The sequence below is a fragment of the Rhinoderma darwinii genome, chromosome 1 (assembly GCF_050947455.1).
Source record: "Rhinoderma darwinii isolate aRhiDar2 chromosome 1, aRhiDar2.hap1, whole genome shotgun sequence".
NCBI classification, from domain to species: domain Eukaryota; kingdom Metazoa; phylum Chordata; class Amphibia; order Anura; family Rhinodermatidae; genus Rhinoderma; species Rhinoderma darwinii.
This window is the reverse complement of record NC_134687.1, coordinates 272,884,904-273,029,082: the sequence shown is the minus strand read 5'-3', so window position 1 is coordinate 273,029,082 and position 144,179 is coordinate 272,884,904. Positions and strand designations below refer to the sequence as shown.

At 44.0% G+C, this 144,179-nt stretch overlaps 1 protein-coding gene across 5 annotated transcripts; it reads left to right on the top strand.

Annotated features, from left to right (window-relative positions):
• The first annotated feature begins 29,847 nt into the window (after nt 1–29,847).
• On the top strand, nt 29,848–142,414 carry TPM4 (tropomyosin 4). 5 transcript variants are annotated; one of them, XM_075864057.1, is made up of 9 exons: nt 29,848–30,032; nt 50,024–50,149; nt 126,471–126,604; nt 129,241–129,358; nt 131,398–131,468; nt 139,361–139,436; nt 140,027–140,089; nt 140,269–140,338; nt 141,459–141,654. In XM_075864057.1, the coding sequence occupies exons 1-9, from the start codon at nt 29,919–29,921 to the stop codon at nt 141,539–141,541; spliced, it is 855 nt and encodes a 284-aa protein (XP_075720172.1). In that variant the 5' UTR covers nt 29,848–29,918; the 3' UTR covers nt 141,542–141,654. The 5 variants fall into 5 exon arrangements, with proteins under 5 accessions (XP_075720172.1, XP_075720204.1, XP_075720186.1 ...); XM_075864089.1 differs by lacking the exon at nt 141,459–141,654 and adding an exon at nt 141,959–142,414 and having other exon boundaries at nt 29,856–30,032; XM_075864071.1 differs by lacking the exons at nt 29,848–30,032; nt 50,024–50,149 and adding an exon at nt 108,097–108,752.
• Nucleotides 142,415–144,179: the final 1,765 nt, after the last annotated feature.

Sequence of the window (144,179 nt, the reverse complement as noted above, 5' to 3'; positions counted from 1 at the left end):
GCACGTTATCTTCTGTCCACTTCAGCAGTTGAGGGGAAGAAGGGACCAGTGGGTGACCAATGAGGGTTTCAATTGTCCAGCTATATCTAGAAATCATTCACTTTTCCAGCAGCGTGTGTAATAAATGAACTCACTTTTCTCAGTGATGAGGGTTGTAGTTGAGTGACTTGATAGACACTTCTTATATTAATTGTGGCGTGCGGCAGAACCAGTAACAGCGCCAGCAGGAGTTCTGAGGCCCAATATTATATAGACTTCTCCTCAGAAACAGACAGACAGCTTTTCAGCTAAATAATACTTGCTGTGGTGATGATAGAGATGATATGCTGGTTACAATCTCCTTACTGTTCCTCCTCTTGCATTGGGCTGCAGGTGCTGAGACCTGTTGCCAGTTGAAAGGATTGTATTAATCTGCTGTGTCAGAGCAGCTAGCAGACATGTCTGTCTCCTCACAGACACGACCCGACTCCTCTGTGTAGACTGTGAGACAGAGTCAGAGTGAGGCTCTAGGGCTCTAGCCAGGCTCCACCCCCTTTTCAAACAATGCTAGATGTACAATGCACCCTCTAGTGGCTCCCCACTGATACCTTCATCCTTCTCTTCAGCTGGTGAACAGCACACTGTGTGAAAAATAATAAAGACATGTAAAACACATACAATGCATGACATACAAATAACAGGGAACCAGAAGGGTATCTTCTGGGATGCTGCATACTCCCGGACTTAAGACAAGACGTCCTCGTCGTTTTCTTGGATATGAACAGCCTAAAAGATGTAAAAAGGGTTAACATGAAATGCAAACATCTTAATAACATTGTATTCCTGTATTCTTGACTCTCGAAGGGGGAATAGGGGCGAAGATTTCTTCTGTAACAGTTGGAAGATGAGGGGCAGAAGTCTCAAGTCAAGATGAGCGGCAGTGTCCAACAGTTTATGGCACTTAGGATATGAGGGGCTCTGGTACGTCAGAGTCTATGGGGATATTCCCTCTTGAACGTAACAAGGGTTGGTAGGCTTCGGCCTAACTTGGATAGGAATAAATGAAGAAGGGGCTCTAGAACATAAGAGTCTTTCTTGTTCCCTACTTGCAATTATATTCAATCCCTAAAGCGAACTGGTTTCACTCCTTTAGTGGTTCTCTCTGATCTCCTGACAGGTTCAGGTACAACAACAGCAGGTACATGATGTGATCTGTCCTCTGTGTGAGTTGTAGACACTGTAGGTGTAGGATCAGGTGCAAGGAATGACAAAATTGGGGTAAACCACCAACTCAGTGGGTTCTTTATGTCCAAGTGTTGCTCTTGAGTTGAGGACTCAGTAGTTGTTGCTTCAATAGCTTCAGTTACTTCTGGTAGATCAATTGCAACTGGTTCTTCAATTGATATTTCCTGTTCAATGGTAGGCAACTGTTGATCTTGTAGGCACAGTTTAAGCCTGTTACGGTGGACAATTTGCGGTTGTTTACCATCTCTTTGGATCTCATAGATATCTGTTCCTTGGTATGGGACAGCCTTGATGGTATAAGGGATTCTTTCCCACTTAGTGTCCAATTTGCTGGTTCTTTGAAAGTTTTTCAACCAGACAAGGTCTCCAACTTGAAAGGGTTTAGCATTAGCATGTTGGTCATAATCATGTTGTTGCTTCTTTCTCGCTTCTTCCATCCTAGCTTCAACAATTTCATTTGCATCAGCCATGCGTCTTTGGTGTTCACTCACCCACTCTGTGGTTGGTAGAGGGTTCAAGTCATCTGGAACGGACACATTCAATGAAATGTCTGAAGGCAGCTTTCCTTGTCTTCCGAACAATAGGAAGTATGGGGTGTAACCTGTGGAGGCTTGCATAGTGTTGTTATAGATGTACACCAACTCAGGCAAATAATTTGGCCAGACAGCTCTCTGATGAGGCGGTAAAGTTCTGAGCATCTCAATCAGAATCTGGTTCATCTTCTCACACAACCCATTTCCTTGGGGATGGTAAGCGGTTGTTCTTAGTTTCTTACAGTTGTACAGCTGACAAAGTTCCTGAAATAGTTGGGATTCAAATGCAGAACCTCTATCTGTCAAGATCTTCTCAGGACAGCCATAGGGTAGAAGGAAAGTTTTTAGGAAGACTGCAGCGGTGGTCTTTGCTGTCAAGTCCTTTACTGGTACTGCGACTGTGAATTTGGTGTAATGGTCGATGATGGTCATGGCATAGGTGTATCCTGTTCTACTTGGCTCCATTTTCACATGGTCGATGGCCACGATCTCCAGCGGTCGATGACTCACGATAGGATGCAGAGGGGCCTTTTGGTTTGGCTTCTCTCCTCTTGCTAAGGCACAAGCAGTACATTCTTGACACCATTTCTCGACATCACCTCTAATTCCGATCCAATAGAATCTTCTGCGAATTGTAGCTTCTGTCTTTTGAACTCCAAAGTGTCCAGACTTGTTGTGGTATGCCTCAAGGACAACTTTGGCATCTCTCCTTGGGATGACAATTTGGTGCAGCCGATTACTGGTGATGGGATCCAGCACTCTCCTCAGCAGCAGACCATTCTCTTCAAAGAGACGTTTCCTTTGTCTCCAAAGGCGAAGTAGTTCTGGGTCTGTGTTGCCTCGGCGGATTCTAATGGGTATTTTTTTGGTATCCAGGTAGTCTAGGATATCTCCAATCACTCTGCTCTCAGCTTGCAACAGGGCCCATTGTTCTTGTTCTGGTGACTGCTTCTTGGCCTGTTGGGAAGAACAATGTACCTGGGTTTTGTTGTTGATAGCATCAGGATCTGCAAAGCGGTTGTAGAATGCAGGCATCTCTACTTCCTCTTTGTGGTTGTCATCATCAGGATTCTCCGGGTCTTCTCCTGTAGGCAGGCGGGACAAGGCATCCGCATTGATGTTGGACTTGCCTGTTCTGTATTTGACCACGAAGTTGTAATTTGCTAATCGTGAAGCCCATCTCTGTTCTAAGGCTCCCAGCCTTGCGGTGTTCAGGTGTGCTAGCGGGTTGTTATCTGTGAAGACAGTGAAGGAAGAAGCGGCAAGGTAGTCCTTAAACTTCTCTGTGACGGCCCAGACCAATGCAAGGAACTCCAGCTTGAAGGAACTATAGTTCTGATCGTTTCTTTCAGCTCCTTTGAGTGCTCTACTTGCATAGGCGATCACTCTTTCTTTGTCTCCTTGTTGTTGGGCCAGCACTGCACCAAGTCCTTGGTTGCTTGCATCTGTGTAAAGATGGAAGGGCAGGCTGTAATCTGGGTAGCCCAGAATGGGTGGTTCAGTCAATAATCTTTTTAGTAACTGGAAGGCAATTTCTTGTTCTTCTTTCCAGTTAATGGGAATTCTCCTCTTCAAGTGTTCTTTAGGGTGCCCCCTCAAGAGTTCTTGTAGCGGTTCAGCGATGCGGGCAAAATGAGGAATGAATCTCCGGTAGTACCCGGCAAATCCGAGAAAGCTTCTTACTTCCTTCACAGTGGTAGGTGTATGCCAACTGTGGACAGCAGCTATCTTCTCAGGATCTGGCTTTATGCCTTCTGCGCTCACTATATGTCCCAAGTACTGGACTTGAGGTTGGAGGAGGTGACACTTGGAGGGTTTGATTTTTAAGCCATTTTTGGTTAGGACCTGGAACACTTCAGCTAGATGCTTGAGATGATCTTCATAGGACTTGGAGTAGACTATGACGTCATCCAGGTATAGGAGCACAGTCTCAAAGTTCCTGTGACCTAGGCATCTTTCCATCAGCCTTTGGAATGTTCCAGGAGCATTGCACAGTCCGAAGGGCATGCAATTGAACTCGAATAAGCCCATTGGGGTGGTGAAGGCTGTCTTCTCCCTATCAGCTGGAGACATTGGTACTTGCCAGTAACCACTTGTGAGATCCAGTGTAGAGAAGTAGGCAGCTGATCCCAGGGCTGTCAGAGATTCTTCAATCCTTGGAAGAGGATAGGCATCCTTGTGGGTAATGTTATGAATTTTTCTGTAATCCACACAGAAGCGAAGGTTGCCATCTTTCTTCCTGACAAGAACTAGTGGTGCAGCCCAGGGGCTGTGACTTTCTTGGATGACTTTAGCCTCTTTCATGTCGTGGACCATCTGCTTCACGTCTTGGTATAGGGCAGGTGGTATAGGCCTGTGTCTTTCCTTAATGGGAGGATGAGTACCAGTGGGAATAGTGTGCTCAATGTCTTTTGCTCTCCCATGGTCCAGAGGATGCTTACTGAAGGCTTCATGGTTATCCTGAGCCACTTCAAGTACTCCTTGGATCTGGTAGGCAGGTGTTGTTGCAGTTCCCACATGGATTTCTCCCCACCAGGGTGTTACTGGTGCTTCTTCTGACGTCTTTAGTTGCTGTGCAGCCTGTTTAGCAGTGACAGTTGGAATGTCCACCAGGTCTTGCACACTGAGTTGGGACAGCTGTGCTACAGGGTAGTACTTCCTCAGGGTTACTGAATGGTCTCCTAAGTTGAGAAGACGGATGGGTACTTTCCCTTCGACCACAGTCACTAAACTTCGGGCAGCCATAACCATTGGATGTTCATCTAGTGGTATTGGTTCCACTAGGGCTTGGTAGTCAAGTCCTTGTAGGCCTGAACGGGCCCGACACCATAGCAGTGTTTCTGTGCCAGGTTTTAGGGTTACTGGATGGTGGTCCTTGATGCGAGCTCTGCAGATCTCTCCTCTGGCGTTGGTGAATCGCTGTTGGGCAGCCAGTACACGGATCGTCTTGTGTATTACCTTCTGGGCAGCCTGGGAAGCCGTGGGGACGGATTGTCGTAGGGCCTCTAGCATTTCTCCATAGCAGTGCTTTAGGATGTTCATTCCCAGAATTACTGTGGGTTGTCCTTGATCTTTAACTTTGATCACTAGGACTCCTTGCTGAGGTAAGTGCACTCCTCCCACTTGGACAGTAGGCTCCCAGTACCCGTGCAGAGGTAGGGACTGGCCGTTGGTAGCGATGACGTCTAACCAGGCTTCTGGAGGTTGCATCAGGATCTCGCTACTCCAGTGTTGTTCAAAGGCGGCCTGCTGGATGGTTGTCACTTGGGATCCCGTATCCAGCAGGGCAGCAAATGGTACTCCATTGATGCGGATGGTAACTTCTGGACGAGGTCCGACAAACCGTGGCAGCCATTTTGGATCTTTGGGACCTATTATTTCTCCTCCCGAGGAATGGTCCTCTGCCTCGGGAGACGTCCGTTTAACGCCCAGCATTGACGTTCTTGGTGACCTATCTTATGGCAGTGTCTGCAGGCAGGTCTCCCATGTTCATCAAAGCGATCTGTCGACGTTTTGTTGGGACTATTGCGGTAGCCCTTGCTAGGACTATTTGGATAACTGTCTCTAGATGTTGGCAGCTCACATTTTACTGGAGAGCTGGCTTCTAGATTCTCCAGTCGTTGGCAGACTTGCTCCAGGCTTTTGGCAATGAGTTTCAGTTGATCTTGGTACTGATCTCCTCCAGCTGTGATTTGAGCCTGTGTAGCCTGGTAGGTGATGGGCTTGCAAGGTGTTGGATGTGGTGCTACTGGGGCAGGTTCCTCTTCTGCCTCTTTAAGAGGGGTGGTAGCCCTGACTGTTCTTCTTCTGGGCCTTCTTTCTAGTACCTCTATGGCCAGTTCTTTAAACTCATGGAAGGTGCTGTCAGGGTTCTGGACGGACATCATTTGTAGTTGATGACTCATGGAATCTGAGGCGACTCCTTCAATGAACTGCTCCCTCAGGATTCTGTCTGCTTTTTCAGCCTCATGGGGGTCGGCTTGTATCATGGCCCTCATGGTCTCCTGTAAGGAAAGAGCAAAATTTCGGAGTGTCTCACCTGGTTGCTGAACTCTGTCCATGAACCTCATCCTGAGCTCAGAGATGGATTTGGGCTCAAAGGTGGTACATAGCTGGACCAGGATCTGATCCACAGCCTTCTTTTGGATACGTGGCCAGGACTCCACTTCTTTTAGGGCCACATCTTGTAGTTGTCCCATTAAGATCTCTACCTTCTGTTCTTCTGGAATGGGGTAGAGGCGGAACATGGCAAGCATCTTTTTTCTAAAGTCTTTTAAGGTGTGTGGTTCACCTTTGTAGTGGGGCAGCCATGGGGCCCCTGCATAGTAGGGCATGGACAGCGGCATGATGCAGGGTGCTGCAGCAGGTGTTGTTCTTTCTGTCATGGCCGGTGTAGTGACCGTGCTGAGACCGGGCTCTTCCGTGTCACTTGAGTCCGACATTGTTACTGTCCCTTTAAATTTTTCCAATGTCTATTATTGGCGCTCCCGGACTTTTAACTGAGTCGGGGGTCTTGTTAAAGGTGCTCCCGGACTTTTTATTGGGTCCGGAGTGATGTCCAGGATGCTCCCGGGCTTTTTATTGGGCACCGGTGGTGGTACAGCAGGGGTTAACTTGATGGCCAATTGAATCGGGACTCACCGATGGTATGCTGTTGCTTCCCTCTGGGCTGTACTTTGTTACCGGGCTGTTCCGTTGCTCTCCTGTGATGTTTTTGGGAGAGTTGCTGGTTGCAGGGGATCCGCGGTGGAGGTGCCGTGCAGAGGCTTCACTCATCCAAGATGGCGGCGCCTAGCAGTTTTCGGCCGTTCCCTCTTGCCTGTGCTGGATATTGTGAGTTCCTATAATCATCCAGATGGTGGCGCTAGACTGGCGCCGCAGGTTAACCTGTCTGGAGCGGGTAAATGGAACTGTGACGCAGCAGTTTGTGAGGTAAAATGGCGGATTAACCCCTTTTGGGCTGGAACTGCCGGGAAACAGTGATTTTAACCCCTTTTGGGGCTGAAATAGTCTCTTGCAGCTGCGGTTGCAGCTTTGTACGGTGGGGACCAGGGCTTTGGGACAAAGTCTCTCTGGTTTGGGGCCCACATGAGATTTAAACGTATCCTGTTCGTGACGCCAAAGTTTATATGCAGCAACCACGAGGAAGAGCTTCCCAGGAGGATGGGAGCAGTAGTGAAGTGCACGGTGTATGGCCTGAGGTATCTGTAGGAATCTCTACCTCTCCTCCCTCGCTCCTTCTCGGGCTGGCACAGTGACAGGGGGGCTGCACTATGGATGATGGTGGTGATAGTCTTTTCCCCCGTAGCAACTCCCGTGATGGTGGTAGTAGTATGTGTGCGCCTGGCAAGGTGGTATGTGGGGTGCCCTTGATGTTATGCAGTGCAGGGACCAGACGACACAGGGGATTTGAATAACTCACGTTTACTGAAGAACTTTATACAGTCTTCCAAAATGGAGGCACGTTATCTTCTGTCCACTTCAGCAGTTGAGGGGAAGAAGGGACCAGTGGGTGACCAATGAGGGTTTCAATTGTCCAGCTATATCTAGAAATCATTCACTTTTCCAGCAGCGTGTGTAATAAATGAACTCACTTTTCTCAGTGATGAGGGTTGTAGTTGAGTGACTTGATAGACACTTCTTATATTAATTGTGGCGTGCGGCAGAACCAGTAACAGCGCCAGCAGGAGTTCTGAGGCCCAATATTATATAGACTTCTCCTCAGAAACAGACAGACAGCTTTTCAGCTAAATAATACTTGCTGTGGTGATGATAGAGATGATATGCTGGTTACAATCTCCTTACTGTTCCTCCTCTTGCATTGGGCTGCAGGTGCTGAGACCTGTTGCCAGTTGAAAGGATTGTATTAATCTGCTGTGTCAGAGCAGCTAGCAGACATGTCTGTCTCCTCACAGACACGACCCGACTCCTCTGTGTAGACTGTGAGACAGAGTCAGAGTGAGGCTCTAGGGCTCTAGCCAGGCTCCACCCCCTTTTCAAACAATGCTAGATGTACAATGCACCCTCTAGTGGCTCCCCACTGATACCTTCATCCTTCTCTTCAGCTGGTGAACAGCACACTGTGTGAAAAATAATAAAGACATGTAAAACACATACAATGCATGACATACAAATAACAGGGAACCAGAAGGGTATCTTCTGGGATGCTGCACTAGCAGAGTGCCCCGAGGGGGGCTCCATCTGGAGATGGAGTCCCGGGCCTCCACCCTCCGGAGCAGACCGGTGGGGGGTGGAGGGACATCCCAGTCGGCTGGGAAAGCTGAGCCAGCCCCAGGGGAGAGGAGGACATCGCGGGGCTGCAGCAATGTGGCCTCACCCCCCCCCCCAGGCGGCTGGGGCATCGCAGCATGCCGCCAGGAGAGCAGAGGCAACGGAGCAAGGAGAAGCAGGACTGGAACACCATGGCTGCAGGGACCTCGTGGAGTGGGGGTCACTGAGGCCGGGAGAGGAGGCCACTACTTTTGGCTCCCGCCTGGTGGCCCACCTCGAGGAATATAAAGACCTGGGGAAGTCCCTGCAGCGGCTCCGAGGTGAAGTGACGGCGGCCCGGCAGAGAGCGGCAAAATCCTCCGGCAGCAGGCGAGCCAAATACTTGGCACAGGTCCGCTCCCTGCTGCGGGAGGTAAAGGAGGTGGAAGACAGGAGAGCCGTAATTCTGGAAGGGGGAGGAGCCTTCGCAGAGAAATTACGTAACGATGACAGGTTCCAGCAAATGGAAGGATTAAACCAAAAAGAAAACAAAGAAAAAAAAACTGGCAGCAAGCAAGGTGACAGCAAGCAGAGGAACTGCGGACGAGGAAAACCCTGGCAAGTCAGTACCGGTTCCTGTGCAGGAGGATTCGGGTCAGTCAGTTCCGGCGAGTGCTATCTTGCCAGGTGCAGCACAGCTGCCAGATTCGGGGAGCAGCTCCGTGTCCGAGGGGGAGCACCCCCCCGATATGATGACCCAGATACGTGACCAGGTATCTCCAGTATCGCTGGAGGGGTTCAGCTTCGGCACGGAGCTGCCCCCGGAGGAAGGTGAGAGAAGTACAGCAGCAGATCGGAGGAGACGGAAAAAGCTGAGGAGACAAATGGAAGAAAGAAGAGAGGTGAGACTTGTATATGTGCACGGGTCTCCCCTGCACTCCAGGCCAGAAGAGATTCTGGTCCGACGTGCAGGACCCGCAAACCCCCCAGCCCCAGCTTCTGCAGTGGAGTCGGGGCGGGAAAGCAGGGAGATAGCATCGAGGGCGGGCAAGATGGCGCCGGAAGCCGCTCACTGTGAAGTGGGCGACGCTGGCTGTCAGAGCGCTGCAGGGGGCGTGGCCCCAGTCCCGGCTGACGGCGAGCCCCGGAGACCGGTGTGCGGTGTGAGCCGCATACCGGAGGAGGGGGCGGACCGGAAGTCGGGGGCAACGCCAGCGGGCTCCCGACGCCTCGGACAAGAGCGTAGCCAAAGCCTCTACTGGAGGCGGAGCCGGCCACTCCAGAGTGGAGGAGGGGAGAGGCCTGGCTGGTAAACACGCGGAGCGGCCGCTGCTGTGCAGCTTGGCAGGTGAAAGGGGCGGAGCCGGACACTCCAGAGCGGAGGAGGGGAGTGGCCCGGCTGGCATATGCACAGAGCGGCCACTGCAAAGCAGCTCATCATACGAAATGCTTATAGAAGCAGAAAGCAACATGATAAAGAATAGAGAAGCCAATAATACAGTGAATATAGTAAATACAGTGAAAAAAAAAAATCTGAATAAAAATATGAATAAAAATGCAAATGTGAATAAAAATGTTAATGTAAATGCTAATGTAAATATAAATGAAGAAGTGCCTCTCCCTGCCCTGGCAAGTGACATGGACACCAATGATGCGGAGGGTTGCGTGGAGGTGCTGCTTATGTCATCTGGCGGCCCCTCCATAGTTGCGCCTGATGATGCAGAGGTGGGGGTGGGGGTCAGGGCAGGGAAGGCTAAGGAAAAACGTAACAATGTGGAACCTGGCTTGGCCAAAAGGGTGTTAGGATCACGGGAGGATGTTTCAGCCGGAAGTGTGGGGGGACCTGATGCTCCCCTTCCCAGCGCCCCAAGCAGGACTTATGCCGGGGTAGTGGGGGGGGGGGACCGCCGGCCCGCCCACCCTCGTCCTCGGGCCCTGGTGAGGGTCACTTGCAACAGCGCCTCCTGCAGGCCTTAAGGGAGGGGAAGCAGTCCCTAACCATAGAGGGTGTGCAGAGGGATCTATCCTTGTGGATAGATAGGTACGGGTTAGAGGCCTTCCGAGAGAAAAGAGGAGATCAGTGGTCGCTCCCGACAACCGGGCAGGCTGTGGTCAGGAGGAATGTGGTCCGTCTCCGGTGGCGTGGCAATGAAATCTGTCCCCCCAGACAAAAGGTGGTGGAGCTGCTGCTGGGGATGGGCTTCAGGGCGCGTGACATCTTCGCCCTGATACATCCTCATGGCTCAGCTGAGTTCGACATCAGCTTTGTTCAACCGGGAGGCCTAGAGGTCTTCTGGGGGAATTATGAGCTGGTGAAGGACGAGCCCGGCTGGCGGGATTTTGCTGCACAAGCAATATCCCGTCAGAATGGTCTAAAGAAGGTGACCACCCGTAACGAGTCACTTTCTTGCGTTGACATCATGACCTGGCTAAGTCGGTATGGGGAAGTAGCCAGGAGGGAATGGACTCCACCACCTCAAAAAAACGTGTCAAGAAAGGAAGAGAGTCTGGGGGGTCCTCCTCAGACCATGACAGGGGTGGGAAGAAGAAAGCCATCTAATTTTATCATCCAGGATGGCGGTACCCACACCGTTGACGCTGGCTTCCATTAATGTCGCCAGCATTAAGTCAGATATGGCTAAATTTGCGGCCTTTGATTTTCTCAGCCGAGTTGAAGCTGACATTTTGTTTTGTTTTTGCAGGAGACCAGGCTGTTACTTTTGGCAGACGTCGTAAAAGCCAGGAGGGATTGGCGACGCGGGCCCTCCTACTGATCTCTTGCGGCCGAGCCATATAGCGGCCGAGCCATATAGCGGTGTGGCGGTTCTTTTCACCGCACCGGTAAAATGCCGACGGATGATAGAATTAGAAATGGGGAGGTGCCTGATTTTATATGTTCTCATAAAGGGACAAGAATTGCGATTAATCAACATCTATGGTCCCCAAACTAAGTGGGACCGAAAAAATCTCTTCATGAGGATTAAGCCTTTCCTTTTTTCTAGTCGACAGGTCATCTTTGGAGGGGATTTTAACACTGTCGTTAGACCCCGCGATAGAGGAGGTTCCATAGACAGACTGGCCTACGATAGTCCATACATATCAACATATGAAAGAATTAAACATCTTTATTGATAACATAAAATGCACTAAATGACATAGACAGAGAATCTAAAATAAATCCTTGTACTCAAAAAGGCCTGTAATAACTCAAAAGTGATTGGTGCCTTGGAAAAACGGCATAAAGCCAAGTTTAAGTCCGATAGATGCACTTACCCATATATGGGAGATTGAGTGTGACCCAGCGGTATAGAAGAGCGCCCTTCTATCACTTTTGAGTTATTACAGGCCTTTTTGAGTGAGGCATATTGTCCCTCTTTGCACAGCTTACATTTCAAATTACTCCTATTTGATGCACCCTATGTTGGAGCTACATTGAGCCACAGTAATTGTGCATACCATCAGTGTATTAGATATATATATATATATATATATATATATATATATATATATATATATATATATATATATATATATACTGCTATCAATGTATACATATGTGATCCGTACAAGGATTTATTTTAGATTCTCTGTCTATGTCATTTAGTGCATTTTATGTTATCAATAAAGATGTTTAATTCTTTCATATGTTGATATGTATGGACTCTTTTTTTCTCTTGTTTATCATATATTGTTAGAGTCCTTATCTCTAATTATTTATATGGGTGGTTGAGTGTTGTCTCCCACCTTGACACGTATTTGTCCTGTGAGACTTCTTGTCTAATTAATATGGCCTACGATAGTGTAGCCTTAAATAGCATAGCTAGCGAAGCTCGCCTGGTGGATATCCACATCAGGCATACCCCAGGTCACCCTGGGTTCACCTATCAAAGAGGAAGCTGTAGGTCTAGGATAGATAGGTTTTTTTTGAAGGAGGAAGCCATCTCTTCACCAGTGTCCGTTGTTGAGGTGGAATTCTCCGACCACTGTATGATTTTGTTTTCTCTGAACATTGCAGAATCCCTTCGGATGGGTCGAGGTATATGGAGGCTGAATTCCACTCTCCTGGAAGAAGCGGAAATAAGACACGCCTTTGAAGATTTTCTCCGGGACCAGGTACCTTTGTTGGATCTAGGTGGCACTAAGTCTGAGTGGTGGGAGTTGTTTAAATATCGGGTAGCAGGATTTTTCCACCAGCTTTCAGGCCTCAGGTCCATGAGCAGGTACCGCCTGTATCAGGAACTGAGGAGGAAACTCGAACGTCTGTTCTCGGACGGAGGTAGTCAGGAGGAGATCTCCGGGGTGAAAGCGCTGCTCAAAAGGTGTCAGTATGATAGGCACGCATCTTTGGTTCTTGAGAGGGATTTCGGGTGGTACCGCTCGCCCGACCCCTACAGGAACTGTAAGATGTCAGTGAGTCATAAAATAGTGACAGGACTAATAGACAGTACAGGGTCCCTGAGGAGATCCAAGTCAGGGATCCTGGAGGTCGTTAGATCCTTCTACTCTCACCTTTTGGGTAGGCAGGATCCAGACCGAGAGGAGATGTCGACTTTCCTGGCTGAAACTATCCCTGAGCCAGGAGAGGATTCCTCCCTTAATGTCTTGATAGATCCAATCAAAGAAGAGGAAGTAATGCTAGCGATTGACGGACTAGGTCTGAAAAAATCGCCAGGGCCGGATGGCTTAACATCTGAGTTCTACAAGACCTTTAAAGGAACCCTAGTTCCCCTCTTGACATCTGTATTTAATGAGTGTCTATCCTCGGGCACTCTGCCGAGGTCAATGAGGAGGTCAGCTTTGATTGTTCTATCAAAAGGTAAGGATTCGACTCGTATTGAGAATTGGCGTCCCATAGCGCTCCTCAATATGGACAGAAAGGTTCTCACAAAGGTGCTGTTTAATCGGTTGGTGAAATTTGCACCCCGGCTTCTTTCGCCGGTCCAGCATTGTTCCGTTCCAGGCCGCAGCACTTTTAGTGCTGTCCTCAGTGTCAGAGAGGCAGTGGAGCGGGGAAATTCTGGCCAGTGGAAGGGGTACGTTCTGTCCTTTTACGAATCACGAGTATCTGTGGTCGGTCCTTCTGAGGTATGGTCTGCCGGGAGGGTTTGTCAATTGGCTCCAGACCTTATACGCTGGGGCAGAGACTTTCGCGCTGGTTAACGGTTGGGTTGGAACCCCCTTTGAGGTTGGGTCTGGTGTCTGCCAGGGCTGTCCTTTGAGTCCCCTGCTATATGTGTTTGCGATTGACCCTTTTTTAAGAAGGGTTGACCGTGGACCGTTGGCGGGGATCGGGGTCGGCTTGGAAGGGCCGGAAGCCACTCAGAGGGTGGTTGCATACGCGGATGACATCTCCATTTTCGGCTCCTCGGAAGGGGAGGCGGAGTGGGTGATGTCAGAAGTGGAATGTTACTCACGGGCATCTGGGTCCAGGGTTAACCGTGACAAGTGCGTAAGTCTCTGGCTGGGAGGAGGAGATCCTAGTTTTGGCCTCCTGGGCACCCTTCCAGAACCTCAGGGGTCTGCAAAGATCTTAGGAGTGGAATTTGGCCCAGGTGATTATCCCAAGAAAAACTGGGATGACAGGCTAAAGTTAGTTGCACAGAAGGTCGGCCAATGGAAGGGTTGGTCCTTAACCCTTAGAGAAAGGGTTCACTTGGCCAAAGCTTACCTAGTGCCCATGTTGCTATACCTCGGCAGTGTGTGCATCTTGCCAGAACCTCTCTGGGCTCGGGTCTATAGCCTGTTCTTCCAACTGTTATGGGGGAACAGGCTCAACCTAATTAAGAGAGAAGTTACGTATCTACCAAAGAAACTAGGAGGGTTAGGTATGGTTAACCCAGTGGTGTTCCTAGTGATCACCTTTGTTAAGATCAATATGGCAAACCTCTGGCAAGAGAGGGCTCCTTGGTGGATTCTCTCCTACAGGGAGTGGTTTCAGCCCTTCTTCCAGGAATGGGAGAGAGGAGGCCAAGTGAAAGACCTGCGTACACCCCATGGACATCTCCCAGCTTATGCCGCCCTGGTCTTGAAGATGGTACGCCGGTGGGGTCTGGAGGTGTGGGAGATCAGGACCATGCCGAGGAAATTCCTCGACAGAAGGGTTCTGATGACCCACTTCCGGAAGCCCCTGGCTCTCAAAGACTGCCCAAGTAGTGACCTCGGGGAGGGATTAAAACTTTTAAATTCAGTGAGGATTCCCCAGAAGTTTTGGGATCTGGCTTGGCGCTGCTTCCACGGGAGACTGTACGTAAGGGGCAATTTGAAGTACAGAAACACTGACGACAGAGGATGTCCTCGGGAGGATTGTAGCGATACACTAGAGAGTATGGAGCATTTCCTGCTTCATTGCTCCTTTAATGCAGAGGTGTACAAAAGGGTGGGTGCCTCCATCGGCTGGCTCGGCTTAGCCAACCTCTCCTACGCCGGGTGGGCTTATGGGATGTTCGGAGACCTAGGTGGTAGGGACCGTAACACTTCTTTTTTAGTTAGCATAGTGGTTAGGCACTTTACCTGGAACGCACGGTGTTTAGTATCTATGCAGAGCAAAATCCTTCTGGTGGAAGAAGTTGTAGGGAACATCATCGGTGGCCTGGTGAAGGTACGTTCTTTGGAGGTTGATAGACTGGGAGCATCCAAAGCCTCTCGCCTATGGAGGGGCTTTTCTTTTGGGGTGCCTTAGGGTATTGACCTTCAGGGGGGGGGCTCATCTGGCTCATCTGGGGGGGGTCCGCCCTCGCTTAGGCACTAAAAAATTAAGCGATAGGGAAAACAATAGGGAAAGGAGGGCGAGTTTAGGGCTAGATCAAGCAAAGGGTAAGAGAAGGGACAGCTTTAGGGGAAAGCGATAGGGGAAGCGATAGGGAAGGTGTCGGCGTGGGTGGATCCTATCCCCGGGGTGGTCGTGTGGGTCTCTTTCTCCTCTTTCCGGTGGTAGGCTGGCATTGTGCACGGCAGAGTTTTTTGTTTTCAGTACATAAAGGCAGTATAAAGGCTTACAGGAACCGAACTTGGTGCTTTCGGGTTGTGTTTTTTTTTTGTTGTTATGTATATGCGAGGGAGAGTGACAGGGGTTTAGATAGGTTGGGTGGGGGAATGGGGGAGGTGTGGGGAGGATTATATTGTTTTCAATTTTTTCTCCCGCTCGGGCCCGGACTATGCAGAACATGAGAGGACATGGGGCGAGGGTCTGAGTGGGAGGTCTACGGTGTGGTGGCGGAGGCCAGCATCAGGACTAAGCGGACGTGAGGGGACATGAGGCGGGGTATTGGCCTGGTGTGGTGAAGGGTTAGGTTAATTAGAGTTAGGGTTAGTATATATATTGAGGAAAAAATAAAAAATAAAAAAAATAAAAAAATAAATAAATATATATAAGTATATAGGTGGAGGTGTATATAGGTATATATATATATATTCTTATGTATATGTGGGTGTAAAGATTAAAGTATGTTTTATATAAATATGGGTATGAACGTTGGGGGGTTTGACACATTCTGGCTGATTGTTTCAAATGAGTACGGAAGGGAGTGAGTGGGGGCAAATGGATACTGAGAGGTGGCGGGGGATACGAAAAAAGTTGAATGTGGATGAGTGTAGCTGGTTGAGGAATTGGCCAAGTCCGGGAACATGGAGGAATACAGTGATGTATTTAAAAATATGTATATAATGTCTTATGTTTATGTTTGTATATGTAGTATTTTGGTTATGGTTTACATCGGCTGATGTTGTTGTTATGTTTTTTTACTTATAATAAAAGAGTTCCATACATGGATGTAAAAGCAACAAGCAATGGCTTTTCACAAGCCCTACAAAAATTTACCCTTTTTATTGGCAGATGCCTGCCGGGGTTCATCCATACATGGATGTAAAAGCAACAATCAATGGCTTTTCACAAGCCCTCAAAAAATGTACCCTTTTTTTTGGCAGATGCCTGCCGGGGTTCATCCATACATGGATGTAAAAGCAACAACAAGCAATGGCTTTTCACAAGCCCTCCAAAAATTTACCCTTTTTATTGGCAGATGCCTGCCGGGGTTCATCCATACATGGATGTAAAAGCAACAAGCAATGGCTTTTCACAAGCCCTCAAAAAATTTACCCTTTTTATTGGCAGATGCCTGCCGGGGTTCATCCATACATGAATGTAAAAGCAACAACAAGCAATGGCTTTTGACAAGCCCTCCAATAATGTACCCTTTATGGTGGCAGATGCCTGCCGGGGTTCATACATATATGGTGGTAAAAGAAGAAGTCATTACTTAGCCATTGCTTTTTCAAAGCCCTCAAAAAATTAACTCTTTTTGTGAGTAGCAACAGGTTTTGCATCTGGAAAGTGAAGAAGCTATAAAAGAATAAAAATTATTCCTTTTTTAGGATCATCTGGCAGTATCAGACGGCAGCATGGATGGTGGATTGGTGGTAGAAGTTGTAGTGGCAGATCCAACAGCAGCAAATGAAAATAGACTGGACAGGACAGAATCCCGGTGGTTGTGTAGGCCAGCTTGTAGCAGAGAGCAGTGGAGGTGGATTGGTGGTGGTTGACTGGTAGTAGTGGTGGTGGTGGACTACTGACAGCACGGGTGGTGGTGGTAGTAGTAGCTGCATCAACAGCACAGCAGCACAGTAAAAAAGAGTGGACAGAACAAAGCCCTGTGGTTGTTTTTCTGAGACTTGTCAGAGGTACTGCGGACGGTGCTGTGTATGAAGACCGGCGTCGGTTACTAGGCAGATACAGACAACATGGAAGATCAAGCCAAGGCTTCCTTTGGAACAAAACATGTGGAAAATAAACTTTGGCAGAATTTTACAATTCCCAAGATAAAAAGAGGACATTAAAAAAAGACTGTGGTGTGGCAGGCCTGCTTGTAGCAGACGGCAGTGGAGGTGTATTGGTGGTAGTAGAGGTAGCCAACGGACAGCACGGTTGGTGGTAGTAGTAGTAGCAGCACATTAAAACAGATTGGACAGTCACAGACAAAGCCCTGTGGTGGGGCTGGCCTGCTTGTAGCAGACGGCACTGGGGGTGGATTGGTGGTAGAAGTAGTAGCAGCACCAACAGCGGCACATTAAAAAAAGAGTGGAGAGGACAGAATCTCGTAGTAGCAGGCGGCAGTAGCAGGTGGCAGCGGCAGCAGCAATGTCATATCTAATCAGTGGCATCAGGCACAGGGGTTTTAAAATCCTCACCGATACACGCTTGATTCATTTTCAGAAACGTGAGATTTTCCAAGCTCTTGGCGGACAATCTTGTTCGCTTAGGGGTGACGAAGCCCCCTGCCGCGCTGAATACCCTCTCTGACGCTACACTGGAGGGTGGACAAGACAGTACACCCATGGCAAACTGGGCCAGTTCTTGCCAATGATCCAATCTGCTGACCCAGAAGTCCATGGGGTCTGGGATCATGATTTCTGACGGAGAAAGGGCACAGTCCAGGTACGAGTGAACCTGGTTGTTTAGGTGCTGGTGATGGTGAACATCCCTTTGGTGACTACGATGTGTGTCAGGTCGGGATATTGGATGTAAAAATGTTGTCATCATATTTTCCAAACTGAATTGGCTGCTGCTGCTGCCTATTGCAGAGGTAGCTCTGCCAGAGGCGGTGGAACGAGACAGTGGGGAGCGGAGAGTGGCCCCCCGGTCAGACATGCTTGCGGCAGGTACTATACCTAAATGGAGGACACCAAACAGTTCCCTAGAAGATCACTGGTAAATAACCCTTCATAGTGATGTACGGGCTCTATCGGGAACCGGGCCACAGGCCCATAGTAAGCATGGTGGTAACGGTGAACCCGCTGAATATGCAACACAACCTATAACTTGGAGTCTGACACACGAAAAGGTAAATTTAAAACAATGAAAGTTTATTGATCAAATTAAAATAAAAACATATGTTAAAACATAGAGATGATAACCACAAAGGAAAAATGGACAACCAGAACATGTGTCACAGAGCAGCACTTTGTGAACAGGTTGAGCACACCTATGTCAAGTAACAATACATAATACAGAGGTGATATGCAAACAGCCACTGTGTATGAATACAAAGTGCTGGGAGATTAATGCATCAAAGATGTGTACACTTTGTCGTTTCTCTTCTTAATATATCTAGGACAGCAGTCCATGCACAGTTACAGAGAATAACAAGACATATATACACATCACAGTGTGTAAGAAAAAACTCTTACCCATCTCCCGGTTAATGTGACTGGCGTCCACCCCTGCTTGCGCCAGGTGTTTGCCGTTTGAAAGCCGTGACAAGCTGGCTGCATAGCTTTTCTCGATAATAAGCCAATTTTGCCTCCCTCTCGGAAGGCGCAAACTCCCCCATTCTGGCTTTATACCGAGGGTCTAAAAGTGTGGCTATCCAGTACTCATCTCTTTGCTTCATGCTAACAATACGACAGTCAGCGCGCAAGTAACGGAGCATACAGCTCACCATCCTGGCCAGCGTTTCAGAGGGCCCGGTTGGTTCCATCTCCGCCCCATACTGCCATGGTTGTCTATCATCAAGGTCGTCGTCAGACTCGTCATCATCATCACTGTCATGTTGTGCGGCTGCCTCATCCCCTATCCCTTCCTGTGATTCCATCTCCAAATCCAGCTGGTCCTGTTTCCTCATCCTCATCCTCCTCCTTCTCCTCCTCCTCAACATCCATAGCCAGATGTGATCCTTCCTCCATCCCTTGCTGAATCATCGCTGTGAGCGTTTGCTCCAGAATGAATATCAGCGGCATAACACCGTTCATTCCGCTAGCGTCACGGCTCACAAATCGTGTGGCCTCTTCAAAGGGCCTCAAAACGCGACATGCGTCTCTAACCAGCTGCCAGTGCATGAGCTCGAAATTACACTGGCTCCAAACGCTGCCCGTCTGCTGCATCAGGAAATCATTCACGGCTTTCCGCTGTTCGTACAGATGGTCCAACATGTGCAGGGTGGAATTCCAGCGTGTTGGAACGTCGCAAATCAGGCTGTGTTCTGGGAGATTGTTTTGACGCTGCAAGTCCAGGAGGGCGTGCTTAAATGCATACGAACGTCTAAAGCGAACGCAAACCCTCCTGGACATGGCCAGCACACCCTTCAAACCAACATATGATTTTAAGAAGCGTGTTATGAACAGATTGATCACATGTGCCATGCAAGAAGCGTGTGTCAGGTGACCTAGACGCAGTGCAGCCACAACGTTCTTCCCGTTATCAGAGACAACATTGCCCAGTGTGAGTTTCAGAGGAGACAGCCAGCGTGCGATTTCCTCCCTGATGCACAGCAGCAGCTCCTGCCCTGTGTGGCTTTTCTCGCCCAGGCTCAGCAGGTGTAAGACAGCGTTGTGGCGCTTCACCTTGCACCTATGAAAAGAGGAGGGAGGAGGAGTGGAAGATACGCTGTGTCCTGTCGGGGACGGGAAGACCTCCATTGAGGAGGGCAAGGAGGAGGAGGAGGAGTAGGAGGAGGAGGATGGTAGGCGCCTGGTGTCCGGAGTTGAACCAGAAAGATACAAGCGTGGAGGTGGTAATGCCTGGCATTGCTGAGGTGGTGCATCGGACTGCAAAATATTGACCCAGTGGGCCGTGAAAGACATGTACTGTCTCTGCCCATAGTTGCTGCTCCACGTGTCAACGGTGGCATGTACCCTGCTGCACACGGATAATTGCAAGGACTGGCCCACCTTTTCCTCCACGTGCTTGTGCAAGGCAGGGACAGCTCTCTTGGAGAAGTAATGTCGGCTAGGTATTCGCCACCTAGGCTGAGCGCACGCCATCAATTGCTTGAAGCCGGCGGAGTTGACCAGGTGGTACGGCAGTGACTGCACCACCAACAACTTAGCCAGGTGTGAATTAAGCCGCATGACAAGTGGATGACTGGGTATATATTGTTGCTTATTGGACAACGATTCCGTAATGGATAACTGACGGGACGTAGGAGGAGCACTAGATGACAGTGATGATGATGACAACGAGATGGTGGATAAGGCCTGGCTACTACTTAGATGACAGGGACTCGGAGCAGCAGCAGCAGCAGCGGCAGAGGGGTCTTCGTTAGATGTACATGATGGTGGGGCAGGTCGATTGTCCCACATGGCCTTGTGATGCCGCTCCATGTGTTTACGTAGAGCGGTAGTTCCTACATTGCTGCCCTGCCCACGCCTTACTTTCTGCTTGCAGATATGGCACTGTGCCATGTTTTCGTCCTCCAGGAAGGTACAGAAAATTGCCACACGGCAGAGTACCGTAAAGAGGTAGTACCACGTCCACCACCACCACCCAAGCTTGCCCCTTGTCTTGGCAGGCTTTTTTCGGGAGCCTACACCAGTAGCAGCAGTGTCGCCGTCACCGGCTCCTGAGCTGACCCTACCGCTGCAACGTTTTGCAGATTTACTTCTGCCCCTACCTCGGCTTGGCTGTTTATCACTGCCAGTGCCGCCACTACTACCCTCCTCCTCTGACGCCATCATCACCTCATCACCTGGTTCCCACGTCCTATCTAAAACAACATCATCATAGCCCTCCTCATCATCCCCGCCACATCTGTCACTGTGTTGTGATGTGACATCATGGGCTCCATGCCCCCCCTTATTACTGCGTCTGCCACCACGGCTACCACCAACACCCCCACTACCACAGCTATGCGTCTCGGACACCGCTTCCACCTCCACCACCGCCGCAACACACTCCGTTGGCTGACTCGTGGAAAACAAATCATCATCACTATGTTGTTCAGTATCTTCCTTCTCACCCGAGGAGATGTCTCTTAGGACTCTCTGGAAAGATGGCTTCCCGCTAGGAAGGGGGAGTGAAGACATAGATGATGGAATGGAAACGCTAGAAATACTCATATTACTACTGTGCCAAGGAACTGTAGAGGATCTGGAATCCAACTAAACCTGGCTTGAAGCCAGATCGTCAGAGTCTTCCTGCTGAGATGACCGCGAGCCAGCCAACCAGTCCACAATGGCCGTATTGTCTGAAATAACCCGCCCACCAGAGGACAACTCTGGCTTGCTGATACTGCTACTACTACCAGCAGGCACATGGCTGCTGCTACTAGTAGAACTGGGCACGTGTCTTGTGCCAAAAATGCTGGTACTGGCACCAATAGATCCAACATTTGGACTGGAAGAGGACATGGCATGGGTGTTTTTTCCTCTACCTCGTCCTTTCACAACCTTTTTTTTACCAGACATTTCACTGCTGGAGTGCAGCAAGTTAAATCAAAACCCCTTCCCCTACTAGAGGAATGAGGCCCTTATAAAATATTATTGGGACTGGCTGAAAATGAATGACTGTGAATAGGTGGCAGTCAGTGTTATGTATGCTGTGACTTGTATAATAGCACCAAAGGCACCGGGTGTACTTAATTAGCACGATGAATTAAACCCTTAGACAGAAATGAGGCCCTTTTAAATTGTTATTCGGACTGGCGGAAAATCAGTGACTCATAAGGTGCCAGTCAGTGTATGCTGTCACTTGTATAGCACCAAAGGCACCGGCTGTACTTAATTTGCACGTTCAATTAAACCATTAGACAGAAATGAGGCCCTTTTAAATAGTTATTCGGACTGGCGGAAAATCAGTGACTCATAAGGTGCCAGTCAGTCAGGAAATGCTGGGCGTTGTAGTGCTACAAAGGCTGCCTGTATTGCAAGTTGGATGTTAACCCATGCAACGGGGATGAGGCCCTTATAAAAGATTATTCACACTGCCTTGGCAAATGTCAACGAATGAAAATTGTCTATCAGCCACTGTGCACTCAGGGAATGCTGGGCGTTGTAGTACTACAAAGGCTGCCTGTATTGCAAGTTGGATGTTAACCCATGCAACGGGGATGAGCCCCTTATAAAAGCTTATTCACACACTGGCTTGGCAAATGGCAATGAATGAGAATTTCTATTAGCCACTGTGAACTCAGGGAATGCTGGGCGTTGTAGTACTATAGCTGCCTGCCTGTATTGCAAGTTGGATGTGAACCCATGCAACGGGGATGAGCCCCTTATAAAAGCTTATTCACACACTGGCTTGGCAAATGGCAATGAATGAGAATTTCTATCAGCCACTATGCACTCAGGGAATGCTGGCCGTTGTAGTACTACAGCAGCTGCCGGCCTGTATTGCAATTTGGATGTTTGGATGAGCCCCTTCGATTGCTGGATTCCTGGCTTTTAGATTCCTAACGCTTTCCCTTACTGCACAGAGATGCTATCCCTACAGCTCCTGTCTCTAAAATGGCCACTGAGCTCCGTGCATAGACTATTATTGCAGGCTTGAGCCCGCCCCTATGCTGCCTCCCGATTGGCTGGGAGAGCCGTTTGCAAGGCATTATGGGGTAGCCTGATGTCAGGTGATATTTTGAAATCCTCCATTTTAGATCTAACATGTGGCAGGCGCCAAAATGTAGCCGGTGAAGTACGGATTCGCTGCGATCCGAACTTTTCACGATGCTCAGACCGAAACCGGGTTCGGTTGTCCCGGTTCGCTCATCTCTACCCAGGACTAATAGACTAATGTATGTTACCATTCCCATTGTCAGGAGGATGTGTCCTTACAAAGTGTTATACTGTCAGTGATGGTTGGAGACTGTCAGTATGTAGGGACACAGCCCTTTGACAAGAGGAATCGTAACACCCATTTGTCAATGCTCGCTCAAAAAGCTTGTGGAACAGCCCAGGGCCTACGGTCTACTTAATCCGCCACTGTAAATGATGCCTATAAATCTCGGTGCATTCGCTTCCTATTTCAATACACATCTAAATAATTTTAATTTGGAAGCTTTACAGGAGAAGCTTTTTGTGTTGTAAAGTTGCTTAAGCAGCCGGACCACCCTCTCTTCCAGCTTTGTCTACTGTCATTACTTTTTAAATGACAAAGCTAGCATCATTATTGGAGGTACCCAAAACAATGGTGAGAATTTAAATGAAATGTAAACTTAAAATGTACATTTTACTTTTTAACTGGATGCAATATAGTCTTACCTGTAAGTAGCTATTTGAAGCTGGAGACAGGATTATTGTAGTGTTGGGAATGAGAAGTCCATAAAATATTTGATGTTATATTCACTATCAGGGGCGTAACTAGGAAAGACTGGACCCCATAGCAAACTTTTGACTGGGGCCCCCCTCCCCTGGGTGCCACACAAACCCCCCTTGTAGATAGTGCCTTTTTTACAGCCCCCCCTGTAGATAACGCCATACAGCCCCCCCTGTAGATAACACCATACAGCCCCCCTGTAGATAATGCCATACAGCCCTCCCCCTGTAGATAACGCCATACAGCCCCCTCTGTAGATAACGCCATACAGCCCTCCCCCTGGAGATAACGCCATACAGCCCTCCCCCTGTAGATAACGCCATACAGCCCTCCCCCTGTAGATAACGCCATACAGCCCCATCTGTAGATAACACTATACTGCCCCCACTGTAAAGAACACCATACAGACCCCCTGTAGAGAACGCCATACAGCCCCCCTGTAGATAACGCCATACAGCCCCCCCTGTAGATAACGCCATACAGACCTCCTGTAGAGAACGCCATACAGACCCCCTGTAGAGAACGCCATACAGCCCTCCGCGTGTAGAGAACTCCATACAGCCCTCTCTGTAGATAACGCGATACAGCCCCCACTGTAGAGAACGCCATACAGACCCCCTTGTAGAGAACGCCATACAGACCCCCTGTAGATAACGCCATTACAGAGTCCCCCCTGTAGATAACGCCATACAGCCCTCTTTGTAGATATCTACAGAGGGGGCTGTATGGCGTTATCTACAGGGGGGACTCTGTATGGCGTTCTCTACAGTAGGGGCTGTATGGCGTTATCTACAGGGGGGTCTGTATGACGTTATCTACAGGGGGGCTGTATGACGTTATCTACAGGGGGGCTGTATGGCGTTATCTACAGGGGGGTCTGTATGGCGTTATCTACAGGTGGGGCTGTATGGCATTATCTACAGGGGGCTGTATGGCGTTATCTACAAGGGGGGTCTGTATGGCGTTCTCTACAGGGGAGGTCTGTATGGCTTACTCTACAGGTGGGGTCTGTATGGCGTTCTCTACAGGGGAGGTCTGTATGGCTTACTCTACAGGTGGGGTCTGTATGGCGTTCTCTCCAGGGGGGTCTGTATGGCGTTCTCTACAGGGGGGTCTGTATGCCGTTTTCCACAGGGGGGGTCTGTATGGCGTTTTCTACAGGGGGGGTCTGTATGGCGTTCTCTACAGGGGGGTCTGTATGGCGTTATCTACGGGGGGTCTGTATGGCGTTATCTACAGAGGGGGCTGTATGGCGTTATCTACAGAGGGAGCTATATGGTGCTAACGCCATACAGCCCCCCCTGTAGGTAACGTTATACAGCCCCCCCTGTAGGTAACGCTATACAGCCCCCCCTGTAGGTAACGCTATACAGCCCCAACCCCCCAAAAAAAATCTGACCTACAGTGTGTCCTACAAAAGACATGTATCCCCTATCCACAGGATAGGGGATACATGTGTGATCGCTGGCAGCGATAAGGAGAACGGGGGACCGAAAGTCCCCCGAAGTTCTCCATGACTAACCTCTGACTTCCGCGTCTGCGCAGCTCAATAAAAATTAAAGGAGCGCTGGTCACGCATGCGCACAAGCGCGACCGGCGCTCCATTCATTTCTACGGAGCTGCCGTCACAGACCCCGGAAGTCCGAGGTTTGTGATGGAGAACTTCAGGAGACTTTCAGTCCCCCGTTCTCCTTATCGCTGCCAGCGATCACACATGTATCCCCTATCCTGTGGATAGGGGATACATGTCTTTTGTTTAATGGCAGAGCGGGGAGATACCTCCCTGCTCTGCCGTAGTGTTCAGTGGTGTCGCGCTGTAGTAGCCATAGCGGCTGCTAGCGGAGCCTCCGGCCATGGTGGGGACACGTGCCGTCTGGCGACATGGGCCCCCTCATGCCGCGGGCCCCGTAGCAGCCGCTACGGCGGTAGTTACGCCACTGTTCACTATATATCTTGTACACCTCCAGATAACTCGTCACCTTCTCACTTTCTATGTCTAAGCTCCTTCTCTTGTCATGCTGTTTTTGCGTTAAAGTCTCTTAATATGTCACTAGGTAGAAGGTGACTGACATAGTTGTCTGAAACTGGATTAGCTTTGCTTTACCTGCCTTGCTGCTCCATTGCACTTTAGACAGGGAGAGTGACTCAGGGAGAGGGAGTGACTCAGCTCAAAAACTATAAATGTTTTTTTATTTTTTTATTAAATAGGTTGTCCTACGATTAAATATTACATTTCTCTGTTAGATCAGGCAACAAATAAGAATTTTACAGTTGGACTAATATAAAAAAAATTCTTCTGTGTCTTGATATTGCTGTTACATACTTTTTATAGCGCCTTTGTACTTTTGATTTCCTCTGAGAACGTCCATGTAATAGGTTTAATACTGGTAAAAGAAACATCTTGTGAAGCGCCGATTCTTATTGGCTGGCCTGCACACTAGCAGAAATCATTGCACCGCCCTTGTAAGAGGGGATTCAGGCTGTGTATGTCCACAATCACTAGACACATTAGGTGGATGTTCTGAGAGGGAATCAAAAGAAAACACCAGGGGGCGCTAAAACAAGTTGGTAATGTATGTAGACTCTTTCACTTTTACTAATCCGTGTGGCTCAGTACTACCATTTATATCTGAAAGTGGCTTAGCCCCTATTCACATCTGCGTCAGGCTATTCCGATGTTCTGCTCGGTCAGGGGAGCAGAACAAGGGAATACTGGAAGCAATGGTTTTGTTGCACCGCGGACACTACCGGCGGCCGACGGAACCCATTGAGTTTAATGGGTTCCGTTGGTTTTTTTGTTGGGATATCCGTGGTTTTACCAGAAAGAATAGGCTGCCCTATTGTTTCCAGTAATCTTTGCCGCATCTTCGACGGAGGCCCCTGGCAGAGCCTCCAATGCAGATGTGAACAGGCCCCTAGAATTTACAAGCTGGAGAACTCCTGTATACAGTCGTCAGTTTATTTTAGTCCCATTCTGCATTTGAAGTATGTACCATAAATTGGGCAGGCAACTGTTCTAAAACAGATAAATACATAAGCAGATAAATACATTAAAAAGCATTCATACATTAAAAGTTTTTAACAGTGGCTTCACATGCAGCAGCGTTGTTCCTGGCAATTTTCTACACATTTTTTGCAGCAAAAATCGTTGCGGCCAGATGTTATCTGAAAGTCAATGTGAAAATATAGGAAATATAAATCGGACTACAAACATAGCGTTTTTTTCTCTTTTGTCTTGCATTTCTTTGGTCAGTGGCCTTTTTCTTAAAACCCAGCAAGGCTATGGTCTTTTTTCAAGAATTTACTAACGGTTTTCTCTTATAGACCAAAAGGTTTTCTTTTTTGGCCTTTTCAAAAAAACGCAGGAGGAATCTTTGCATCACACGATCTTTGAATTTGATTAGCAACGTGAAAAACACCACCTAAAAAAATGCAGGTATTAAAACACACTATTAACAATAAACGTGACCAAAAACGACATAAAAAACACATGAACTATTTTCCAAAACAACATGAGTTTTTTTCTATGCATTTTTTGGTCCAAAAATTTGTGTAAAGTAAGCCCTAAATAAAGTAACCGTTTACTTAAATAAAGTAAAAAAAATATATGTTTTACGCGTAGTGCATTAGTGTTAAAGGTATTAACCATAAAAGTAAAACCACTGACAGATGACGTTAATAAAATAGCTTTTGGTTATAATGGTGTCTGACAAGGGGTGGGACATATTAGGCAGTAAGTAAACAGTTAGTTCTTAAAGGGGTTGTCCAGTCATAAGAAATTGATGGCCTATCCTCAAGATAGGCCATGAATATCTGATTGGTGGGGGTCCGACTCCCAGCACCCCTGCTGATCAGCCGTTTTAAAGGGGCCGTGGTGCTCGTACGAGTGTTGATTCCCCTTCATTCCTTATCTGCTCTTTCTGTGAATCGAAGACTTACTTGTAGCGGCGGTTCACAGTATTGCAGTCTTCTCCCGTTGAAGTGAATGGGAGAAAGCTGTAATACTGTGTGTCAGCTATTCACAGTACAGAAGTAAAGTGAAAGCAGCACTCGCACGAGCGCCGTGGCCCCTTCAAAACAGCTGATCGGCAGGGGTGCCAGGAGTTGGACCACCAACGATAGGATACTGAGGATAGGCCATCAATTTGTTATGACTGGGCAACCTCTTTAAAGTTGATGTGTTGGAAGCAGGAAAAATTTGCAAGTGTAAAGCTGGCCATACACTTGATAGAGTTGTCGGTTGAACAATTGTTCAGCCGACAGCTATTCCTCCTGACTCCCCCATACATGTGTTTTCCATAGCGAGAATTGAGAGAGCATCTACCAGACTCCTGGAAGCAGTTTATCTGCTATGAACAATTGATCAGGCATGTTAAAATTCAATAGTCCGATCCTTCTCTCCCCAAAATCTGCTGGGCGGGTTTGGCCGACATACAACTAATGTATATAGCCACATTTAGGATCCGAGGGACTTTGACAAGGGACAAATTGTGATGTCTTGACGGGTCAGAGCATATTCAAAATGACAGATTTTGTGGGGTGTTCCTGGTATGCACTGGTTAGTTCCTACCAAAAATGGTCCAAGGAAGGACAATCGGTGAAATGGCTGCATGGATATGGGCGCCCAAGGTGCACGGATGCACATGGGAACTGGGCGGAATAAGTGTGATGCTCTGGGCAATTTTCTTCTGGGAAACCTTGGGACCTGGCAATAATGTGGATGTTACTTTGACAGGTACCACCTATCTAAAGACTGTTGCAACCCAAGGAAAATTTTCAAATCATGGAAAAACAAGTCCGATCCTTAGAGGCCCAACCTCGCAACTTACAGGACTTACACGTTTTGATGCCAGATACCACAGGTCATTTTCATAGGTCTGCAGAGTCCAAGTCTTGATGGGTCAAAACTGTTTTGGCGGCATGAGGGGTACCTACACAAGGCAGGAAATTGTTCTGCAGAAATATTGGACCATGCAGACAGGATAGCTTCTCACACTTAGCTTCCACTAAAGTGTCTTTCTACCATAGGGTAAACAGAGCTGCCATGAAGAGATGACCTTGGTCGGCCATAATACTAATGCTAGGTAAGCCCTACTGTTCAAACCTCGATCCACAGGTATCAGAGGACCCTGGGTGTGCCAATAAAACATTCTCCACACTATTAATCCAACTCCACTAGCCTGAACTGTTGACACCTGACAGAAAGGGTTTATCAATTCATGCTGCTTGCGACCAAATTCTGACACTCCCATAAGCACGGTGCAACAAATATCAAGATTCATCTGACCAGGTCTTGTTTTTCCACTGCTCAGTGATCCAATTTTTGTGCTCTTTTGCTTACTGGAGTATAGCTTTTCTGTTTCCCTTAGACAGTAATGGCACTTGAACTGGTCATCTGCTGTTATAGCCGGTCTGTGCTAAGGAACGACAAGTTGTGCATTCAAGCACGTTTGTTGGAGCACCAGCGTTGTATTCGGCTGCAATTTGCTTGACTGTGCATCACCAGTTAATCAGAACGATTCTTGAAATTCTGCTCTGACTACTTTCATCGACAAGATGTTTACGTCCACAGGATTCCTTGATCACACCATTTTCGTGTACGCTTGATTTTCTCATTCTAATGTGGATCTACACTGAAACTAATCCAAAGAAAACTTGCTCACTTGATTTTATAATTTACTCATGTGTCTAATTTCCATACAGGAAAGTTTAAATCATGGAAGAGCAAGTGTCTCTAATAAAGTGGCCATTCAGTGTATATATACAGGGGAGTAACAATGAACCATGGGCCCACGCGCAGGACTTGTAACGGGGCTTCGCACACTTCGCACCAGTGAGTTCAGGACATCTGCTCCTGCCTCATGAGAGTTGCTCTGCCCTCCTCTGGATCGACACTGAAGTAAATTAGGTTGAAGTGTATGGTCAGTTTATTCTCTGCACAGTCCATTGCATCTTTTCTGTCTTCCCTTAGTTTCCAAGTGGTCTGTTTTTAATTTTTCTCTGCTCTTTTTTTCGGGCTCTCCTTCTATTCTCCACACCTATTAGTGGAAGTGGGCATCCTTGGCTGCTGTGCCTCAAAGCAGCTGCTATGCCTGCTACCCTGGCAGTTCTGCCCATGTACATACAGTATACATTTATATATATGATAAGGTAAATCAATTTATAGTACCTAAGTGTTAAAAATCATAGGATAATGTCATATAGGGCATATGTGGTTATCTGCTTGTTAGTAGCTTTATATTTCCACTTTACATTTATGTAGTGAATCTGCTGAAAGTAGGTTTAGGCCAGCAGTAATGCCAAAACAAACCAAAACGTATTATTATGCCCATCCCAAATAAGGTGGTGGTGGCACATTTATTAGGACATAGTGGAATAAGTTGTAAAAGGCCAGGCACAATTCAAAGGGTATGCCCCAAGTCCAGCTATTAAAGGGTTAAAAAAGACACTATTGCAGAGCCGTTTTATGAGAAAGTAATTCGATGGGCAGTAGGCACTACAAAGGCTGTGTTATTACTGTTTGCTTTTATTCCTATGACTTGACGACATGCACCACAGGGCAGCTGATCACACTGGACAAATATACCCAGATATGCTAATAAGCCTTATCTGTGGCATGTGTTCATTTGTCAGTGCGCTCGCTGTTGTCAGAAGGTTAAAAATGGAAACCAAATCTTTTCTTTTCGCCTTTACAGCAAAATCAATCCCAAATAAGGTGACTGGTTTAGGGCTGTGGATTTCGGAGTTGAATTGAGTCCAAGTCTCTCCTTGGAAAGGGTCTCAAGGGAGTAAACCATCCAATGATTTCATTGTGAGTTTAAAGCTGCTTGTAGATTATCCTCCTCCAGTTGTGCTCTGCTCAGTTCAGACAGTCTTCTCCTGCACCAGGTCCTGTTCTCTCCCTCTCTGCAGCCAGGCTACAAACTCCAGTCAGGATGGAGGCGATTAAGAAGAAGATGCAGATGCTGAAGCTGGATAAGGAGAATGCCATAGACAGGGCAGAGCAAGCTGAAGCCGATAAAAAAGCAGCAGAGGATAAGTGTAAACAGGTATGTATTCAAGCCGAAAACTGGGCATTAAACTGCAAAGTTCTATTTCAAACTGTTTAAACTCAAAATCTTCTAAGCACATGGATTACTACAAATGTAAAGGAAATGACTCAATATGCTTTAGTAAATATGGTTTGAATAGCAGAGTACTAGATGAGCTATATCGTGATATATAGATGCTATAACGGAAACACAGGAGCAGTTTTTTTGCCCTACACCTTCTTCGAGTCCACTTTGGGGAGTACGATTTTATAGATTTTAACAGTGAGTGCAAACAATCTCAATTGCTTCTCCTAATATTCACTTATCTTAAAGTTTGATCTCTAATCTGGTTGCTCTGGATAGAGAAATCTATGTGTGTATCTGGTCCATAGAGCAGACTATAAGGACCAGTACGTGTAAAAACTTTAGCCCTGCCTCCCAGGTCCTTAGACCGGACCAGGGATTGGGAACCAAATTTTAACTATATTTGGAAGTACAAGCATGTCTAGTGCTTTTTTATATTACTTTTATTCTTTAGAAGCTCTTTAATATTGTATTTATAGTATTTGGATTGGAGATGGAATTGCTGGGAAATCTCAAAGTCATTAGCAGACATCCTACTCCTACTTTATCAACTGTGATCTGCTTTCACCACATGACACCTGACCAGACTGTGTTCAGATTACACATCTTAAGTCGACACACTAAGCAATTGAGTAGTCTTTTATTTTTGCAGTGCCTAAAATCGGGTGTCTGAGATGTTAAAAAAAAGAAATAAAAATAAAATTTTAATTTTGTTGCCGCCTTCTATAAACTGTGATTTTCTAGATTGCTGTATGGTAAAAACATAACAGATGAACATACTAGCTGTTCTAAACAATTTCTGTTATAAGCACACAAAAAAATAATATAGAGGGAGAAATTTATCAAAAAAATACCCTGACACTACATTATCTAATAAAACAAAAAAAAAAAACTAACCAAGGAAGCGTGCAGAGACTATCTGCTTATATAGATGGGGCTTTATTACTGTTACATACCCATAACTTTCTATTGAGCAGCGAAAAGTTTGTAACATACATTTAACAGAACATAGTGTGCTTTTTAAATCTACATATATTGTATATATTTAAAGCGGATCTGTCAACTAAATATGCTGTCCTATGTAAGAGCAGCATATTACAGCTACAGGTCCGTACTCCTAGTAGCTAAAACAGTGTAAATACATTTTTGGGGGTCATTTGGCTAACCGAAACACTTAAAGAGGACCTGTCATGGACCTGTTCCCAGAAAAGTTAATCTGGCTCCATACCTTTATAGCTGGTTTCTCCCTGATTCCAGTACAGATAATTTTTTCTTTGTAGGTGCCCCCATTACTCCACAATCCTCCTCCGTTCCTCCGTGATCAGGTAGTTAATCTCAAACATGTTACATGCTAATTTATGAATAATTTGACAACTCGTCGGACTACCAGTTGCATACCAACTGTATACTCTTTTTTTTCTTCTTTTTTTTTGAAGAATGCATTTAATAGATCTATCAAAATAAATATACAGTTGGTATCCATTTGACAGGTCAGTAAAAAAAATTATACAGTTGCATTACTTATCTTATTATTTCAATATACACATACATAACTATGCACCAATCCCCAACACTAGCTCTCAGAAACAAAGTATTAATTTAGCACATATTAGGTAATGAGGAAAATGAGGGCACAACCTTAATTATTAAAAACCATAGAAAGCATTGAATAAATCCCCTTTTATACAATACAATTATATAAAATAAAGACCCTGTAGTGTGTGTGCAGCTTTGCGGTGCCTCCTTAAATGCTATGGACACCTTTTGTAGGCTTTTTTTTTTAATTATTACTATTATTATCATTATTATTAAATTGACTTTTATTAAAATCATTTTTCAGTTGCAGCTTCTATGTATTCTCTATACATAGAAGCTGCATCAAACGCTATTAGCTGTATCCGTTAGTTTAACTGAAGTGACGGCTCGGTTGAGAGTGGGTCCTGTGTGCGTCTAAAACACACAGGATCTCCATAATTACGATCACATTTAAGTTCATTAACTTAGATGTGATTTATATTATGGTGATCCTCTGTGTTAGGCCTTATTCACATGAACGTGTGTGTTTTGCGCGCGCAAAAAACGCTGCTTTTTTTGCGCGTTGCAGTTCCGTGTGTCATAAGTGTTTGCTGCGTGGCTGCATGATTTTCACCATTATCCAATCCTTATGACACGCGGTTTTGATGTTTATTTTTTCCTTCATTTCTTGATCTACTGTTGCGCAAATCACGTGCGACACATGGAAGTGCTTCAATGTGCTGCGCGTGATTTTCACGCACCCATTGACTTCAACGGGTGCGTGATGTGCGAAAAACGGCCACATGCTGTCTGAACGGCCCCATCGACTAACATAGGGGGGTGTTCAGATCAGCATTAGGATTCCGTTGATGGGTTCCGCTCAACCTTTCTGTCAGGAGGAACCCATCAACGTAAAGGCAAACGTAAACCATAGCTTCCGTTTGCATTACCATTTATTTCAATGGTATTGCTTCCGCTGCTAATGGTTTTCGTTTGTCTCTGTTCTGTAAGGTTTCCGTTTTTTTTAAATAGCATAGTCGACTGCGCTACTGTTTCCGCAAAAAAATTTAAAACCTTACGATACGGAAACCATTTGCAACGGGAGGTTTTCCGTTTCACTTTCCGTTGATTGGTTCCTCTGGCGAAAAGGTCTAGCAGAACCAACGGAACCCGACGATGATTTGAACAGGCCCTAAAATATACATTTAAAGGATATTGAAACCTTTGAAGACTTTTTTTTTTGTTCTTTACTTAATGTATTATAGTGTTTAGGCAACTTCGTAATTAGTTTTGATAAAAAAAATTTGAGATAGCTTATACGCAGGATCCACCAGTTATTGATCAATTCTAAGTTCATAACGTAGATGTGATCGATAACAGGTGGATCCTGCGTGTCCGTGTCAGAGACACGCAGGACCCGCTTTCACCAAAGCCGTCAGTCAGGTTTCCATAGCCTTTAAAGGGAACTTGTCACCAGCATTTCACCTATTGAACTCTCCTCACCCCTCGCTGGCCGCTGTTGTCAGAAGTTCATTGCCGATATCCCCTCTCCTAAACTCCTCCTCCGACCTCAAATATCAGTCTGCAAACATTTTGCGCCTTTTATGGTAATAATCCAGCAATCTCATTCGTCCTCCTCTTATGCCTGCCCACCACCAAAAACTGGCCCGCAGTGGATGCCAAGATCTTGTCTGAGATAGCATGCATGCGCCCATCATGTATGGTTCGATACCCTTCCCTGCTTCGTCCGGGCCTCAAATCTAGTTACTGCACATGCGCCGCCATGGTGTCCCATTGTGCGCACGCACCAGAACAGGACATCGATGCGCAAGCATGGGATTTCATGTGTGCTGTGGTGAGGCGTGGAGCTGTCAATCAAAAGTAAGGAGGCGGGTTAACTCAGAAAGGCTTGAGGAATGAAGACATGACTCTTTTCAAAGGAAGATGTGACTCTTTTATGCTCATCAGCATACGGCAAAGGAACACTAAAAAACTAAATACTAAAGGTACAGAGCCATCTTAGAAGATAATTATAGGTTACATAGAAATGATTTTTCACCCACTATACCCCAGGTATTGCTGGTTTAATAGGTGAAATGCTGGTGACAGGTTCCCTTTAATTAAAAGAAAAAGGTGTGCATAGCCTTTAAAGGGGTTTCTAGTTCCTAAAAATTGATAGCCTCTCCTCAGGATAGGCCATCAATATATTATCGGTCGACTCCGAGGACCCCACCAATCAGCTGTTTTGAAGGGGCGCAGCATTTGTTCGAGCGCTGCTTCGCCTTCTTTCCTTATCTGGTCGTACTGTGAATCGCTGAAACACTTGTAGCGGCAGTTCATAGTATTACATTAAAGTGAATGAGAGAAGGCTGTAATAATGTGAACTGCCACTACATGCGTGTCGGCGATTCACAGTATGAGCAGATAAGAAAAAAAGGGGTTACAACGCTCATACAAAAGCTGCGCACTTCAAAACAGCCGATTGGTGGGGTCCTGGGAGTCGGACCCTGACAGATCAGATATTTGATGGCCTATCCTGATAGGCCAACAATTTTTAGGGACTGGACAACCCCTTTATGGGAATGTGCATAAACTCTAAACATTACCTTTGATCATTTGAAATGGAAGTTTTAAAACATATTGGCCTCTTTTTCTATTGTATACAGTGCATCCTATACAGCAAAGTTTTAGCTTTTAATAAACACAGCATTGTAAGATAATCACTTAAAAAAGAATAAATCCTCTAATGCCTGACTTTCTGTTTTAATAGTGTAGTTAATACTGCTACAAGTATTGTCTGTGATGTGTCTATCTTTTAGTTTGGGTACATGCCAAATGACTTTGTTTATGCCTACTTGACAGTAGAATAGCAAATTCCCTTCCTTTTTTGGTAAAGAAGTCGACTAAGCTATGGGTTGATTTTAAGCCATCTGCTTAAATCTCAGCAATGTAATCTGACCAACTCCAGGAATTCTACGCAAAAAATACGGGGGAGTTAGTTTATTAAGGTTTTAAAGGTTTTAAAAATGTGTCTGTTCATGAACTTGGACATGACAACTACATGTTTTCAGCTTCAATATCTATAGGATCTTTTGCTTTCATGTACAAGTTTCTTGCATTAAGAAATAAAATGTCCTGAATATTCCATTGTGACACTATTACACAGGGATCGTATCAGATGTGATGGGGAACTGGGTAATGCGGAAAGATAGTCGTGACATATAATCAAGTCTTCCCCTTATGGGAGTTGGATAATACTCCATGGAAGAATTTAGTCCTCTAAGGCTACATGCACATGAAGCGGAAATGCTGCGCAATTTCCGTCAGGAATTTCTGTGCGAAAATTCTGCAGCGTTTACACTACATAAATTCACATGCTGCAGATTGAGAATCTGCACCGCATGTTTTCTGCGTATTTTTTTCCGCAGCATTTGGAGGAGATTTGTTCAAATCTTATCCACTTTTCAGCTCCTGTAATACGCTACGGAATTTCCTCACAGAAATTGTGAATGGAAATTCCACAGCATTTCTGTCCTGTGTGCATTAGGCCCCCTAAAATATCCATGTGAATCAAGTCTATGGACACTTTCACACAGTAGTATTTAGGTGAATATTTACATCAGTATTTGTAAGCCAAAACTAGGAGTATGCGCAAAACACTGAAGAGGTGCAAATCTGTCCATTATGTGATTCACACACACAGCGTATTGCATTCTTTTTGTGCGTTTTCGTGGTGTTTGTAACAGCGTTTTTGCGTCCAGATCAGGGGTGTTGCTAGGATCTTAAAAGATCCAAGACATATATTTATCCACCCTCCCGAAAAAGAAAATTTTTTTACATACATATCGGAGATGGCGTATCTATAAGACTAAGGCTCCTATAGCTACACCGCTGGATAGAATTGGATGCATTGTGTCAGCATATAGTATCATACATAATAGGCTTAGATACATGGCCCCAGCAGACAGTATCACACATGATAGACTTAGATACGGGGCCCCAGCAGTAATTATCCTTGTAATGAAATATGTTCACCCCCCAAAAAAAAGTGTGTGCGTGTGTGTATGTATGTATGTGTGTGTGTATATACAGTTAAGGAAATAAGTATTTGACCCCTTGCTGATTTTGTAAGTTTGCCCACTGTCAAAGACATGAACAGTCTAGAATTTTTAGGCTAGGTTAATTTTACCAGTGACAGATAGATTATATTTAAAAAAAAACTGAAAATCACATTGTCAAAATTATATATATTTATTTGCATTTTGCACAGAGAAATAAGTATTTGATCCCTTTGGCAAACAAGACTTAATACTTGGTGGCAAAACCCTTGTTGGTAAGCACAGCAGTCAGACATTTTTTGTAGTTGATGATGAGGTTTGCACACATGTTAGATGGAATTTTGGCCCACTCCTCTTTGCAGATCATCTGTAAATCATTAAGATTTCGAGGCTGTCGCTTGGCAACTCGGATCTTCAGCTCCCTCCATAAGTTTTCGATGGAATTAAGGTCTGGAGACTGGCTAGGCCACTCCATGACCTTAATGTGCTTCTTTTTGAGCCACTCCTTTGTTGCCTTGGCTGTATGTTTCGGGTCAATGTCGTGCTGGAAGACCCAGCCACGAGCCATTTTTAATGTCCTGATGGAGGGAAGGAGGTTGTCACTCAGGATTTGACGGTACATGGCTCCATCCATTCTCCCATTGATGCGGTGAAGTAGTCCTGTGCCCTTAGCAGAGAAACACCCCCAAAACATAATGTTTCCACCTCCATGCTTGACAGTGGGGACGGTGTTCTTTGGGTCATAGGCAGCATTTCTCTTGCTCCAAACACGGCGAGTTGAATTAATGCCAAAGAGCCCAATTTTAGTCTCATCTGACCACAGCACCTTCTCCCAATCACTCTCAGAATCATCCAGATGTTCATTTGCAAACTTCAGACGGGCCTGTACATGTGCCTTCTTGAGCAGGGGGACCTTGTGGGCACTGCAGGATTTTAATCCATTACGGCGTAATGTGTTACCAATGGTTTTCTTGGTGACTGTGGTCCCAGCTGCCTTGAGATCATTAACAAGTTCCCCCTGTGTAGTTTTCGGCTGAGCTCTCACCTTCCTCAGGATGAAGGATACCCCACGAGGTGAGATTTTGCATGGAGCCCCAGATCGATGTCGATTGACAGTCATTTTGTATGTCTTCCATTTTCTTACTATTGCACCAACAGTTGTCTCCTTCTCACCCAGCGTCTTACTTATGGTTTTGTAGCCCATTCCAGCCTTGTGCAGGTCTATGATCTTGTCCCTGACATCCTTAGAAAGCTCTTTGGTCTTGCCCATGTTGTAGAGGTTAGAGTCAGACTGATTAATTGAGTCTGTGGACAGGAGTCTTTTATACAGGTGACCATTTAAGACAGCTGTCTTTAATGCAGGCACCAAGTTGATTTGGAGCGTGTAACTGGTCTGGAGGAGGCTGAACTCTTAATGGTTGGTAGGGGATCAAATACTTATTTCTCTGTGCACAATGCAAATAAATATATATAATTTTGACTATGTGATTTTTATTTTTTTTTTTCTATAATCTATCTCTCACTGGTAAAATTAACCTAGCCTAAAAATTCTAGACTGTTCATGTCTTTGACAGTGGGCAAACTTACAAAATCAGCAAGGGATCAAATAGTTATTTCCGTCACTGTGTATATATATATATATATATATATATATATATATATATATATATATATATATATATATATATACAGGAGACGGCATATCTATAGCACTACGACCCTATAGCTATGGATAGCATTAGATACAGTGGCTCAGCAGACAGTATCACACATGATAGGATTAGATATAGGGCCCAGCTCGCTGACATTGCTGCTCCAGTGCTGGACCCAGGAAATGTAAGATAATAATTGCTTTGCTTTTTTATGTGTTACTAAAAAATGTTGTGCTTGTTTTTTTACAGGTTCGGTTGTTGGACTACGTCGGATTCGAGGACTAATTCGACTATGGCTTTTTTATTCTCAATAAAATGGTTAACAAGGGTTTTGTGGGGGGGGGTTTATTTCAATAAAATATTCTTCTATGTCCTTGTATTTTTTTAAACTTTATTACTACCGCCTTATTAATGGCCGCTGGCTGATTGAGAGTGTCCATTACTAAAGCGAGGCTAGGTGTTAGCCGGTGAAAAGGCAAACGGTAACCACCATTATTACCCCTGTACCCACCGCCCCCAGGGGTGCCGGGAAGAGTCAGGTACGATCCAGTACCTGACCATCTGTAGTGATGGTCGGGCACTGGGGCGGCCGCAGGCTGGTATTATTAGACTGGGAACGGCAGGAAACCTTGGCCATTCCCACCCTGGGGTTGTGCTAGCCTGCTGCTGCTACGTTGTATCTGGCTGGTTATCAAAAATGGGTGGGCCCGCACGTTTTTTCCATTTAGAAAAAAAAAATGACGTGGGGTCATTTTTGATAACCAGCCAGATACAACACAGCAGCAGCAGGCTAGCATTACCAGGGTGGGAAGGGCCACTGTTTCCGGCCAATCCCAGCCTAATAATACCAGCCTTCGGCCACCCCAGTACCCGACCATCACTACAGATGGTCGGGTACTGGATCGTACCTGGCTCCTCTTCCCTGTACCCCTGGTGGCGGTGGGTACTGGGGTAATAATGGGTGTTAGTGTTAGCTGCTACCTTAGTAATGCACGCCGTCAATCAGTCACTAGTCATTACTAAGGCGGTTGTAATGAAGTTTAAAAGAAAATACAAAGACATAGAAAAAATATTTTATTGAAATAAAAAAAAACATACAACCCTCATGTAATGATGGGGGGTAGGGAAACAGACAAGTGAGCCCTAATCTACCCACCACTCAGTCCCTGCCTACATGCAACGACCCACCCTAGGCGACGGGGTACAACTGGGCGACGGTCCCTACGCTCAATAAGTGCACGACAGACAAACAGACAAGGGTACACAGAAGCTAAGGGAAATGGGGCAGTTGCCCACAGCAACACCGTGAGCAACAAGAGTGGTGAACGAGCCGAGTCAAACCAGGAGTGTACGAGGTACCAAACGCAGAGCAGGAGAGTAGTCAGTAAGCCAGGGTCAATATGAAGCAGGGTCAAATAGTTCAGAAGCTGCAGCAGGGCCAGGAAACCAAACAAGAAGAATCACAAACAAGGAGGAACAGGAAAGGCAGGTATAAATAGACAGAGGGCGGGGGCTAGCTCCGTCTGGCCAGGCTGTGATAGGCTCTCCCACTCCTAAGCCTGCCATCCTGAGTGGTGGAAGATGGAGTCAGTCTCACAGACATAGAAGCAGGTGCAGACTGATTACCTATGGGCGTTGACACAGAAGCTGTGCCTGGCAGATCCTTTACACCTCATCAACCATTTTATTGAAAATAAAATAAGCTGTCATCGAAGTAGTCCTCGAATCCGACGTAGTCCAACGACCGAACCTGTAAAAAATCACAAACACACAAAACAACAGTAGGCTGAAATACAGGGCCTATGTGTGTTACTGTCTGTTGGACCCTTTATCTAAGCCTACAATAAGGCAGGCTTAGATACAGGGCCCCAGCAGACAGTAATCTTATACGGTATAAGATTACTGTCCGCTGGGGCCCTGTATGTAAGCCTTCAATGTGGTAGGCTTAGATACATGGCCCATCAGACCGTATCATACATGGTCATGTATCTAAGCCCACAATATGGTAGGCTTAGCTAGAGGGTCCATGTGTAATAATGTTATACCCTGTATCTAAGCCTACCAAAAGGCAGGCTTAGATACAGGACCCCAGCAGGCAGTACTGTTATACTTACCTACCATCCAGCATTGTTACCTCATGCCTGTGCACAGCCCCGTGACGTCACGATGCGAGAAGACGTCAGGACTTCCGCTGCACTCGGGAAGGAGGGTAAGTATGGTGGTATTACTATAGTAACAGGGGCTGTCTATTTTATTACATAGGCCACAGTTACTATTTTTGTAGACGAGTGTGGGGGCCCACGGCCCGGTCGCAAGTGCGACCGCTGTAGTGGCAGTCGCACAGGGATCCGAGACACCGGGCCAAAGATCCCGAGCTTGGGCCCTGGAGGTCCGGTGTTAGCGAAGCCCCTGGTCCAGATATTACATTAAAGTCTATAGTGAAATAGAAAAAGCACTACATGCAGCTGCGTTATGGTTTTTGGCGTTATTGAGCCAATTTTGTGGTCAGGGGCAGTTTTTTCAAATGCAGCATGCTCTGGGTATGGCATTTTTTCAGGCGTTTTTCCCATTCAAAAACATTATTAAAACAAGCATGTACAAAATGACACTGAATTAAAAACACCACCAAGAACGCCACTAAAAACGCCATAAAAAACGCATGTTACATTTTAATAATGCTAGGGATTTTGATGCAGTTATTATTGAAAAAAAATTCCATAAAGGAAGCCTAAGGCCGAGTTTTCACGGGTCGGATATGCTGTGTAAAAAACGACGCAGTCTATCCGACTAGGAACCCGCACCACATTCCACCCTAAAAAACGCACATTGTGGTGCGGTTTTTCTGATAGAATTCCTCTGCGAAAAGCAGCTTAAAAAAAAAAAGACCCAAGAAACCTTCATACTTACCCTGGTCGTTGTCATGGTGACGCGTCTCCCCTTTGCCATCTGGTCCGGCCTCCCTGGAGGACGCTGCAGCTCATGTGACCGCTGCAACCTGTGATTGGCTACAGAGGTCACATGGGATTAAACGTCATCCAAGGAGGCCAGGCTGGAGGATGAAGCAGGGAGTTCTGCTTAAAGAGGCTCTGTCACCAAATTTTGCAACCCCTATCTGCTATTGCAGCAGATAGGCGCTGCAATGTAGATTACAGTAACGTTTTTATTTTTAAAAAAACGAGCATTTTTGGCCAAGTTATGACCATTTTTGTAGTTATGCAAATGAGGCTTGCAAAAGTCCAAGTGGGTGTGTTTAAAAGTAAAAGTCCAAGTGGGCGTGTATAATGTGCGTACATCGGGGCGTTTTTAATACTTTTACTAGCTGGGCGCTCTGACGAGAAGTATCATCCACTTCTCTTCAGAACGCCCAGCTTCTGCCAGATCACGCTGTGACGTCACTCACAGGTCCTGCATCGTGTCAGACGAGCGAGGACACATCGGCACCAGAGGCTTCAGTTGATTCTGCAGCAGCATCGGCGTTAGCAGGTAAGTCGATGTAGCTACTTACCTGCAAACGCTGATGCTGCTGCAGAATCAACTGTAGCCTCTGGTGCCGATGTGTCCGACACGATGCAGGACCTGTGAGTGACGTCACAGCGTGATCTGGCAGAAGCTGGGCGTTCTGAAGAGAAGTGGATGATACTTCTCATCAGAACGGCCAGCTAGTAAAAGTATTAAAAACGCCCCGATGTACGCACATAATACACGCCCACTTGGACTTTTACTTTTAAACACACCCACTTGGACTTTTGCAAGCCTCATTTGCATAACTACAAAAATGGTCATAACTTGGCAAAAAAGGCTCTTTTTAAAAAAATTAAAACGTTACTGTAATCTACATTGCAGCGCCTATCTGCTGCAATAGCAGATAGGGGTTGCAAAATCTGGTGACAGAGCCTCTTTAAGTATGATTTATTTTTCTTTTCTGAGTTGAGATTTTTGTGGCGGAATTCCACCGCAAAAGTCGCTAAACTTGGCTATTTGTTGCGGGTTTTGCATCCCCATTGAATTCAATGGGGAAAACCCGCAACAGAAAAGGAACGAAAACGCAGCATAATTTGACATGCTGCGGATTTGAATTCCGCAGCGCAACGTTTTCGCTGCGTTTTCTTTCTTTGCTGCTACTGGAAATGCTGCAGAATTTCCGCACAGAATTCCATTGAGGAAATTCTGCAGCATTTACGCTACGTGGAAACGCGGCTTTGGGCTATGTTCACAGAAATTTGCAGAAATCAATTCCATTCATCTGAATGGAACTTGCAGAAATCCATGCACCTGCTCCAGAAACAACCACATACAGATGAATGGAAATGATTTTCAGTCGCAGAAATTACTGCAACAATATCTGCCACGTGTGACTGCACCCTTAGTCATAAACACTGTATAATTTCCACAACCGAAATCTATGCGAAAAATTCTGCAGCATTTAAAGTAGCAGAAAAGTGGATGAGATTTAGCAAATCTCAGCCAAACACTGAGGGAAAAAAGGCTGAAAAATAGTGTGGAAAATGTTCTGCGGTGCGACTTTCAATTTCGCAGCATGTTAATTTATAGTTCAGGTTCTGTGTGGAAATGCTGCATGTTTGACCCATAGACTTCAATGGGGAGCAGAAATTCTGCAACAGATGTTTATCCAGGGAAAATGCAAGAAAAAACGCTGTATATTCGCAGGTGTACAAGTACTTTGTTATAATCAATGTTTAACAGTAATGTTTAATACCCTTAGGCAGGATTCCCACATAACGTAAACGCTGCGGAATTTCCGCAACTGAATTTTGTGCGGAAATTCCGCAGCATTTACAGTAACAGCAAAGTTAATGAGATTTAGAAAATCCTCATGCCCACGCTGTGGAAAAGAAACGCAGTGTAAATGTTAATAAATTGACCTGCGGTGCGGAATTTAAATCTTCTGCATTTTTGTTGATTTTCTGCTGCGGGTTTTCCCCATTGATTTTAATGGGAATACAAAACTTGCAACAGAAAGCCAAGTGTTATGACTTTTGGGGCGTAATCGCAGAGATTACACTGCAAAAATCGTAACTCCGGAAAAAAAAGACATACTTACCCAGAACGCCCTCCTTCTAGCAGTCCGGCCTCCTGGGATGACACTTCATCCCATGTGACCGCTGCAGTCAGAGGCTGCAGCATCAGATGACCTGCAACGTCATCGTAGGAGGCCGGAGCGAACGTCAAAGGAGGGAGGGAGTAAGTATGAGCGCTTTTTTACTCAGCGGAAATTGAGTCCGAAAAACTGCACCACAATGTGCGATTTTTCGGACAGAAGGTGCTGCGGGTTCCAAGTCTGATACTCTGCATGATTTTTACGCAGTGTATCCGACCCATGGGAACATGGCTTAACACCTCATGCACACGACCGAGTTCGGGCTGTGAAAAACAGTCAGAGTGTCGGCTGAATTTCCTGGCCCGCCACGGTACAAGTGAACGGAACTCCTGGCATTATAGAAATTTTATGATGCTAGAAGTCCCTGCCTCCCCACGGAACTGCTGTTCTGTACTGAATCATTTTGTCAGTATGTAACAGCAGTTCTGTGGCTAAGCAGGGACTACTATCATCACAAAATGCCAGGAGTCCCGTTCACCTGTACTGCGGTCGGGCCGGGAAATGCGGCCGAGACACAGACTGTTTTTCACGTCCCAAACTCGGTCGTGTGCAAGAGGTGTTAGGGCATGTTCAGACGTGGCGGAATTGCAGTGGAATTCCGCTGCGGACAGTCCACACTGGAAATCCGCAGCAGACAGTCTGTCCATTGGTTTCCACACCGTTTTAGTTATCTTGGTGCAGACGTTGCGGACAACTCCGCTGCGGACCATAGGCTGCGGTGCGGAATTTGGTGTCCGCAGCATACACTGGCTGTTGCGGACTTGATGCGTACTTGTGGCGGAATCTCTCCATTGACTTCAATGGAGTTGCAAAATGACGCAATGAAATCCGCAGATGTTATGTGTGTTGCGTTGCGGATTGCTTTCACTAACAGGATATTTCATCATTCTGGCTGGACCTTTGTGTTTCGAGGTCTATAGCCAGACTGAGATGCAATGTTTTAAAAGAGAGAAGGATGTACTCTTCACCTGAATCCGCAAAGACTAATCTGCAGCAAAAGGGGCAAAAGGGATTGCCTAACTTGGACAATCACGTTTTATATTGTGTATTCCTCTTATCCATTCCCCATATCAAAACTAAAATTGCACAAACTGCATACAAAGTGTGAACTGAGCCGTAGGCATGCTGATGACTACATGTGTCACTGCTGAAAGCCCCCACATTCTGCTGTGTTTGATGATAGAACCGTAATGTAAATTAAGAGAAAACACAGCATTTTTACTGAGCACCCTGCAGTACTCCAGTGCTGAGATCCGCTTTTCACACACAGATACTATATATACACTACCGTTCAAAAGTTTGGGGTCACCCAGACAATTTTGTGTTTTCCATGAAAACTCACACTTATATTTATCAAATGAGTTGCAAAATTACTAGAAAATATAGTCAAGACATTGACAAGGTTAGAAATAATGATTTTTTTATGTGAAATAATAATTTTCTCCTTCAAACTTTTCTTTCGTCAAAGAATGCTCCATTTGCAGCATTTACAGCATTGCAGGCCTTTGGCATTCTAGCTGTTAATTTGCTGAGGTAATCGGGGGAAATTTCACCCCATGCTTCCAGAAGGCCCTCCCACAAGTTGGATTGGCTTGATGGGCACTTCTTGCGTACCATACGGTCAAGCTGCTCCCACAACAGCTCTATGGGGTTGAGATCTGGTGACTGCGCTGGCCACTCCATTACAGATAGAATACCAGCTGCCTGCTTCTTCCCTAAATAGTTCTTGCATAATTTGGAGGTGTGCGTTGGGTCATTGTCCTGTTCTGGGATGAAATTGGCTCCAATCAAGCGCTGTCCACAGGGTATGGAATGGCGTTGCAAAATGGAGTGATAGCCTTCCTTATTCAAAATCCCTTTTACCTTGTACAAATCTCCCACTTTACCAGCACCAAAGCAACCCCAGACCATCACATTACCTCCACCATGCTTGACAGATGGCGTCAGGCACTCTTCTAGCATCTTTTCAGTTGTTCTGCGTCTCACAAATGTTTTTCTGTGTGATCCAAACACCTCAAACTTCGATTCGTCTGTCCATAACACTGTTTTCCAATCTTCCTCTGTCCAATGTCTGTGTGCTTTTGCCCATATTAATCTTTTCTTTTTATTAGCCAGTCTCAGATATGGCTTTTTCTTTGCCACTCTGCCCTGAAGGCCAGCATCCCAGAGTCGCCTCTTCACTGAAGACGTTGACACTGGCGTTTTGCGGGTACTATTTAATGAAGCTGCCAGTTGAGGACCTGTGAGGCGTCTATTTCTCAAACTAGAGACTCTAATGTACTTGTCTTGTTGCTCAGTTGTGCAGCGGGGCCTCCCACTTCTCTTTCTACTCTGGTTAGAGCCTGTTTGTGCTGTCCTCTGAAGGGAGTAGTACACACCGTTGTAGGAAATCTTCAGTTTCTTGGCAATTTCTCGCATGGAATAGCCTTAATTTCTAAGAACAAGAATAGACTGTCGAGTTTCACATGAAAGCTCTCTTTTTCTAGCCATTTTGAGAGTTTAATTGAACCCACAAATTTAATGCTCCAGATTCTCAACTAGCTCAAAGGAAAGTCAGTTTTATAGCTCCTCTAAACAGCAAAACTGTTTACAGCGGTGCTAACATAATTGCATAAAGTTTTTCAAGTGTTTTCTAATCATCCATTAGCCTTCTAACACAGTTAGGAAACACAATGTACCATTAGAACACTGGAGTGATGGTTGCTGGAAATGGGCCTCTATACACCTATGTAGATATTGCATTAAAAATCAGATGTTTGCAGCAAGAATAGTCATTTAGCACATTAACAATGTATAGAGTGTATTTCTGATTAATTTAATGTTATCTTCATTGAAAAAAAACTGTGCTTTTCTTTCAAAAATAAGGAAATTTCTAAGTGACCCTAAACCTTTGAACGGTAGTATATATATATATATATATATATATATATATATATATATATATATATCTCGAAAGGCGGAAAGCAGCAGCACTCACAAAAAACTGTTGTACGGCTGCCCAGCAAGTCGTCCTGATCCTAGGTCGGAATATCATATATAGAAAGAGAAAATTTGCAGCAATCCAGTGTGAAAAAATGGTGGTTTATTCAGTCAAACACAAAGTGACGTTTCAATCCTACAATAGGACATTTATCATGCTTGATAAAGGTCCTATTGTAGGATTGAAACGTTGCTTTGTGTTTGACTGAATAAACCACCATTTTTTCACACTGGAGTGCTGCAAGTTTTCTCTTTATTTATATATATATATATATATATATATATATATATACACACACAACGTCTTGGAAAAGGGCCAGCATCAGCAGCAGGCAAACCTGACAAGATTCACCTAAAGGGTATGTTAGCTGTGAATTTTTCGCAACGGATTTTATTGCGGAAAATCTGAAGAGTATTACAGTAGCAGCAAAGTGGATGAGATTTGAAGGGCATGTTCAGCCGTGGCGGAATTGCTGTGGAATTCCACTGCAGACAGTCCTCAGCGGAAATCCGCAGCAGACTTTTTTTCCTTTACCTTCTATGGCTTTTTAGGTAACTTCAGATACTGCAAAAAAAAAAACTGTTGCAGAAAGTAGGCTGCGGTACAGAATTTATTCCGCGGAGAAGCAGGGGCAAGAAGCAAGAGGATTTTCAGCAATGAAAAGGCTGAAATCTGCGGCAAGTCCACTGTAATATTTGCAATGCCTGAATTAGCTGTCAAATATGAAAATTTTGCTGCAGATTCATTGCGTAATTGAAACGAATTTGCGTCAAAATCTGCAGCCGGAAAATTCAGCCACATGTTAACATGCCCGAGCAAATCTCACCCACATGTTGCGGAAAAAAATCAGATGAGAAAACGTAATTCTTTTTTTTTAAAATCAATTTATTCTGCAATTCCGCCGCAAAAATCCCAAATCAGAAAAAAAACTATTTTTTTTGTTTAAGTTTAATAAAAAAGTCTATATTTACCCCCCCCACTTTGCCATAGTGACGCATCCCTCTATTCTCCGTGCAGCCCTGCCTCCTCCCATGTGACTGCTGCAGCCAATCACAGGCTGTAACAGTGACATGGGCTGTACTACAATTCGGTGCATTTTTTCGGCAGTTCCCTGTGAGTTCTAGGTCAGATACGCTGCGTACTTTTACACAGCGTATCCACCCTATGTGCATATACCCTTACACTTGTCAAATCGAGGGTGGAGAAGATAGGGGACCCATTCTGTTGCCCAAGTGCCCACCTGGGGCTAGCCTTGTCTTGAAAAATGAGAAGTGCCTGAGTCATTACAATTTCTTTATACAGTCCACCTTTACTTTTATCTCATCAGTAAAGTTAGGTTGTGTTCACATCTGTGTCACAGGTTCCGGTGTTCTCTTCTCATAATAGGAGCAGAACAACGAGAATACCAGAAGCTCGGCATGCATTGTATGACAAAAACCAATGGTACCAGACAGAACCTATTGACTTTAATGGGTTCCGTCAGGTCTTTGTCATGGTTTCCGTCATTTTCCTGGAAATAATGCTACTTTGTTTTGTCCGGCAAAAGCAACGGCATCTGTGACGGAGCCTCTGACGTGAACAGGGTCATAGACTGATTATTTTTTCTGACCCACAAGTAATTATTTTAACAAACCTACTAATCCAAAAAATAATAAACATGTAAATAGAGTACATATTTACAGACTGTCAGATGTAATACTTCTACATATAGATATATTGCTTAAAGGGATCCTGTCATCAACATCTTACCTGTTAAACTCGCCTGACCCCTCAATGGCCGCAGCTGTCCAGAGTGCGTTCCTGTTCTCTTCTTTCCTGAAGTCCTCCTCTGTCTGTAAATATCGTTGTTTAAACTCTTCCCGCCTTTTATGGTAATTATTTTTCCCTCTGGGATACAGCTTCTTAACCCCGCCCACCATTGCCACCTGTCTGGCCCTGACTGGCTAAGGAGCTGTCAATCAAAAAGAAGGAGGTGGAGTCCACTCTGAGATGCTGGAGGAATGAAAATCTGACTCTTTTCAGATGAAGATTTGACTCTTTTCTGCTCATTTGCATACCGCGTGGGACCACTGAAAAACGGAATACTAAAGCTACAGAGCTTACTTAGAACATATTTATAGCTTAGATGACAATGATTTTTCACCCACTTTCACCAGGTATTGCTGGCTTTATCGCTAAAATGCTGGTGACAGGTTCCCTTTAAACATAAAAGGATAAATCCATAAATACATTACAACAGTTAGTATGCTTGGAGTATTATAATATTATATTTTACATTTACCGTAAACTCTAGAGCTGGAATGTTCCCCAGTACAAATACACTAAACAAGAATGCCACTCATCATAGCCAGGGATCATGCCAGCTGTGCCCTAGGACTGGGTATCATTGTACGAGATTCTCTAGCAAGTTAAGTCATCTGGTAATTTCTGACACACACACTCCCACCAACAATAGCAGGAATTAACTGACCTCGGAGTAGAATTTGGATGGTATTATGTGGCAGCCTCGGGGAGATTTAGAAACAATATAAAGTGAGATCATTTCTCATTTTAATATGTACGGGATTAGTGTTTAGTGTGACGGCTGAAGTGAAATAGATGGAGCAGTTGCTCCTTCTAAAGAAGAAATTCTATTTTTACAGTAGTATTATATTTAGTCTACAAAAAGCTAGATTAAAGATGATGAAACCTAAGACAGAAGGTCATTTATTTTACTATAGATGACATATGACATATGGATGTCAGTTTGCATCTGTATTATATACCCAGTGTTAATATACGGCCAACAAATTCCACGTCACTGCAGACAGATCCAGTCCGTATCCACACGGGGTTCACTATCTAATTTCTTCATCCTGAGGGGGGTATCTTGTGTCCGCTATGATCACTACAAACATTAAAGCTGGCCATACCTTACATACATGCCGTCCATCATGTAATGCTTGGACAGGCTTGAAATGCCTGAGTGGAAGCTGATCTTTCACAAAGCTTCTCCGTTCTGGCTCAAACAGGGGTCTCGAGCAGGGGCTCTTTGATTTCCATATACCATAAGGTGGTCAATGAACAGGGATTATCTTTACATATAGCTTGAACTTACATCTACCTGTCCATAGGTCGTGAATATGAACTTCACCGTATTCTGAGTAAAGCCACCTTTTCATAGTCAAACATGATTTCACTTGCATGCAACAGTTTGCTTATACAGTTTCATGTGTTCCATTGACTCCCATAAAAAAAAATTGTATACAGCACAGTCAACTATGCTTTTCAATACAATTTAGGCAACAGTATGGCGAAATATATTGACTATGTATGAAAAAGGTACACTTTTTTTTTGCATATGTCTGGCTACTAATAGTCTATTGGCTTGCAAAATTTGCACTTCAGGTGAATTTCCTGGCATATACGCTGAACAAACAGACGGAAGGGAGTCTGAAACTATCCTTACACAGGGACAAGGATAGGTAGCATTAGTCTTAAAGGGAACCTGTCACCAGCATTTCACCTATTAAACCAGCAATACCTGGTGGTAGTGGGTGAAAAATAATTTCTATATAACCTATAATTGTCTTCTTATTCGGCTCTGTAGCTTTAGTATTCAGTTTTTTAGTGTTCCCACACGTATGTTAATGAGCATAAAAGAGTCAGATCTTCGTTTGAAAAGAGTCAAATCTTCCTTTGAAAAGAGTCAAATCTTCGTTCCTCAAGTCTTTCCGCGTTTACCCCGCCTACTTACTTTTGATTGACAGCTCCTCGTCTTCCCCCCGCACACACTATCCCGCGCTTGTGCATTGATATCCTCTTCTTGGGTGTGCGCACAAATGGACACCGGATTATTACGCTAAAAGGCGCAAAATGTTTGCAGACCGTTATTTACAGTCGGCGGAGGAGTTTAGGTGAGGGGATAACAGCAATGAACTTTTTATAGCAATGGCCAGTGAGGGATAAGTAAAGTTCAATAGGTGAAATGCTGGTGACAGGTTCCCTTTAAACTAATCCTCGGCAGCAGAGGATTAGGCTCATATTTGTATGTTCGTACGACAGAAATGTTCATAGCCGGCGTAGATTTGCACCATAACTTACACCAGTTTATGGTAAATCTGTCATACTGTTGGAGCCCGTCCCTCCCTCTAAACCCCGCACCCTTTTCACTCCATTTTTAGGAAGTGCCGAGAGAAGAAAAAAAGTCTAAAAATGTAGTGCAAATATGGCGTGTGCCAAAATTTGCGACTTTAAAGTTAAAGCTTCTAACATATTCCCCCAAACTTTTTTTCTCTCCAATCCTAGTTTAAGCTAAAAAGGCCCTAAATAATAAACTGCTATTTACCTACAAAAACACACGGACATTAACAATCATTTAAAAACCGTATCCTTACTGAGGGAATAAGGGACTACTGGAGAAAAGCAGAGATGCGCTGTTGGGACTTCTACAAATCCCTGTTGCTCTGCGTTGTTGTTGTTTTTTTTACTATTGTTTTCCTTTTTGACCATACTCTTATGGTGCCTGACAGTTTACCTCTTACGTTTTATTCAAACTGAGTTTTTTTGGGGGGAAATACAGGCTAAACATACTGTAACCTGATTGTTCTTAATATTGCTAGGTGGAGGATGAACTGGTTGCATTGCAGAAGAAGTTGAAAGGAACAGAAGATGAACTGGATAAATACTCTGAAGCTCTGAAGGACGCTCAGGAGAAACTGGAGCAAGCTGAGAAAAAAGCAACTGATGTAAGTCTATCAAACACAGTACTTCCTTCCGTCACCCCAGAAAATGCCACTAACATCTTGTAGATGAGATATTTCCTGTATGCTCTTTTCCACCACAAAGAAGAGGTGGTGAATAAATACCACTAAATACTCATGTACTAATTTCATTTATTACACCAGAATATATGTGTGAAAGACTATAGGGGGAATATACCAAACAGGCCAGTTTTTTGGTGTAAAAAAGTAGCAAATTTTGGCGCACATCATGGTTGCACTAAAATGTACGATTTTTTACTTTTGTTGCAATTTTCTCAAAGTGGTTACAAAAGGCGGCAGATTATAGCCAAAGGGCGCGGGCCTCCATGGAACCGCATATTCATCATAATTTATGTCAGATACTAGCGTAAGTTATGCCGCAAACCTACACCTGCTCATAGCAGGGCAGATTTGCTTTTCTGTCGCACAGACAGCCAAAGATGCGCCAAATATATTAAGAGGTGTGCACCTCTTAAGATATTTGGCAAATTTTCTGCCAAGGTAAATTAGTTTAAGGCTATGTTCCCACGCTAAAGTAAAAACGGCTGTAAAATACGGAGCTGTTTTCAAGTAAAAACAGCCTCTGATTTTCAGCCATTTTTAAAGCATCAAACTTTTTTTATGCTTTTTTTTTTTAGCTGTTTTGTGAGCTGTTTTTCTATTGACACAATGAAAAACGTCTCCCAAAACGGCTCAAGAAGTGACATGAACTTCTTTTTACGGGGTGTTTTTTTACGCACCGCTTTCAAACGGCCGCGTAAAAAAATGCCCCGTCTGAACGAAACGCCTTTATTCCCATTGAAATCAATGGGCTGATTTTAGTAGGCGTTCATCTTCTGTTTTTTCAGGCGTATTTTGAGGCGTTTACGCCCCCGAAAAACGGCTGAAAACACAGCATGTGAACATAGCCATAGACTTGCTTTTGAAACGCCAGTCTTAATATATTTTCCTCCTTATTCACATGGCTGTATGGCTGAATATTGGCAACCCTGCTCAGTATTATGAAGCCATAGGCACTCCATGTACCGCTGTGTAGTGCTCTATATGGTGCCACAATAGCTCTGTATTACGGCGTCTGATGTACCTTGGCAAAACTTTTTTTTTTCGGACAGATTAATACAGAATCTAACAGAAAAATACATTACAGGCCTTTAAAAAAAAAAACCTCTATACAATAAGGCTCCATAGGAGTCTATGGGCATCAGATTATGGATGATTATTGATGTGACTTTAAGATTGCAGTTAAATTTTCCTCATCTATACACATTGCTTCTTTCTCTATGCTGCATGTGTAATTATCTATGTTCACTATAGTTCAGTGCATGGAAATGTGGGAGAACAGATAAAAAAAATAACGTTTTAAAAATAAAGTGACTTTTGTTTGTTGTATAGCGATTCCAACTATTCTAAAAGTTCTCCAAATATCCACCAGAGGGCGGTGGCAGAGCAGTTATGTGAAGACTGCACCAGTATATGATGTACACACCAAAGCAGTTTAAAAGACGGTCCGACTATTACTGTAAAAATACTGTACAAACTCTTATTTATCGCAAATACAGAGAACATCAGTATATACCCATCTGTCGCTATAATCTATATAAAGAATTGCTCCTTTCATCAGCTACCAAGTTTTGATGACAGAGCAGGGAAGTCATGTTTAGAACAGTTTGCTGTACTATAGTCTTTTTTGTGCTGATGGTTTTTCAAAGTCCCAGCGAAAAAGTAGGGAATTTGATTGAATTTGTGGCCTGCTTTGTCTAATCCATTGGACAAGATAGATTCCAACCAAGGAGGCTCCTGATCTTTAAGGAGAGCGTATGTGGCAGACATCTGCAGTCTGTTATTCCCAAGGGGAAATAGCACAGTTGGCTGCGCTGTTGACCTGCCATAAGTGTAGGTACTGTGGACATCCTGCACACTTGCGTTCACTTTGTATCAAATATCTGCGCACATAGAGATCAGTAGACAGGAGTATATAATGGTTGTTCACCATTTCTAAGAAAAGGAGAGTGCAGATGCAACAACTCCATGCATGAAACACTAGACGCCTTAGAGGTCATCTTATTATCATGTATAGAACTGCCACATGATTTATTCATTACAAAAACTGTACAAACATTCATTACATGTGGAGGAAAGGTGATTTAGACATCAATATAGGAAAGGGATCTTTACAGTTAGAGTAGTCAAACTCTATAACCCCAAGAGGTAGTGATGGCAGATACAATGTCAGCATTTAAAAAAAGACTAGATGATTATTTACCGACGAATGGCATTGAGGGTTATAAATAATTTAGCAATGAATGATGTATAATTGATCTAGAAAAGGTTGGACTTGATGGATTTTTGTCATCCTAAGTAACTATGTAACATACACTAAAATGCCCCTTTATTAGAAACCTTGCCCTTTCACGATTGGAGCTTCCCTGTATGGAAATTAGACACATGACCCCGGACTGCAGCATAAAATCAAGTGAGGAAGTTTTCCGTGGATCAGATTCAGTCTTATTACACATTAGAATGGGAAAATCTAGCGATCTGAGCAGCTTCGAACGAGGCATGGTCAGCAGTGCTAGACTTGTGGGGTTTTCTTGTGCAACGGTGTTGAAAGTAAACCGAGAATGGTGTGATCAAGGGAAAATGTCCACCGAAAGGGAATCCTGTGGATGTCAACAACTTGTCGATGAGAGGGGTCAGAGGAGGATGTCAAGAATCTTTCTGACTAAATAGTGCTGCACAGTCAAGGAAATTGCAGCTGAATACATAACTGGTGCTTCAACTAACGTGTCCGAACACACAACTCGTCCTTCCTTAGCACGGATGGGATATAACAGCAGACGACCAGTTCAAGTGCCATTGCTGTCTAAGAGAAACAGAAAGGCAAGACTCCAGAGGGCAAAAGAGCACCATGCTGATCGGAGGGTCAAAATTTGGCGTACGCAAGATGAACTGATGAACCCTTTTTGATGAAATCAATAGCGCAGTCGACTGCACTATTGATTCTGACGAAAAAAACGGAAACCTTATGGAACGGAGACAAACGGAAACCATTAGCAATGGAAGCATAACCATTGAAATCAACGGTAATGCAAACGGAAGCTATGGTTCCTCTAACGGAACCCGAATGTTGATGTGAACAAGCCCTTACCTACGCATTGAGGCCGCCCAAGTTCATTGCTTCTTGGCAGCTGTTTGCTCTATGGCAGGACACTTTAGGCAACTGCGAGAAGTTATCCTGTCTGCATGGACCAATGTTACTGTAGAACGATGCTGTGGTTCTGAAGGCCAAAAGAAGTCCAAAGCACTGACTATGTAGTGAACATTAGTCTAAAAGTTATGCGCATGGGTGCAGTCTATCTCGGAACATTTCTGGAATACAAACTCCACCTAACATTCTGGATCGAAGTTCAATGTCCGATTTGTATTTGAAGTTAAGGGAAAAGGCGAGCCTGGGTGGGACCAGCAAACTTAACGTGCTCTTACGTTCCCTCATGCTTCAGGGTATGTTCACACACACTATTTACGGACGTAATTCAGGCGTTTTAGCCCCGAATTACGTCCGAAAATGCGCCTCAATAGCATCGGCAAACATCTGCCCATTCATTTGAATGGGTCTTACGATGTTCTGTTCAGACGGTCATTTTTTTTACGCCCCGCTGTCAAAAGGCGGGGCGTAAAAAAGACGCCCGCGTCAAAGAAGTGTCCTGTCACTTCTTGGGACGTAATTGGAGCCCTTATTCATTGACACCAATGAAAAGCAGCGCCAATTTCGTCCGTATTGGACGCGGCGTTCAAGCGCCTGCACATGCCGTTACGGCTGAAATGACGGGGCTGTTTTCTCCTGAAAACAGCCCCGTAATTTCGGCCGTTACAGACGCTGTAGTGTGAATATACCCTTACAGATACCGGTTCTCTCTGGCTGGGGTGCAACTTCAGTTAAAAATACATCATCGTTCTAGACTGTCGCTGCACATGAGCCAAACAATAGTGCTTGCATATGATGTAGGTACTGGCAAATGTCAGAGGAATGGAATGTCCGAAGGAGGGGGAGGAGCAGCAAGGTCTTCACAATCATAATCTCGTAGCAAACTCCCTGCCAGCTACTTATCATGTCAGCCCTGGTCTTGAATCATGCACTTGGCAATTATTTATAGGCTTCTGCATTCTCACAGCTTATGGTTTGCTTCAATAGTATCAGTATAGGCAATCCACTGTGAGCTGCACAATGATCTCTCCTGTATTGATGGTTTGGTGCAATGTATAATAAGTAAGTCTAAATTCACACAACAATCAATGTTTACGTTCAGCATTTGAAACAGTACAGCTACTGGTCAGACATATGAAACTTATCTATACAGCTGCATACGTCTGCCATTTAAAAAAAACGTATACAGCACGCTATAGTTAATTTTTTTTATATAGTTATATTAAAAAGCATGATTTTCAATGCAGTAGGGGCTGCAGGATCCTGTTGTATATTGGCCAAATGTATGTGAAAAGGACACCCTGCCTACGGGCGTATACCTCGGGTGATCTTCCCAGGATATACGCCAACCGGGCACCACAGAGCTGGGGTGAATTTAGCCTTACATGTATCAGCCTGGAGAGCAGGATTGCCTAGACTGGATACAAGTGTAGCAAACCCTCATCTTTGAGAAGTATTAGATCTGTACTGTCTTTTTGCTCTTGGTTGTTAACAAAAAATTTTCTATTCACTACTAGCTAGATCTGGAAAAATGATGAGGAACTGACAATGATTAAGCTTAATTTACTAAATGGATGACCACTTTAGAATCTATTCATCTGCCAGTATGCTTATTGAGTGTGGGAACAAACCAGATCACCCTGAGGAATTCCATCTAAACATATAGAGAATTTACAAATTCCATGCAGATGCTACCATGTGGAGATTATTCAGTGCAAAGTCGCAGCATATTGCTCCTAAAATTAAAAAGCACTCTGGCTATCCTTCCCCCATTTGAAAATGTGATGAAGTGCTTTATTTCACGGTATGCTGCTCCGTTTCGGGCCGCCATTTGGGTCACGTGATCTTCGTTCTGACTCCCTGTATACTACAGCATCTGCTGTAGAAACTAGAGGTCAGTCTTTCAATGCAAGTAGATTACATGACCCAACACTGGTTCGGAACAGAGCGGCTACCTGTGAAATAGAGCACCAGGTAAGCCAATATACTGTCACGGCTGTGAGGTATGTGGACCCACTGGGCCACTCCGCTGTAGCAGAGTAGCAACTGGCCAAACAAAAGTCAATAACTGTCTCTGGGACGAGTACCTGGATAGATGGATTTGGCAAACACTCGGTGTGGCAGACAGTAGGCATAGCAGACACGTGGCGTAGCAGATACTTCACACAGATGATACTTGGCACAGACGTCATTTGGCACAGACGACACTTGGCACAGATTAATCTTGGCACAGACGACACTTGCACAGATAATACTTGGCACAGACGACACTTGGCACAGACGACACTCTCGACTTCGACACTAGATAACGCACTGGATCAAACACAATTATTGGATATGGGATACAGGAAGCGGGAACACTGGATACAGGATACAACTAAGGGGTCATTTGCAAAGACTAACATTGGCAGACATAACAACGCTCAGGCAAGGTGGAAGAGGACAAAGTCCTTTATATACAAGGGGTGAGTAGGGATTGGATAGGGAGCTTAATTCTGGTGTGCGTGCTGGCCCTTTAAGCCCTATGCACAGCTGCCGAGGACAGTCGTGTGTGCCGGTTTCTTAGGCCCCATGCACACGACCGTGCCCGCAATCACGGCCCGCGATTGCGGGCACGGCCGGCTGCCTGACAGCCGCATTTTCGGGCCATGCTCCCATACAAAGAGCACGGCCCGCAAAATTCAAAAGAACGGACATGTTCCATAATTTTCGGAACATTTCCACGGCACGGACACCCTTCCGTAGTGCTACGGAAAGGTATCCGCGTTCAATGAAAGTGAATGGGTCCAGGTTTTTTACGGTCATGTGCATGGGGCCTTAGAGGAGGGAGATGCCGGCAAGAGCTCACAGGCCTGCGTTCGCGGCCATTGGCGGGTAAGTAATGCCAACGGTCCGCGACTGTGGTCATTACATATACCATACTACTTCGCATAAAATAAGATAGCCTAGCGCTTATTTAAAGGTACTTTTACACCGGCACATTTTAGCCAGTGCAACGAGCGACGATCAACGAGACAGTTGGTTGATCAGCGCTCGTTTGCTCCTTTCACAAGGAGCTAGTATGGCGACGAGCGATCTTTACTACGATCGCTCGTCCACATACATTATTATCATGTCGGCAGCACGTCTCCCTGTTTACACACGGCCGATAACGATACACACTTTACACACTGCCGATAACGATAATATTTTGCACATTTAAAACTATACGATCAGCTGATGAACGTGCGTTTGCTCGTTCATCGGCTGATCGCTGATCTGTTTACAAAGGGCAATTATCAGGAACGACTGTTCTGTGAACACTCGTTTGCCTGATAATTGGCCAGTGTAAGGCTGAGTTCACACGGGGTGGAGACTGCTGCAGCCTGTGATTGGCTGCAGAGGTGGTCACATGCAGGGGCGTAACTAGGAAAGACTGGGCCCCTTAGTAAACTTTTGACTGGGGCCCCCCCCCTCCCCTGGGTGTCACACAGCCCCCTGTAGATAATGCGATACAGCCCCCTCTGTAGATAACGACATACAGCCCCCCCTGTAGATGACGCCATACAGCCCCCCCTGTAGATGACGCCATACAGCCCCCCCTGTAGATGACGCCATACAGCCCCCCCTGTAGATGACGCCACACAGCCCCCCCTGTAGATAACGCCATACAGCCCCCTCTGTAGATAACGACATACAGCCCCCTCTGCAGATAACAACATACAACCCCCCCTGTAGATAGCGCCATACAGCCCCCTCTGTAGATAACGCCATACAGCCCCCACTGTAGATAACGCCATACAGTTCCCCCTGTAGTGGGGGCTGTATAGCGTTACCTACAGGGGGCTGTATGGCGCTATCTACAGAGGGGGCTGTATGGCGCTATCTAAAGGGGGGCTGTATGGCGCTACCTACAGGGGGGGCTGTATAGCGTTACCTACAGGGGGGCCTGTATGGCGCTACCTACAGGGGGGCTGTATAGCGTTACCTACAGGGGGGGCTGTATGGCGTTACCTACAGGGGGGCTGTATAGCGTTACCTACAGGGGGGGCTGTATAGCGTTACCTACAGGGGGGGCTGTATGGCGTTACCTACAGGGGGGCTGTATAGCGTTACCTACAGGGGGGCTGTATAGCGTTATCTACAGTGGGGGCTGTATGGCGTTATCTACAGAGGGGGCTGTATGGCGCTAACGCCATGCAGCCCCCCTGTAGGTAACGCTATACAGCCCCCCTGTAGGTAACGCTATACAGCCCCCCCTGTAGGTAACGCTATGCAGCCCCCCTGTAGGTAACGCTATGCAGCCCCAACCCCCAAAAAAAATCCGACCTACAGTGTCTTACAAAAGACATGTATCCCCTATCCACAGGACAGGGGATACATGTGTGATCACTGGCACTGATAGGGAGAACGGGGGACTGAAAGTCCCCTGAATTCTCCATGACTAACCTCTGACTTCCGGCGTCAATAAAAATGAAAGGAGCGCTGGTCACGCATGCGCATAAGCGCGACCGGCGCTCCATTCATTTCTACAGAGCTGCCGACACAGAATGTGATGGAGAACTTCAGGGGACTTTCGGTCCCCCGTTCTCCCTATCACTGCCAGCGATCACACATGTATCCCCTATCCTGTGGATAGGGGATACATGTCTTTTGTTTAATGGCAGAGCGGGGAGATACCTAAAGGACCTGTGAAGACGTTTTCAGCATGTGACCGGGACAGGAGTGGCGGAGTTTATCAGTGGAGAGACCTGGTGGATGAAGGACCTGTGATATCAAAATCACGTGACCACTGTATCATAAGGAGGAGCTTAGAAGTGGGAATAATAAGCTCATGTCATGTGAAGAGGATCACATGACATGAGGGTCGGATCTCTGTGAGGGAGCGGGGCTCCTGCGGTGTGTGAAGGCGATGATCACGTGACATCAGGGAGCGGGGATCTGTGAGGGGGCGGAGCTCCTATACACTGTAAAGTGATGATGATCACGTGATATGAGGTACGGAGCTCTGTTCGGGGCAAGGCCAGTGGCGTAACTACCGCCCATAGCAGCCATAGCGGGTGCTAGCGGAGCCTCCGGCCATGGTGGGGGCCCGTGCCGGCTGGCGACACGGGCCCCCTCATGCCGCGGGCCCCGTAGCAGCCGCTACCGCGGTAGTTACGCCACTGGTCACATGGGATGAAGCGTCATCCCAGGAGTCCGGCCTTCTGACATCATCCAGGCCGGCGTCTTGGGATGACGTTTAATCCCATGTGACCACCGCTACAGCCTGTGATTGGCTGCAGCGGTCACATGGGATGATACGTTATCCCAGGAGGCAGTCCTGGAGGAAGAAACATAGACTCCTGGGTAAGTATGAGATGTTTAATGAGTTGCGTTTCTTGCGGCAGATTCGCTGTGAAGCCACCGCAATAAAGGCAACAACTCCTTTTTTTACCGATTTTACCTCCCATTGAATTCAATGGGGAAAACCTGCAAGACATAAGCAGCGTTTACGCAAATACAATTGACATGCTGCGGAATAAAATTCTGCACCGCATGTCAATTTCTCCGTGTTTATTCCTCTCAGCGTGTGGATGAGATTTGTTTTATCTCTTTATCACTTTGCTGCTACTGTATTTGCTGCAGATTTTCCGCAACAAATTCCGTTGTGGAAAATCCACAGTATTTACGCAACGTGTGAACTGATCCTGAAAGGGCCTTAAGTTGTTTTACATATTTCTACTATAATAAATCTTTTTACAATGAGTCGATGGTTGCAATGTAGCAGGAAAACACATCCATTATCTTTCTGACAAGATGTTTAAACAAGACATTTAGGTCAGGACTTCATAGTCAGACAGATTTATCAGACAGCTCACTTTGATGTCTACGGCAGCATATTTCCTTCAGGCAAACTTGTAGCGGCTTCCTGGATGATTGTAATAGTCAGAGCCTATCATGAAGACATCATACATGCTGCATAGTCTGATAGAATATATGATATTCACACAAAAAAAATCTCAAATTTAGCATCTGGATCCTAAGTTTATCCCAAGTGTAATAAAAAGACACCGTTATTGTTTGACTTCTCTTACAGCCCAGGAAATATTAACTTTTTTTTTCATGAACGGAGAATTTTCTCAGGAAAATACACCAGTCAGAACACAGGAAGTCATTTATTTAATGGGCTACTTATTAAAAGTTCACCAGCGTCCGTCTTATTTGAAACAGGACTATTCACTATACCGCTAGGGTCTAAAAGAGAAGGGTGGGTCCCATAGCAAAAATCCACCACTCTCCCCCATTCAGCAGCTGTTTGCCCCTATTTTATCCCATCCCTTGCAAGAGATGAAGGTGGCATGACTGCTTATGCCAGTTTCTTCCGCCCTAATGTTGCTGTCCCCGTGAAGGGAAGAACTGGAAACTAATTCTCAGCATATCATAATATCTCTATATGTACTTTTTTTTAGAACAATTGGCTGCTTATACAATAAACCCTGCATTCTATGTGAAACTACAGAAGACCACAAGGGTTTACCAGGTCTAGTCTTACGGAGCAAGAATTACATACTTTCACAAAGTGATATCACTGAGCTTTGCTCCTGTAAGAGATGAGGATGGTGTAACGTCTGTGATCGCTGACCACGAACTCCTCCCATCCTGTCGACACCCTTCTCTCCAGAGATGTCTGCACATGTGGCCGTCCTTTTCCGCAGCCACCAGTAGGCTGCGCTCGCGAGCTCAGTCCAGCCTTAAGGAGCCAGAGCGCACACATGTGTGAGATTGAGCTGATTGCTCCTAGACCACCATGGACTACAAGAAGGGCTCTGGCCCAGCCTGCATTGCCTGAGCTTTGTTGTCGTTACCCTAGTCTGTCTTTGCAAATGGTCTCCTAAGTGTTTTCCAGTTCCCAGTGTTTCCCGTTCTTGCTACCTATAACCTGTATCCCGTGCTATCCTGGTCCAAGTGCCGCATTGAGTTTGAGTCGTGCTGTGCTGAGTACCATGCCTGTCCAGCTATACCACGCCTGTCCTACTACACCACGCCTAGTGCCTGCCTGCTGCCTAGTCCCATCCGAGCCTGTCTTGCTACTGTTTGAGCTACTACAGGTACACTATACAAACTATAGACTGTGACCTGTGTCCTGTTGGCCAGCTGCCATACCGTTAAGGCGGTAAGGCCCAGTGGGTCCACGTACCCAATGTGACAGATGGTTCAACAACACAAAGTAATAGAAGAGACCTATAGTTCTGTATCTTCTCTGTTTCAAAAATGGAAATGATCCATTATAACGTCACGAATGAGCTGCTGTGTCTCTGTAAACAATAATGGGGTTGTAGCGATTGCAGAAGTAGTATCCTTATCCATTTAAATCTGGAATCTTTATCTTCGTTCGCTACACCATATTTATATAAATGTTGCACATAAATGTATACTTTTAATAAAATGGCACAATAATTCATATTTGGGATTCGATCTCAATTTGAGCTCATTATAAGGGCAAGAAGGCCATGAGCGCATTACTGACCACTGAAAAGCCTACAAGCCATGACATACAAGAAAATTGTATGGTTGTGTTCAGATAGCACCGTTATCTCTGGGTGCTCGAGATAGGGTCCCAACCCGGATGTAGGTTAAGAATTTGTAGTCTGCACACCTTGATTGTGTTCAAAATTATATTTATTGTGTTTCTCAGGATAAATACCAGAGGCTATATGTGCAACGTGAACGTTTCGGTTGTGAGACCTTCGTCGGGCACTAGAAGAATATGTACATATAATTATAGCATATCATGAGTTTGGAGAACTGTCACATAATATACAGAATAACATCACATAATATGTCAATATATACACTATCTATATGCCTTTCCCAAATACTCAGAAATATTAGAATTTTACTGTATAAAGTAATAAATCAGTGCTTAATAATCTCATAATATATATAGAAAAGGAGATATTTTGTAAAGTAGGTAAATATTAGAAAAACAGTTATATTTCCAGGAAAAAATCTGATCTGTGGCCACCGACAGTGTTTTCATGTACAGTACTAGTCCTTTGCTTGTGTTTTCTCAACCATTTTGTAGAGCCAGAGGCAGGCCCTCGGTGCCTGATTGTTAACATCTGCCTTCCCGGCTTAAATATCAGCAGAAGTATGCACAGCAGGGTGTATATGAACTGCTACATCCTCGTAGAAGCTGGAGAATGTAAAGAATGCCAGTTATGCAAACAAGCGGTCTTGTCTTCCAGTCCAAAAGAAGAAGCCTGGCAATCTTGAAACTATTGAGACCTTTTTTCAGTAGCACTCAATGACTTATACTGGGGCTCAGATTAACATAAGTTAATATGGCACCACATAACCCATCCGATTGGTACCACAGGCAATAGACATTTACTTATATTTAAAGACTTTGTTATTGGCCGAGGTAATTTAAATCAGATAAATCACCTATTAGAGCTGATCAGCCTAAAAATACAGATGATTGTAGTGGACTGTATTTTGTACTATGAGGATTGTTTTCTTTTATAAATGTGCATTAGGATTCTCTTGAAATTTGTATATCTTTATCAAAATAGTTGCTCACTAACGTTCATTGGGGCTCAACTCACTGTTAGAATACTTAAAGGGGTACTCCACTTTGGAAAACCCCTACTTGCTAGAAGGGTCCCTTGACAATAAGCTGATCCCAAAATGTCATCTGCTGGAAACACCAGCAATTAGCTGTAATCTGTGGGGAAACCTGGTGGTTAGTGCTCAATTCTCCTGCAGCGCAACCACAGGGGAAATTAAGCATTATACAGTGCCTATTCAAATCATTGATTTGTCCGTGTACTACAGGACAGGACAGGTCCTCCAGAGCAAGAGACGCTCTTTGTATGCTCTCTCCACTGGCCAAGAGATGGGGATCGTGAACAGGGGATCCCTCTACTAACTTAGAATTTGCTAATAGGGTATATGAAAATGGGTTTTCTAAACTTAGCAGCATCCTCTACATGCTGAAAGATGATTGGCCTATGTGGCATTGTAACAACTGGCAGGTATGTGGATCCACTGAGCCACTCCGCCTTAACGGAGAAGCTGCTGATCAACAGAGAAGTACCTGGTAGGTCAGAAGTGGGTATATGCCAGGCAATCAGGGGGAAGCAGGCCTGTGCAGGATAATGAAGTTCGGCTAGGACTTTGGACAGGAGTAGCACAGTAGTCTCGGACACTGAACTTGGCTGGGACACCAGACTGGAGTAGTGCAGTCGTTTCGGACACTGGACTTGGCTAGGACACCAGGCTGGAGTAGTGCAGTTGTTTCGGACACTGGACTTGGCTAGGGTACCAGACACAGATGGCGAAGTCGTCTCAGACACTCTGTTTGGCACAGGCACTGCACACAGATGGTGAAGTCATCTCGGACACTCAACTTAAGCACTAGAACTAGACAGATACTCGATACGGGAAACGAGATTCAGGATACGGGATACAGGAGACAGGATAGAGCTAAGGAACCATTTCCAGGACAAACATAGGAAAGACACAACATTGCTCAGGCACAGGAGGAGAGGACAGGCCAGATTAAATATCCCTGGGTGTACAGGGATAGGCAAGGGAAACTTTTAGTGGTGCGCGTGCTGGCCCTTTAATAGACCCCTACGGGAGCGGGGAGCAGGAAGCAACACACGCCGTCGTCCCCAGGGGAGGAGGGAGATGCCGGCATTGAGGTGAGAGACGCTGGCGGCCGCCAGGGGTGGTAGGGTGGCGGTGGTCGGCGGCCGTCAGCGTTAGAGGCCTTACACTGCTGAGCTACAGTAAATGAGATTGGTCTGAGCGGTCATTGAAACTCCATCTTTTAGACTCATACAGCAATAGGGAAAACAGGAAAAGCTTTTTACAATCCTTTTTTGTTAGAAAGAACCTACCAAAAATTAGCTGATCACAGATTGTCCCGCTGCATAAACCCCAGCGATCAGCTGTAATATGAGGGATCCTGGCAGCATGTGATTAATTACCCTATAGCGCTACCACAGGGGAAATGAAGCATTATATTGTGCCCATTAAAATCAATGCTATTGGAAGCTGCTCTCTGCTCTGGTTATTGATGGGGGTTCTGAAATGGGGGACTCTTTATTAACTCAGGAAGCCATAATAGGGTATTTCAAAATGGCTTCTCTAAATGGTGGCCATACACTGTAGAGAGATTTCAGGTGATTTTGTGGAATTCAACACTCTTAGTATATGTTTATCCCATATAAATTGCCATGTTTCTCTATTCCCTAGTGCTGGGGTCTGCTCCTCTTATAAAATAAAAACAAACAACAAAAGAGCAGATCTCCGGGAATTGGTGTGAAACCAGTGTTCCAGTCAAAGTTTTGTGTGAGCGTAAATGCGAAGAGATGTTTTGAGATCTGTTCTGTCCGAAGGTTTGCTGCAGTGAAAGTTTTAGGAAGACATACTAGATTTAATTTATGAAATGACAGAATATATAAACAGGAAGCGTTGGCCAGAGCGTGAGACAGCACTTCACAAACAATTTGTTATAGATAAGGGAGGGGGGGGGGGGGGAATGGTTAGTAAGTGGAAAAGCATGCAGTGGGAGCCAGGAAGTTCTAATGCAAACGAAATAAGGAGCAAAAGATTCCTCCAGTATGAGGGTATGTTCACACACTAAATAAAAAACGGCTGTAAAATACGGAGCTGTTTTCAGGGGAAAACCGCCACTGCTTTTCAGCTGTTTATTATGGATCAAACTTTTTTATGAGGCGGTTTTTACGGCCGTTTTTGGAGCTGTTTTTATATTGACAATGAAAAACGGCTTAAAAAACGTCTCAAGAAGTGACATGCTCCTTCATTTTACAAACGGCCGCGTAAAAAACGACCCGTCGGAACGGAACACTGTTTTTCCCATTGAAATCAATGGGCAGATGTTTGGAGGTGTTCAGCCTCCGTATTTTTAGCCGTTTTTCGGGGCATTTACGGCCCGAAAAACGGCTAAAAATAGGCCGTGTGAACATACCCTAATTCTGTGAAAACGAGAGCCAGATTTAGTAAGAATCTGATCATCACGCAACCAATGTAAAAGCAAAACCTTGTTTTTCAAAAGTATTATTAGGGATATTTATTACCTTTTCTACGCCAGCAAATGGCACAAAGTGGTAAAAATTGCGACTTTTGTGCCGCTACTGCCGCTCACAGCACTTTTCTTTAAAACCAGTGGGCGGGGCTTAGAGGAAGGATGAGGCCATCCACGGCCTGAAATATTTACCCAGGATTCTAGCGTAAATTATAGTAAGTTATGGCGCAAATGTACACCAGCTCATAGCTGGCATAGATTCCATTTATTGGCGCACGAACAACCAGTGATGGGGCTAATTTATTAAGAGCCGTGGGCCTCTTAAGAAATTAGGCGCATTTTACACCAACTTTCTTTATATTAAGACTGATTGGTTGATGTTGACAATATCTCTAGTGTTTGTCTGCATTTGTTTTCATACATACGGCCTAACGTATGAAATTTATATCCATGTGATGCTGCATGTTCGTACATAGGTGTTTTAAAACCCACATTCCGAAGAGCCTCCTGAGATTCTGTCTTCCAGTGGCTTCATTAACCCCTTAATGACTGGGCCTTTTTTCCGTTTTTTTATTTTCGTTTTCTCCTCCCTGCCTTCCAAAAGCCATAACCTTTTTATTTTTCCATCGACAAGCCGTTTGAGGACTTTTTTTTGTGTGGGACGAGTTGTAGTTTTTCATGGCACTATTTAATTTACCATATACTATACTGGGAAACTGAAAATACATTATTTGTTTGGTGTAAAAAAAAACAGCAAAAAACAGCAATTTCGCCATTGTTTGCTTTTACAGCAATCACCGTGCGGGTTAAATAATGTTATATTGTAATAGTTTGGCCTTACAAACAATGCGATACCAGTTATGTTAATTTTATTTTTATTTCAACATTGCTTTGGATAAAAATGGGGAAAGGGTGTTTTTTTTTTTAACTTTTAGTATTTGTTTTTATTTTTTTGGACATTTAAAAAAACCTTTAACTGTTTTTTTTTTTACTTTGATCTTTGATTCCTCCCCTCCTGCAGTGAGTTGGCAGCTGTATTGGGCTATGTTCACACAGAGTTTTTCTATGCGGAAACCGTGCCGCAAAACTCGTCAAAAACGGCCCTAAAATGACTCCCATTGATTTCAATGGGAGGCAGAGGCGTCTTTTTCCCGCGAGCAGTAAAACCGCCTCCCGGGAAAAAGAAGCGACAAGCCCTATCTTCGGGCGTTTACGCCTCTGACCTCCCATTGACATCAATGGGAGGCAGAGAAAGCGTATTTCGCAGCGTTTTATGCATGTGGCACTCAATGGTGTGATAATCGGCATGCAGGGAGAGGAAAAGCTGCCTCAAACTGAATTTTGAGGCAGAAATTCCACCTGCAAAAAAACTCTGTGTGAACATAGCCTTACGCAGCCGACACCCGTTGAGTATAGAGCACACTCAGCCCGCGAACGCTCTCCATACTTCCTTTTAATGCTTGTCATGTACATGTTAAGAACAACATGCCATTGGAAGTCCACTCAAACTCCTTCACTGGGGGGAAAAAAACCTGGGCCTTATTTATCAAAACTGTCTTGTAGCCTATAGCAACCTGTCGGAGCTCAGCTTTAATTTTTTTACAAATGTGATAAATTGCTATGTTCAACAAGGCTGTTTTATTTTCTGAGACAGGTTTTAAAATAAGTTTTGATAGAGTCCTTAATGATTAATGCAGATTATGGCCCGAATATCGAATATGAGGGGTAAAGACAAAAATATTTTTCAATATTTTCAATAGGGCCGACTAATCAATAGTGTTTATATCTTGTCAGATTTGAAAATTGCCCTAAAAACATAGGCACTGTCTTGTTTGTTTTGTATATCATCCATACTTGTGGAGTTGGAACGTGTACAGAATTAAGGTCACAGTTTACTTTTCTTACCCACATGCTTAATTGATTATTGATTATTGTTTAGAAATTATTGACCCATGATATTGTACATATAGATATTCATAAGACTAGTTAATCTAGAAAAGCGACCTGTATTGAATATCCTAAACCAGCCTGCTAGAAACTTTGTTGGCCTCAGCAACTGATTTCGGCCTGATTTACACTAGCGTTTTCACGCACCCATTTACTTCAATGGGTGCATGATGCGCAAAAAACGCAGAAATATAGAACATGTCATGAGTTTTACGCAGCGGACTCACGCTGCGCAAAACTCACGGACTGTCTGCACTGCCCCATAGCCTAATATAGATGCGTACGACACGTGTGAAAAGCACGCGCGTATATTACGCTCGTGTAAATGAGGCCTTCAGTAGTATTTCTACCACAAAGGCATTAAACAATGAGTTAGAAAACAAGGAAATCTTTTTCTTAATACAGACATGATGGGGGAGATTTACTAAGCAATACGAGACATAATTCTATCACAAATCGGTGCAAAAAGTGGAGTACACCAAAAGATGTGCGCCAAATATTCCGACAATCCTTACAATTCTGGTAGTAGCTGTTTTTTTTATTTTTTTGTTACCCAAAATGTATCAAATCCAGCAAAAAAGACCATAAAAATACTTACAAAATCACCCATATATACCCTACCCGCCAACCATCCCTCCACATCGCAGGGAGATAAAGGAAAAAAATTGTTTAATTGTTGCACAGTGTTTGTTATTCTAATTGGAAAGTGCTGCATAATATATTATCCTATATTAAAGGGTAACTAAACTTTCAGAAAACTTCTGACATGTCACAGTGACATGTCAGAAGTTTTGATCGGTAGGGGTTTGAGCACTGGTACCCCCACCGATCGCTAACGGGTGAGCGCTGAGCCGCTTAGTTTCTGATAATTTTTTCTCGGTAAGCCGATGTAACAGTGTACGGACTCAATAGAAAGTCTATGGGCCTGAAGAACGTTACATTGGCTTTCCGATAAATCGACCGAGCACTAAAACACTTTGTTTTAGCGTTCGTGGTTGTCTCAGTGCTCGGATCCCCACCGATCAAAGCTTCTGACATGTCACTATGACATGTCAGAAGTTTTCTGAAAGTTTAGTTACAGATAGCAGGCGTAGTCTCGCGAGATTACGCTGTAAACTGTCATTTACAGCGAGATCTCGCTGTGCTGTGCTGTAAATCACAGAGACGTGCAGAGAAGTGGTCAGGATTCTGAATACACATCACGTCCTGGCTGGAGGTAATGTATATTCATTGTCAGGACACTGCAGTAATGTTAGTGTTTGTGTATGTGGCTGCACATAGCGATATAGCTATATCGCTATGTGCTGTATAAATAAATGGAGAGAAGTGTATGACGCTGATTGGTCAGCGTCATACACTTCTCTCCACAACGCCCACTTGGTCAAAAAGTAAAACACGCTCAGTTGTCCCGGATATGGCGATAACATATATCTGGACGTAAACTGCGGTTTGGGTACGCTGTACGGCTCAGAGGGGAGGGAGCGCCATTTGGCTTTCAGAGTGCAGATTTTGCTTGATAGTTGTTCTGTTTGGGGTTTTATTGGTATTTCAGTCTATAATGAGGGGGGATATGTAAGCTGCGTGGAGTACATCCGGGTATATGTAAGCTGTGCGGAGTACATCAGGGCATATGTAAACTGTGTGGAGTACATCAGGGTATATGTAAGCTGGGCGGAGTACATCAGGATATATGTAAACTGTGCAGAGTACATCCGGTTATATGTAAGCTGTGCGGAGTACATCAGGGTATATGTAAGCTGGGCGGAGAACATCAGGGTATATGTAAGCTGTGCGGAGTACATCAGGGTATATGTAAGCTGTGCAGAGTACATCAGGGTATATGTAAGCTGTGCGGAGTACATCAGGGTATAAGTAAGCTCTGTGGAGTACATCAGGATATATGTAAGCTGTGCGGAGTACATCAGGATATATGTAATCTGTGCGGAGTGCATCAGGGTATATGTAAGCTGGGCGGAGTACATTAGGATATATGTAAACTGTGCAGAGTACATCCGGTTATATGTAAGCTGTGCGGAGTGCATCAGGGTATATGTAAGCTGGGCGGAGAACATCAGGGTATATGTAAACTGTACAGAGTACATCCGGTTATATGTAAGCTGTGCGGAGTACATCAGGGTATATGTAAGCTGTCCGGAGTACATCAGGGTATATGTAATCTGTGCGGAGTATATCAGGGCATAATAATGCGGTAACTAAATGATAATTCATAGATGTGTGGCCAGTGTGCACTGATAAATGGTGCCCGATCTTATCCGCTTTTGGAACACTGCACATTTTGCATCGCCATATTCTGAGAGCCAGAACTTTTTTATTTTTTCTCCACCGATGCTGTGTGAGGGTTTATTTGTTGCGGACAATCTGTAGTTTTCATTGGTACCATTTTGGGGTACACGCGATTTTTTTGATCACTTTTTATTCCATTTTTTGGCAAGCAAGGTGACTAAGGTCGTTATGGACACAGTTATACCAAATATGTGTACTTTTTTTTTTAAAGTTTTCATTTTTTCCCTATAATAAAAGGCTTATAGGAAAAAAGGTGGTTATTGTTATCTTGAAATGTTTTTACTTTTACACTTTTATTGAACTTTTTTAAACTTTTTTTTTTGTCCCACTAGGAGACTTGAACGCCAGCACCTCTGATACACTAATACACTGCACTACCCACGTAGTGTAATGCATTAGAGCTGTCAATCATTCACTAACAGCATGCCTATTAGGTCCCATCTCTGGGCAGGGCCTAATAGGCTATAATGCCTGGCAGACCAGGAGGCCATTGTTAGGCTTCCGGTTGCCATAGCAACGATCGGCATCCTCACGATCACATTGTGTCAATGCCGATCTCTCCAAACCACTATGATACCGCGATCGCTGCATCTAAGGAATTTATCTAAGTTTCTTTCCGCTTCTCTCCGTTCACTAGGTTTCCGTATTTTTTCATGGAAACAAAAGTTTTGCAGACTGCACTTTTGCTTCAGTCAAAAAAACGGAAACCCAGCAAATGGAGACAAACGGAAAACAACTGAAACAAAATAATTTTTTATTGCAATCAATGGTAATTCTAACGGAATCGTTGCTTTCCGTTTAATCTTTCGATCCTCACTTCCTCTGACGGAAGAGAGTTAAACGTATGCTAACGGTAGTGTGAAAGAAGCCTAAACCTTCTTTACATAAAAAGTTATTTTTCATTTCTTTTACAATGGTTCACAAAAAAGAAATTTATATTAAGTAATGCTTCAATCGTAACGACCCATAGAATAAAGATAATTTATGTATATAAAAAAAAACACAAAAAACGCAGGCAGGTTTGCTGTTTTTAAAAAAAAAAATAGTTAATAAATTATATGTACCAATTAAAACTACAACTCATCCCACAAAAAACAAGCCGTCATATGTGTACATCGGCGGAAGAATTAAAAAGTTATCTCTCGGAATGCAGCGACACAAAACTGACTATTTTCTATAAAACATGTTTTGTTCTGCAAAAGTACTAAAATGTATGACAACTATACATATTTGGCAAAGCCACATTCATACTGACCTGTAAAGTTAATATATTATTTTTACTGGACGGTAAAACAGCCAAAAAAAATCTACAAAAAACAATAACAGAATTGAAGTTTTTTCACCTCACATTCCAAAAAAATGTAAAAAAAAAAAAAGCTATTCAATTAATTATATGTACCTCAAAATAGTGCCATTAAAAAAACAACTCATCCCGCAAAAGACAATCCCTAATACAGTAACATCAATGGAAAATGAAAAAAAGATATGGCTCTTGGAATGTAATGATGAAAACATGAAAAAAATGAGGGGTGTATGAGGGGGTCAATGAGTGGCAAAATACAAGGTCTTTAACCCCTCAAGGACGCAGCCTGTTTTGGCCTTCAGGACACAGCAAATTTTTCAAATCTGACATGTTTCACTTTATGTGGTAATAACTTCGGAATGCTTTTACCTATCCAAGCGATTCTGAGATTGTTTTCTCGTGACACATTGGACTTTATGTTACTGGCAAAAAATTTGCTCGATACATTAAGTATTTAATTGTGAAAAACACCAAAATTTAGCGAAAAATTGCAGAAATTAGCATTTTTCTAAATTTAAATGTATCTGCTTGTAAGACAGATAGTAATACCACACAAAATTGTTGCTAATTAACATCACCCATATGTCTACTTTAGATTGGCATTGTTTTTTTAAAGTCCTTTTATTTTTCTAGGACGTTAAGAGGCTTAGAACTTTAGCAGCAATTTCTCACATTTTCAAGAAAATTTCAAAAGGCTATTTTTACAGGGACCAGTTCAGTTGTGAAGCGGATTTTAGGGCCTTTTATATTAGAAACCCCCGATAAGTCACCCCATTTTAAAAACGTTACCCCTCAAAGTATTCAAAACAGCATTTAGAAAGTTTCTTAACCCTTTAGACGTTTCACAGGAATTAAGGCAAAGTAGATGTGAAATTTTCAAATTTCTTTTTTTTTTTGCAGAAATTTATTTTTCATCTATTTTTTTTGTAACACAGAAGTTTTACCAGAGAAATGCAACTCAATATCTATTGCCAAGATTCTGCAGTTTTTATAAATATCCCACATGTGGCCCTAGCGTCCTTATTGACTAAAGCACAGGCCTCAGAAGCAAAGGAGCACCTAGACGATTTTGGGGCCTCTTTTTTATTAGAAAATATTTTAGGCACCATGTCAGGTTTGAAAGGCTCTTGCGGTGCCAAAACAGTGAAAATCCCCCAAAAGTGACCCCATTTTGGAAACTATACCCCTTGAGGAAATTATCTATGGGTATAGTGAGCATTTTTACCCCGCAGGTTTTTTGAAGAAATTATTGGAAGTAGGCCGTGAAAATGAAAATCTACATTCTTTCAAAGAAAATGTAGGTTTAGCTGATTTTTTTCTAATTTCCACAAGGACTAAAGGAGAAAATGCACCACTAAATTTGTAAAGCAATTTCTCCCGAGTATAACAATACCCCGCATGTGGTCATAAACGGCTGTTTGGACACACGGCAGGGCTTAGAAGGGAAAGAGCGCCATTTGGCTTTTGGAGCTCAAATTTAGCAGGAATGGTTTGCGGAGACCACGTCGCATTTGCAAAGCCCCTAAGGGACCAAAACAGTGAAAACACCAAAAAAGTGACTCTATTTAGGAAACTACACCCCTTGAAGAATCCATCTAGTGGTGTAGTGAGCATTTTGAACACAAAGGGGTTTCATAGATTTTATTAGAATTGGGCAGTGAAGATAAAAAAAATCCTTTTTTTCCAAAGACGTAGCTTTAGCTAAAAAAAATTCATTTTCTCAATAAATAAAGGAATAAAAGAACCCCAACATTTGTAAAGCAACTTCTCTGGAGTACGGCAATACCCCATTTGTGGTCATAAACAGCTGTTTGGACACACGGCAAGGATCAGAAGGGAAGGAGCGCCATTTGGAGCACAGATTTTGCTGGATTGGTTTCTTGAAACCATGTCACTTTTGCAAAGCTCCTAAGGTACCTGTACAGTGGAAACGCCCCAAACGTGACTCGATTCACGAAACTACAACCCTTGAGGAATTCATCTAGGGGTGTAGTGAGCATTTTGACCCCACAGTGTTTCATAGATTTTATTAGAATTGGGCAGTGAAAATAAAAAAAATCATTTTTCTTCAATAAGACGTAGTTTTAACTGAAATTTTTTCCTTTTCTCAACAAATAAATGAAAAAAAGCACCCCAACACTTGTAAAGCAACTTCTCCTGTGTACGGTAATACCACGTATATGGTCATAAACTGCTGTTTGGGCACAGAGTAGGGCTCAGAAGGGAAGGAGTGCCATTTGGCTTTTGGAGTAAGGATTTTGCTGGATTGGTTTCTGGGCGCTATGTCGCATTTGCAAAGTCCCTGTGGGACCAAAACAGTGGATCTCCCCTAGAAGTGACCCCATTTTGGAAACTACACCCCTCAAGGTATTCACCTAGGGGTGTAGTCTGCATATTAACCCCACAGGTGATAGGCAGAAATTGGTGTGCACTCGATGTTGCAGAGTGAAAATTGGATTTTTTCCATAGATATGCCAATATGGTGCCCAGCTTGTGCCACCATAACAAGACCGCTCTCTTATTATTATTATGCTGTGTTTCCCGGTTTTAGAAACACCCTACGTGTGGCCCTAATCTGTTGCCTGGACATTTGACCAGGCTCAGGAGTGAAAGAGTACCATGTAAAATTAAGGCCTAATTTGGCAATTTACAAAGTATTGGATCACAATTTTTATTGTATTTTTTACAACTTTTATTTTTACTTTTTTTACACTTTTCTTTAGTCCCACTAGGGGACTTGAAGGTCCAACTGTTTGTTTGATGTTCTAATACATTGGACTACCTATGTAGTGCAATGTATTAGAACTGTCAGTTGTTCACTGACAGCAAGCCGATCAGGCTCCGCCTCCAGGTGGGGCCTAATCGGCTTCCGTAATGTCAGATAGGAAGCCATTGTTAGGCCTCCTGTTGCCATAGTAGCAGTCGCCAGCCTTGCCATCGCATGGCAGGTTGCCGATTTCATACAAACCACTTTGATGCAGGGATTGCATTGGATCGCTGCATTGAAGGGGTTAATGGCAGGAATCGGAGCTAGCTCCGGTTCCTGCCTTTACAGTGGGATGTCCGCTGTAACATACAGCAGACACCTACTGCTGATGACGCCGGCTCAGCTTCTGAGCCGGAAGCTGAGCTGGTGCAATCTTGCCAATGGTACCAGAATCCTTTTGGGCCCCGCCAACGACGGGGCATAGGAGGATTTCGTTGCTGGCAGACCGGGAGGCAAGTATTAGGCCTCCAATCGCCTTTGCAGCCACCGGCAACCCAGCGATCACGTTGCTGGGGTGTCGGTGGCTATAAACTCCTCACATGCTGCGATCTCTATTGAATGCAGCATGTGAGGGGTTAATCGGTCGGATCGGAGGCTAGCTCCGGTCCTGGCCGATACCTCAGGGTGCCAGCTGTAACATACAGCTGTCAGCCGGCGGTGATGTCGCTGGCTCAGCTCCTGAGCCAGCTCCATCTCCTTCACGTACAGTTACGTGGAATTACGGGAAAACACCAGCTCCCATCACGTAACTGTACGTGAAAATGCGGGAAGGGGTTAAGGCTACATGCACACGATGGGCATTTTGCTGCGGAAAATACGCACCAAAACCCCAGCAATACGCAGGAAATTCGCAGGTAAAAACCGCCGTCTTTACATTTTGATGCGTTTTTCGGCGTGTTTCATGCTGTGGGTTTTAAAATACAGCAGCGTGTACATTAGATTTCCTGGAATCTCATTGACTATGCTGTACTGTATTATGCTGCGTATTTGCCGCACGCAAATACGCGTGGCAAAACCACACTTAATACGCATCGTGTGCATTCACCCTAAGGCTGGTTTCCCACTTAGTGTAAATGCTGCAGAATTTCCGCAAAGGAATTCTGTGCTGAAATTCCACAGCATTTTACAGATGCGGAAAAAGTTAAATAAAAATGTTGTGCGGAAAGTGTTCTGCGGTGCATTAAAAACCACTGGAAATACGCAGATTCACATATACTTTGCTATAATCAATGCTTGACACTAATTCCGCTGGTAAAACCGCTGCGGAAAAAATGCAACTTTTCCGCAGCAAAATTTGCAGCAAAAACTCACTATTTGGTGCAGATTTCTATGACTGATCTACATGCGGGTTTTTTTTTAGATTCCGCTGTGCGTGGGAAGATACCCTTAGGTAGGGTTCCCATGTAGCGTAAACGCTGCGGAATTTCCGCAACGGGATTCTGTGGGGAAATTCTGCAGAATGTACAGTAGCAGCAAAGTAGGTGAGATTTAGTAAATCTCATGTCCACGCTTAGGAAAAAAAATGCAGCGAAAACATTAATAAATTGACCTGTAGTGCAGAATTAAATTTAATGTCAATTTATGCTGCGTTTTCATTGATTTTCTGCTGCAGGTTTTCCCCATTGAATTCCATGGGGATGCAAATCCCGCAACAGAAAGTCAAGTGTTGCGACGTTAGCGGTGTATTCGCAGTTTTTACGCCACAAAAATCACAAAGGCGGGAAAAATGTAAAAAAAAACATGCTTACCAAGAACGCACTTCTTCCTGCAGTCCGGCCTCCTAGGATAACGTTGTATCCCATGTGACCGCTGCAGCCAATCACAGGCTTCAGCGTCACATGGCCTGAAACGTCATCCAGGGAGGCCGGAGTGGACGTCAGAGGAGGCAAGGGGTAATTATGAACATCCTTCCTCCGCAGCGGAATTTCCGTCCCAAAAAATCGCACCACAATGTGGTGCGATTTTTTCGAACGGAAAGTACTGCGGGTTCCAGGTCGGACACGCTGCGTGATTTGTACGCAGCGTATCCGTTCTGTGGGAACCCTTTCCCACACACAGGATACGCTGCAAGTTTTCTGCAACAGAAAATCTGCAGCAGAATCTCTAGAAAAACGCTGGTAAATCTGTCACAGAAATCCGCACCAAATAGTGCGTTTTTCCTGCTCATATTGCTGCGGAAACGCGGTTTTACCTGCGGATTTAGTGTTAAACATTGCTTATAGCAAAGTACATGTGTACCTGCGTATTTCCAGCGGTTTTTACTGCGTTTTCGCTGCGTAAACGCTGTATAAACCACAACATAAATCTGTTGCAGAATTTCTGCTCCCCATTGAAGTCTATGGGCCAAACACGCAGAATCTCCGCACAGAACACGCAGCATAAATTGATATGCTGCGGAATTGAAAAGCACATCGCAGAATACTTTCCGCACGACTTTTGTGTTTTTTTTCCGCCGCGTGGGCATGAGATTACCTAATTCTCATCCACTTTGCTGCTACTGTAAATGCTCTGGAATTTCCACACAGAATTCCATTGAGGAAATTCCACAGCGTTTACGCTACGTGGGAACCAGGCCTTAGGCTACATGCACACGTTGCGTATTTTACTGCGGAAAAAAACGCAAGCAAAACTGTCACATGGGCTGCAGCGTCATGCAGGGAGACTGGACCGGACGACAAAGGAGGGACGCATCACCATGACACCGGCCGCGGGAAGTATGAAAGTTTGTTTGTTTTTCTACCGCTGCTTTCTGCCAGCCAAATTCTAGTCAAAAAAATGGTGCGGTTTTTCGGACGGAATGTGCTGTGGGTTCCAGGTGGGATATGCTGCGTAGTTTTTAGGGTATGTTCACACGCACTGTTTTGAGACGTTATTCGGGCGTTTTACACCTTGAATTACGCCTGAAAAAACGGCTCCATTACGCCTACAAACATATGCCCATTGCTTGCAATGGGTTTTACGATGTTCTGTTCCCACGAGGTGTAATTTTACACGTCACTGTCAAAAGACGGTGCGTAAAAAGACGCCCGCGAAAAAGAAGTGCATGTCACTGCTTGGGAAGTTTTTGGAGGCATTTTTCATTGACTCCATTGAAAAACAGCTCCAATAACGACTGTAAAATACACAGCGAAAAATGTGAGTATTTACAAAAACGTCTGAAAATCAGGAGCTGTTTTCAGGCGAAAACAGCTCCGTAATTTCAGACGTATTTTGCTACTGCGTGTGAACATACCCTTCTACAGCGCATCCGACCCGTGGGAACAGCATGTCGATCACCGCTGTTTTGCTCCATTTACACGGAGCAATGATCTTGAGTATGGGTGATAAATGGTCATTAATACGATCAATAGTCCCCATGCAGTTTTTGTCGGCAGCACATCCCGTTTGCTCGTGTGTCGGCAGCACATTCGCTGTTTGCTCGTTTGTCGGATGATCGCTGCCCTTTTCAGGCTGGGTTTTCACACTGTGGTTTAGTTGCATTTTATGCCGCGATTACCACAAAATCGTGGCAGAATGGTAATCACAGGGAAAAAAAACGCAACTAAAGTGCAGCTTGAAAACCCAGCCTGAACAGGGCAATAATCGGAAACAAGCGGTCATACGAGCACTCGTTCAGACAATCATCTCTGCCTGTGTATAAGGGCTTTGACTTTTTAATGATAATCTCAGGAAGTTCACTAGACTTATCAGTACAAAAGCACTGACCTCCCGTGTAATAACATTAATACAACTATAAAACATCCCAGACTATTATACCACACACAACAGCTCATGGTAATACTTGAGTCACATGTGTCATGCTGTCTACTATCAGAATTGACTAAACGTTCCAAACTAAATGGACGCTTATTTTCCTAAAAGTAATATCTAATAACTACGAGCTGAAAGTGCAATTTTTTTAAGCTTAGTTTAACTTTTTAAGGATTGGCCTATTTTCTTTATTTGTTATTTTCCATTGCCACTTTCCAAGAGCCATCATTTTTTTTACTTTTCTGTTGATGTAGCCGTATCAGGGTGTGTTTTTTGTATTTTTATTGGTACCATTTTGGGGTAAATACAATTAACCTTTATAAAAAATTTGGAGGGGGAATGGAAAAAAAACATCAATTCCTTATTAGTTTTTTGCAACTGTTTATCATGCAGTATAAATAACATGTTAACTTTATTCTACAGGTAAGTACGAATATGGCAATACCAAATTTATATTGATTTTTATGTTTTTGCATGTTTGTACAATAAAAGCAAGTTTTATGAAAAAATAATTTTTCCATCAACATAGCCGCATGATGGCTTATTTTTTGTAGGATGAGCTGTAGTTTTTATTGGTACCATTTTGGTGTACATATAATTTATTGAATAACTAGTATACATTTTTGTTGGGTAAGGGTTTATTCACACGAACGTTGAATATGTCCGTGTGACGGCCGTTAAAACAACGGCCGTCACACGGATGCATGTATTTCAATGGGGCCGTTCACATGGCCATTGTTTTAACGGATCATGTGAAGGGTCCGTTGAAGAATAGAACATGTCCTATTTTCTTCCGTTTTCATGGATGCCTCATTAGACTCAAGTCTATGGGGATCCGTGAAAACAGGTCCCACACGGGTGAAACTCGGACATGAAAAATAGACATTTTTCACGTCCGAGTTTCCCCAAGTTTGTGTGAATAAGCCCTACGACTGAGTTCACACAGGGCAGATACACTGCGTAAAGCATGCAGCGTATCCGCAGGGAATTCCGAGCAAAAAAACGCACCAAACTGTAGTGCAGTTTTTCGCCTGGAATGTCCATTGCGGAAAACTGCAGCATTTAGCCGGCCTGCTAGCAAGCTGGGCTCCTGGGATGATGGTTCATCCCAGGAGACCGCTACAGTCTGTGATTGGCTGCAGCGGTGGTCAAATGAGATGAAGCGTCATCCCAGGAGGCCTGCCTAGAGGAAGAAACACAGACTTCTTTTTTTAATGAGTTGCGTTTTGTTGCGGCGGAATCGCTGCGACTCCGCCACAATAAACGCAACATCTGCTATTTGTTGCGGGTTTTACCTGCCCATTGAAATCTATAGGGAAAACCTACAACAAAATAAGATGCGTTTACGCAAATACAATTGTCATGCTGCGGAACAAAATTCTGCACCGTAGGTCAATGTCTAAGCGTTTTTTCTGCTCTGTATTTCTGCAGCGTGTGGATGAGATTTGTTCTATCTCATCCACTTTGTATTAGGCCCCATGCACACGACCGTAAAAGCTCTCCATAATTGCGGACCATAATACGGTCCGCAATTACGGACCCATTCAGTTCTATTGGCCACGGACACCTTTCCGTATCGCTATGGATAGGTGTCCATGCCGTAGAAATTTTCGGAAAAATATGGAACATGTCCGTTCTTTTGCATCTTATGGGCCGTGCTCCCATATTTGTAAGGGAGCAAGGCCCGAAAATGCGGACGGGCGGTCGGCGGCGGCTGGCTGCGCCCGCAATCGCGGGCCGTGATTACGGGCATGGCCGTGTGCTGCAGATTTTACGCAATTAATTCCGTTGTGGAAATTCCGCAGTATTTACTCAATGTGTGGACTGACCCTAAGGCCGAATTCCCACCAGCGTGTTCGGTCAGTGCTATACAGACTATATGCCGGCAGTATTTCCCAGAATGAACACACTGCAGGGCTCCCTGCGGAAAACTGTCCCATACTGAAAACATGATTACAGTACGGGACAGTTTTACCGCAGCGAGGCAGGGACTCCTAGCGTCATAGATAACTATGATGCTAGTGGCTCCCTCCAGTGTGTTTGGTCTGGGAAATACTGCCGGCATATGGTCCATATATCAAGGACCGAACACGCTCGTGTGAATCCGGTCTAATGGGGAAAAAAGGCAAATCTACCGTTGTGATACACTGGCAGTCAATCTATTAGGCAGATAACTATGGCAGACCACATGGCCTTTGTTAGGCTCTCAGTTGCCACATGTGTCCTTACCCGCAGATTTGTAGATTGATATGGAGTTGTTCACAGGTAGTCTATAACCCTCAGAAAACCATAGGTCTTGTTCATCACAATAACATTTTCCCTACCTCCTTGTTTAACTCGTTAGTGACCGCCCATAGGTGTTTTTACGGTGGGCACTAACGGGCTTCACTCTGATGCATTAGCCTTTTACGGCGCTGAATCAGAATTAAGCAGCGCCGCTGGGAGCAATAAAAGCCCTGCTCGCTAAGGGCTTGGAGCAGACCTGCCCGAGTAGTATCTGAATCAGAATTGATCCAGCCCTTTTAACCCCTCCGATGCGGCAGTCAATAGCGACTGTCGCATCTCAGTGGTTTTAGAGGGAGGGGGCTCCCTCTCTCACCCCACCGGCACACCCGCGATGCGATCATCCAAATGTAATCGATCACATCTAAGTTATGAACTTAGATGTGATCTGTAACAGCAGGATCTGTCAGAGACACGCAGGATCTGCTGACACTGAACCAGTCAGTCCCGGGGACCTGACGTTTTCAGGTCTCAGTGCAAGATACAGATGCTCTATATACAGGACACAATGCAGCTGTATCTTAAAAAGTTAAAATAATTTTTAATAAATAGTATTTTGAAAGTTGCACCAATAAGACTCACACTTATATTTATCAAATGAGTTGCAAAATGACTAGAAAATATAGTCAAGACATTGACAAGGTTAGAAATAATGATTTTTATTTGAAATAATAATTTTCTCCTTCAAACTTTGCTTTCGTCAAAGAATGCTCCATTTACAGCAATTACAGCATTGCAGACCTTTGGCATTCTAGCTGTTAATTTGCTGAGGTAATCGGGAGAAATTTCACCCCATGCTTCCAGAAGGCCCTCCCACAAGTTGAATTTGCTTGATGGGCACTTCTTGCGTACCATACGGTCAAGCTGCTCCCACAACAGCTCTATGGGGTTGAGATCTGGTGACTGCGCTGGCCACTCCATTACAGATAGAATACCACCTGCCTGCTTCTTCCCTAAATAGTTCTTGCATAATTTGGAGGTGTGCTTTGGGTCATTGTCCTGTTGTAGGATGAAATTGGCTCCAATCAAGCGCTGTCCACAGGGTATGGCATGGCGTTGCAAAATGGAGTGATAGCCTTCCTTATTCAAAATCCCTTTTACCTTGTACAAATCTCCCACTTTACCAGCACCAAAGCAACCCCAGACCATCACATTACCTCCACCATGCTTGACAGATGGTGTCAGGCACTCTTCCAGCATCTTTTCAGTTGTTCTGCGTCTCACAAATTTTCTTCTGTGTGATCCAAACACCTCAAACTTCGAGTCGTCTGTCCATAACACTTTTTTCCAATCTTCCTCTGTCCAATGTCTGTGTGCTTTTGCCCATATTAATCTTTTCCTTTTATTCGCCAGTCTCAGATATGGCTTTTTCTTTGCCACTCTGCCCTGAAGGGCAGCATCCCGGAGTCGCCTCTTCACTGTAGACGTTGACACTGGCGTTTTGCGGGTACTATTTAATGAAGCTGCCAGTTGAGGAGCTGTGAGGCGTCTATTTCTCAAACTAGAGACTCTAATGTACTTGTCTTGTTGCTCAGTTGTGCAGCGGGGCCTCCCACTTCTCTTTCTACTCTGGTTAGAGCCTGTGTGTGCTGTCCTCTGAAGGGAGTAGTACACACCGTTGTAGGAAATCTTCAGTTTCTTGGCAATTTCTCGCATGGAATAGCCTTCATTTCTAAGAACAAGAATAGACTGTCGAGTTTCACATGAAAGCTCTCTTTTTCTAGCCATTTTGAGAGTTTAATCCAACCCACAAATGTAATGCTCCAGATTCTCAACTAGCTCAAAGGAAGGTCAGTTTTATAGCTCCTCTAAACAGCAAAACTGTTTACAGCGGTGCTAACATAATTGCACAAGGGTTTTCAAGTGTTTTCTTATCATCCATTAGCCTTCTAACACAGTTAGCAAACACAATGTACCATTAGAACACTGGAGTGATGGTTGCTGGAAATGGGCCTCTATACACCTATTTAGATATTGCATTAAAAAACAGACGTTTGCAGCTAGAATGGTCATTTAGCACATTAACAATGTATAGAGTGTATTTCTGATTAATTTAATGTTATCTTCATTGAAAAAAACTGTGCTTTTCTTTCAAAAATAAGGAAATTTCTAAGTGACCCTAAACTTTTGAACGGTAGTGTATATATATATGTATATATATAAAGATTTCAAAGGTGCACGTAGCCTTCAAAGTACCTTAATCCAGAGGAAGAAAATAATAGTAGTTGACAGCTGTCTGATATTAGATTATTGCGCATTAAAAAAGGCATCCAGACCATTTTAAACTCTTTGAATGAACTAATAATCCTAACATCCTGTGGCAGAGAGTTCCAAAATCTCACTGCTCTTACGGTAAAGTAACCCCATCTATGATGATGATGATGATGACTATGGTTGCTTTGGATGTAATGATGCTCCCTTGTCATGGTAATAGTCCTAGGTAAAAAAAAAAAAAAAGCTCAATAGACACATCTCTGAACTGCTCATTGATAAATTTATACAAGACGGTTAGATCACTCCTACGCTGTCTTTTTTGTATACATAACAACCCCAAGTTTGAAAATCTTTCTTGGTACTGCTCAAAGTAAAATGGGTAGTCCACTCTCTTAGAAGGGTCCTCTAATGATAAGCTGATCACAGGGTGTCCCACTGCTAAAACACCCAAGCGATCAGCTGTAATGTGTGGGAGAACCACGCTACAAGTGTCTAAATTTCATGCAGCACCCATTAAAATCATTGGGCTGCTTGTAATGCATGATGGGCTGGTGAACATTCGTTTCTTCAATTCATCTCAGTTATGTTTCATGGGGTTGAGGTTAGGGCTCTGTGTAGGCTAGTCTAAGATGCTATTTGTTTCCACAAAGGTGGAAGCTCACAGTTCAATAGAATATCATTCATTAAAGGGATTTAACACCCTTAAAAATGACTTCCAAGTGGATAGAAATGTAAAAACTGATGATAATAATAATAATGATAATAATACTTATCCTTTAGCCCCTTCCCGCTCAATCATGTATAGATATGTTGTGGGCGGTAGTGTCTTAGTGCTTTCCCTCGTAACTGTATGGGATGGTGACGGACCGGGCTCAGAAGCTGAGCCAGTGCCATCACCAGCGGGTGTCAACTGAATATTACCACTGACACCCTCCTGTAAGGCCAAGATCGGAGCTAGCCTCCAATCCAGCCGATTAACCCCATAGATGCAGCGATCAAAAGCGATCACTGCATCTTGGTGGTTTCTAGCCTATCGGTACCCCTGCAACGCTTTCGTGGGTATGCCGATAGTTGCCATGGGAACCAGAGGTCTAACAACGGCCTCCTGGTCTGCCGATTTCGGAGACCTTTTAGGCCCCACCCAGAGGTGGGGCCTGAAAGGCTTGCTGTCTGGGCCAAGAAGACGGCGCAGCCTCATCCTTGTTACAGCTGACACCCTGCTGTATCAGCCAGGGCCAGAGCTAGCCTCCGATCTGGCCAATTCACCCCTTAGATGCAGCGATCAAAAGCGGTCGCTGCATCTAGGTGGTTAGATCAGCACCCGCGGGCGTGCTGATGGTTGCTATGGCAACCGGAGGCCGAACAATGACCTCCTGGGCTGCCAGGTATGGTGGAGCCTCATAGGCTTGCTGTCAGTGTATGACTGACAGCTCTAATACAATGCACTATGTAGGTAGTGCAGTGTAGTAGAAGAGAGATCAGGCCTTCATGCCTTCAAGTCCCCTGGTCCCCACCTAAACTATAAAAATATCACATTTTTTTTTCCCGCAAGATGAACACTGTAAAAAAATTAAATACAATTCCAAAATCGCTCCCAAAACAGAATAAAAAGTGATCAAAAAGTTGCATGTAACCCCAAATTTTCCTAATATAAACTAAAAAATAAAAAACGGAAAAGATGGAAAAATAAAAAAGTTATGGCTCTCAGAATATGGCGACACGAAAAATAAATGATTTATAAAAAAAAATCGATTTTGTTCTGTAGACGCTGAATGTCAGAATTGCTGTCTTTTGGTCACCTTGCTTTGCCAATAAAAGGAATAAAACGTGATCAAAAAGTCGCATGTACGCCAAAATGCTATTAATGAAAACAACAGATTGTCCTGCAACAAATAAGACCTCACACAGCTCGGTTGGCGAAAAAATAAAAAAGTTCTGGCTCTCAGAATATGATGACACAAAATATGCAGAGTGTGTTCTAAAAGGGGCATAAGTTTAAGCACCATTTATCAGTGTGACACTGGCCACACATCTATTGATTATTATTTATTTACCCCATTATTATATCCTCTTATTATGCCCTGATGTACTCCGCACAGCTTACATATGCCCCCACATTATAAACTGAAATACCAGTAAAACAAAATAAAGAACAAATACCAAGCAAAATCTGCGTTCCAAAAGCCACATCGTGCACTCTCCCTTCTGAGCAGTTACAGTGTTGCCCAAACAGCAGTGTACGTCCAGTCATTCCCATACCCGGGAGAACCCGCTTAACAGTTTATGAGATATTTGTCTGTAGTGGCACAAATTGGGCACAACATATTGCAAACTAAAATGGCATATCAGTGGAATATTGCACGTTCGATTCTAATAAAAAAAACAACCTGTGGCGTCAAAATGATCACTACACCCCTTAAAATATGCCTTGAGGGGTGTAGTTTCCAAAATAGGGGTCACTTCTTAGGGGTTTGTTTTACTACTTTATCTCAGAGCCCTGCAATTCTAGGGCAATGCTGCGGAAATCACCAAAATAGGCCTCACATGCGCATGGTGCTCTTTCACTCCTAAGTCCTGTCATATGTCCAGGCAAATGATAAATGCCTTAAGGGGTCACTTCCCTGGGTTTTCCACTGTACTGGTACCTCAGGGTCTCTGCAAATGCAAGATTGCGCTAGAACACTAATCCAGCAAAATAGGCGCTCTAAAAGACAAATGGCGCTCCTTCCAATTTGAGCTCTGTCATGTGTGCAAACAGCAGTTTAAAACCACATATGGGGTATTGCCATACTCAGAAGAAATTATGTAACAAATTGTGTGGTGGTTTTTCTCCTATTACTCCTTGTGAAAAGGAAAAATTGGGAGCTAAAACTGCATATTTTCCACTGCCTAATTCTAATAAAATCGATGAAACACCTGCGGTGTTAAAGACTGCTCACTACACCCCTAAGATGAATGCCCTGAGGAGAGTTGTTTCCAAAACTGAGTCACTTCTCAGGGGTTTCTACTGTACTGGTACCTCAGGGGCTCTGCAAATGCGACATGGCGCCCAAAAACCAATCAAGCAAAGCCTGCATGCCAACTTGCGCTTCTGAGCCCTGCTGTGTGTTTTCTCCTTTAGTCATTGTGAAAATGAAAAAATGAAACATTTTAGTGGAAAAAAAATTTGATTTTCATTTTCATGGCCTAAATCCAATAAATTCAGCAAAAAAACAAACAAACAGTGGGTCAAATGCTTACTATACCACTAGATAAATTCCTTGAGGGGTGTAGTTTGCCAAATGTGGTCATTTATGGGGGGTTTTTACTGTTTTAGTCCCTCAGGGGCTCTGCAAATGTGACGTCACACATGAAAACCATTCCAGCAAAACAGGAGCACCAAAAGTTAAATGGCGCTTCTTCCATTCTGAGCCCTGCCATGTGTGCAAACAGCAGTTATTACCACATATGAGGTATTGCCATGCTCAGAAGAGTTTGCTTCACAAATGTTGGGGTGCTTTTTCTCCTTTATCTATTGTGAAAATGAAAAAATCTGAGCTAAAACGACATTTTATTAGAAAAAAAAAATTAGATTTTCAATTTCACGGCCTAATTTCGATAAATTCAGCAAAAAACTGTGGGGTCAAAACGCTGAATATACCACTTAATAAATTCCTTGAGGGGTGTAGTCTCCCAAATGGGGTCACTTTTGGGGGGTTTCTACTGTTTTGGTCCCTCAGGGGCTTTGCAAATGCGGCATGGCACCCAAAAAACAATCCAGCAAAACTTGTACTCCAAAAGCCAAATGGCGCTCTTTCCCTCCTGAGCCCTCATGTGTCAAAACAGCAGTTTATGACCACATATGGAGTATTGTCATAATCGGGAGAAATTGCTGTTCAAATATTGGTGTGTTTTTCTCCTTTATTCCTTGTAAACAATTTTAATTTCTACATTTTATTGGAAAAAAAATGTAGATTTTAATTTCCACAGCCTGATTCCACTAAATTCAGCAAACAACCTGTGGAGTCAAAATGCTCACTATACCCCTAGATACATTCCTTGAGGGGTGTAGTTTGCCAAATGGTGTCTTTTTGTAGTGTTTCCACACCACAAGACCTCTTCAAACCTGACATGGTGCCTAAAATATATTATAATACAAAGGAGGCCCCAAAATCCTCTAGATGCTCCTTTTCTTCTGAGGCCTGTGTTTCAGTCCATTAGCACTAGGGCCACATGTGGGATATTTCTAAGAACTGAAGAATCTGGGCAATAAATAGTGAGTTGGGTTTCTCTGGTAAAACCTTCTGTATTAGGCTGGGTTCACACGACCTATTTTCAGACGTAAACGAGGCGTATTATGCCTCGTTTTGCGTCTGAAAATAGGGCTACAATACGTCGGCAAACATCTGCCCATTCATTTGAATGGGTTTGCCGACGTACTGTGCAGACAACCTGTAATTTACGCGTCGTCGTTTGACAGCTCTCAAACGACGACGCGTAAAAATACAGCCTCGTCAAAAGAAGTGCAGGACACTTCTTTCAGACGTAATTTGAGCCGTTCTTCATTGAACTCAATTAAGCACAGCTCAAAATTGACGGATGTCAGAGAAGCCTCGCAAAATGTGAAGAGCATTTACGTCTGAAACGAGGCAGCTGTTTTCTCCTGAAAACAGTCTGTCATTTCAGACGTAAAAGCCTGCTATCGTGTGCACATACCCTTAGAGGTCCATATATGTTTTTGCACAGGGGCCCTAGCAATACCAGCAGCAACACATTTCCTGCAGGGGAAATATATTATTATATGGCACCCATTCTAATGAATAGGTGTTCATGTAATTCTTGGAAATGCCAAGCTTTTATATTCAGTTGTGGTCTGTGAGCTTTGTGTGTCCTACACATATCACGGCTGAGGTATTGTTGACCTTTGAGGTTTTATTTAACCTATATAAAGTGGGCCCTATGCAGCAACATGCTTGTTACCTACTGACTGAATGCAAATAAGGGTATGCTCACACGGCTTATTTTCGGACGTTTTTCGGGCCGTACACAGCCGAAAAACTGCATCCGCCATCTTGGTCTGTATTTGACTGTTTTCCCCCTGGTTTTCATGCCTGTGGGTCCTGATTTACTTTACAGAAGAGAACCCAAAATTGTAAATAGAGTTTTCTAGGAAATGAGCACTCAGTGTTTATGATCATTTTATCTTCCACATTTGACATCATGTCATAAGCGACAGTTATCTGGATGAATCACCTAGATTAAAAGTAGATCTTTTTTTTTTCCCACTATCAAGAGCACTTGATATCCCTCAAAAAGGTTTTCTAGCATACATGAAGTCATTGCTGCCTAGATGGAAGGCTCAGGTATAGCATTTGCGTTGGACCCAAATTCAAGGAAACATGTGCAGGTCCTCCCATGGCACGTTCCATCTTAACTTTGCTATAAAAAGACCTGTGCTGTGTCTTCACTTGTCCCTATGACACAAAAAGAAACTGAAGACCAGTTTAGATGTTTCCTCTTGTTCCAGGTCATGTTTTTTTTTAAAATACTGAACCATAGCGACAAAATTCTTGAAATGCAAATGCATTCCTGACATAAACGAGTGACTTCAATTGTGCAACATTTAACAATTGCCTTGTAGGCATTTTGTCTGAAAAACAAGTAGCTCAACAGACAATAGAAATTTCCACAATTTATGCATTCATTACAGTCCATCACCTACGGTAAAGCCTACCATAACAAATTTGGTGTAGAATTTGTAAGTCCTCTTAGGAGCCTCACACACGAGTGTGTGAGGCTCCTTAATGTTGGGTTGTTTACATGTGAGTTTGCTCCCAAATTCACAAACCATACTGACTAGCATGACATTGTGTCGGACTGAAGACATTCTGAGTATAGCATTGCATTTTCATCACGAGTCATCCCTCCTTTCATATGTAATTCGTGCGGAGCTTCTACTACACTACCCTGAGGTTGCTGCAGCCTGTGCGTAGGCAGTGGTTATTAGGGCATAAGAGATAAAGAGATTTAACCCCTTAATGACCGGGCCATTTTGCACGTTAATGACCAAGGATTATTTTTTGTTTTTTCACGGTCGCATTCCAAGAGTCGTAACTTTTTTTTATTCCGTCGACATAGCCATATAAGGGCTTGTTTTTTGCGGGACGAGTTGTATTTTGTAATTGTACCATTTTTAGATGCTTATAACATATTGATTAACTTTTATTAACTTTATTTTAGGAGAGAATTGAAAATAAGCAGCTATTCCAGCATTAATTTTCACGTTATAAATTTACACCGTTTACTATGCAGCGTAAATAACATGTTAACTTTATTCTATGGGTCGGCACGATTACGGGGATACCAAATATGTAAAGGTTTTATATGTTTTTCCTACGTTTGCACAATAAAAAGCCTTTTAGAAAAAAATTACTTGTTTTTGCATCGCCGCGTTCCAAGAGCCGTAACGTTTTTATTTTTCCGTCGATGTGGCCGTACGTGGGCTTGATTTTTGCGGGACAATGTGTAGTTTTCATTAGTACTATTTTGGGGTACATAGGACTTATAGATTAACTTTTATTTTATTTTTTATGGGGGGAATGGGAGAAAAGAGAGAATTTTGCAGTTGTTTTTTGCGTTTTCTTTGGACGCCGTTCATCCGGCGGTTTAATTAATGTGTTCATTTTATTGGTCAAGTTGTTACGATCGCGGGGATACCATATATGTGCATGTGTGATTTGTTTTGACAGTTTTACTAAATAAAACCACTTTTAAAAAAGATAAATTAAAAGTAGTTTTATTTGACTTTGACTGTAATTTTTTTTATTTTTTTTTTTCACAAACTTTATTTAACTGTTTTACTTTTTTTTTTTTTAGTCCCACCAGGGGACTTCACTATGCGATGTGCCGATCGCATATATAATGCTTCGGTATACTTCGTATACCAAAGCATTATTGCCTGTCAGTGTAAAACTGACAGGCAACCTGTTAGGTCATGCCTCCGACATCGCCTAACAGGCAGATGCTGAAGACAGACCTGGGGGTCTTTGTTAGACCCCCGGCTGTCATGGAAACCCGACGGCGACCCGCGATTTGTTTGCGGGGGCGCCGATCGGGTGACAGAGGGAGCTCCCCCCTCTGTCAAACACATTAGATGGCGCTGTCACTATTGACAGCGGCATTTAATGGGTTAAACTGCCGGAATCGGAGCGCGCTTCGATTCTGGCAGTTGCAGCAGGAGCCAGGCTGAGTATAACAGCCGTGCTCCTGCCGCTGATCGCGTGGGTACAGTCTCAGTACCCGCGCCATCACAGGACGGATATATCCGTCCTCCTGCGCGAACTAGCAGCTGCTGAGGACGGATATATCCGTCCTTCGGCGTTAAGGAGTTAAGGCGCAGTAAACGAGTGCCGATCCGACAATACACAAAGTTAGTTCCATTCAAATGATTAGAATGTATGGGGACGAATGATCGTTAACACAATTGTTCGCTCTAATACATTTGCATTTTGTCGGCTGCACATCCCCTGCTGACCATTTTTCTGGCCGTATAAAAGATCCGATCAGCCGACAAACAAGCTTGTTTGCCCGATCATTGGCCCGTGTAAGGCCAGGATCACACGCACAGTTGTAATACAGTTACTGGTGCAGTTTTTTTTTCGCCAAACACAGAAGTGGAAACAAAAGAGAGGAGATGCAACAGTCTTTTCTTTATTTTCGATCCATTTCTGGCTTTGGCTAAAAAAAAGGTGATCCTGGCCTAAAAGGGCCTACAGAGTACATACTAAAACTAATGAGAGATGGTTTAAACGGTTATTCCAATCTTAGATTGTGGATATGCCACAAATGCCTGAAAGATGCGAGTCCCACCTCTGGGACACGCACCAATCTCGCACACTAAAGTCCCCGTACCCCAACCCGCCGCATCCACATGGAGAATCAGTGGCCAGGAATTCCAGAAACAAACGAGCTCGTTGAGCTCAGCTGTTTCTGCAACTCCCCATCACTTCTATGGGAGTTAAAGAAACAGTGTCGTACAGAGAGCTGGGCTGTTTCTGGAATTTCTGACCACCTCTGCACTGATTCTCCATGTGGATGCGCCGGCCAGCGGCTATGTCACCAGGCGGTTTGGGGATCCCTTTAAAAAGTTTTTTACCCACATTTTGCAGCCTTTTATTGGAGTTGGGTTGCATAATCAATGCAAAATCATGTGCATGGAGTCAGTACGGAGGTAAAGTACGGCCGCTTACACTCTGAGGGTATGTTCACACGCTGAGAGGCAGTTACGTGTGAAAAGACAGGCTGTTAACAGCTGCCTCGTTTCACACGTAAAAGCTCCTCCTCGTAATTTACGAGGCATCTGAGACGCTCGTAAACCTTGAGCCGTGCTTCATTGATTTCAATGAAGAACGGCTCAAATTACGTGGCAAAGAAGTGCCCTGCACTTCTTTGCCGAGGCAGTAAATTTACGGGTCGTCGTTTGACAGCTGTCAAACGACGACTCGTAAATAACAGGTCGTCTGCACAGTACGTCGGCAAACCCATTCAAATGAATGGGCAGATGTTTGCCGACGTATTGTAGCCATATTTTCAGACGTAAAACGAGGCATAATACGCCTCGTATACGTCTGAAATTTGGCCGTGTGAACATACCCTTACACTCATAGAAAGACTCAAGTATGCTGTTTTATGTATCCAAAGTTATATCTTGACAGCGGGGGCTGGGAATTACGGATCTATTACATTTACACACAGTGTGTTAGGCCCCATGCACACGAACGTAAAAACGCTCGTAATCACGGCCCGTAATTACGGGCCCATAGACTTCTATTGGCCACGGGTACCTCCACATATGCTTACGGGAATGTGCCCGGGCCGTTGAAAAATATAGAACATGTCCTATTTTAGTAAAGAATGAAAAAATGTTTTACCAAAAGTTTTGCTCACCTCATAACCACCTTGCTTGATTGCGTTTTTCCAATGCGTTTTTTTGAAGTTTGTGCCAAGTATATATAAAAATCCAAAGGCTGTAGGTGCTCGCAGATCCTCCTGAGCTGGTCCTGTGTCGACTGCAGGTTATTGAAACAAAAATGATGTGTAGAAAAGGCAGATCCAGCACTCGATTGTTAAAATTTCCAAATTTTATTTAGGTCATATTAAAAACAGGGATAAAACAAAAATCCCGGGACCACGCTTACGCGTTTTAGACCACTGGGGTCCTTAATCATAGCTTTGATTAAGGACCCCAGTGGTCTGAAACGCGTAAGCGTGGTCCCGGGATTTTTGTTTTATCCCTGTTTTTAATATGACCTAAATAAAATTTGGAAATTTTAACAATCGAGTGCTGGATCTGCCTTTTCTACACATCATTTATGTCCTATTTTAGGCCGTAATTACGGCACGGGCAGGCCCATAGAAGTCTACGTGTGTGCACCCGTAATTACGGGACCGTTGCTAGGCGACGTCAGTGGATAGTCACTGTCCAGGGTGCTGAAAGAGTTAACTGATCAGCAGTAACTGTTTCAGCACCCTGGACAGTGACTTCCGATCACAATATAAAGCAACGTGTAAAAAAAATAGAAGTTCATACTTACCCAGAATTCCCTGCTTCTTCCTCCAGTCCGGCCTCCCGGGATGATGTTTCAGCCCATGTGACTGCTGCAGCCAATCACAGGCCAATCACAGGCTGCAGCGGTCACATGGACTGCCGCGTCATCCAGGGAGGTCGGGCTGGATGTCAAAAGAGGGACGCGCAAGTTTGAATTTCTTTTACTTTTACTGCGGAAAGGGCTGTCCCTTCTCTCTATCCTGCACTGACAGAGAGAAGGGGCTGCCGATTAGTGCAGTGCAATTTTGCAGAGAAAACGTGCCCGTAAATACGGGTGGAATACTGGTGACACCGGACCCGTATTTACGGGCACCGGTCCGTAAATACTGGTGCAATACGGGTCGAATACATGTGACTAAGGACCCGTATTTACCCCAGTATTTGCGGGAGGGAAAAAATAAGTTTGTGTGCATGAGGCCTTAGTCTGGTTTTTTTTTGGACAGATGTTTGCTTTAGATTGGCTTTTTGCCCATAGGACTTAACGTTAAAATGTAGATCCAGTGAGGGCATTGTAAGCTGTGTATCCCGCTGTCACTTTTAACTATTCACTACAGCACTGACTATTCACGACCAAATAGACTGTGCCTCTTACCCAAGGACTGAGGCTGGGTTCCCACGTAGCGTAAACGCTGTGGAAGAAAACGTTAATAAATTGACCTGCGGTGCGGAATTAAATTCCACAGCATGTCAATTAACCCCTTCAGGGCGCAGCCTGTTTTGGCCTGCAGGACATAGCCGATTTTTTCAAATCGGACATGTGTTACTTTATGTGGTAATAACATCGGAATGCTTTTACCTATAAAAGCGATTCTGAGACTGTTTTCTCGTGACATGGTGTACTTTATGTTAGTGAAAAAATTTGGTTGATAATTTTGGTATTTATTTCTGAAAAACACCAAAATTTAGAAAATTGCAAAAATTTGCATTTTTCTAAATTTAAACGTATCTGCTTGTAAAAAAGATAGTAATACCACACAAAATAGTTACTACTTAACATTTCCCATATGTCTACTTTATATTTGCATTGTTTTTTGAACGTTCTTTTATTTTTATAGGACGTTACAAGGCTTAGAACTTTAGCAGCAATTTCTCATATTTTCAAGAAAATTTAAAAAGGCTATTTTTTCAGGGGCCAGATCAGTTCTGAAGTGGCTTTGAGGGCCTTATATATTAGATAGACCCCTTAAATCAGCCCATTTTGAAAACTGCACCCCTCAAGGTATTGAAAACAGCCTTCAAAAAGTGTTTTAACCCTTTAGGCATTTCACAGGAAAGGTGAAATTTTTCACAAAGTAGAGGTGAAATTTACAAATGTTATTTTTTTTGCCGAAATTCATTTCTAATAAAAAAAAAATTGTAACACAGAAGGTTTTACCCGAGAAATGCAACTCAATATTTTACATGTGGCCCTAGGGAGCTAATGGACTGAAACACCGGCCTCAGAAGCAAAGGAGCACCTAGTGGATTTTGGGCCTCCTTTTTTTGAGAATATATTTTAGGCACCTTGTCAGGTTTGAAGAGGTCTTGTGGTGCCAAAACAGTGGAAACACCCCAAAAGTTACCCCATTTTGGAAACTACACCCCTCAAGGAATTTATCTAGGGGTATAGTTAGCATTTTGACCACACAGGTTTTTCGCTAAATATATAGGAATTAGTCTGTAAAAATGAAAATCTACTTTTTTCAGAAAAAACATAGAAATTTGTAATATTTACAAGGAATAATGAAGAAAATTCACCTCAACATTTGTAAAGCAATGTTTCCCGATTACGGCAATATCCCATATTTGGTAATAAACTGCTGATTGTACCCACAGCAGGGCTCAGAAAGGAAGGAAACACCCCAAAAGTGACCCCATTTTGGAAACTACACCTATCAAGGAATTTATCTAGGGGTTTAGTCAGTATTTTGACCACACAGTTTTTTTGCAGAATTTAGTGGAATTTTTTCTGAAAAAGCATAGAAATTTTAAAATTTTACAAGGAATAAAGGAAAAAAGAACCACAACATTTGTAAAGCATTTTCTCCTGATTACGGCAATACCCCATATGTGGTAATAAACTGCTGATTGAACCAATGGCAGTGCTAAGAAAGGAATGAGCGCCATTTGGATTTTGGAGCACAGATTTTGCTAGAATGGTTTTCGGTGCCATGTCGTGTTTGCAACACCCTGGAGGGACCAAAACAGTGGAAACCCCCTGAGTTACCCCATTTTGGAAACACCCCCCAAGGATTTTATTCTAGGGGTATAGTGAGCATCTAGACCCCAGTTTTTTTGCAGAATTTATTAGAATTAGGCCTCATGCACACGACCGTAGCCGTGTGCACGGCCGTGATTTTCGGGTCGGCCGGCTGCGGACCGTCAGCCGCAGGCCGCCCGCAAATCGCGGGACATGCACATGGCCGCCGCCATTGTTTTCAATGAACCCGGACCGCAGAACACGGCCGTAATAAGACATGCCCGTTCCTTCTGCGGTCCGGGCTCCCGGGCCGTGCAAGGACCGCAAAAACTACGGTCGTGTGCATGGCCCCATAGAAAAGAATGGGGCCGCAATTCTCACGTGGATTTTCGGGGGGAATTGCGGCCGCAAAAAAACGTTCGTGTGCATGGGGCCTTAGGCCGCAAAAATGAATATCACAATTTTCTCCACTAAAATGTTGAATTTTCTCATTTTCAAAAGGGATAAAGGAGAAAAAAACAACCAATTTTTGTAAAGCAATTTCTCCCGAGTACGGAAACACCCCACATGGGTTTTCATTAGAAAAGAATTAACCCTTTCAGGACTGATACATTTTTTGCTTTCTTATTTTCGATTTTCACTCCCCACCTTCCAAGAGCCATAACTTTTTTCTTTTTCCGTCAGTAGAGTGGTGTGAGGGCTTATTTATTGCGGGAGGAGCTGTAGTTTCTATTGACACCATTTAAAGTGCCATAAAATGTTCTGGGAAACTGAAAAAAAAAATATTTGCGGGCTGATATAGGAAAAAAATCTGATTCTATTTTTTGGGGTTTTCGTTTTTACAGCTTTCGGCGTGCGGTAAAAACGAAAACTTTACTTTATTCTGCGGCTCAATACAATTACGGTAATACCAAATTTATATAGTTTTTTTTATATTATATTATTTTTTCAAAGAAAAATCTATTTGTTAAAATAAAAATTGTTTTGTTTCACCACATTCTGAGAGCCGTAACTTTTTTATTTTTCGGTTGATTGAGCGGTGGGAGGTCTTATTTTTTGCGGGACGAGCTTGGTACATAAAAAGTGATCAAAAAGTTGTATTACATTTTTATTTGAAAGCTAAGTTGACAAAAAAACTGCGATTTTGGTGGTTTAAATTATTTAAGTTTTTTATGGTGTTCACCATACGAGTTAAATAATGGTATATTGTAATAGTTCGGCCTTTTACGGACGTAGCGATACCAATTTTGTTTATTTTTGTTACATTACTTTAGAAGAAAAATGGGAAAAGGTTTTTTTTTTAACTTTAAACTTTTTTCTTTCTCACTACTAACAACTTTAATTCTTCTACACATTTTATTAGTCCCCTTAGTTGACTTGAGCCAGCGATCCTTGGATCGCTGGTACAATATACTGCAATACTAATGTATTGCAGTATATTGTTATTTTTACAGGCTTCTGTAACAGCACGATCGCTGTTCCTGTCCATTAGTCCTGGGTGTCAGCTGTAATACACAGCTGACACCCGCAGCGTATGGATTGGGCTCAGCACGTGAGCCCGCTCCATACATCAACCCCCGCACCATGACGTGCTATTAAGTCATAGTGCGCAAAGGGGTTAATGCACAGATGGTTCAAAGTGAATATTGCAATTTTCCACTGGTATGCCATTTTAGTGCATAATATGTCGTGCCCAGAAGACAAATACCTCATAAAACGTTAAGCGGGTTCTCTTAAGTATGGCGATGCCATATATGTGGGCGCAAACTGCTGTTTGGGCACGCTGCAGGGCTTAGAAGGGAGGGAGCGCCATTTTGTTTTTGGAGCGCAGATATTGTTTGGCAGTTGTTCTGTTTGGGGTTTTGCTGGTATTTCAGTTTATAATGAGGGGGCATATGTAATCTGTGGGAGCATATGTAAGCTATGCGGGATACATCAGGGCATAATAAGAGGGTATTATAATGCGGTAAATAAATAATAATTCATAGATATGTAGCCAGTGTCACACTGATAAATGGCGCTCGATCTTATCCGATTTTGGAACACTGCACATTTTGCATCGCCATATTCTGAGAGCCAAAACTTCTTTATTTTTTCTCTACCGGAGCCGTGTGAGGGCTTATTTGTTGCGGGACAATCTGTAGTTTTCATTGGTACCATTTTGGGGTACATGGGATTTTTTTGATCACTTTTTATTCTGACAATGTTTTTTAGTTTATTTTTTTGCGGTGTTCACCGTGCGCTATAAATGACAATTTTACTTTATTCTGCGGGTCGGTATGATTACAGCGATACCAGATGTATATCGTTTTTTTATGTTTTGCAGCGTTTGCGCAATAAAATCACTTTTTTATAAAATAATTTATTTTTTGTGTCACCATATTCTGAGAGCCGTAACTTTTTTATTTTTTAGTCCAAAAAGCTGTGTAAGGGCTTTTTTTTGCGGGACGGGTTGTAGTTTTTATTGGTACTATTTTCGGGTACATGCGACTTTTTGATCACTTTTTATTCTCTATTTTAGGAGGGGTGGTGACCCAAAAATAGTGATTTAGGTGTAGTTTTTTATTGATTTTTTTTGGGGTGTTCATCGTGCAGGAAAAATAACATTATAGTTTTATAGTTGGGGTGGTGACAAACGCGGCGATACCAGATATGTGTACTTTTTTTAACGTGTTCATTTTTTTCCTATAATGAAGGCTTATTATAGGAAAAAAAGCATTTTTTGTTTATATAACTTCTAACTTTTATTTTTACACTTTAAAAAAAATAATAATAATTATTACTTATTTTTACTTGTCCCACTAGGGGACATTTAGACTTGCAGCTTTGATCGCTGCTAGAGTACATTACACTACACACGTAATGTAATGTGTTCTAACAGTCATTGTGACGTGGCAGTCACACTGACAGGAAGCCTCGGAGGACCGGCCGGAGGCTGCACCTCCGAGGCTTCTTTACATGGCAACCCGGAGCTTAGTGGGAGCTGCCGATGTGCTTGAAATCCCTTAAATGCGGCGATCGCAATCGGTCGCCGCATTTATGGGGTTAATTGCCGAAATCAGCGGCGATGGTCCGCTGACCGGCAAGACTGGAGTGTCAGCTGCCGGGAACCGCTCCGCAACTGTACGTCCTGGTGCGGGAAGCAAGCCCTCTGCAGGACGTACAGTTGCGGCGCAGATGTGTTTTAGTTGATTTTCCATTGTGGGCTTTCCCCATTAAATTCAATGGGGATGAAAAACCTGCAACAGGAAGCCAAGTGTTGCCACTTTTACGGTGTATTTGCAGCGATTACGCCGCAAAAATCACAACTATGGAAAAAGAAAAAAAACATACTTACCCAGAAGTCTGTGTTTCTGCGTCCAGTCCAGCCTCCTAGGATGACGTTGCATCCCATGTGACCGATGCAGTCAATCACAGGCTGTAGTGGTCACATGGGATGCAGCGTCATCCAGGGAGGCCGGACTGCACAGGATGGACGCGTCGCCATAACAAGGGCCTAGGTAAATATGAGCGTTTTTACCGTTGCTTTTTTCGCAGCGGAGAATCAGTCTGAAAAAACGCACCACGGCGTGGTGTGTTTTTTTTGGACGGAATGTACTGCGGGTTCCAGGTCGGATACGCTGCACAGTTTTTACATAGCAAATCCGACCCGTGGGAACACGGCCTAAGGGGGGATTTACACGAGCGTGTGCTTTTTTGCGCACGCAAAAAACGCTGCGTTTTGCGTGCGCAAAGGCACTTAACAGCTCCATGTGTCATCAAATAGGATGTGCGGCTGCGTGCTTTAGGACATCATTATGACACTCTGTTGCTCTGGTGCTTTTCTGTTTCCAAACATACTTTTTACTGCTCTTGCGCGAAACACGCGCAAAACACGAAAGTGCTTCCGTGTGGTGCGCGTGATTTTCACGCACCCATTGACTTTAATGGGAGCGTGGTGCGCGAACAACGCACAAATATAGGACATGTCGTGCGTTTCACGCAGCGGACATACGCTGCGTGAAAATCACGGACTGTCTGCACGGCCCCATAGACTAACATAGGTCCGTGCGACACACGTGAAAATCACGCGCAATGCACGGACGTAGTACACGTTCGTGTAAATAAGCCCTAAGGGGTTTTCCCAGAATCATATATTATCACCTATCCACAGGATAGGTGATAACTTTCTGATCGCTGGGGGAACAACCAATCGTGAGAATTCCTCCGCACTGCTCGACCGCATTCAAAGTGTACAACAACAACTGAGTACAGCGCTGAGCTGTTTCTGTCATTCTCGTAGACATTGAATGGAGCGGCTGGCGCGTGCTCGACCGATGCTCGATAAATCTCCTCCTCACTGCAGGGGTGTAGTAAGGAGGATCTGTGGGTCGAGACCTCTGTTCTCATGATCGGTGGGGGTCCCAGCAAACAGAAATATCAACGTAGGCAGAGAATGGCGGTTATCGCAGCGTATTTTGCCTGCGGCACTCAATGGCCGCGGCCAAAAAACACAGCAAACAGCGTGAAGGTAGGTCATAATCTGCCTCAAAATTCCTGAAGGAATTTTGAGGCAGATTATTCCGCCTGCAAAAAAGCTCTGTATGAACAGGGCCTAAAGTAGTCATTTTTATTGAATGAAAATTATTGAACAGTAAAAAATCATATACGGATTTGATTGTTTTTGTTTATGGTAAATGGCGTAAAAAATACAATGGTGGAAAAGTTTTTTTTTTAATTCATTTTGCCATTACAATTAATTCATAAATATTCATACAGTGCAGTTTGTAATGTGTTTTTGGCACACAAAAAAAGACTTGTGAAGGAGGACTTCTGTAATTTATTTATACAAGGGACTTTTTCTTTGACTTTCTCTATTTTCATTTTTAGGGAAGGCGGTTTTGACATAAATAAGCGTTTCTTTTCGCTTTTTAGTTTGTATTTTTTTTTCTTAATTCATTTTCATTAGTTCTCAATTAAAAAATGGCAAATAAAACAAAGCATTCTCTCCAGTCAATTTATTTGACCTTGCCACTGATCAATAGAGAAAGATGTAACATATAAATACATCGATCTTGTCCAGATTTCATGATATCGAATATTTTTAGGCCAGGATCACACATGCAATTTTGATGGCGTCAGGGCATGTCCAGACGTGGCGGAATTGCTGTGGAATTCCGCTGCGAACAGTCCGCAGTGGAATTCTCCAACGGCCGTTTTTTACACTTGTTTCAATACATTTTTAGGACAGTTAGTTCAGACGTTGCGGAAAAATCTGCTACGGACCATAGGCTGCAGTGCAAAATTTTCTGTCCGCAGCATGCGCTGTCTGTTGCGGAGAAGAAGCGGAATTTCACTGCGGATTTCAGCCTTTGCAATGCAAAACCTGAAATCTGTGGCAAGTCCGCTGTCTTTTCTGCAACGTATGAATTACCTGTCAAATATGCAAATGTTGGTGCAGATTCGTTGCGTAATTGCCCCAAATTTGCACCAACATTTGCAGCGGAAAAACTCTGCCACATGTGAACATGGCCTTATTGGCTCAGTTTTTTTTAGCCAAACACAGGAGTATAGGGCTGAGTTCACACGGGGCGGATACGCTGCGTAAAAGCAAGCAGCGTATCCGCCCTGTGTGCCCGCCCGGAATCTCCGCTGTGAAAAAGCGCAGGACTTATGGTAAGGCCTCGCGGTGCGTCATTGACGCGGTTTGGTTGCGTTTGAAAAACGCATGCGGTCAACTGCATGCGTTTTTTGTCCCTGTAATGCTGCAGTTCTGTTGCGTTTTTTTAAGCACCTAGTTTATGGACGTAGTTTTCACCCGTGTTGAAGTTTGTTAGGTGCTTCCTGTATATAGTTCATTACAAGGCATTGCAGAACTGTTAGGCTGGGTTCACACGAGCACATTAACGTCCGTAATGGACGGACGTATTTCGGCCGGAAGTCCCGGACCGAACACAGTGCAGGGAGCCGGGTATCATAGTTATGTACGATGCTAGGAGTCCCTGCCTCTCTGCAGGACAACTGTCCCGTACTGTAATCATGTTTTCAGTACGGGACAGGAGTTCCACGGAGAGGCAGGGACTCTTAGCATCGTACATAACTATGATACCCGGCTCCCTGCACTGTGTTCGGTCCGGGACTTCCGGCCGAAATACGTCCGTCCATTACGGACGTTAATGTGCTCGTGTGAACCCAGCCTTAGCAAAAACGCAAGCAGTTCAGCAACAACTTTGGCAGCGCGGTCATTAACCGCATGTGGTCGGACATTATGAAGATGCGGTCAACCGCACAAAACACATTGTAATATAATAGCAGCAGTCTGTCCATAACACAAATTTCACCACTGACTTCTATTGAAAAATGACTGCAGTTTAAAAACGCAACGTGGGCGCACCGTGTGGCCTTACCTTAAGCTGTCCTGCTAGCAGACCGGCCTCCTGGGATGAAAAGTCATCCCAGGAGGATGAAATGTCATCCCAGGAGGATGAAACACAAACTCCTAATATATTTTTTGTATAGAGTTGCGTTTTTTTACGGCGGGATCGCTGTGAACCTGCTGCAAAATACGCAACAACTGCTATTTGTTGTGGGATTTACCTACACATTGAGATCAATAGGGAAAACCCCCAATAAATAAGCAGCGTTTACGCAAATACAATTGTAATGCTGCGGAATAAAATTCTACACCGCAGGTCAATTTATGAGCGTTTTTTCCACTCAGTATTTACGCAGCGTGTGGATGAGGTTTGTTTTATCTCATTCACTTTGCTGCTACTGTATTTGCTGCGTATTTTCCGCAACTAATTCCGTTGCAGAAAATCTGCAATATTTACACTACGTGTGAACTGACCCTATTCACACGACAGGGTTTCCCGGCCGTGTGACGGCCATTCAAAACACGGCCGCAGTAGGAACAATAGAACCAAAATGGGGCTATTCAGACAACCGATTTTTTGGACGGCCCGGGAAACCTGGCTGTCAAAAAATGGGACATGCCTTATTTTCTGCCGTTCTTCCTGCCGCCCGGCTCCCATAAGTCTATGGGGCCGGGTAATACACGGCCATCACTTGAATGTGTTCCGAGTGACGGCCATGTATTCCGTTGCTCGCTCTCTCCTCCTCCTCACAGTGCGAAGTGCATGTGAGGAGGAGGGGGAGGAGGGTATTTTTTTTGATCCCTGTAGAAGCGGAATCCCCAATCCCCGGCTACAGCTTCGGCAACGCTGTGGCCGGGGATTCCGCTCCAGGAGTCCCTGACTTCACTGTCCATGTATAGACATTGAAGTCAGGGACTTCTCCTGGAATGGTGCCGCTATCTACAGAAAGGTAGGGAGGGGTGCCATCTATGGGGGGGTGCTATGTAAAAGGGTCCTGTGTAGAACTACCTACAGGGGCTGTGTGGCATTACCTTGAGGGGGCTGTGTGGCATTACTTACAGGGGGGCTGTGTGGCACTACCTTGAGGGGGCTGTGTGGCACTACCTTGAGGGGGCTGTGTGGCACTACCTAGAGGGGGCTGTGTGGCACTACCTAGAGGGGGCTGTGTGGCACTACCTAGAGGGGGCTGTGTGGCACTACCTACAAGGGGGCTGTGTGGCACTACCTACAAGGGGGCTGTGTGGCACTACCTACAAGGGGGCTGTGTGGCACTACCTACAAGGGGGCTGTGGCAGTATCTATAGAGGGCTGTGTGTGGCACTACCTACAGTGGGCTGTGGCAGTATCTACAGAGGGCTATGTGTGGCATTACCTATAGGGGGCTGTGTGGCATTACCTACAGGGTGGCTGTGGCAATATCTAGAGGGCAGTGTGTGGCACTACCTACAGGGAGCTGTGTGGCATTACCTACAGGGTGGCTGTGGCAATATCTAGAGGGCAGTGTGTGGCACTACTTACAGGGGGCTGTGTGGCATTACCTACAGGGTGGCTGTGGCAATATCTACAGAGGGCAGTGTGTGGCACTACCTACAGGGGGCTGTTACCTACAGGGCGCTGTAGCAGTATCTACAGAGGGCAGTGTGTGGCATTATCTACAGAGGGAAGTGTGTGGCATTATCTACAGAGGGCAGTGTGTGGCATTATCTACAGAGGGCAGTGTGTGGCATTATCTACAGAGGGCAGTGTGTGGCATTATCTACAGAGGGAAGTGTGTGGCATTATCTACAGAGGGCAGTGTGTGGCATTATCTACAGAGGACAGTGTGTGGCAATATCTACAGAGGGCAGTGTGTGGCATTATCTACAGAGGGCAGTGTGTGGCATTATCTACAGAGGGCAGTGTATGGCATTATCTACAGAGGGAAGTGTGTGGCATTATCTACAGAGGGCAGTGTGTGGCATTATCTACAGAGGGCAGTGTGTGGCATTATCTACAGAGGGCAGTGTGTGGCATTATCTACAGAGGGCAGTGTGTGGCATTATCTACAGAGGGCAGTGTGTGGCATTATCTACAGAGGGCAGTGTGTGGCATTATCTACACAGGGCAGTGTGTGGCATTATCTACAGAGGGCAGTGTGTGGCATTATCTACAGAGGGCAGTGTGTGGCATTATCTACAGAGGGCAGTGTGTGGCATTATCTACAGAGGGAAGTGTGTGGCATTATCTACAGAGGGAAGTGTGTGGCATTATCTACAGAGGGCAGTGTGTGGCATTATCTACAGAGGGAAGTGTGTGGCATTATCTACAGAGGGCAGTGTGTGGCATTATCTACAGAGGGCAGTGTGTGGCATCAACAGGGGGGCTGTGTGGCATTATCTACAGGGGGAAGTGTGTGGCATTATCTACAGAGGGAAGTGTGTGGCATTATCTACAGAGGGCAGTGTGTGGCATTATCTACAGAGGGCAGTGTATGGCATTATCTACAGAGGGAAGTGTGTGGCATTATCTACAGAGGGAAGTGTGTGGCATTATCTACAGAGGGAAGTGTGTGGCATTATCTACAGAGGGCAGTGTGTGGCATTATCTACAGAGGGCAGTGTGTGGCATTATCTACAGGGGGAAGTGTGTGGCATTATCTACAGAGGGAAGTGTGTGGCATTATCTACAGAGGGCAGTGTGTGGCATTATCTACAGAGGGCAGTGTATGGCATTATCTACAGAGGGAAGTGTGTGGCATTATCTACAGAGGGAAGTGTGTGGCATTATCTACAGAGGGAAGTGTGTGGCATTATCTACAGAGGGCAGTGTGTGGCATTATCTACAGAGGGCAGTGTATGGCATTATCTACAGAGGGAAGTGTGTGGCATTATCTACAGAGGGAAGTGTGTGGCATTATCTACAGAGGGAAGTGTGTGGCATTATCTACAGAGGGCAGTGTGTGGCATTATCTACAGAGGGAAGTGTGTGGCATTATCTACAGAGGGAAGTGTGTGGCATTATCTACAGAGGGAAGTGTGTGGCATTATCTACAGAGGGAAGTGTGTGGCATTATCTACAGAGGGCAGTGTGTGGCATTATCTACAGAGGGAAGTGTGTGGCAATATCTACAGAGGGAAGTGTGTGGCATTATCTACAGAGGGCAGTGTGTGGCATTATCTACAGAGGGCAGTGTATGGCATTATCTACAGAGGGAAGTGTGTGGCATTATCTACAGAGGGCAGTGTGTGGCATTATCTACAGAGGGAAGTGTGTGGCATTATCTACAGAGGGCAGTGTGTGGCATTATCTACAGAGGGAAGTGTGTGGCATTATCTACAGGGGGAAGTGTGTGGCATTATCTACAGAGGGCAGTGTGTGGCATTATCTACAGAGGGAAGTGTGTGGCATTATCTACAGAGGGCAGTGTGTGGCATTATCTACAGAGGGCAGTGTGTGGCATTATCTACAGAGGGCAGTGTGTGGCATTATCTACAGAGGGAAGTGTGTGGCATTATCTACAGAGGGAAGTGTGTGGCATTATCTACAGAGGGCAGTGTGTGGCATTATCTACAGAGGGCAGTGTGTGGCATTATCTACAGAGGGCAGTGTGTGGCATTATCTACAGAGGGCAGTGTGTGGCATTATCTACAGAGGGCAGTGTGTGGCATTATCTACAGAGGGCAGTGTGTGGCATTATCTACAGGGGGGCTGTGTGGCATTACCTACAGAGGGAAGTGTGTGGCATTATCTACAGAGGGCAGTGTGTGGCATTATCTACAGAGGGCAGTGTGTGGCATTATCTACAGAGGGCAGTGTATGGCATTATCTACAGAGGGAAGTGTGTGGCATTATCTACAGAGGGCAGTGTGTGGCATTATCTACAGAGGGAAGTGTGTGGCATTATCTACAGAGGGAAGTGTATGGCATTATCTACAGAGGGAAGTGTGTGGCATTATCTACAGAGGGCAGTGTGTGGCATTATCTACAGAGGGAAGTGTGTGGCATTATCTACAGAGGGAAGTGTGTGGCATTATCTACAGAGGGCAGTGTGTGGCATTATCTACAGAGGGCAGTGTGTGGCATTATCTACAGAGGGAAGTGTGTGGCATTATCTACAGGGGGAAGTGTGTGGCATTATCTACAGAGGGCAGTGTGTGGCATTATCTTCAGAGGGAAGTGTGTGGCATTATCTACAGAGGGCAGTGTGTGGCATTATCTACAGAGGGCAGTGTGTGGCATTATCTACAGAGGGAAGTGTGTGGCATTATCTACAGAGGGAAGTGTGTGGCATTATCTACAGAGGGCAGTGTGTGGCATTATCTACAGAGGGCAGTGTGTGGCATTATCTACAGAGGGCAGTGTGTGGCATTATCTACAGAGGGCAGTGTGTGGCATTATCTACAGAGGGCAGTGTGTGGCATTATCTACAGGGGGGCTGTGTGGCATTACCTACAGAGGGAAGTGTGTGGCATTATCTACAGAGGGCAGTGTGTGGCATTATCTACAGAGGGCAGTGTGTGGCATTATCTTCAGAGGGCAGTGTGTGGCATTATCCTCAGAGGGCAGTGTGTGGCATTATCTACAGAGGGCAGTGTGTGGCATTATCTACAGAGGGAAGTGTGTGGCATTATCTAGAGGGAAGTGTATGGCATTATCTTCAGAGGGCAGTGTGTGGCATTATCTACAGGGGGGCTGTGGCATTATCTACAGAGGGCAGTGTGTGGCATTATCTACAGAGGGCAGTGTGTGGCATTATCTACAGAGGGAAGTGTGTGGCATTATCTACAGAGGGCAGTGTGTGGCATTATCTACAGAGGGCAGTGTGTGGCATTATCTACAGGGGGGCTGTGTGGCATTACCTACAGAGGGAAGTGTGTGGCATTATCTACAGAGGGCAGTGTGTGGCATTATCTACAGAGGGCAGTGTGTGGCATTATCTACAGAGGGCAGTGTGTGGCATTATCCTCAGAGGGCAGTGTGTGGCATTATCTACAGAGGGAAGTGTGTGGCATTATCTAGAGGGAAGTGTATGGCATTATCTTCAGAGGGCAGTGTGTGGCATTATCTACAGGGGGGCTGTGGCAATATCTACAGAGGGCAGTGTGTGGCATTATCTACAGAGGGCAGTGTGTGGCATTATCTACAGAGGGAAGTGTGTGGCATTATCTACAGAGGGAAGTGTGTGGCATTATCTACAGAGGGAAGTGTGTGGCATTATCTACAGAGGGAAGTGTGTGGCATTATCTACAGAGGGCAGTGTGTGGCATTATCTACAGAGGGAAGTGTGTGGCAATATCTACAGAGGGAAGTGTGTGGCATTATCTACAGAGGGCAGTGTGTGGCATTATCTACAGAGGGCAGTGTATGGCATTATCTACAGAGGGAAGTGTGTGGCATTATCTACAGAGGGCAGTGTGTGGCATTATCTACAGAGGGAAGTGTGTGGCATTATCTACAGAGGGCAGTGTGTGGCATTATCTACAGAGGGAAGTGTGTGGCATTATCTACAGGGGGAAGTGTGTGGCATTATCTACAGAGGGCAGTGTGTGGCATTATCTACAGAGGGAAGTGTGTGGCATTATCTACAGAGGGCAGTGTGTGGCATTATCTACAGAGGGCAGTGTGTGGCATTATCTACAGAGGGCAGTGTGTGGCATTATCTACAGAGGGAAGTGTGTGGCATTATCTACAGAGGGAAGTGTGTGGCATTATCTACAGAGGGCAGTGTGTGGCATTATCTACAGAGGGCAGTGTGTGGCATTATCTACAGAGGGCAGTGTGTGGCATTATCTACAGAGGGCAGTGTGTGGCATTATCTACAGAGGGCAGTGTGTGGCATTATCTACAGAGGGCAGTGTGTGGCATTATCTACAGGGGGGCTGTGTGGCATTACCTACAGAGGGAAGTGTGTGGCATTATCTACAGAGGGCAGTGTGTGGCATTATCTACAGAGGGCAGTGTGTGGCATTATCTACAGAGGGCAGTGTATGGCATTATCTACAGAGGGAAGTGTGTGGCATTATCTACAGAGGGCAGTGTGTGGCATTATCTACAGAGGGAAGTGTGTGGCATTATCTACAGAGGGAAGTGTATGGCATTATCTACAGAGGGAAGTGTGTGGCATTATCTACAGAGGGCAGTGTGTGGCATTATCTACAGAGGGAAGTGTGTGGCATTATCTACAGAGGGAAGTGTGTGGCATTATCTACAGAGGGCAGTGTGTGGCATTATCTACAGAGGGCAGTGTGTGGCATTATCTACAGAGGGAAGTGTGTGGCATTATCTACAGGGGGAAGTGTGTGGCATTATCTACAGAGGGCAGTGTGTGGCATTATCTTCAGAGGGAAGTGTGTGGCATTATCTACAGAGGGCAGTGTGTGGCATTATCTACAGAGGGCAGTGTGTGGCATTATCTACAGAGGGAAGTGTGTGGCATTATCTACAGAGGGAAGTGTGTGGCATTATCTACAGAGGGCAGTGTGTGGCATTATCTACAGAGGGCAGTGTGTGGCATTATCTACAGAGGGCAGTGTGTGGCATTATCTACAGAGGGCAGTGTGTGGCATTATCTACAGAGGGCAGTGTGTGGCATTATCTACAGGGGGGCTGTGTGGCATTACCTACAGAGGGAAGTGTGTGGCATTATCTACAGAGGGCAGTGTGTGGCATTATCTACAGAGGGCAGTGTGTGGCATTATCTTCAGAGGGCAGTGTGTGGCATTATCCTCAGAGGGCAGTGTGTGGCATTATCTACAGAGGGAAGTGTGTGGCATTATCTAGAGGGAAGTGTATGGCATTATCTTCAGAGGGCAGTGTGTGGCATTATCTACAGGGGGGCTGTGGCATTATCTACAGAGGGCAGTGTGTGGCATTATCTACAGAGGGCAGTGTGTGGCATTATCTACAGAGGGAAGTGTGTGGCATTATCTACAGAGGGCAGTGTGTGGCATTATCTACAGAGGGCAGTGTGTGGCATTATCTACAGGGGGGCTGTGTGGCATTACCTACAGAGGGAAGTGTGTGGCATTATCTACAGAGGGCAGTGTGTGGCATTATCTACAGAGGGCAGTGTGTGGCATTATCTACAGAGGGCAGTGTGTGGCATTATCCTCAGAGGGCAGTGTGTGGCATTATCTACAGAGGGAAGTGTGTGGCATTATCTAGAGGGAAGTGTATGGCATTATCTTCAGAGGGCAGTGTGTGGCATTATCTACAGGGGGGCTGTGGCAATATCTACAGAGGGCAGTGTGTGGCATTATCTACAGAGGGCAGTGTGTGGCATTATCTACAGAGGGAAGTGTGTGGCATTATCTACAGAGGGAAGTGTGTGGCAAAAAATTTACAACTGAAATTCATCCGTTTTTAAAATGGACAGGGAAAAGAAAAGGATGCAAAATGGGTCAAAATCGGATGTTAACCCCTTAGTGACCACTAATACGCCTTTTTACGTGATTCACTAATGGGCTTTAGGCTAGGCTGACGCCTTTTCACGTCAGCCTAGTCTAAGTCCTGCACGGGTCTCCCGTGCAGGCAGGAGCCGGGGCTCTGCTGTCTGATGACAGCTGAGCTCCTGCTCCAACGCCCGCGATCGAAGTTTACTTCGATCGCGGTCGTTTAACCCGTTAAATGCCGCCGTCAATAGCGACCGCGGCATTTAACTTTGTTTACAGAGGGAGTGCGCTCCATCTGTCACCCATCGGCGGCCCGCGAATGCAATCGCGGGTCTCCGATGGGGTGTCATGGCAGCCGGGGGACTGATAAAAGCCCCCAGGTCTGCCCTGGACATAAGCCTGTTAGGACGCGCCGGAGGCACGTCCTAACAGATTGCCTGTCAGATTTACACTGACAGACAATAATGCTCTGGTATACGAAGTATACCAGAGCATTATAGCAGCGATCGGAACATCGCACAGTAAAGTCCCCTAGTGGGACTAATAAAATCAAAGTGAAATAAAGATTATTAATAAAAAGTACAGTAAAAAAATAAATAAAACCATTTTTTTCCATAAAAAGTGGTTTTATTTAGTAAAAGTGTAAAAAAAAAAAAAAGTACACATGTGGTATCGCTGCGACCGTAATGACTCTATTAATAAAGTTAATATGTAATTTAAACCGCAAAGTGAACACCGTAAAAAAAAAACGCAAAAAACTATGGCGAAATTGCAATTTTTTTCCATTGCCCCCCAAAAAAGTCATAATAAAAATGAATCAATAAGTCCCATGCACCCCAAAATAGTACCATTCAAAACTACGTCTTGTCCCGCAGAAAACAAGCCCAAAAAATCACTATATTGATGGAAAAATAAAAAAATTACGGCTCTTGGAAAGCAACGATGCAAAAGCAAATAATTTTAGTTCAAAAGTGTTTTTATTGTGCAAAAGTCGTAAAACATAAAAAAACCTCTACATATGTGGTATCGCCGTAATCGTACCGACCCATAGAATAAAGGGAACATGTTATTTACGTCGCATAGTGAACGGCGTCAATTTAAAAACGCATAGAACAATGGCGGAATTTCAGGTTTTTTTTTTATAATCCCCCCCAAAAAGGTTAATAAAAGTTAATATAAAAATTATATGTACCCAAAAATGGTGCCATTAAAAAGCACAACTAATCCCGCAAAAAACAAGTCCTCATACAGCTATGTAGACGAAAAAATAAAAACGTTATAGCTCTTTGAATGCGACTATAGAAAAACGAATAAAATAGCTTGGTCATTAAGGCCTAAAATGGGCTGGTCACTAAGGGGTTAAAAACGGAAACACGGCCCGGAACGGATGGAGAAGGTTGAGAAATACGGACCAGAACGGCGGTTTTTATCGGCCGACACTCGGACCCTGTCAATAGAGCCTAAGAGCCATAATAGGGCCATGTGCATGAAGCCTAGGACTGACTACAACTGAAGTGTGACAATTGTGCTGCACCTTCAGTCGGCGGCATCTTCCTATGCCCTTCATAAGCCAGAGGCGGGTTATAACTGAGGAACAATACTGGACTCGGAACAAAGGAGCCGAACAATTCCACCATAGCTATTGTCACTTGCACTGAGGATCGTGCTCCGTGCCAGCAGGAAGACAGGCGAATTTTCCATGCGAGGCCTTAGTCACTCAGCGAGGGGCGGGAATGAGAAAAAAATCCACATTTTCTTTCCCAAATAAGTCGAAAAAACCGTGCATATTTTTAAGGTGGGAAACGCCCTATGCCGGCTGCCGTCATCGCTCGACCCCGCCCACAGGTAACCACGCCCACTAGTGACATGACCTCACCCAAGAATTCCAGGCTGCTACTCATTGACTCTACTTATTCCGCAGGCAGCACCCGTAGCTCTCAGTCTGCTTCCTAATTCCCCGGGCACATAGCACCTCAGGCTGCAGACGCTCTGTACATATACTGGCTCGCGGTGCAGAAGTCTCCTATAAAGCGTGGGATCTAGTCTGTTACCAGGAGTCTCCAATGAAATAGTTATTACAACAGCCTGCATTCTAGAAAGTTACTCCAACCAAAGGGAACGTGGAAGCCTGATAGCCGCAGCCTATAGTCCTACGTCCCACCTTGATACAGAATGGCTGGACTCAACTCCTTGGAAGCAGTAAAGAGGAAGATCCAGGCTCTCCAACAGCAGGCCGACGATGCTGAAGACAGAGCGCAGTGTCTACAGAGGGAGCTGGACACAGAACGGGAGATGCGTGAGAAAGTGAGGCGCAGCTACTCCAAACTATACGGCCTCTGCTTCCTGTCTCCACTCTCCTCTTACTACTGACTGCCTGAGCGCTGCCGCTCCCTGTCCTCCTCCTCCTGCCGGCCATTATCTCCCCTCTTCCATGCTACTCTATTGAATAGACCTTTTATAGGCTATCACTTCTCTCTCGGTAATATACGTGTTTCTCCATCACTCCTTCGTTCTAGTCAATGCTATTCTTCATTTCTTGAGCTGTTACTCCACCCCCTTGGTACTGTGCCACCTGTGTACTGTGCCAAGTTGTGATTAGATATGGGGCTAATAATGGGGATGCTGTAAATATTCCGAGCTCCACATAGGATGGCTTACAGCCACATGGGTGATGGTAAACTGCTTGGTCTCCCATGGAAACATCCAGGCACTTGTATAGGGGAACATAGAGCTGCAGGTAGCCTTTTTGCATTGGTTAATTCCCTGGGCGGATGTACCTACGTTTGGACACGTGCTTGAGCGATCACGTGGGGGAGATTTATTAAAATCGGTGCAAAAAAAATGTGGCGATAAAAGCAGTTACCTGATTGGTTGTGTTTGCAACTAGCCCACTTTTCTCTTGTGCCAGTTTTGAGAAGTCTCACCCGCCGTGTCATCCACACGCTGCGGAATTGCCGAATTTTTTTCAGGGCCAGAATTTCGACCGGAAAGAACGCAGCAGAATACAGTAGCAGCAACGTGGGTTAGATTTAACAAATCTCATCTACGTGCTGCATACAATTTCCAAGCAGAGATTGACCTGCGGTGCGCTTTTTCCAGACCGCAGCATGTCAATTCCTGCTACGGAAAGTGGCCTGAATTGTGGCGTTTTTCAGGGGAGATGTCTCCATCTCCCAACATTGGGGAAAAATGCAGCAAATTGCACAGCATTTTCTGCAGTAAAAAACCGCAGGAAATGGTGCGTTTTTCCCCGCAGCGGAAAGCCTTTGACTTTCGACGGAATTGCTGCAGCAATTTCGTTGTGTGTGGACAAGTCCTTACGCCTCATGTACACGACTGTGTGTGCCGGCTGAGTCCCGACAGTGATCCGAGGAAAGATGGAACATGTCTTATCTTTCCTTGGATCGGAGACTCGGATAATTTTTCACAGATCCGATTCACCTGCTAAAGTGAATGGGTCCGTGAAGACTATCGGATGCCGTCAAAAACGGCCCTAGTGGCACAACGGTCGTGTGCATGAGGAGTTTATGGGAGACCCTTTATGGACCAACATGGGGAGAAGCTGAAAATGGCTCTGAACTTGCGCAGCGAGATCACGCTGTGCTGTCATTCACAGCATGATCTCGCGAGATTACGCTTGCTGTCATTAAGTCCCACACAAACGTTAGCGAAGTGTCGGGATTGTGAATAGACATCGCGTCCTGGCTGGAGGTAATGTCTATTCATTGTCAGGACACTTCAGTAAAGTTAATGTGTGTGTATGTGACAGCACATCGTGAACAACGCAGGATCACTATGTACAGAGTAAATGAATGGAGAGAAGTGTATGATGCTGATTGGTCCGCGTCATACACTCTGTACAACGCCCACTTGGCCATAAAGTAAAACGCGCCCAGTTGTCCATTGAGAAAGTCATTAGCAAAAAGCGAATATAGGTCATAATAAAAACCACTGCTGTTCTCTACATTACAGCGCAGATCACATCATGTACAAGATAGGGCACTTATAATGTGGTGACAGAGCCTCGTTAAGCTACTTCACATAGGGTTTTTGTCTTCTGTCTTAAACTGCATGTAAAAAAAACGCCAGTGTTGTGTTTTTTTTTTTTTTGCACATGAGTTTTCCTTGTCTTTTTCGAAATCCTGTAGACAAGCCTATAGGAAAAATGGCAGATAAACCCCATATCTGGAGCATGCTGCGTTTTTAAATAATAAAAATAAAACGGACCCCCAAAGGACACAAACCAAACCTACTTATGTAGCCTTTTTAATAGTTCACTATAGACTTTAAAGTAACCTCTGACTGCAGAGTTTTTTGTTTTTTTTTAATCTAAAACAAAAACCGTGAAATTCCCATAACACAGCAAAATGTTGTTTGAATCCAGACCTGGAAAACGTTCACCCGCGGCAGAGAAAAAAAAACTACTGCAGAAAAATTCTGCAACATAAATTGACCTGCTGCAGATTTTAAAGACCGCATTGCAGGTACGTTTCCACGTGGAAATGTTTACGCAGCATGTGAATGACATTTGGTAAAATCTCATCCACTTTGCTGCTACTGTAATACACTGCAGGTTTTCCGCTCTTGTATCTGCCATGTGTGGACATACCCATAAGAGAGTTGGTCCACGATCGGACAAACCTTCCACTTGGAAATATTCATGTTTGAGCCACAAGTATGCAAAGATGTTGTGACGTCGGCCATATATTTATTTTTTTATTCGAAAACAGTAGGTGATACTTATCAAAACGAGTTCAAGGCAAAGCCAAACCATTGTCCATAACCGGATACCCGCTCTCATTTCTCAGAGGCCCTCTCACTTCTCCATCACTTTCCCCTTACATTAGTTCTAAAGAGGTTTAATGTTATTTGTAATGGTTCTGTTATTTTCTGTATTCAGTTTTCAAGATCTCTGCTTGTTGGGTAGGAACATTCATTGTTTACTTACAGTGGACAAGATTCTGTCCATGGTCATGTGATGGACACACATGCAGTTTGTTACAGTATTTGTATCACAGCGGTGTCTTCTAATGTTGCCAGCACCTGTGTCCCTGACAACAAGCAGAGATCTTAAAGTGTAGCTAGACGTTTGGATTGGTGGGGGTCTGAGCATGGAGACCCCCACCAATCGCTAGAACGAAGCAGCTGAAGCGCTCGTGTGAGCGCTTGGTTGATTCGTGTCTGTTCGGCTGTTTCCGGAAATACATGTAAAGGTGTATGGACTCAATAGAAAGTCTATGAGCCTGTACTCTGATACACCAGCTTTCCGGAAAAAGCCGAACAGACATGAAGCGGCTGAGCTCTCACACAAATGCTTCGTTCTAGCGATTGGTGGGGGGTCTCAGTGCTCGGACCCCCCCCCCCCCCCAATCCAAACTTCTGACATGTCAGAAGTTTATCAAACTTTTAGCTACACTTTAAAAACTGAGGAGTTAATACAGAGAGGATATTGCAATATTATATAACTACTTTTTATACGAAAATTAATTGCTGAAACCGAATAACTCCTTTAATAAATCTCCCACCTTACAATAGATTCCTAGGTTCATCGTTTTAATGAATTGCTTGTTTGAAAATAATTTATAAGAAAAAACAAAATGGTACTGTTGAGGATTTGTTTAAAATGGCATGATTGTAAAGGCTGAAAACAAAATGGCCACTGAATGGAGTCAAATGTTGTACTTACATTTCAGTCATTTTCTGAGAGGAAATGGGCTATTTTCACTGACTGTTAAAGGCAATGCTTCTACATACATACAATACCTAACTATTGTTAGTATATCGAATATCAAATTGGTAGTATGTGAGTGGCACAGTTGTCAAAGATGAGGGCCACTTAGCTTTAGAACTCTCTAAGGGACGCTGCTGCATCAGAGACCCACCTATCATAATGTTATGGCATAGCCTAGCAATATGCCATATTGTAGGAACACTAATATCCCTGGTGGCACTAGTGCACGATAGGCTCTGCAGCTGCCACCAGCTAGGTAGACACTTGCAGGGGGCAAGAGCGCCCCTGTCGGACATTTATAGCATATCCAACAGATATGTCTTTGACTGGAAGACCCCTTTAAGCCCCTTGTGCATCTACCATTTCGTTAAAAAGCCACAAAATTAGCACATAGTTAACGTTTTGCGCTTGCTCTATAAGGGTCAGTTCACATTTTTTTTTTTTTTTTGTGCTGGTTTTCATGTGCAAACTGTGTTGGAATCCGCGTCAGAAAACGCCCCAAATCGCCCGCCATTCATTTCAAAGGGTGGCAGAGGCGTTTTTCTTCCAGGGTGGTTTTGGCCGCTTGCGGGGAAAAAAAAGCGGCATGCAGTTTGTCTCTGACCTCCCATTGAAATTGGGGGAAGGCAGGAAAAAACGTGGTGCTCGTTTTTTGCAGTGGTTTATGCATTAACTGAAAGAACTTTTAGAGATTTTTTTTTTTTTTTGTGCCTGAAAAAACTGAACTAGGCGTTAAAGTTTTGGTTGGAATGTAGCGAGTCGTTGGAGTTTTTTACTTGATTGGACAGAAAATAGAAAAGCTGTGTGACTATTCTGGTGTTCAAAGGCGCAAGGAGATTGTGTAGTCATCCACAGATTGTAGTGTTTGTTGCTTGGCAATCACAGCTCTTAGGCCCCATGCACATGACTGTAGATGCGGAGCCATAAAAAAAGGAGGGAGGCTGCAAATATCACCAACGTGTTGCCTAGCAATGCTTCCGTAAATATGAACGGTTTACGGATGCACAACAGTAGCCGTCCGGATTTACGGAAGCTCCAATAGACTTTTATGGGAGAGTCTGCCATAATTACTGACAAGAATAGGACGGGTTCTATAATTTTTTTTTTTCCAGCACGGACACCCATCCGTAAAAATACGGAAAGATGTCCGTGGCCAATAGAAGCTATGTAATTACGGTCCCATTCACTTCTATGTGCATCCGTAAACCGTCTGTATTTACGAAAGTGTTGCTATGCAGCATGTTGACGTAAATTGCAGCTTTTTTATTTTTATGGATCTGTATATACGGATCAAATGCGGCTGCACTATGGACTGTATTTGCGGATAACGTTCCATGTATACGGATAAGTTACGGGTGACTACGAAACCGTATTTACGGATAGATGAGAATACGGTCGTGTGCATGGGGCCTTAGTGAGAGCTTATTAGGGGAGTTAGATAAGAAATGACTCCATTTTATCAGTGTTCACCTCTGCCTCATGCACACGACCGTCAGAACATGTCCTATCTTTCCTCGGATCGGAGACTGATAAAAAACAATGGTTTCCTTCCTTATGTCAAGCTCTTATTTACTGAAGAGATGTAGTTGTGTGTCCATAAAGCATAGTGAGAAAAGGTGGAAACACTTGGACAATAATGCGCTCGAGAGACGACCCCCACAACGTGGCGTTTCCCAACGCTTTCCTGGTGTCCATGCAGATAGCAGGAGGCCATACCTGTAGTAGCACATTCCTCTATGAATCACCATGAGCTCATACAGAGGTGTTGCAATCATTAGTGAGCACTTCTTTCCCAACAGACATGATTCAACGTCCTGGGGCAGCTGAGAATTTGGCGCATTGTGACTTCAGTCAGACGAATGAATGCCAGTGTAGGATGCTTCACACTACACCTCAGATTCTGTGTGCATCTTGCTCTAGAAAGGAGTGGCCTTCTGAATGCAGACTCATTACCTTGGTGGATCGCATCACATTGTTGGAATTTTTACACCAGGGTTAAAAAAAACATTTGGACTGCTCCAGGAATGGTGACCTCTAAGCTGGGTTCAAAAAAATTTCTGCCACGGATTAGGCCACTGGGAATCAGCTGCAAAATCTGCATGTGGATTTGCTGCCGACTGCTGTGGATTTCGTGCTTTGCAATGCAAAGAGTAAAATCTGCTGCAATTCTTCAACAAATCCGCATGTAAAACATGGATTTTGAAGCAGATTTGCTGCAGCCAAATCCATGGTGTAAAAAAAAAAAAGCTACATATGAATCCAGCCTTATGGATATAAATTGAAAACTGGTACAGGCCAAACCACGTTTTGCCTTGATTGAAAGGTTTTAAGTTGCATCTTTTGGCTGTGCCATTTTTACAGGAAGCTCCTGGTTTGACTTCATGACACACTAAGGGCTCGTCCACATGCAACGGAATTGCTGCAGGAAATGTAGTTGAAAAACCCAGACATTCCGCTGCGGAAAAAACGCACCATTTCCTGAGGTTTTTACGGCAGAAAATGGTGCGTGTTTTGCTGCGTTTTTCACAATGTTAGGAGATGGAGACATCCCCTCTGAAAAATGCAGCAATTCTGTCAGGAATTGACGTTCTGCAGTCCAAAAAATACAAACCGCAGGTCAATTTCTGCTCTGAATCTTTATGCCGTGTGTGGATGAGATCTGTTAAATCTTATCCACTATTCTGCTACGCTTTTTTTTTTTTTTTTTTTTTTCAGTCCAAGTTTCCGGCCATAAAAAAACGTGGCAATTCTGCAGCGTTTGGATGAGCCCTTACAGTATGTGCAAATACACCCTAATAACTCCTACATGTACAAACCACTCGGCCCATAAATGGACCTTTCTAACGTACATTGTACAGAACATGAGAACAGTGGCCTTGTGACCTCCTTACATGGCTGCTAACAGTAAGGGTATGTGCACACTACCAATTTTCAGGCGTAATGGAGGCGTTTTACGCCTGAAAAGACTGCTCCAATACTTCGGCAAACATCTGCCCATTGCTTGCAATGGGTCTTACGATGTTCTGTGCAGACGAGCTGTCATTTTACGTGTCGCTGTCAAAAGACGGCACGTAAAATTACGGCCGCGTCAAAGAAGTGCAGGACCCTTCTTGGGACGTAATTGATGCCGTTTTTCATTTACTCCAATGAAAGCCAGCTCCAATTATGTCCGTAATGGATGCTGCAGAAAAAACCTGTGCACTTGTAAAAACATCAAATTCAGGAGCTGTTTTCTCCTGATGTGAACATACCCTGATAGTCCTGGTGCTGTACGAATACAGTCTGGTCTTTTGGCCAGTATATGTTCATTTATGTTGTTCAATACACGGGGATTGCGTGTGGGGTAGAATCTTGTACATTCTGAACTATGACTGTTTTTGTGTGGCCAAAGAAAAGGGGGCAGCAGAAGCTATAAAAAGTAGTTGTTTTTTTTTTTGTTACACAAAATCTGGTATTTAAATTCTAGTAACCTAGCCACTGGGGGAAAAACCCTTAATCATGGACAACGATCTATGTACAACTTTGAATCCAAGATTATTTTAATCAATGTTTTTTAAGTGATTTCAAAACTACTTTTAAATTTGTATTTAAAAAATGTATACTTTTTTTGTTTTAAGATACAATTACTATGTATCCTATATACATAGAAGCTGTATAGTTTTCTCTCGGCTGATTCTGCCAGGTCAGCTGAACTGACTGCTCTGGTGAAAGCTGGTCCAGCATGTATCTGGCACGTAGGATCCAGCTGATCATGATCACAGGACATAGATGTAATCTGAATGAGCTGACTCCCATCAGTTCAGCCGACCTGATGGAATAGGCTATGACATACAGGATACAGCTTCTATGTGTATACAGGATACATAGAGGCTAAAAAAGTACTTTTAAATAAGTCAATTTAAATATTTTTATCAAAAAGATGATTTTTTTTTATTTCAAAGCTGTACGCAGCCTTCAACGTTAACGGGGAAAAAAAAAACGTTTCTCCAGTCCCCAAAGGGCATGTGATGTTACATCCGGAGTGATGTAACATTACTTGGCATGTCATCTAGTTGCTGCGGCACGATGAACAAAATGTCACTGTGGCCTGCAGTAATTAGCTGACTTGGCCACTTGCCGTTACGTCCCTATGGATGCATCGTAACTGAGGCCTTGAGGATCAGTGGTGAGGTACATGGCAGAATTGAAATGGTAATATATTAGACCTTTTTATTATTTTACCATGTTGGTGAGGCTAGGAGGATTTGTGAACACTCGGTCAACCTCATAAAGCATAAGTCGCACACTTTATTGCCTGGAATTTTTTTTTAATGGGTTGGTGATGAGTTGTCTAGTTATACATTTTAGCAAAATATAAATTTAGCACTGTAGTCCAGGTTTTCAAATAAATGGCAGAGCACGTCATGCATGGACAAGGAGAGTAGCGTAGTGGGGAGGTCCTGGGCAGGTGATTTTCCCCCTCCTCTATGACAGCCATATGTCCTTATAAGGCATATATTCTTGTGAGACAACTCCTTTAAGGCGAGGGCTCCACCACTAGGAAAAAGGCTGCAGTCAACTTTGCTTGTCTTTAATTTTTCCCATAGGGTAATGTTGAAGTCACTGTGCAGTCATTTTTACCTCATGACCAGTTTTAAGCAACTTGGGCTCTGTTCACATCTGCGCTACAGTTTGTCATTCTGTTCCATCAAAAAAGAACAGAATTGCCAGATTCGTCAGATAACAATAACCAATGGTGCCTTATGAAACCCATTGACTTTAATAGATTCCATTGGGTTTTCGTAATATTTCCAGATAAAATGGCGCAGCATGCTGCACTATTTTCTGTAGCAAAAATAATCAATGTCTTTAATCTCGCGAGATCACGGAGCTAAACGAGATTTGGTTTCACTTGCCGGAATCTCACAAAAAAAGATTCAGAAGTGTCAGGATTCTGAGTACACATGACGTCCAGGCTGGATGGTCATGTGTATTCATTATCAGGACACAGTAGTAATGTTAGGGTTTGTGTATGTAGCTGCACATAGTGATATATCTATATCGCTAGTGCAGTGTAAATGAATGGAGAGGAGTGCATGATGCTGATTGGTCAGCGTCATGCACTCTTCTGTACAACGCCCACTTGGTCGAAAGTAAAAGTACGCCCACTTGGGCATTAAGAAACTCATTAGCATAAACTTAAATCGCTGCTAACTTTGTGAAAAAAGATCGTTTTTTTAAATAAAAAGCATTACTGTCACCTACATTACAGCGCCCATCTCCTTATATAGGAGATAGGGCACTTATAATGTGGTGACAGTCTCTTTAGAGGCTCTGTCACCAGATTTTGCAACCCCTATCTGCTATTGCAGCAGATAGGCGCGGCAATGTAGATTACAGTAACGTTTTTATTTTTAAAAAACCAGCATTTTTGGCCAAGTTATGACCATTTTTGTAGTTATGCAAATGAGGCTTGCAAAAGTCCAAGTGGGTGTGTATTAGGTGCGTACATCGGGGCGTTTTTAATACTTTTACTAGCTGGGCGCTGTGAAGAGAAGTAACATCCTCTTCTCTTCAGAACGCCCAGCTTGTGACAGTGCAGATCTGTGACGTCACTCACAGGTCCTGCATCGTGACGGCCACATCGGCACCAGAGGCTACAGTTGATTCTGCAGCAGCATCAGCGTTTGCAGGTAAGATCGACTTACCTGCAAACGCTGATGCTGCTGCAGAATCAACTGTAGCCTCTGGTGCCGATGTGGCCGTCACGATGCAGGACCTGTGAGTGACGTCGCAGATCTGCACTGTCACAAGCTGGGCGTTCTGAAGAGAAGAGGATGTTACTTCTCATCAGAGCGCCCAGCTAGTGAAAGTATTAAAAACGCCCCGATGTACGCACATACACACCCACTTGGACTTTTGCAAGCCTCATTTGCATAACTACAAAAATGGTCATAACTTGGCCAAAAATGCTCGTTTTTTTAAAATAAAAACGTTACTGTAATCTACATTGCAGCGCCTATCTGCTGCAATAGCAGATAGGGGTTGCAAAATCTGGTGACAGAGCCTCTTTAAGCTTGTGGTGCAGGGGATCCTTGTTCTGTCGTATGAAGTGCATAGCTGGCGATACGCCATTCAGTCTAGCAATACAAAGTCTTTATGGTGGATCAGTCACTTGGTAGCTTGCGCCCTACCGGGCAATCAACTGGCAGCTCTCGCCCTGCCTGGCTATCCAACAGCAGCTCACACCCCGATCGGCAAACTCACCCACTCCGTACTGACTAATTCTCCCTCCTACTTATCCCACTCGCATCTCATTTGCGCTCATTCTGTGTCTCACCTTAATCACTCGACAACTGTCACACAAAAATATTTTTATTTTTTTTAAAGGGGCTGCATGCCACAACTGACCCGACGCTAATGTGCCTTTTGGAGTCCCTAACGTACAAAATATATAGTGTTCTGTGAACAAGAACCTATTGTCTTAATATAAATACAGTTTCGATACATAACATTAGGTGCTTAACGTATCTAACATGAGTGGGTTCAGGGCACACCCTCCAACTGTCTTTAATGTCATAAACCTGTTTCCTTTTGTTGTGTCTGCCTCCCAGTTTATATCCGGGTAGTTAAAGTCCCCCATAATAATGACTTCATTATGATTTGCTGCCTCATCTATTTCCTTTATTAGGCGATTTTCTTCTTATTCCATTATACTTGGAGACTTATAACAAACCCCTATCAGTATTTTATTTTCTCCCTCCCTTTATTTCCATCCATAGGGACTCCATGTGATAATTTCCCTCATAGATATCATCACGTGGGATGGGTTTTAGGCATAAGGAAGCTTCCCCCACACCCCCCCCCCCCCGTGGGTGTTTAACAAAGTGGGCGTTGTAAAGAAAAGTGTATGACCCTGACCGATCAGTGTCATACACCTCTCCATTCATGTCCAGCTTTAGTCACAGCGCAGCTTGATCTCGCGAGATTATGCTGTGACATGACTTCTTCCCACAGGTACTTCACCAGAGTGACGGAAGAGCAAACAGACATTGCCTCCAGCCGCGCCAGGACTCCTGGTGTGGCTGGAGGCGATGTCTGTTTGCTCTGCCGTCACTCCGGTAAAGTACCTGTGGGAAGAAGTCCTGTCACAGCATAATGATCAAGCTGCGCTGTGACTAAAGCTGGACATGAATAGAGGTGTATGACACTGATTGGTCAGGGTCATACACTCTTCTTTACAACGCCCACAATATTATTTAAAAAAAAAAAACAAACACACTAGTTATCTACAATACAGCGCCTATTCGATTAGGTAGGAGATGGGGGAAGTATGAAACTGGTGAGAGCCTCTTTAAAGCCTTAATTGATAAATTTCTTCTGTCTAGGTGCAGTTTCTGGTTTTGCCTTAAAAAAAAAAAAAAAACATGCAAAATCTGCACTGTGTGAAAAAGGCATTAAGGGTCTATTCATATGGTGCAATATCGGACACCCACCAATCACGAGAATGGGGTTACCTTGCCGTTCTTGGGAGACCCATAGGAATGGAGCGGTAAAGCTCATGCTTGGCCACCACTCCATTCAAGTTTATGGGGCTGGCGAAGATTGCACTCAACAGCCCCATAGTAATGAATAGAGCGGTGGCCAAGCATGTGTACTACCGCTCCATTCCTATAGGGCTTCCAGGAACTGCAAGGTAACCTAGTCAGATATTTCTCACCTATTCTGTGAATAGGTGATGAATAATAATTATGGGGAAAACCGTTTAAGACTGGCGTATGAAACGCCAGTCTTAATAAATACATCCGCAATTTAAAAAAACAAATGCCTGTGTGTGAAGGAAGCCTTACACTGCTCTAGAAAAGCAAAATATGCCAAATTTCTGGAGGAAACCGCAGTACGTTTTGTGCGCCAAATCTATTTGACAGTATTGATGCGTGGTTAAAGGGAGTTGTGAAATGCTCCACATATATTACCGGCACGCGACATTTTTTTACCGTAAAGTATGCCAGCCAAGAGTTTGCATAAGGTAGAAAAGTCTAGCAATAAGCGTAAAATTGTTCATACAGCCGTTGTGATACCATTTACATAGTTTCTGCCTGTCTGATCTAATGTTATCCTGCCTACATTTTAAATCGTATTCATAAATCTGCCGCTTTGGACTTCATTCATCTAAATTCTTTAACCGAGAAATTATCCTTGTAACCCATAGCAACCCATCAAAGCTCAGCTACATTTGTTAAACTGCTCTGGAAGAATGAAAGCTGCGCTGTGATCGGTTGTTATGGGTAAGGCCAGTCTTTCTATTAGACAGGTTTGATTAATGAAGCCCATTGTGAGTTGAGGCCTTCTGTACAAATATTCACATCAGCATTTGGCTTCCGTTGATGAACGGAAACTATCACTTCAGTTTGCATTACCATTGATTTCAATGACATTTAGGCCTTGTTCACAAATGCGTTGGAGACTTTGTTTCGGTTGCAGATCCATCCAGCAATCCAAACCACGGAAACCTGACGGAACCAATTAGAAACCCAGCAGAACCCTGCAGTGTCCAGGGCAGATACGCTGTGTACTTTTACGCAGCATATCTGCCCTGTGTGAACATGGGCTTAAAGTCAATGCATTCCGTCGGCTGCCAGTGGTGTCCATTGTGAAAAGGAAACCAGCGCTTCCGGTATTTCTCTTCTGCTGGAGCAGAACGGAAAGCCGAACACTGGTGTGAACCCAGCCTATGTGTTGGAGTTTTGGTAAACCCTCTAATTGTTTGTTCATGATGGTGTTGGCCACAATTGCAGCTACTGTGCAGTTTGCTTTTTGTTGAGTAAGGGTATGTGCACACACACTAATTACGTCCGTAAGTGACGGACGTATTTCGGCCGCAAGTCCCGGACCGGACACAGTGCAGGGAGCCGGGCTCCTAGCATCATACTTATGTACGATGCTAGGAGTCCCTGCCTCACTGCAGGACAACTGTCCCAAACTGGGCATAACATGTAGTGCACTAAAATGGCATATGCGTGGAAAATTTTAATTCACTCTGCACCATCCGCAGCACATTAACCCCTTCGCGCACCACGACATAGCATGTCTTCGTGTGGGGGGTGATGTATGAAGCGTCTCACGTGAAAAATAAAGAATTTAAAACGGCAAAATCGCTGTTTTTTGGTCACCTTCGCTCTACCTAAAAATGTAATAAAAAGTACTCAAAGTTGTATGTACCAAAAAAATGGTACCAATAAAAACGACTGCTCGTCCCTCAATAAATAAGCCCTCATACCGCTCTATTTACTGAAAAATAAAAAAGTTTATGGCTCTTGGAACGCGGGGAGGAAAAAACTAAAAAGGAAAAGAAAAAAAGGATCAGTCCAGAAAGGGTTAATTACTTTCTAATGAAAAACCATTTAGGACCACATGTGGGGTATTGTCGTACTCGGGAGACATTGCTTTACAAATGTTGGGCAGCTTTTTCCCCCTTTATCCTTTGTGAAATTGAAAAAATGCAACATTTTAGTGGAAGAAATGTTGATATTCATTTTCACGGCCTAATTCTAATAAATCCTGCAAAAGACTTGTGGGGTCTAAATGCCCACTATACCCCTAGATTCTTTAAGTGGTGTAATTTCCACTTTTGGGGGGTTTCCACTGTTTTGGCCTTTCAGGGGCTTTGCAAATGCGACATGGCACCCAAAAACCATTTCAGCTAAATTTGAGTTCCAAAAGCCAAATGGCGCTCCTTCCCTTCTGAGCCTTGCTGTGGGTCCAAACAGCAGTTTATTACCACATATGGCATACTTCCGTAATCGGGAGAAATTGTTTTACAATTATTGGGGTGATTTTTCTCCTTTATTCCTTGTAAAAATTAAAAATGGCTACCTTTTTTCAGAAAAAAAGTAGATTTTCATCTTCACATACTAATTCAAATAAATTTAGCAAAAAAAACTGTGGGTTCAAAATGCTGACTATACCCCTAGATAAATTCCCTGAGGGGTATATTTTCCAAAATGGTCACTTTTGGGGGTCTTTATTGTTTTGGCCCCATAAGACCTCTTCAAACCTGACATGGTACCTAAAATATATATGCTAAAAAAAGAGGCCCCAAAATCCACTAGGTTCTCCTTTGCTTCTGAGGCCGGTGTTTCAGTAATATTAGGACACTAGGGCCACATGTGGGATATTTCTAAACTGCAGAATCTGGGCAATAAATAATAAGTTACATTTCTCGGGTAAAACCTCCTGTGGTATAGAAAAAAAATGTATTACAAATGAATTTTGTAATGGGGACTTTCTAATATAATAAGGCCCTCAAAGCCACTTCAGAACTGAACTGGTCCTTGTAAAAATCGCCTTTTGCAATTTTCTTGAAAATATAAGAAATCGCTGCTAAAGTTCTAAGTCCTGTAACGTCCTAGAAAAATAAAATGTTCAAAAAACTATGCAAATATAAAGTAGACATATGGGAAATGTTAACTAGTCAGTATTTTGTGTGGTATTACTATCTAAAAAAACACCGAAAGGCCATACTTACAAATGGACACAGCCAGGTCAGAAACGCTGATGAAAGGGTGAGCAGGTGCTTTAAATAATAGCCACTCCCACTAGTCTTGAGGGGAGTGGTGTGTGGTGCATGGGATGTGTAGTAAGAAATAATAAATGGTGTGTGTGCAAGTGTAATATAGGGGGCAGTAATGAGTGAAGTGCCTCAATAGAAATAAATGGATAATGGGGTGCAAGTGAGTGAAACATGGAGGGATAGTGTGTACGTCATGAGGCACAACGTGTATAGCCAGGTAGAAGCCTATTTGTGACGCTTTGATAATTCATAGAGCGGGCTACCCTGCTTGCTATGCCAAACAACATTACTATCTGACTTACAAGCAGATACATTTAAATTTAGAAATGCTAATTTTTGCACACTTTCTCCAAATCTTGGTGTTTTTTACAAATAAATATTGAATTTATCAACCAAATTTTTTCACTAACATAAAATACAATGTCACGAGGAAACAATCTCCGAATCGCTTGGATAGGTAAAAGCATTCCAGAGTTGCCACATAAAGTGACACATGTCAGATTTGAAAAATCGGCTTCATCCTGAAGGCCAAAACAGGCTCAGTCCTGAAGGGGTTAAAGACCAAAGTATGTAATTTTTATTGCACGTGTAGGCCACATTGCCTATTACTAAGATTTCCTGTTGGGTGGGGAGAATATCTAATCGGACCGGAAATAATGAGGCTGAGCAAAATCTAATGAAGGTTGCTCAACATTGCAATGAATAGTATCCCTTTTAATTGCTATTGGGAGAAGTCGAGTGACGTGCCCAAGGTCCAAGATCTTTGACAGTTTATGGTCATTTTAGTGATTGATTCTGGTATAACCCCTTTTAACATGGGTCTCCTGAAGTCCGTAGAACATTCAAATAAACAGTCGGTTATGTCGAAACTAATCTGGATGTGCCTCACCAACAACTGGGGCACTCTACCAGTGAGGACCGTCTCCATTTGAACAGCACTGCCTTAAATCATCCGTGGACATATCCAGTGGTAACTAAAAGAAGACAAATGGTGAACTGCAAGGAGCCACAAATGAAAAAGCAGATCTAGAGAATTGATGTAGGCGTTGTAGCGACATTAATTCGGAAGTCCTCTTGACCAGGTGCATCTCCAACCCATTCCAGTAGAGCTGATTTTGGACATCCCCTGTTTTGAGTTTTCACTTCTGTCTTATGGAAATAGACCTAAAGGCATTGTTTTCTTTCCACATATGGTGGTTGCACCCTGGTTAGGAGTATTTATTAGTCTCTTGTGCAATCTTCACGACTCAAGCATGTTGTGGCGTTCTTTTAACCCCTTCCCGACTGCTTAATGTGAATCTACGACCTTTAGCAGTGTGCCAGTCTGCAAGGTTCCCCTTCTCCCGATGCTCGCTGTTTCTACTGCATGGTTTCAAGATCTGTCTAACCAGCTCTGTTCCGGGTGCAGTCATTGGGGCCTGATTGGTTACGGTAATGGCACCCAGACCAGAGGCTGTTAATTACGGTCAGACCGGAACACCCTATGCTGCTGTAACACTGTGATTGCCGGGTTCCAGCAGCAAAACCGTGCCCAGTTCTGACATTCTCTGGTCTGGCTGACATCATCCAGACCAGTGGCAGTTAGGTCCTGTTTACACGGTGTGTGTTTGGCACGTTTTTGGTCGTTTTATGCAACCAAAAACGTGTCAAACACAAGATTTAAGCTTCCCATTTACATCAATGGGAAAGTGTCATTAGTGCATATGGCTTATTTTTTTAATTTTAGTTTTGGTTTTTTTACGCGCACCAAAAACATTAAAAAATGGCAGTCTAGGAAAAAAAAAAACGTCAGATCAATTCTTTGGTATGTAAATGTGCCTAATTCCCATAGTCAATGGGAGTCCTAACTACGCACTGAAAGCACGCACAAAACGCATCAAACGCCTGTAGTTTGAAAATCGCTTTACAAAAGTCAGGGTTACCACGGGTCAGCTTTTTCCACTGCAGAAAAACCCTCATACTTACCCAGGTTGTTATGGCGACTCTTCCTTCCTGTGCAGTTCGGTCTGGCCTCCCTGGATGATGCTGCAGACTGTGATTGGCTGCAGCGGCGGTCACTTCGGATGTAACGTCATCCCAGGAGGCCGGCCCTTCGTCGTCCAGGCCAATCCCCTAGGATGACACTTCATCCCATGTGACCGCCGCTGCAACGGTCACATGGGATGCAACATCATCCAAGGAGGCCGGACTGGACAAACAGACTTCTGGGTAAGTATTCTATTTAGTTTTTTCTTTTTCCCGTAGTTGTGTTTTTCGTGACGTAATCGCTGCAGATGCGCCGCAGAGGTCGCAACACCTGGCTTTCTGTTGCAGGTTTTGCATCCCCGTTGAATTCAATGGGGGAAACCTGCAATGGAAAACAAACTAAAACACAGCGTGGGCATGACCTTTTCTTAATCTCATCCACTTTGCTGCTACTGTAAATGCTGCGGAACTTCCGCACAGAATTCTGTTGCGGAAATTCCGCAGCGTTTACGCTACGTGGGAACCCAGCCTAATGGTGTCCCTGTCTGACCGTAGCAAACATTCACTGACCTAGATGCTGTCATCCGGACCTGAATAAATAAATGCAAATAAAGTAAAATGTAAAAAAGCCCCCCTCTAAAAAAAAAAAAAAAATACAAAAAAAGTACACATCACTCCGAATCCATATGCACAAAATTAGATATCCTGCGTGACGCAAATTAATTTTTGGGCATCAGGTGCTCGGGCATTGAAACGTCACTTTTCTGTCAAGCAGAACGTACCTTACCCCAAATATATAATGAATATCCCCAGCCACAATTTTATGCCCGCTCTATGAAAAAACAAGGGTAAATTATTTGAACAAACTAGCTTAAAAAAAATACAATTTCAAATTTATATTTTTTTTTTATTTTTTTTTTTTTTTTTTCCTTTTTGAAAAAACCCCTTTAGAACATAGCATTCCAAAAGCTTGAAATTTTACCTCGGCCTAAAGCACCAGGGTTAAAGAGGACTTCCCATTTTTTTGCTTAAAAAATCTCATCTGATAAATACATCTATATAATCTATTGAAGTACTCCAGGCATTAAGGCATCATCTGTTTTTTGTTTTTTTTGTTTAGTTGTATATTTTCAACAGTGTTTTAATTTGCGGAACTGTGGTAGAACTTCATGTTCTTAGCATTAAACGGCAGGCCGAATCTGTAATGTATTAGTAATCTTTCCAGAGATCAGAATTTTTTTCAGCTATTCCCACAGATCACATCCTGCAGCCCTTACGACGTCGCTCTGCGGGCTGTTTCCTGTCAGCCAGCCTTCCCATACGGCCTTTACCTTATAAGGAGAATCCTCACATTCTAGAAAGGGAAAGGTGGAGTTTCCATGATGAATAGTGAACTTTTATCTTACTCCAGCAGCTTACGCTTGTGCAATGATGGAGAACTTGGTCAAATATATCTCCAGCTTCCGATTTTATTCCCTGTGTTATGTCCGTTATATTCAATGCAGAATAAACTAATCTGCTTGATCTTTCTCCTCGTGGACTATTGTACTACTCAGTTTAAAGATCTAATATTGCATAAAGCACGTTGTGGAAAGAAAATGGAGCTAGGAGGCAAAAAGTTGTGATGCTTGGAGGTTAAGGAATTTTGAAGGTTGATTTGCAGGACTTTGACTAACTTGACTTCTCTTCCGGCAAATGAAGCTTTTACATAAAGGTTCTGCAGTGATTAATATGTAGAATGTCACTTATCCATACAAATGTCACTTCATTTCAGGCTGAAGGAGAGGTTGCGGCATTAAATCGGCGTATCCAGCTTGTGGAAGAGGAGTTAGATAGAGCTCAAGAGCGTCTTGCTACAGCTTTACAGAAACTGGAAGAAGCCGAAAAGGCAGCTGATGAGAGTGAAAGGTATTTTAAGAAAATAATGGGGTCTTGCTTTATGACTGTAGGATTTAGTATAAACACACTGCACCCTTCCGATAAACATCAGCCCTATTACAAAGTTTACAGCACTTTTACTCCGTGTAACACTTATAACGCTATGTATTCCTGGAAAAGAAAAACCTTTTTAAGGTCTGTTTTGCTATAACAAATTCTTTGTTCACAATGATGGAGAATGGAAGATCGGCACGTAGTCTGATGCCTTTGGAGCAACCTAGTTTGGTCCTGGTTTTTACCTTTTTATTCACCAGTTTACCTGCGTGACTGGTCAAATAGTGTTCATGGTTTTTGGAGCATTAGGTAAGATGGTTGTTGGACAGCTATTATATTTTCGTCTTTGCCGTTTTTCCAAAAGTGACAACAGGAAATGACCACCGTTCTTTTCCTTGTATGCCAACACTTACGTTTAGCCCACATTTGTGTCGTACTCTGTATCTTACTGACTGATGAATGGAAAATGTCAGCACCTAGTTATGTAGTATGTATGTATCCTTCCTTTTCATTGATGCACTGGTTTATCTTTTACTTATGACATGCTTTCTGGTGAAACACCACATGAGATTGTGTGGTATTCCACAGAACATAATGCACAAAGCAATGTACCGCACGCTACAGTAAAGTGCAAAGAGGTCTAACCGAGTACAAGGTAATTTATTTCTCAACACTTTAATTAAACTAAAAAACAATGGCCCTAGGTGCCCGGAGGAAAAAGCAGACATCCTCCATATGTTCTGGACATGCGGGAGGTTGGGGATTCTGTGGACGGAAATATTGGAACTAGTGGGGAGAGTGTTTTGAGGTACAGATTCCATGGGATCCTGTGTTAATGCTGCTAGGGTATGTTGGAGATTTGGAGGGGGATTGGATGTCAGGGTTGGCAATCGCTAAAATACTATATCAAGTTAGGAAAGGAATAGCAAAGCACTGGCTGGATGCGGAGCCACCATCAAAACAAGAAATCATAGGGGCAATTAACTCACAGGTTCTGATGGAATATAGGATATACTCTAAGAGGGGGTCCAAGGTCAAGTTTGAAAAACAATGGGCTAGGTGGGTTGATCAATCTGGGTATGCTTCTGTGGAGCTAATGACACTACGGTCACAAGTTCAGGTATAGGGCTACTGACGGTGGGGTACATACGGAGAGCAGGCGTAAGATGGGGAATGGAAAAGGGGAAGAGAAGGAGATAGGATTGGAAAAGTGGTATCGAGAAGACCGGCTGAGGGGATACAAGGGGGAGTTGGGGGGAAGGGAATGTTTGGTTGGATATAAATAATTGGGTCTGGAAATTTGCTTATACACTGTATGAGAAAGTACAATGACCTGTTAAAATGTGAAGTTTGTTGAATAAAATTGAACTGATTAAAAAAAAAAACTAAAAAACAATGAGAGCCATTTACCAAATGCAAACAGATACCATGTTAAAGAGGCTCTGTCACCAGACTTTGCAACCCCTATCTCCTATTGCAGCAGATCGGCGCTGCAATGTAGATAAGAGTAACGTGTTTATTTTTAAACGAGCATTTTTGGCCAAGTTATGACCATTTTTATATTTATGTAAATGAGGCTTTCTAAAGTACAACTGGGCGTGTATTGTGTGCGCACATCTGGGCGTTTTTACTTCTTTTACTAGCTGGGAGTTGTGAATGGAAGTGTATGATGCTGACGAATCAGCATCATCCACTTCTCTTCGTTACCACCCAGCTTCTGGCAGTGCACAGACACACAGCGTATTCTCAAGAGATCACACTGTGACGTCACTTCCTGCCCCAGGTCCTGCATCGTGTCGGACGAGCGAGGACACATCGGCACCAGAGGCTACAGTTGATTCTGCAGCAGCATCAGCGTTTGCAGGTAAGTCGATGTAGCTACTTACCTGCAAACGCTGATGCTGCTGCAGAATCAACCGTAGCCTCTGGTGCCGATGTGTCCTTGCTCATCCGACACGATGCAGGACCTGGGGCAGGAAGTGAGTGACGTCACAGCGTGCTCTCTCGAACACGCTGTGTGTCTGTGCACTGCTAGAAGCTGGGCGTTGTGAAGAGAAGTGGATGATGCTGATTCGTCAGCATCATTCACTTCTATTCACAACGCCCAGCTAGTAAAAGAAGTAAAAACGCCCAGATGTACACACATAATACACGCCCAGTTGTACTTTAGAATTCTCATTTGCATAAATATAAAAATGGTCATAACTTGGCCAAAAATGCTCGTTTAAAAAAAAAGTTACTCTTATCTACATTGCAGCGCCGATCTGCTGCAATAGGAGATAGGGGTTGCAAAATATGGTGACAGAGCCCCTTTAAGAGATCTTGCCTACCAATCTGTCAAGGTCTTATGTGATGTTGGCTTTTCTAACTGCGCATTGCAGAAGGAATTCTGAGGCTTCAGAGAGATCTTATTCGGGACAGCCGTGAGGGCCTAGAAATGGTAGTGACCACAATTTTTACGTAACTAGTTACATTTTACTTCACATCAGAAATACATTTGTAACATAAAAGGGAGGATCCTTCAGCCAACAGAGATAAATGTAGAATAAGACTAAATACTGCAGTTTTTTGTTTTGTCTTGCATATAAAATTTAAGCTTTCTATATTTACAGAGGAATGAAGGTAATAGAAAACAGGGCTATGAAGGATGAGGAAAAAATGGAAATCCAAGAGATGCAGCTCAAGGAAGCTAAACACATTGCAGAAGAAGCAGACCGTAAATATGAGGAGGTAAGGAAGGGTTAAATAGATCTGTGCCACAGTGAACAAATTGCAGTATTGAGAAATTCCTATGTAGATATTCCAAGCTCTACCAGTCTGGTTCCAAGTAAGATGGATGTGTAACGTGATAAACAAAGTCACCAGTAGCACGTACATTCTTGTGCTCTAAAGTCAGTATATTAAGAAACATTAAGGCAGGGATGCCAAAGCTTTGTGAAGGTGCCCATACACATCCGATGACATTTGGCTAAACCTGACAAATTTAGCAGGACTGGCTGACTATCTGATGTGTATGAGGGTAGTCCCAACTTTCCCCAGGAAGCAGATGGGGGGAAAGAAGGATTGGGAATGTTGAATTTTAACATTCCTGATCCCTTATGGGGCGATGCAACGACACTCGGCAGTATCGTAAATGGTTGGCAGAATCTGTAACATGGCCTACTTTACATGCGGTTCATAGTAATGATTGCCTCTTATGTGACGGGAATTGTTGGGCCACCTCGGGCACCAGTTTCCAGGTGCAACTGCAACCTCTAGACTTCATATATTTTACATCACTGAAAACACAAACCCTAATGTCACTGCACAGGAATCACTCAAGTTATGCTACAGAACCTGTAAAATGTACAAAATGATATTCCACCACGGGGGATAATAAACAGTGATGTAACAGTACACGTATAATAAAGAGTGATGTTACAGCACTGGTGCAAGTGACCAAAGAAGTAACCGCACAGGAATTGGTCCTCGATAATGTGGGATGATGCACACCGTGATGTCATATTTGAATAATAAACACTGAAGTCACAGGAACGGTTTAGTTGCACACAAGGATGTTTCAGTACTGGAACAATGCACCGTGATATCTCAAACCCAGTACATGAATAATAAACACTGACGTCACAGCGGACAATAACCCTTTCCTGTGACTTTTCACAGAATAGGGGTAAAAATCTAAAGTTGAAAGATTATGCGCACAGTGATGTCACAGCACAGGAAATAAATGCTGGCTTTGCCCTTTATATGGCAAATTGGCTATCGGCCCCCTGAGGTAGCAAAAATGAAATGAGCCCCAGTCGTCCGTATTCTTGTACCTTTTTTTTTTTTTTTTTTTAAAGTGGGTTTTCTGGGATTCAAATAAAATTCACTGACTACAGGAAATGGCCTAAAACAGCAACAAAAAAAAAATCGCATGTTTGCCTAATTAACCTGCTGCTGCTCCAGCGCCACTGAGGCCAGAGACTGGCTGCAGCCCTTATGTGGTGTAAACAGGCACATCATCTGTTTATCAGGCGAGTATAGGCTCTTTTATTTTAGGCCATTTGCTGCAGTCCATTTTATCGGGATCCTGGGAAAACCCCTTCGACATTCTCATTGCTTCTTAGTATGCTACATGTTCCGCTGCCAACATGAGTGTATTCCTGAATTTGTGTCTACGGTTTCACAGCTTTTTGGGCAGTTATCCCTAGTAGGCAATAAAAACACAATTTAAAATACACAGGTTCCAGAAGCTGTAAAACCCAAAAGCAACCTTTTAGAGCCAAGCCATTTAGCTTACTTTTTGTTATTCTATCTGAAACTAAGATTACAGTTAAATAATTTCAGAAAGTCTTTAAAGGGTATTCCCATCTGTCATTTACTGCATACCCATATGATATCTCTGCCTGGTGAGATGGCTGCTGACCACTGCTTCAAGACAGAGACTCGGTGGCATGGTAGCCGGGGTTACAGAAACAGCCAAGCTTTCTTATCGATGCTGTTTCAGTAGCTTTTTCCATAAAACCACGGCTACCTCTGCACCGATTCTATGCCTGGATGCAGCGGCCAGCAGCCATCTCACCAGGCGGTGTCTGAACTCCCAATCTGGAGATAGATGCGGGTCCCCATGGATATGCTATAAATGTCTGAGATGGGAATATTCTGAAGTTCTTCATAGCTGATGTATAATTGCATATTCATCATACAGATCATACAAAGCAAAAGGCATTAGTGAGTCATTACTTTTCTTGTTACTGGGTTTAAGGTTCATCCCAAGTTTCTTCGTTTAGGTTGCCCGTAAACTGGTCATCCTTGAAGGAGAGCTGGAGAGAGCCGAGGAGCGTGCTGAAGTGTCTGAACTGTAAGAATTCATGTTTTCTTAACATCTTGCTTAAAAAAAATAAAAAATTGTACAGTTTGAGTTGACAGATTTCATATACTTTATTGCTTTTATATTGGGAAACGTATGGATGGATATGCTTGAAAGACTACATGAATGTCTGTATAATTGTTTTATGTGAGCATTATATATTCTTGCTAAATATCTCCCTTTTGTGAAAAAAATATAAGGTCATATTACATGACCAGTTCATATGGTCTTTGTAAATGCAGCCTCCGGCATTATTCAGACAGCCTTATTACTGCTCCATGGGGGAGCCACATACTGTATGGCTAAAAGTATGTGGCTACCTGACCATCAGACTTATATGAGCTTGTTGGACATGCCATTCCAAAACCTTGTGTATTGATATGGATTTGGGACTTCTTTTGTGGCTAGAACAGCCTCCACTCTTCTTGGAAGGCTTTCCGCAAACATTTGGAGTGTCTGTTGGAATTTGTGTCCATTGAGAGTCAGTGGTTTGTCAGGTCAGAAACTGGACTTGTTCTCGCCGTTAGTATTAGTCTTGAAGGCCATTGGAGTTCCTCCAAAGTTGTCAAACCATGTCTATGGATATTTCTTTGTTCACTGGAACAGTCCTGCTGGAACAGGAAAGGCCCTTACCCAAACTGTTCCCACAAAGCTGCAATCAAACAGTTGTCTAACATACCTTTTGTTTACTGTAGCCTGTAATATAGCCCCAGACCACTATTCTTACCCCCCCCCCCCCCCCCCACCACCAAATTAGGCATTCAGGTAGGTAGTGTTCTCCTGGGATCCATCAAATGGATTTGTCCATCAGACTTCCAGATAGTGAATTGAGATTTGTCACTCCAAAGAACCTTTATACCACTCCAGCTGCCAATTGCTCATGGTGATCTTAGGTCTGTGTGCAGATGCTCGAACTTGAAACCCCGTTTCATGGAGCTCCTGATGCACATTTGTTAGGGCAGCATACCTGTCAAGTTGAAAATGCAGTACAATCTGCTGGCAGCATGTTATAAAGAAGGAGGAGCGACGACTTCCGGTTCCGGCGCGCACATGAGTAGACGTGAGTGAGGAGAGCTCCGTTAACCCGACTCAAAAATCGGGGTCCCGAGGCTTGGTTACCTAACCTGAGGCTGCTGGCCGATAACCCTACGTACAGGCTTCTCTCCGGCGTATGGAGAGATATCTGGTGAAAACCGGGACCCCAGGATTAAAATCACAGGCCCTGCAGACTGACGACATGATGCCGTTGGGGAAAATGGCGCCTGAGCCGGCCAGGAACACGAGGAGTAAGAGTTCGCGCTCGGCATCACAACCTCCTATGGTGCAGCCAGAAGGGGAAGAAGGTGAGCCTGAGACTATGTTTCACAATATGGACATTTCATGTCGAGTTTTGGCCAGGGAAGTAGCGAAACTTATAGCCCCAGATATTACAGCTTCTCTGGAGGCGACGGTGTCGAAATTATTGCACCAAATTCAGACAGATGTTTCAGCTCAGGCGGAAAGGCTTAACGATTTGGAACAACGGTTCAGTTTATTGGAAGATGAGCTAGCGGGAACACAGGAGGAGGTGAAGAAGGTGATAGCTTGTAATCTACAACTGGTTGATAAAGTGGATGACCTGGAGAATCGCTCGAGGAGGAGCAATTTACGTATTATTGGGCTCCCAGAGTCTATACCAGCAGGACAGCTGCTAAAGTTGTGTGCGGTGGAGTTGCCTCAGGCGCTGGGATTGCCAGCCCCGCTGAGAGCGGAGAGAGCTCATAGAGTGGGACCGATGCGAAGTGTGACCCAAGATGGCGCCCCAGCACGACCGCGACCAGTCATTGTGAAGTACCTGGACTATGTGGATAAAACGAATGTATTACAGGCATACCGAAGGTCATCGGCACAAGTGAGAGTACGAGGCAGCAGAATTTTAATGTTTGGAGATTACTCGGCTGAGGTAACACGTAAGCGGCGGGCTTTTAGCACGGTGTGCTCTCTACTGGTCCAGAAACGCATTCGGTTCTCTCTGATGTTTCCCGCCATTCTCAGGATCTTCGAACCCGGCGGTGGGATGGAATCGTTTTCTTCTCCAGGGGAGGCGGCTAAATTTGTGGAAAGTTTGTCTAAAGACAATAATGGTGGTAGCCAGACGCACAGGGACGGATTGCCTCGCAGGGGACGTTCCAGAAACAGGAGTATCAGGAGGGGTCTCACCTCTTCTTCCCCGGATTGAAGGGAACTGTCCAGGCGGAGATGGAAGAAATCTCATGTTATTTTAAAGTTCCACATTGTTTGAGATAGAATTGTTATACCTATCGTTGCATCGGGGGTTGAGGTCTACTGATGTTAATGGCAGGGGAGGGTCCAGCTGAAGTGAGGCTTGAGGAAATTTTTCTTGCAAGGAGTCGGGTGGGAGTGTAAGGTGCTGTTGATATTTTAAGGGTATACAGGGAGTTCATGGTATACCAAAGAGTTTCTAGAGGTGGAATGCACAGAGATTCCACGCCAAAATGTGCGAAAAAAGAGAAGTCTGAAAGTAATAATGATCTGTTGTTGGGGTTTCAATTTTGTTTTATGTTTAGGGAGGGGGAAGGAGGGGGGGGATCTGTCTCGGTGAATGAGGTTTGCTTTGCCATTACTGTGAGATGCCTAAGGTAATTACATGGAATGTGAAGGGACTGCAGTCCCCACATAAACGCATGATGGTTCTTCGCCACCTGAAAAAGTTGAAAGCGGATATAGCGATTTTACAGGAAACCCACTTATTGGAACGTGATTTCCAGAGAATGAGTAAATTATGGGTGGGCACGGTAATGGGTTCTCCAGCAGTTAATGGCAAGGCGGGCGTCTTACTTCTCATACACAAAAGAATTGAAAGTTTGGTGGTTACTTTTGAGCGGGATGAGGGGGGTAGATATTTGCATGTAATCTTGGAGGGTGCCATGGGGAGAGTGAGTCTGTACTGTATATATGCACCAAATGACAACAATCGGGTCTTTTTTAAATTTCTGGAAGGAAAACTTTTAGCGGATAAAGAACCTCAGATTCTGCTGGGAGGGGATCTTAATTCGGTCTTATGTACAACAGAGGACAGGAGAAGGGGGGATGGTAGGATGTTGGTGGAAAGAACACATGATAAAGTCTTGGCCCCATTATTGTCTTCAACGGGCATGGTAGATGTATGGTGAACACAATTTCCACTAGGTAGAGAATTCACTCATTTTTCTCATGCGCATACCGCATGGTCGCGTATTGACTATTTTATGGCTTCTCCGGTGCTCCTCTCTAGGATCCTCAGTGCTCGAATAGTGATATCAGATCATTCACCGGTTTCTTTGATCTTGGCAGATACGTTTAAAAGGGGGTCGGATATATTGTGGAAATTTCCGTCATTTCTGGCAACTGATGAATCCTTTCAATCCTGCTTGAAGGGCTGATTAGGGGAATATAGTCAGGAAAATCAAGCTCATAGAGAAAACAGCCACTTGTTTTGGGACACAGCCAAGGCAGTGCTGAGGGGGAGGATCATTTCCTATGTTGCTTCGCTTAAACGGAAAACCAACAAACATTATAACGAGTCTAGCAGAAACCTTCGCATGAAATACACAGCGTACTTGGCAAACTCGACATTAGCGCTTAGGGGGGACTGGCTCACGGCAAAGGCAGAGTTTGAAAGGTGGCTGGATAAAAAAGAAAGGTTCCAGAGAGAGCAAACAACTGCGCATTTTTTCAGATATGGGAACAAATCAGGTTCCCTACTGGCTAAAATGGCGAAAGGACAATTTCGCCCGACTCACATAGGGGGGTTGAGAGATGGGAATGGGGAAGTACAGAAAGATCCAAAAGTCGTCAATGATATACTGGGAGATTATTACACTGCGCTATATGCACAGGACATATCGGAGAGGAATGAGGGGAGGGAGTTCCTGGATTCCGTAGCGTTACCATCTCTCTCGGACTCTGATAGAGAAGCATTAAACGCATTGATCACGGAGCAAGAGATAATATCGACCATTAAATCATTGACTAATAACAAAGCGCCAGGGCCAGACGGATTTTCTAGTGATTTCTACAAACTTATGAGGGAGGAAGTTACGCCCATTTTATTGCCGGTGTATAATCGTATGCTGTTAAATAAGGAATTTTTGAAGTCGGGCAATGTAGCTTATATTAAAGTATTGTACAAGGATGGGAAAGACCCGGCTAACCCGGGGTCCTATCGACCAATCTCTTTGATAAATCAGGATGTTAAAATATTGTCGAAGATACTGGCAGATAGGTTGGCTATGTTTCTCCCTAATTTGATCGGGCCACACCAGGTGGGTTTTGTCAAGGGGAGGTCGGCGGTCAAAAACATACGCACGGTTTTGGCGGTTCAAGACGCAATGAGGAATTCTAATATGGAGGGTCATGATTCGCCAGCACTTTTAACGTTAGATGCCGAAAAGGCCTTCGATAATGTACACTGGGATTGGCTGAGGTTAGTTTTAGATAGATTTGGGATACAAGGATTGTTCAGGAATTACCTGGAAGCATTATACTCAGAACCTCTAGCTAGGGTGTTCACTGCAGGTTTTTTGTCAGCACCGATACATTTACAGAAGGGAACAAGGCAGGGATGCCCCTTGTCTCCGTTGCTGTTCGACTTGGCTTTGGAACCGCTAGCGAGACATCTCTTGTCATCCAGAGATTTTGAAGGGATTAAGGTTGGCAGTCAGGAGGTCAAGCTAACATGTTTCGCTGATGATCTTTTGTTATTTATGAATTCGCCTGGGGATCATTTGGGGGGGGTGCTGGAGAAGCTAAAATACTTTGGGTCCTTCTCAGGATATAAAGTCAATGCGCAAAAGAGTCAATTACTTTACTTGAAGGAATCAGGGGGAAGACCACCCTTGCAGGGCACGGTGGAAATAGCTAGATCGTATATTACATACCTGGGAATTAAAATAGGCAAATTTCCCTCTTCTCTCTATAAACTAAATTATTCACCTTTATTGGAAAAAATCCATAAGGAACTAAATCGATGGGCGTCATTGCCATTGTCGTTGTTTGGGAGGGCTGCTCTTTTAAAAATGATAAGCTTTGCTCGACTGTTATATCCAATGCAGACCATACCCATATTGATCAAGCACCTAGATAACCAGAAATTACAGACAGCATTTTTACAATTCTTGTGGCAAAGAAAGAGACCTAGGATTGCATATAAAAAATTGGCACTGCCCAAAGTGGATGGAGGTATTCAGCTGCCACTTATACGATACTACAATTTAGCGGCCATCTGCAGACACATAGGGGATTGGATACATAACACCAATATGTACTCCAATGTTCAGCTGGAACAGGAATTGGCGGGAGCGGTTCCGCTGCAGGCACTGCTACACATGTCATATGCTCAACTGCCTAATAACGTTAAAGCAAGTCTGTTGCTGAAAGATACAATCGGCACCTGGAAGGCGGTGCGGAAGCTTTTTGGTCTTCCGTATGGTCTTTCTAAATTCTGGCCGTTGTGGGATAACCCTATGTTTCCACAGGGGAGTCAGAATAAATTGTTTTCGCAGTGGAAAGATGAAGGGATCAAGGTCCTGGGCCAACTCATGAATGTTGAGGAGGGGAGATGGCTTACGTGGCAGGAGGTTTCTAGCAAATACAATTTGAGGGAAAATCAATATTTGCAATATGTTCAAATAACGGGGTTATGTAAAAACAAAGTCCGCAATATTGATGGAGTAGAGATACGGGGAGCATTTGATGGGATGGTGCCGCAGGGTGGTGCGGGGAGAAGCCTTGCAAGTTTATATGGTAAACTTCGGAATGCTCATCTTGATTCCTTTAGTACTTCCTGCTTTAGAACGTGGGAGTTGGAGCTGGAGGATCCAGACATCTCCAGCAAGATACGAGATGGATGGGAGAGGGTGAGGAAGGTCATGGTGAATGAACAGTGGCGTGAGATGCACTTCAGGCTAATGCACAGAGCGACATACGCCTTTAATTTATCCTACAGGGACGCTCCAGCACATTATCTGCGTAATTGTCCAAAATGCGACTTGCACAAAGCCAATTTACTCCATGGGATGTGGTTGTGCCCACAAATTCGCACGTTTTGGGATCGGGCGTTACAATTTATTAAAGATACCTGGGGGGAGGAGGTGCATGCAAGCCCACAGGCAGTGCTGTTTCACTATATTCCTATGGATCCAGGGGGGGAGGGACCACCTCTAGTGGCCCGGAAAGGAGTGCATATGGCTTTATTGGCTATCAAAAAGTGCATCTTGCGTCACTGGCTACAGGCATCGGTCCCGGAAATTGCGGAGGTCGTGATTACTCTCAAGACTTTATTGGGGTATGATAAGACGGACCTAGAAAAACACAAAGAAAGGTCTACAGAACAATTTTTTAAAACTTGGCGTAAATTCATAGAGCAACATTATTCCACAGCAGAGATAGGGATGTTCATGCGCACATTTCAACACACATCATGGTATAGTTCACAGAGTATCCAGGGCACGCTAGGCATGCTGGTGGCCAGTTAAGAAAATGTTCACCGAGATGGGGGAGAGTTGGGGGGAGGGAAGGGAATTGTTGGTTGTGTTTTGTTTTACTGCATACCTTGCAACTTAATGATGACAAGTAAAATGAAAAAGAATTTTGAAGCTGGAACACTTTGTTATTTGATGTATAGATTATTGTATGTGTGATACACATTGCATACTTGTAACTGTTCTGGTTTTGAATAAAAAAAAAAAATATATTTAAAAAAAAAAAAAAAAGGAGGAGCTGAGCAGATTGATATATATTTTTGTGGGATAATGATCCGTTTAACTGGTAAGTTATTAATCTGATTCCCGCTCATTCTGAGCTTGTGAGCCTGCCCACTGGACTCCTAACAGTGATTGACAGCTGTGTATACTCACTCATACTGGACTCCTAAGCCCAGAGTTAGATTCTTTTCCCACAATGATATATCTATCCGCTCCGCTTCCCCTGCTCTATAACATGCCTGCAGATAGGACTGCATTTTCAATGACTGGTTCCCTTTAAATGAATAGAAGTTCTATTACTGGCTGAACAAATGTTCCATGCATGAACTCCATCCACATTTACATACTGCATCTTTTAGTTCTGAAATTCAGAGCATAATAATTTTGTGATGGAGTGGTGCAATTTTTCTTGACCCATCCACACCTTCTGGGCAGTTAAGAACCTGCAGCGCAGATGTCATTCATGTGATTATGACCTGAACAAGTGCTTCACATAGTATGGAATTAGTACTAGGTGTTGGGCTACATTACTAACTTCCTAGTATAGACCTTTTATTTTGTGTTTTTTCATGTTTTTAGAATGTTAAAGTTCTTGTGTGCATTGTATAGTGAAATTTCTAGCATAAATTATAGTAAATTTATCAAACTGTGTCACTAAGGCTGGGTTCATACGACCAAGTTTCAGATGTAATTCGGGCGGTTTACGCCCCGAATTACGTCTGAAAAAACTTCTCCATTACGGTGACAAACATCTGCCCATTACTAGCAATGGGTTTTACGATGTACTGTGCCGACGACCTGTCATTTCATGCGTCGCTGTCAAAAGACAGCGCGTAAAAAAGACGGCTCGTCAAAAGTGCAGGACACTTTTTGGGACGTAATTGGAGCCGGTTTTCATTGAATCCATTGAAAAACCGCTCCAATTAAGTCCGTAATGGACGCTGCAAAAAAAACGCGAGTACGAGCAATTAATCCCTCCCCCATTGTTTTTGTACATTGGCTTCACGTTAGTGAGTAGTACAGCATTTTTGATTTTATAAAATGATAGGTTTGCTTTTAGACCATGATAAAATACACTTACCTGGTAGAGAGACCTAGCCATTCCCCTAATTTTGCTAATCCAAACCATTTTTATTTCAGTAAATGCAGTGATCTTGAAGAAGAATTGAAAAATGTGACAAACAATTTAAAATCTCTGGAGGCTCAGTCTGAAAAGGTAAGGAAAATGCAACAAATATATAGGTAATATCAGACTCCTTAACTGTAAGTATACTGACCTAAAATGCTAGACACAATTCTGAGCTGTACAGCGAGTGAGGTGTAGTCACTCCTTTATGGCATGTCCTACAGAAATGACCGCACTCAGATCTATTTCTCGACTATAATATCTTCCATCGGATATGCTATAAATGTTGTTCATTGGAATACACCTCTGAAGAACTAGAAGTCCAGTTGTGGCATGCCCCGACTGCAAACCTCACAAATAGCTGTATTGTGGAGTTTGATCAGACATATAGGAAAGTGGAAGTATTTGTTTGAAGAGCAGATGAAACCTTGACCTGGTTTCGAGAGTTACTTGCAGACCACTTGTTTTCTTGGTTTTGACTAAAAACGATAGATTATTTTTCCAGTCTGAACTAACCTCACGGGCTTATCACACTTTTCACAAGGTTGAAGGGGCATGCTTTAACAGGAACACTAAACTACAAGCTAGGAAAGTTACATTTTAACCTGTATCCTTGTAGTGAGTGCACACAAACTCTTCCATTGGGTATTGAGGTGTTTTGTTTTTTGTTTTTTCTCTAGTATTCTGAAAAAGAAGATAAATATGAAGAAGAAATCAAGATCTTAACAGACAAACTGAAAGAGGTGAGTGATTAAATAGATCCAAAGCAGGACTGGACTGGGAGACTACTATTGACCTTTACATAGTAGTGTTTTGACGGGTTGTGGGTGCGATGGAGTATTACATTTGCACAAAGATGTTTTAGATTGCTGCCTGCATTATATTTCGATCTCCCTCTTTTTTTAAAAAAAAAAAAAAACAGGCAGAAACCCGGGCTGAATTTGCAGAAAGAACAGTTGCCAAACTAGAGAAAACAATTGATGACCTTGAAGGTAAGCGGTGTATTAAAACGTGTACCCTTTTTATATCTTGTGATTTTATAAATGTTTAAATTAAAGAGGCTCTGTCACCAGATTATCAAATCCCTATCTCCTATTGCATGTGATCGGCGCTGCAATGTAGATAACGGTAAAGTTTTTTTTGTTTTTTTAAAGAACTATCATTTTTGGCCAAGTTATGAGCAATTTTATATTTATGCAAATGAGCGTGTATTGTGTGTGTAACATCTGGGCGTGTTTACTTGTTTTACTAGCTGGGCGTTGTGAATGGAAGTGTATGTTAGCATCATACACTTCTATTCACAACGCCCAGCTAGTAAAAGAAGTAAACACGCCCAGATGTTACACACACAATACACGCTCATTTGCATAAATATAAAATTGCTCATAACTTGGCCAAAAATGATTTTTAAAAAAAACAAAAAACGTTACTGGTCTCTACATTGCAGCGCCGATCACATGCAATAGGAGATAGGGATTTGATAATCTGGTGACAGAGCCTCTTTAAAAAAGAAAAACCTTAAGTGTGATCTACACTAACTTGCGTGACACAAGGGTACAATACAAATACTGAATATAGAATAGCAAAGTTTCTTCCACTTTTCCTCAAGGATGGCAGGTTACAGAGGGGTATCAGAAGTGGTGCAGAAGCAAAATTGATGGGGTTGAATTGCTCCTATTTTGTAACCCTTTCCAGGAGATAACTGTAGGGTATCTTCATGCTGGGACATCACAAGGAGCAGCTCATATTTGGGGATCCACAAGCTTTATGCTAGTCTAACCGAGCCCATTGTAGTTAGCCGTTTTGATGTTGGAGACAGCCCCTTTAACTTCATACTATACTTTTCCGTTCAAGCAAATATTAAAACAGTCAATATTACCACTCCTTTTATAACGTTTATGTATGGTAGAATAACCCATCGTATAACATTTATTTTTTTTCCCTGTATTGCTTAAGAATGATCAATTATTTAACTGACAAATACATTGTAGCATCAAGTTTCTGCCTAGTAACCAGACTTCTTTTCTCTTCCACGCTTCCTTCATACTGTTCTGCATCTGTACTCGACTCTCCTCCTGTCCTTCCGAATGATTCCTGCTTCTTCTCTGATAGATGAGTTGTATGCCCAGAAGCTGAAGTACAAGGCTATCAGCGAGGAGCTAGACCATGCTCTCAATGACATGACCTCGTTGTAGGCTGCCGAATGGTTCCATGCCACGTGGCTTTCAAGTTTTCTGTCTACTACTATTCTTTGTCTGACTTTCTTCACTGCTCATTCTGTTGAAATAAAAATCAATCTGCACCCTTTCATTCATTTCTTTCTTTACCTTATATTTTCGTGTATAGTACATGTATAAGAGAACAGTCAAACGCTTTCCATACATGAAATCTACTCAAACAAAAGTACTGAAGACTCCGCATTTGAGTCTTTGTTTACAACGTCCGTGAATACATCACGAGCCCACGTTTTCGCACCTTGTTTCTTGGACAGTTTCTATATATTTTGTTGTGCATGCTTGTAGTTCACGCGCTAAAGTAAAATCAATAGTGTAAAAGAAATGTTCCTCTAATGTAAATATGCAGATAATTCATGTTTTATGTTTTTGTTTTAGACCAACTGGCAAGTGCCAAAGAAGAAAACCTGGGAATGCACCAAGTTCTGGACCAAACACTACTAGAACTCAACAATTTATAATGAAAAGTGAAGACTGTTGTGCACACACTTGATTCCTTCCTTAAACTCTTAGTCCGTCACCTTTTTTTTTTTTTTTATATAACATTCCAGGGGAAAACTGCAATGACTGCGACCAAATATTTTATTTTTTAAAGAAACCGTTCACAATGTTTATCTCAACCTGATAAGTTGGTGCATTGTACCTATCTTTTTTTCAAGAATTCTTTTTATACGAAGGTCCCATGTACATTTTAAAGCTAGAATAGTCACGTGATGTTCAGTGTTTGTCTTATGTTATTCTGTTACATGACCACAATGTGTTGGTATTAAAATACAAAAGATGTTCTATGAGTTGTTGAATGTCATCAATAAAATACAGACGTGTTCATTATAACATTCTCTCTGGTTTTGAAGAACAAACTACTGGATTGGATAAAATGTATTAAATTCTCAATTTAAATATAAAATGTAAAACGCTCAAACATCGCATGTGTCAAACCACACAACTTTACTACAATGCCTGCACCTTTTAGAAAACTCATGCAGATTATATTTTTTTCCAAATGGACCAAACATTGGTTCAGCTTTCAAAAATGGCTTCATTCAAAGTGGCCTGCTCCTGTCTAGGGAAAGCACACAAAGTGGGGCAATTACAAATCCTTTCTAGAGGAATAGTGCCTACTTGGTCCAAGATTAGTTCAATATGGCATTCTTAGGGTATGTGCACACACACTAATTACATCCGTAATTGACGGACGAATTTCGGCCGCAAGTCCCGGACCGAACACAGTGCAGGGAAAACCTGTTTAAGTACGGGACAGTTGTCCTGCAGTGAGGCAGGGACTCCTAGCATCGTACATAAGTATGATGCTAGGAGCCCGGCTCCCTGCACTGTGTTCGGTCCGGGACTTGCAGCCGTAATTAGTGTGTGTGCACATACCCTTAGGGCCTGAAGAGTGTTGGTTTGTTAACCCCTTCCCGTCACAGATATATATTTATCCATATATATATATATATTTATCTATATATATATATATATATCTGTGTATATATATATATAATTATTTTTTCCTCCCCCTCCCAAAAGCCCTTTTTTTTTAAGTGGGATGAGCTGTAGTTTCTATTGGTACCATTTTGGGCTACATGAGACTTTCTGATCATAGCCCACAAATAAATTAAGTGAAGTGACCAAGCGATTCTGACGGTTTATTTTTTACAGCGTTCACCATGCGGGTTAAATAATGGTATATTGTAATATGCAAGAGGCAGGGCCCCAAACCGTGTTCGGACATCTTTCTATCATGGCCAACGTTAACCCCTTCCCGACATCCGCCGTGTATAAATACGGCTGTCTGGCAGGGCTTCCCGCAAAGTGCAGTACTATTACGTTGTGGTGGTAGTGCTGGCTCAGGAGCTGAGCCTGCACCATCACTACTGGGTTACAGCTGGCACCCTGATGTAACTGCCAGGCCCGGAGCTAGCCTCTGATCCAGCTGAAATAACCCCTCAGATGCTGATTCACTAGTGATCACAGCATGTGGGGGGGGTTTAAGCCACCGGCACCCCAGCAACGTGATCGCTGGGTTTCCGGTGGCTGCAATGGCAACCGGAGGCCTAATACTGGCCTCCCGGTCTGCCAGCAACTGAAGCCTCCTATGCCCTGCTCGGAGGCGGTGCCTAAAAGGCTTCCGGTACCATCTGCAAGATAATGCCGGCTCAGAAGCTGAGCCGGCGTTGTCAGCAGTGAGTGTCCGGTGTAATGGCAGGGACCGGAGCTAGCTCAGATTCCTGCCATTAACCTCCCCCCTTAGGGTATGTTCACACGCCTAACAAAAAACGTCAAATACAGAGCTGACTTCAGAGAAAGCAGCGTCTGATTTTCAGGCGTTTTTGAAGCTGAAAATGAAGCTGCTTTTGAGGAGTTTTTCATAGTTTTCAATGGAAAATCAGCTAAAAAAAATCGCCTCAAGAAGTGACATGCACTTTTTACGCTCCGTTTTTTCACATTGATTTCAATGGGCAGATGTTTGTAGGCGGCCAGCTTGGGTTTTTCGAGGCGTAAATGCCCTGAAATACGCCTGAAAACAGTGTGAACATACCCTTAGATGCAGCGATTGCTGCGTCTTAGTGGTTCGTAGCAAATCGGCAGCCCTGCTATG

Bases quoted from the DNA above. Each gene is read 5' to 3' on its own strand.
- TPM4 (XM_075864089.1), top strand. From the start codon at position 29,919: ATGGAGGCGATTAAGAAGAAGATGCAGATGCTGAAGCTGGATAAGGAG. The intron at 30,033-50,023 runs GTATGTATTCAA...TAATATTGCTAG, and splicing joins CAGAGGATAAGTGTAAACAG to GTGGAGGATGAACTGGTTGC. The intron at 139,437-140,026 runs GTAAGGAAAATG...TTTTTTCTCTAG, and splicing joins TGGAGGCTCAGTCTGAAAAG to TATTCTGAAAAAGAAGATAA.